A 121,896-nucleotide genomic window follows, 5' to 3' on the forward strand; every position below is an offset into this window, starting at 1 on the left:
CTGCGGCCCGTCACCTTTTTCAAGGGTTACAGTGACCTCATGTCCAAAATGTTCTCCATGACCGGGGAGCCCATGAATGTCGTAAAGGGTTTAATCCTCCTGACTGATCATTCTGAGGTAAGCAGCTACAACTGTGTTGCTCAGTGTTTGTAGTCACATGCTGTCGGGCACTACATTTTACATTTTATTTTATTTATTTTTATCCCATTTTTAATTTATTTTATCTTATTGCATCTTACTGTTATATTGTTTACTACATCTCTTTGTATTGTGTTATCTATTTATTGTTTGTGCAGCACTTTGGAAACCCTGTGTTTGCTAAAATTGTGCTATATAAATAAAGTGGATTGGATTGGATAGTTTACATCCAGTATGGTCATGAAGGAGAGTGACAGCCAGTAGCTATGAGTCATAGATGCAACAAGTAGTGGACTGTAGGTCCTTGTGTGTCATTTTATCTATCACCATCTTGGATCTTTGGAGCTAGAAGTGACCATATTTGGATGATCACTTCTAACTGGAATGCAAGAAGCAGCCTTGAAACAAAATGTTCTTGCAGGAAAAATGAATGACCTTAAAGTGTCATTTAGCACAACTTAAAACACATTGTAAAAGGTACAAGTTCAAGACAAAAACAAAACAAAAAGTGCAACATAGAAGTGACCTGTCGATCAAAAGCATAATTTGCTTAATGGTCTGTTTTACTCTTAATGGGAACCTAATTTAGAAAATAAACATCATAATGTTTTGGGGGAGACTTGAAACTAACAATTGAGACCATAAACTCATTAGGTAAATGTTTACTGCGGTAATAAATCAAGTGAGAAGTAGGGTCACTTCTTATAGACTTCTGTATGATCTGACTTCTTTTTACAACCAGTGGAGTCGCCCCCTGCTGGCCATTAGAAATAATGCAGGTTAAAGGCACTTCCACATTGGCTTCACTTTTCAGACACGGAGGTTACATCCACTTTGTTATACCATCTATGTTTGCTGTCTGGAGACAGCTTACTGTAACAAAGTCATTTTAGTTTCCTTAATGTAATAATTCACATTTGGCAGCAAGAGGGTCTAACGGGTCAATTTGGAAGGCACTAACCCTAAACCTGTTTTGTCACGTAGGCATGACGACTTGTTTATTTGGACAGATTTGCACAGTGTGTGCACGCAGAGACAGATAGTGAATGACTCAAGTTAATAATTTCCATTGTGGAGTGGAGTGTAGTGAATCTAAATGTAATTAAAGGAATCTTAATTATCAGTGGAGTGAGACATAACTGCATTTTGTTTTCTCTCCTGCTTATCTTGGACCTCCAGGTGATCCAGCTGCAGTCCGGTCTGAAGGCGAGTGCGGAGTTCCAGGGAGGATTAGCCATTGACATCTCTGGAGGCATGGAGATCAGTCTGTGGTACAGGGAGTCCAAGACCAGCGTCAACAACAGGTACAATCCAGAGACGATACAATAAACTACTGTTGCAGGTGTTCTTGTCCTAGCAGAATTGGGGCAAAGCTTTTACATAATGTCACGTATATAGGTCACAGACTTGCGTACAGCCTCGTAGAGATACATTATCTCACTGAGTACGTTTGTGAAGTACTGTATGTACAGTATGATGAAATACAGCTGCAGGGCAAAGGCCTTCGTGATAGACAGACAATTCATAGAAACAATCTTTGTGACTGAAAGGAAAGTTATTCTAGAGGGTTGAGCTGTGTCACCACGCTGCAAATAGTTTTCTGTTGATGTTGGATTCATGTGAACTTGAGACGGTCTATAACTGTTGTCTGATTCATTTGTTCCACCGGCACGTTGGACACGATCCAGTATTGTGCTTCACGTCTGTCTCATGTGTAGGTTTGTGTGGATATGACGTCAGCTCTGTCTGGTTCTCTATTTTAAAACATTACAGTCAACACACAACAGTAGCGGCTGAAAATGGAGCACATCATCACGCTGGTATCGGTTAGCTCGCGGCATCTGGTGATGAAATGGGACTTAAAGAGTAATGCAGCAGATTTTTTTTTACATTCAAATACGGTGATTTTCCTTTGTGAGACAGATCTGCATCAACTCAGTACATTTAAGTACACACTACATTACGTAGTACAGAAACTTGAAACAGTTTTCACTTGTGTTTTGGTCGGATATTCTGTGATTTATAATGCACTTTTTAAAATATATATAAAAAGTTCTTTGCAGAAAATATTTTTATACTTATAGTAGCAAAGTAAATTACTTTATTTACATAGCACATTTCGAACAGGTCAAACTGTTAAAGAAAATGATAATAGAATTTTTTTTGATCAAACTAGTCAAGAGTAAAATACTGTTAAAACAAAAAAAAAGTAAAATAATAAAAATGAGAATCATCTTTATTGAATTAGCATTCATGATAAAACCACAAAGTTATAAAACACTACATAAAAACCAGACTAAACAGATGGGTTTTTAACTTTTTTTATTTTGACAATGCATCAAAATAAAGAATACCCTGCAGAAGAGCCTTATAATTGTGCTTGCATTGATAATTGTAAGTTTCCACTAAGAATTATTTTACAAAAGTTCGAAAAGAAGGCATTTTTACTGGGGATCTATGTTCAGGTGCATGTAACAAACAAGGCTATGTGATAGTTCCCAGCAGTTTTGAGGAACACATATATTATATTTCTATTTTTCAAGCCTTTCCCCTGTTTTTTGTAATTCACTTTTTATTGCTTTTCAACAGTGCAACAAAAGGACCAACACACATGAACTTGAACAATGACAAGAAAAAAACAATAATTAACAATAATTCCCGACATAAGAGGAGAAAAAACCCCCAAAAAACCCAAACAAACAAACAAGCAAAAAAAAAACACAGAAGAAAAACATACTCAAAAAGAGACACTTGCATAAACTAAACTAACACAAACATAGAATTAATTAAATATGTCTACATGTACTTTCTCTCACAGTCTCTTCCCTACAACATATTAGACATTTGTCTTTTTCCTGCTTTTTGACCACTGCTGAGGGTCACATCTTGGATTTGATCTCTATAATGATTTGACCCGTGTGTGCAGGGGAAGGGCAGAGGCAGGTGAATGGATCAGCATAGTTGTACCTCTTCCACTCTGATAATAGACTGGCAGGCTATCTATAGAAGCAGAACAAACCACACTGGCATCTATGCCAAGGCATGTCTCCACGGGCAAAGTTACAGAGGTTGGATGTTCGACCGGCTGGCACACACTTTTAATTGAAACTTAAGGAGAAGTTGTTAAATGGTGGTTAAACTTTGGTTGTTAGTATTCAAGCTTTACTGGGCTTTTAACAACAGATACAAACTGTATATTTGGAAATACATGGTCACAGATGAGGGCCATCTGTCACAGGAGTCGTAGTAAAAAATCTCTTGAACATGAACACTGAAGGAATACTAACCGGGAGAAGCTGGACGCCGTGACACTAATGGTGGTGAAAAAATAGCTCCCATGATCCCTCGACACAGTGTCACCAAATACCATCTTCTGTTATTGTTTCGGTTTGGGACCCCTAGCAGCAGAAATGATGTGTAGTGGATTTAAGCCGTCAAAAACAGCATTAATTTTATTAATTTGGTTAGAGTCTAAGAAGAGCAACAATATGTCACTCTAAAATGACACATTAATAATAATCACAATGAACAGTCTTCACCCCTCCTGGTCCTTGCAAAGCAAACTTATTGCACAAATCCATGTTTATAACAGTTGGGACATTATTTTTATGTGAAAATTGTGGAAATTGTTGTGTTTTTCTAAACATTTCCTGTGTAATACATTCACATGGCCTTTCTAAAATGTGATTTCTAAAATATATTACAATATCTCATGTGTAGCTCCATGTAAATTCAATTGCTGGCATACTGTATGTATCTTTGGGCATTTACCATGTAAAATATTTGTATTTTAAGATAAGATAAGATAAGATAAGATAAGATAAGATAAGATAAGATAAGATAAGATAAGATTTTATTTATCCCGCAGTGGGGAAATTTAGTTGTCACAGTAGCTCAAGATATAGACACATAGATATAGAAGACAGAATAAAGAATATAAAAAATAAGACATTTACATACATTCTCTACACATTATATACATACATTTATGCTATTTGGCATTTATTATTAATATATTTTTTGTGTGTGTTTGTTTTCTTGAAAGTACTTTGCATTTTACAGGTATTGCACATTGGATAAAAATATATTTTTGCATGTTAAATAGGTTAAATAGGTTGTTGCATGTAGTAGTCTGAACATCAATAAATACATATATTGAAATATATAAGTGATATATGACATAATAAAGAAAAAAAGAAGAAAAAAAGGTATTATATGAACTTTAAAGGTAAACTATGCAGGATGTATAGATTCATGCAGTAATAAAGACCCACTGAAAGTATGTGGTTCTGCAGAGAGCCGTCCCTCTGCCTGTATTTCCTATTTTCTGTTAGTTTTGTTCTGGGATGTTTCTGGGCATCTCTGTTAGGGCTCAAAGCTACAAAAATAGCAGACACAGTGCCAAAACAATGCACCTGTTCCATAATGAGAGTGAATCTGAGGTTTGCTTTCACTTTTGTCAAAAAACAAGAGTTGTGTTTACAAACAGCAAGTTCCTGCATAGTATCTCTTTAATGAAAGAGTTTCATGTATTGTTTTTCTGTCTGTTGAACCCATCTTTACTTGGTTTTCCCTTTGTGGTTTCAGGGGAGCTTTAGTCGTCACTGGCAACGTTACAGTGGACATGGACTTCATGAGAACTGGTGTTGAGGTCAGCTTCGAAACAGAGGCATCGCTGGACTTCATCACCACTGTCCAGTTTTCTGAATATCCCTTCCTGGTGTGCATGCAGATGGACAAAACAACCTTCCCTGTCAGGTATTGTGAGACCCTACATGTACAGAAAATATTTCAATTTGTTTAGGGGTTTTATTGTTGAATCTTCATCCTAATTCTTGATGTTCTGCTTTCAGTGAATCCTTTACCAAGTACGAGAGCGTGTCATCAGGGAAGAGTGTCACGTCAAGAAAGAGCAAGAATCTGCTCATCCCAGGCTCTGAATTCCCTCTCCACCAGGAGAACTCGAACATGTGCAAGAAAGTTTTTGACTCCAGCTGGTAGAAGAGATAAAACAAACTATCCAGGAGCGAATATTGTCATCAAAGAGTGTTTATTGCAGCTATCGCACCTCAGCCCCACACAGTGAAAGTACGCAAGAGAGAAAAGTGGTGAATGTTTTTTTTTTGGGTTTTTTTCAAACAACACATGCAAAGTTTACATTCCTGTGAGTATTTAAGTTTTTTTTTAATTTGACAATTTTGTTTGAAATCAGGAATTTTTGCAGTGTCTTTTTATGGATTTCCTCAAAAAATGTATTTATGATGGGCACACACAGGATTTATGTTCTGTTTGATGGGTTATACTCAACATGAATAGCACCATTGTAATTATCCCCACACAGTTACAGTAAAGATGTACATGTAAATATTACACAGTGGATTAACTCCCCCATTAATACAAACACTCTTTCCTGTCAACATTCCTCTGTTTTTTAATTAAATGTGTTTACAGAGGAGTAATTTATTGTTTTATGTTTCACTGTTCACACACCTGCAATAACTTATTGAGCAGAGTAATTATAATTAATTCCATGTTTTTATAATCATGTTGGTGATTTTGAATCATTCCTACAGAGACGGAGTGTGTGCGTTGTCTTTACTTTGTATTTGCAAGATTCAAGGCTAATCTCCAAAAGTCAATCCATCAACACTTGAATATATTTTTTGTACGTGGCTGTAATTGCTCTGTTTGTCTTAAAAACATTTGGGTAGTTTAAAGACATTTTGAGCTGCTCTGAACTTGTGTTTTCATATTTAGAGATCAGTTTAGATTTGTAATTGGCTGACAATAAATGTGCAGTGGAAACACTTTTCTTTTTGACCCGACTTATGCATTTAGATAGAGCAAAACAATGTGTATGAACAATTGCATAATATGTATGGCAGTGGTGGAATGTAACTAAGTACATTTACTCAAGTACTGAACCTAAGTACAATTTTGAGTTATGTGGGCTTCGCTTAAGTATTTCCATTTTATGTAACTTTATACTTCTACTCTATTACATTTTGAGGCAAATATTGTACTTTTACTCCACTACATTTAGCTGACAGCTTTAGTTACTTTTCAGGTCAAGATTTAACATTTATATGATGAATGATCAATTTAAAGTGATTTGATTCTTGTTAATGAGGCCTTATAACAGTATATTAAGTAGTTAAAATTAGTCGTGAATTAAAATGCTGTTTACATAAATGCATTAGTACAAATAATCTAATAATATATTTAGAATATATAAAACAATCTGTATGGGGAGATTCTGTATAACGAGTACTTTTACTTTTGATACTTTAAGTACATTCTGATGCTGATACTTTCGTATTTTTGCTTCAGTAAGCTTTGAATGCAGGACTTTTACTTGTAGTGGAGTACTTTCACAGTGTGGTATTAGTACTCTTACTGAAGTAAAGGATCTAAATACTTCTTCCACCACTGATGTAGGGTTGTAGGGAGTCACTCTCTGGGGACTCCCAGACAAAATACTTTACTTTAAATACTTTGTTCCTTTTGCTTTTGAAGGAGCACTCGGCTCAATTCATAATGGATTTGCGATTTTGTAATCCTGCGATTCTCCCGTGAACTTGTGATATCGTGAGAGTCCGGGTAGGTAACTTTGATGTTTTGTTCTGCAAGACAATCCTCTCTTCTGGTGATTGCATTAACACTTAATACAATCACCAGAAGTAAAAAGCAAACATCAGGCAGTAAACAGACGGTTGCATGACTTCATCGCCACAACCAATACTTTTTCTCATTTAGCCACTTGTTAGCAACTGCCTTTTTTAAAAAACAAAAGATCTTCACAAGTGAGGTATTTACTGATGTATTTTCCCAGCAAACATGCCTTTTTGGGGCAATGCGGGCAGAAAATTGGGCCCATGTGGGTAGTCCTCTGTGGACCCCGATACTGTCACGAAACGCAGGGACATTGGGTCCCATTTTGTGACGATCTGGGCCATCAGTGGTTATACTGTGTCGTAGAATAAAACCTGCACATTTCTTAATGTTGTGTTAACTACAGCCCTTATTTCAGGCATCAAACCCCCCAAACCCCTAAAGACGAGGGAAAATCGTTAAAAAAATTGCTGAATCATTTCTTGGTTTTAGGATTCATACCTGCAGCACTCTATAGTGTCATATGTATTTTAGTAGGGGATATTGCCACATAGTGCACCTGGGACTTAGTCTGCAGCCACAAAACAGTTTCTTACACTTTGAGAGAGAATGGCAAAACCAACCAAACTAAGATGATTAACATTATATCTGCAAAACCTCAGCATGATAGGACAGTCATTGTGTTCGCATGCTGACATCACTAAAAGCCCCCCTGTGCCTCAGCATAGCCACTAGTGAAGCTTTAGCCTCTCAGGAACCGCCAGTGATCCCAGTGCAGAAGTACTCGCCTCCTGGTGGTTTAAAGTGAAAATTCACCTTTCTGGTAATCAGATCATTTCAAGATGGCATACTTTATAAATTTGAACCTACCTGGATTACAGCAGATTTTGTCAGTTAAAGTTTTCCACAATATCTTTGTTAGCTGCTCTGTTTTAAGTAAACCAACATCCTCATTAGTGTTGATAGTTGTGTCCAAGGAGACAAAATGTACCTTAATGGCCAAAATGTAACTCATACTTGTTGATCCAGGTGAGGCAATAAATCTTGACTTTTTGTGTGTCACAGCTGTGACATCAGAGCCCCTCCTGGCATCCAAATACAACAACTGGGCCTTAATGTAGATTCTTTAGAAACCACCGAGAGCAGCTGGGGGCAAACCAGTGTCTGCCAGTCTCGCTGCATCCATGGCAACCAAGTAAACACAGCAGCAAACTGTCAGGTTAAACTTAAGCCTCGGCCCGGGTGATGTTTCAGTGTCACCAGAAAGCTAACCTTGCACGCTGGCAGATGCCAAAAGAGTTCTTCTGTTGGCATAAATCTGTTCGATTCCCTTTGACCCTTGTCATTTATACATTTTTTGTATGTTTTTAGTGGTGAAACTTAATAGGGCATGTATCAAACTGCAAAGAGCGACAATAATCAGGTCAGCGAGATAGAAGGAAATAAAATATGATCCACACAGAATATCACAGAATAAAAGTGTTTACTAATGTATTTTACAAATAGTCAAAGTCAAAAACATGTTTGAGGAAGAAATGAATAAAATATACTTTATTCAAGCCAGACTTTTACTCTGCTTTACAGAGGGACCAATGACGTGTTGCTTTAATAAAATACATTTTCTTGAAGTAAATGCAATGTATTTACTAAAACAACTTTTATCTCTTCAGCTAAATAAATTTTTCACAACATGACATCCCTAAAGAGTTTTCAGTAACTTAAAGCTAATCTTTGATTAATTTATAAGGGTTTTAAAATAATTAAGTTAGTTTCAATTCATAAACTCTTAGACAGAGTTTCTCATACCTATTTTTTTTTTTTACTGTTCTTTCCTTTTCTTACTTTCATCCTTGTATCCGAGCTGCAGTGTTACATAGATCCCTATGTAAAAGTACTAATACCACACTGTGAAATTACGCCACTACAAGTAAAAGTCCTGCATTCAAAACTTACTACTTACAAAAGTATCAGCATCGAAATGTACTTTAAGTATCAAAAGTAAAATTACGCAATATGCAGAATTGACCCACTCTGATTGTTTTATATATTCTAAATATTATTGGATTATTTGTATTGATGCATTTATGTTGGTGTTTAAATTTTGTAAAGGTAAGGCTCGTTTTAACGACTTAATACACTGTTATGATGTTTATTTTTTTAAAAAGAAAGAAATATAATCACTTTAAATTGATGGGTTATATGTCTTGTTAAATCTCGACCTGAAATGTTACCAAAGCTGGCAGCTAAATGTAGTGGAGTAAAAAGTATAATATTTGCCTCTAAAATACTTGAGTAAATGAACTTTGTTACATTTCAGCACTGCTGAGCTGCAACACAAACAAAAATAGCGATATGAATACATGGTTATTTTTTAATTTCTCTAATATAGACAACAGCAACATTTTCAAAGTTTTCAAACAAACAAAACTGGACCTCAGAGCGATTTAAATTCACGGACACAAACATGGTAGTTGCTTGATTTGGATTTTATTGCAAACATATGAAGGCTTGTCAGTCTACATTGCACTCATTCATCAGATTCATCACTTTTCAACCTCGTAGGTGCAACAGCACCCACTCCTCCTCTCACGGCTTCTCTCTGCTGTCATCCTGACCTCTGGCTTTTTCTTGGGGCCGTCACAGTTGACATCAGGCATAAAATAATACAATGCCACATGACAACACAGCCATAAAGGCATTTACTTTCAAATATGTGCCCTTTTACTTTGAACATTCATAAACACACTTATCTCAGACCATCTCACCTTCTGTTAAAACCCTCTTACTTCATAAAAAAAGCAAGCATCACTTTCATATATTTAACCTCAAACTCAGCAGGTTTGTCGAGGGACATCTGGAAGAATGTTTTAAAACATATTATCATATGATCTATGTTACAGTGCATCTTTGGGCAAAATTCACCAGAAACAATTAACAGTGTTTCATTTTACAATTAACAAGTCCATATAGTGCTCCTGCTGTCACCAGTGATTACAGCCATTCATTGCTGTCAGTGTTGGTGACAAAAGAGTGATGATCCAAGTGCATTAAGTACATTATTATTCACAGATAAAGGTCTTACAAGAAACTAATAAAATGCATGTGGGAGAAGGTTTTTAATGAGTTTAATGTTAATTGCATCATAGAATAGCTGGTTTACTGGAGCTTAGAATTATATATTATATTATAATAATATAATATTATTTATGTTAGTCTTCACAGGGTTTCAAAATGATATGTGCTATAATGAATAATCGAACATTAAAGAAATTAAAGAAACATGTCTTTTGGACAACTAAACATATTTTTAAACTCTCTGGCAGGAGGTAGAATGTAATATCTCTCTTTTTTTTACTTGTTTATACAGTAGATTAATGTTTTTTCTTTTCTTCGGACAGTAAAATATCTAGCCGAACTTTAAAAAAAAAAGGTAATTTCTATATAACAGATTCATAATTTCTAAATAAATAACTTAATTTGCACTGCTTGAAACTGCCTCAGGGGAAGATTAATTTAAAGGGGATGTATTATTTTTTTTAAAACTTACTTTTTCAGTGTTTGTGCACATGGATTTGATGTCTCCTAACCCACAAACTGTGTGAAAAGACAACCCAGTCAGATTTGGCTTCCCTTCCTTTGTCCCACATGCTCCACCCACAGCTTGAGAACTTCCTTTGCTAAGGTGCACCATATTTTCCTTGCAGTATGAGAAAAAATAATGTGTTTTTTGAACATTAAAGCATGTAAATGTTCTATTAGAGACCCTAATTACAAGTACTAACCTGAAAATGAGCATAACACGTCCCCTTTAGAATTATAATTAAAATTCTATAATTAAGAAGTACAATGCGTTATGAATTAAAGTACAAATTTAAGTTATAATTCTCAAAATGCATCGAATGTTCTATTGTAAATTGCTCCAATGAGCAAACCATGTCCAATCTACTGCAGTCAACAACAAGTGTTTCAAATCACTGCATGAATCATAATGCTTATAATGAAATCAACTCATAGGGCAATTTATATAAAGTCTGTGGACACAGAGGCATAATAACATGTAATTTACAGATTTCAGGTACATAGACTGACCAGCAGCTCCAAATACCTTTTAATGTGTGTTTAGATTTGAAATGCTAAAAAAAGAAGGAAAAAAGAAAAAAAAAGAAGAAAAAGCAAACTACAGTTTGCATTATGTCTACATGGGATGCTGGTATAACTGAGTCAAGTAAAGCACAATGAGCTACAGTGTGAGTCTGCACTGCATATTCAAAAGGAAACTGAACAGAAAACAACAGAACTCCCCTTAACCCTCCTGTTATGTTGATGGTCAAATTTACCCATTTCAAATACTTCAAATGTCAAAAGTATTTTTTTTTTAAAAAGATCATTTTTAAAAAATGTAAAATAAAAATAAAATAAAAAACAAAGTCATATAAAACTATTATATAAAAGTTTTAACATGCATTTTTTATGAAAAACGAGTGAATTTTCCTCATTGAACCATGATCTGTGGGAGGTAAAGAACACCATTGCGCTAAATATTGATTGAAATGGTTAGTAATGGAGTTATTATTGAAATATAAACCATGTTTATTGGGATTTTTCAGTTTCTGACACTTTTGGATAATTAAACATGTGCAGGGTCAAATTGACCAACGAACATGATTGCTGTACTAACAGGAGGGTTAACAGAAAGCTAGATAAGATAATATGGACGTTCGCAGCTGATGTGTCATTTTAATAAAAACCTTGATTCTTACACAAACTAACAAGGTCAAGGGGGTTAAAAAAGAGAAACCTGCATTGATGTGTGTGTGTAGACACACCGAACACACGTGCAGTGTGCGCGCTCTCGTCCACAGTGAAGTAACACGACTCCTCGTTGTACGCTCACAGAATACTGAAATGCCTGACATAACTCACAGCCACGAACACGGACACATTCAGATGCACACGCACTAACTCCCGTCTCATTACACACAAAAGTGTAAAATACACCGACACCAATAGAGGAAGTTTTCCCCTAAATGTCTCAGCTGGCTCCAACTCATTAGGCCCGACACTACGTAGGAAATACTGACCTAAGTACACAGTCAAACCAGAGTCCCAGCTCCGCCTCATCCAAGCAACACACTTAAGTGTTTCTCTTTGTTCCTCTCTATAATATGCAAGGAGTGTGCTTTTAAAATAGAAACAAACACATATAAACATACACCACGTCAGCGAGCAGATCAGTTGTTCAGGTATTAGCAGCATTTTGTGACTCATAGCACAGAAATCACACATACTTCACGTAGAACATAAGCTACTGATTCCTAAAAAACATGGAAATGTTTTTGTAACTGTGGAAAATTTGAGTTGGAGAGCAGTAATATGATACATAGATATGTCATATATTTACTTGGGACACCTTTAAAATATGATTCAGCATTAAACCCTCAATCTGCATTTTTTTTTTGTTTTGTAATTCAGTGCAGACAAATAGTCCCTGTCCTCAGAAAATGGTGTGAAGCATTATGGGTTATATTCACCATCTTATTGTGTAACTTAAAGCAAGACTGTGTAACTTTTGATTAACAGTAATCACAATGACTGCAAGCAGCAATTACAGGGTACTGAATCTCTGACTCCATCTGACCCTCAATCATGTACAAGACCACAAAGTACCTGAAAATGACCAAAAGTCGTTCTCCATGGCCAACTCAAACTTCTCCTACAGTTTTTTAATCTTGTTTGACAACAGAAGATCTGATCCTTCCGGCCTCCTGACACCTGTCTGCTGCTTCAGGGATTTTTGAGGCCAGAAATGCCTGAAAGGACCCCTTTCTTAGTTTGACCACTGGTTTGCCATCACAGAAAGCACAGGCGACGTTTTAGCTGCAACTCTGTGGAGTCGTTCTACATTGGAGGCTTTAAACATGGTTCAATTTTCCAATTTATGCACAATATTTTGTGGGATTTACCCTCCTGTTATGTTCATTTTTCAGGAAAAGCAATAACCCAGGGCATGTTTAATTATCCAAAAGTGTTGGAAACTACTAAATCCCAATAAACATTGTTTATATTTCATTAATAACTCCATTACTAACCATTTCAATCAATATTTAGTGCAATGGTGTTCTTTACCGCTCAAAGATCATGGTTCAATGAGGATAATTCACATTTTTTCATTAAAAAAATGCATGTTAAAACTTTTTTTTATGTACACTGGAAAGACCTACATATAAAATACAATGGTTTTACATGACATTGATTTAAAAAAAAAAATCACATTTTAATTATTTTGTTTTTTCATGAAAAAATACTTTTCACTATTTATTTTTTTATTTTTAAACTTTGTAAGTGGTCAATTTGACCTGCAACATAAGAGGAGGGCTAAGGGATTTTTTTTTGTTGCTGCAGTACTTTGTTGGGCCACTGGGATAAACTAGCAGCAAACTTTGTTTTATCTCTGTGGTAAAAGTTTATTGGGGACATCCTTAAATCTGAGTGAAACAGTAGCACAGCTGGAGACTTAATGTTAGCAGACTTACTTATTGGAAATGTTCGTTAAACAGTCAGATCTATTAAGTTTGCTGACATTAGCTAACATGGTCATATCGAACCAAGAGAGGTTGTAGCGCCGTATCTCCTGAGTATATTGAATTTAGTTATGTTTTTTTTTTTTAAATTGCTTACAAGTTCAAGTTTTTATTTGAAAGAAAATGTTGTTTCCCTTTAAATAGTTACACAGTCTTGCTTTAAAGACATAGTAACATTAAACTCCTAATAATAAAAAAGTGGCTTGGCTGATAAAGACTAACACTGAACCGTAATACAAGGCCTGTTTGGTTTCCTTTTGAATAGACGTGTTGCAGGGCTAAAACAGCATTTCAAAAGTTCTAGACAGCAGCTGAATGGAAAGTATTACAAAGCAGATTCATATAGCAACATGGCACAACCTCAGCCAGAGGATGCGGCTTAATGCGTTTATCCTACAAAGTGCTGCAATGCATACGGGTAACAGTAACGTCTGCTGCAAGGATAAACAACACAACAGAGTGGGGAGAGAAACTGTTATTGTTGGAAGTTGTCCTGGGGAGAAGATCACAGGTGGGTGGGGTGAAAACTGCTCTTATGGTGAATGAAGGCAGATTCTTTGGTGGAGATGTCTACAGGAGATATAAAAGAAGACAAAAAATGTGTGTTAAACTTTGATGGCTGCAATTAAAAGAAAGTCATAGAGGAGAAAACATTATTACGTTTTTGTCCAGTTCTTCAGTTTTATGTGTCATTAAAAAGTGGTTAAATGAGACTACAGTGGTTGTCGGGGACGATGATTAAACACCGGACACGAACAGGAACTCTCTCAATAGTCCGCCTTATAGCCTCTAGTCGCTCTTGTAGATTGTAGATTAGGTTAATAAACAATTTATTAGGCTACAATTTCGCTAGATTGACCTAACTGCTGGTTAGCTTGTTGGTGAAACCTGAAGCGTAACGGTAGTTACGATGAAGTTATGCGACTGTGGAGTAGTTTGATAGAGCGTGATGTTAGCTTTTACTTCTGTCGGCTGCATTAAAGCTTAAAACATCATAAAAGTGGTGTTCATTTGTTAAGATTATCCTGCTGAACAGAACATGTAAGCGTCAGAAACGCATGTTTGTCACAGAGCTTATTTTCTGCAATAATCCAAAATCCGATCCAAAAATCCCACAAGCTAATTCTGAATAGACCCCATTGCGATGCTAACTTCCAAGTTGGCCTCCAAAAACACGTAATTTTGTTTGCTCTCTATTGAAATGTAACTATTCAGCCTGTGCTTCCTGCTTCTGAACCAGCTGACCAGATTCACCAATCACTGCAGGGGGCACGGTACTTGATTTGTTTACGTAGGAGTGCTGGAGGTCGGCAGCGCTCTCCACCTCTTTCTCCCCGTTTAGGAAAAAGCAGAGGGGGAGGGGGCTATAAAAAGTTGACCCCATCTCAGCCCCACAGACTCACTTCCAAGCTGGAGCTGCAGCAGCATCTGATCTCTCCGAGCAGCTGTCCTCTCCCTGCATCAGCACAACAAATACTTTACATTGCCTGACCTTTTCCTCCTGCATCACTATCCCAGCCATGCCCCGTGTCCCTCCACTCCAAACACCCCCACCGTCACCACCAGTTACTCTCACACACACACACACACACACACACACACACCCTGTGTTCCTCCTCACACCACTACTCAACCCCATGCTAGGCCCCTGACTGCCACGCACCCAGCTGACATGTATCCCTCATGCTCATGCGGTTGTATTATTGCTCTGACACATTAGCTGAGAATGGACTGACTAGTTGTAAGCTTTTATATATACGTATATATCAGAGTATGCAAAACTAAAATGCATTTCAAGCTTCACTATCAACTGTATGAAGAGTCTTTTTGTATTTCTTTCTATATTTCTGCATTTCAATCTTTCCCAGTGGTGGAAGAAGTATTCAGATCCCTTACTTAAGTATTAATTCCACACTAAAAAAATACTCCGCTACAAGTAAAAGTCCTGCAGCTTACTCAAGTAAAAATACAAAAATATCAGTATCAAAATGGTCTTAAAGTATTAAAAGTAAAAGTACTCGTTATGCAGAATGGACCCACTCAGATTGTTTTGTATTAAATGTATAGATTTCAAATAGTATTGTATTATTATTTTTGATACATTTATGTAAACAGCATTTGAAATTTCTCAAGATAGATAGGTAGGCTACAATCATATAGATAGGGCATTTTAATTACTTAATATACTGCTATGAAGTTAAAAAACAAAACAACAACAACATGTCTAATTGATCATGTTTTTATGTTGAATCTTGACCTGAAAAGTAACTAAAGCTGGCAGCTAATTGTAGTGGAGTAAAAGTACAATATTTGCCTCAAAATGTAGTGGAGTAGAAGTATAACGTTACATAAAATACCCAAGTAAAGCAAAAGTAACTCAAAATTGTACTTAAGTGCAGTACTTGAGTAAATGTACTTAGTTACATTGGATCACTGATCTTTCTGTGGCATATTTCTGGCCGGCCAGCATGTCATTTTAGAAAAACTTAATCTCCATTTGGATGGATTATTGACGTTGCCTCATGTCACACCTTCCCAAATGTCTACTGAATAGCAAAGTAGGAACTGCTGCTGTCGGTCTATGAAGGGCCAAAATACATTTCTCACATACTTGAAAAATAGTCTCACTGATAACTTAAGACAGAGACACCCGCTGGCTAATTAGCTAGTTAGGATGCTAATTCGACAAGGCTCTCATGCTACACTGGTTGCAGATACCGAGCAGAACACTCAACTGGCAATAACAATGTGCTTTACTAAAATGTGAGTGTGGAGGGGAAACCTTTTAATGCCCCAGGCCGCCTGTATCGAGCTTCTCCTTTAAGCTGCTTCATTTTACTCATTTAGCTACTGGCTAATTAGCCAACTAGCTTGCTTATTCTACTTACTCATGCTTTCGTTCAGCACTGGTTACAGAAAATGAACCGAACGCTGGGTCTAATGAATTCTTTTTTTAAATTTGCTTTGGAAACCCAGGTCAATTTCACTGATTTATATTTTGTATTTCAATCAAGTATATTTAACTTTTCATTGTTTTTAAAATGTTTCCATGCTTTTATTGGGAATGTACATGTATTTGGTTATGTGTTATTTAGTTCACTTTTAATTATAACTTACACGACCACTAAAATAACAGACGACATACAGTCTAGACATTATTAATGGGGTAAATGACTATTAAAGCTGGGAACGGATGATTTTCTTATTATATATTGTCAGCAACCATCACTCCTGTGTTCCAGTGGCACATTGTGTTAATCTACTTTTATAGTGTTGAAATTTAATTGATCATTAAAACACCTGAGCATTATGTTAGCACAGCTGAAAACTGTTTTGTACTGATTTGAGAAGCAATAAAATGATCCTTCCACAGGCTAGTTGAGTATCTAGAGGAAAAGTTGGAGATTTGTACATTTGTGTATTTCTGGGTGACCCCAAACTTTTGAGCATGAGTGTATATCATAAGGAGAAAAAGGTGTTATTAATAACAAATAATAACTAACGGTTGTATTTTTCATTGGTGTTTCAGTTACTTGCACAATGCATGCAGGTCACAGACTTACTGGCACACTTAATTAGTGGTATTAGATACACCTGGTGAGAAAGGCCATCTGACTTTAACCTGGAGAGCTTAAAAATAATGTTCAAACTTTCAAAAACTTGTGCAAAGTAAGAGTAAAATAATGGGTATTGTATAGTAGTAGTATATATTTGAAAGAAGTGTTAAAACTCCATTAGACTGGAATGCTAAATCAACCTTGGTTAATGTGATAAAAGCAAGTGTGTTAGCATGCTAACGGTTAGCATTAACCCCAAAATCAGACTAGTAATGGTAAATGGACCTGCACTTATATAGCACTTTTCTAGTCGCTTTGCGACCACTCAAAACGCTTTACACTACAGACTGCGCTCATTCATCCATTCAAACACACATTCATACTGGTGGCAGAGGCTACCCTAAACGGTGCCACTTGCCCCCATTGGGAATTCATTCACACACCGATGAACGCAGCATCGGGAGCAATGGGGGGTTCAGTATCTTGCTCAAGGATACTTCGACATGTAGGCTGCCATGGTCAGGGATCCAACCACCAACCCTCCGTTCAGAAGACGACCCACTCTACCAACTGAGCCACAGCCGCCCAGACTGGAGGTTGACACAGTGCAGCTAAACATCAAGCAGGAGCTGATGGATGTTAACCTTACCCAGAAACAATAGCCTGACAGTTTAGACCAGGGGTCGGCAACTTTTACTAACTAAAGAGCCATTTTTGGCCAGAAAAACTGAAAAAGTGTCGGAATGGAGCCACAAACCTTATTTTGGCCTTACAATGAAAATAAAACAGCCTGCCAATATTACTAATGGGTCATAATGAGCATGTATTAATATGATTTTGCCAGAATGCAGCGAGGACTCGAGTGCAAATGAGAGGCTGGACACCAAAGAAATATTTAAGGAGATTTAGAATGGAAAGCGAAAAACAAAACAAGAGGTGAAGTTGGCTACATTTAGAGGTGTAAGCACCAGGCCGTGGACTTTCGTAAAGTACGATGCACATTTTAGCTGTTGAAACATTTTTAATTTTTTAATGCCGTATATAAGCTACACATTTTAACAATTGTAGAATACAAATTGCTTTGGGCCTACAGCAATGATGAATGGAAATTAAAATGTAAGGAATTAATTAATTTCAATAATTCAATTGTTTAATTTCATATAATTTCTTTGTCACAGCCACAGGGAGCCACTCCAGATGGCCTGACGAGCCACATGTGGCAACATAGAGTTGAGCTTGACATATCAGTGATGCAACAAAGTGACAGAAAGCTGCAGAAAGTTTTGTTTTTATTTACTAAAGTTTTTAGATCTCTAACAACAGGATTTAGGCCATGCTACTAACCCTATACAAGAAGAGCTGAATTGCACTTGATTTGTGCAAGGCCCAAGGCACAGGATAGAAAAACTTGTCTTTTTATTTTATTTTTGGAAACAATTACATCGCTATGCTTTTACTTAAATATGTAAGTTAGAAAACGTTCAAAATTGACGGCAAAGTTTGTGGAATATACTTTTTTTTTGTGTTATTTGACTGAGTTACTTAATTTTAAGCTTCAAATTAAGCCTATTCATTTGTAATTGAACTGTGGACTGATTATAAATGCAGGAAGGATTGTTCTGACTCAATCAGCCAGGAGAAAGTTTTCATGAAATGTCGCGAACAAGGAATGAACACATTAATGAAGTGTAATGTTATCCGAGTAATCAAGGCATTTCTCACACCGATTAAGAATAACTTGATGTAAGGTGTCACTGACTGGAATACTTTCCTGTGACACTTTCCAGCCCTGAGAATAAACCATGTAAACAAACTCGTCTCACACTATTAAAATAGCCCGACGATGTGTAATGCAGAGAAAAGGGAACTCAACCGACTCGCTCCGAGCCCAGGCTGAAAATCCCAGCATGCCCAGTGGAGTCAGGTTACCTGTCATGAAGCTACTGCATGTCTATTAACACTGAGATGCCACTGCTGATGCACCAAGCTGGACTGCTGCTTTAGCAACATTTACAGCCCCAAAATGATAAAAGTGGTACATCAGGACCTTTACACACGTCCACATGACTGCTGGACGATAAGAGCAAATGGCTCAGCATCGAAAACCAATAAAATATTAAACTCCCTAAATTTCACTGCCAATTTAGGGCATGGATTATTAACAGGAGTGGGAAGTGACTACAAATACACACTTAAGCTGTGAAGAAGTCGCTTTTAGAGCTTAAGTGCATGATCCTGTAAAAACTATGGATCTTAAAAAAGGTGATTTTATGAATTAAGAGAAGCAGCCTTATTTTTTTAAAGATCATTTTTCATTAAATTCTCCTCTCACTTTCTTAAAATACAATGTAATCCTTAATAATGAACTTTAATCCAAAATAATTATTTCAGGTTCACGTTCCACATGCTATCTGTTGATGAACAACAGGGAGACGCAGATGAAAGCTCTGGGAAAGATAGCAAGTGGATCTTGAGAGAATTTTGTTTTGTCAAACCACTCTTACAAGAATTTTCTATTTGTCTTATTCACTTCACCTCAAAACCTAATATTAGCCTAATGCTGAACTAGTTAATATGGGCTCAATAACTGAATTGAGTAGGGATTTATGTGGGGACAAATATGAAGTTATATTTTAAACAAAGTATTATTTAAAATGAGTAACACTTCAACGACAATACATGTTTTTTCTCCATCCTTTTGTGCTTTATGATGAATGCAACTGAGCACTTGCATTGCAACAGCATATACAATGGTCACTGAAATACTTGCAAATTCCAAATTTCAACCCTAGAGAATATTGGAGGATATTACATACTGCCAGAATGTGTGAAAAAAACATACAGACACGGTGGAGGGGGGTCATATTTTGAGAATAAAGTTTACGAGATTTAAGTGGCAAATCTACGCGAAAAAAATGTGCAGATTTATGCAATTTAAAGTGGTGAATCTGCGAGAAAAAGTTGTTTTTTCCCCACTTTTTCTCGTAAATCTGCTACTTTTTTCTTGTAGATTTGCCACTTTAATCTAGTGAATTTGCAACTTTTTTCTCAAAATATTTCCTGGGTTTGTATTTTTATTCATTCTTGCCCTAATATGCCGTCATAGTCAAGTTCTCCACATACAAGTCACTGAAGAATAACTGTTTGTACGACTGTTTCTTGCAGGATTTTTTTTCTAATTTTTTCACTTTTACATTGGAGGTCAAGGTCAATAAAGTTAATATTATTATATTATTATCATACTGATTGGTCACATGTCATGGTGTCACAGTGTGTGACGTAGCTGGAAGAAATCCATGTGGTTCTACGACCAAACAGAGAGACATGGGGGCAACATTTTGATATCCACTGAAGTTACCAAATATAGTTCTTCGCCCGATAAAGGGTTAAAGGGACAGTTCACCCAAAAATCATGTATGTATCATGTATTTTCTAACACAGGTATGAGGAAAAATATGTAATTTTTGATTCTAGAGTGAACCATCCCTTTAAACACATATGGATTTAGTAAAGGTGACAGTAGTCTTGTGTGCAACATAAAAAAGAGCTGCAAGTTTGCGAACGGAGGTCACGTGATGACATTTTACCTGCCACAGGTCATGTGACGTAAGCTCGCTGATGTCAGGTCATTTTATGGAAAACTTAATTATTAATAATTGTTTAATGTCTTTCTCAACAACAAAAAAGCCACTATATATATATATATATATATATATATATATATATATATATAGTTTTAGATATTTTGTTTGGTTCCAAATGTAAAATAAATGAAAACACATTGACATTCTGAAGGGAGTGTGCTGCACTTACTTACATGTATGATGAGATGTTTTTCTTGGTCACCGATGCTCCACTACAAAACTCATTGTTGTTCCATCAAAGGAGGGTGGTGCGATGATTCTTGGACCTTGTGGCGTTGTGATGCTGATAACTGGCTTCCTGTCAGTGCTCGCCGCACCTCCTCTGGTGGTCACATGTCCCACACTTACAGGAAGCTGCAGCGGCCCTTGTGTCGCCTCACGTGTCGCGCTGTAATACGCACTCTCTGCGCCTGTTGCTTCCGGCTTTGGGCTTCTGGCATGTTTTACCTTTTCTCCACCTGCATCCTCAGAGTGGCACGGCGACTGCGACAACACCGCCTGGGCTGGCAGAGTGGGCGAGGGGATGAAGCCCGGGTAGATCATGTAGGTGGGGGCGTAGGTGCCTGGGCTCAGTGCCAGGGGGGACAGAGAGACAGGCACAGGGGGGACGGGGTTGACAGGCGTGACAGGTGACACAGGAGAATGGGACATGGGTACTTCCACATACTGGCCTGTCTCAGGGTCAAACAGTCTCTTCGTGGTGGCCTGAATGGGAGTGTCCACCAGGTAATAATGTCCTGTAGTGGGGTCCAAAAGCATCTTGCGCTGGGTTTGTGGGACCGCCTCGCCAGTAAAAAGTGTAGGTGACACAGTCGGGACAGTCGGAGAGAAACACAACACCTGCTGCTGTGCTTGAGGCCCCTGATGGTAGATGCTTGAAGCCGGGTACTCCATGATTAACGGGGACCTTTTCTGCTCAGGTGTCTTCCTATCATCTGGTTGGATTTGGTTTGAACTCCCCTCCCTTGAAACGGGCTCTCGATTCAGCAGTTTGACCTCATTCATATAGCCCAGCCCCGGTATGGTTAAATAGTTCTCAGAGTCTGAGCAGGCCTGTGCGACAGTGGGATTAGTGGGAATGATTTTGACCTTTCCCCGCTCCACCTGGCCATGTTTCGAGGGCTCTATTTTCACCGACAGTGGAGCCGCCGGTGAGCTTTTCATAGTCGATGATGTTTGCAGCGCAGAGCTTTGTGGAATAACTGAACTAATGCTGACATTTGCCTTATTGCCAAAATGAAGCACACTTTTGTTACTAAAAGTTTTGCTCTGCTGTGACTGTGTTTGAAACGTGTCGTCGCTATACGGAACATGTATGATGTTCAGAGCTCCTTTATCATCCTGTGACTGATGAATCCTGTCAGTGTTTGTGGCCTCCAGCTCCTCTGCTCCATGCTCCTCACTGGCAATAAGCGACAACACGTGGCTGTCTGTGATTGGTTGTGGAGCTTGGGTTTTCCGCTTCCATTCATTTCTATCAAAAACATAAAGCTGCTCCATTGTTTTGACTGCAGCTTTTAGCTTCTCTAATGCAGCCTGTTTTGGTATTTTTGGCTCATTTCTCCTTTCAGCTGTCTCAGACTTTTCCTGCCTCTGTTTTGTCAGTTTAGTTTCAATATTTGTCTGAGTTTCTGACTGCTCAGGCTGCTTTGATACAACAAGTGGCACCCTGCTGGCTGTGCAATGAGATGGTGTGTTTTCATTTTGAGATGTTTCACATGCATCTGCTTGTGTCTGTTTAGCATTTGTTTTTACCGAGTGACATTTAATCACAATAGGAGATGGTGAAACATGCTTAACCGGCTCCTTTATGACCTCATATTTATCAGCTGCTGAGGAACATTTACTCTCACTGTTTTCTAATGAAACAAAGCGATATGAACTTTTTACTAATTTACGGACATCTCTGACCTGATATATTGGTGTTTGAAACTTGCATTTGGTGTCTCGTATGTCTCTAACTGTGAAGTTTGGGGGTTTATTTGATGCAGACAAAACGTGGCATTTGGCCTCACCTGCTGCCCTGTTTGTGTTCACAGTGTTGAAACTTATTTTAGGGGTTAACAGGCTGGCAATATTCAGTGTACAGCCTTTATTTTCCTTCACACTCCTCAGGCATATTTTAATCTCAGGGGATTTTCCTGCCTTCTCGTTTTCTTCTTTGCCCACTATGTTTCCATCATTGCCTGTTTTGAACTCCTTTTCACATTTCTGTGCGTCTGTGTCAGGTGCACGGTTCGACAAGTCCTCTGTAAAATCCTTCTCTTTTGAAATGAGCTGGCAGCTCGGAACAAAAAGCAGTTTTGTCAGCATGCTGCTGGTGTCTAATCCTTTTGCTGTAGTCTGTGTGTCGGTTACAGATGTGGATTCAGCCTCATGTACAGACTCTGGCTCATCTTCTTTCACTGAATTGAATGCACTACTTTGGCTGTGGCTGAGCGATGCTTTTAGAGGCTCTTGTTGTACTTTTTCTGCATCCTCGGGTGCTGCGTTGCTGTTCTGCTCCTCTGCAGGCTCACAGGAACAGGGTCTGCTGTCCTCTCGGTGTGGATCATCAGCAGAACTAACAGTATAACCTGAGCCTGACTCTGATGTCTGTCTTTGCATGCCTCTTCCCTGACCCCTGTCTTGATCTTTCAATTGAAAACTTGGGGAGATTGCTGGATATGTGTCAGAAATTTCACCCCTCTCCATCTTGCGCTCCTGTTCAAACTGCATCTTTTTGGAAATCACATTTTTCAACAGACTTGATGCAAAAACGGCTCTTTTGTGTGTGACCTCCACGCCATCTGTGTGATGATATTGCATCTTGCACCCTGACCTGGCCAACACAGTCCCAGTGACCTCATTAGATGCTGCTTTCTTGGAGCATATAGGACGTCTGGCGCCTTCAGGCGCTTCAACATTACAGCGGAAATTCAGCGTGACTCCACGCTGCTTTGGATGAACTGGATCTCTTAGTTCGATGTTTTTGCTAGAAGATGATGATTGTTGAGAACTTGTTCTCTTATTCAGTGCGTACGTTTTGGTTTGTGGACCTTTCGTGCCGGTACTAGACTTACCATGCCTCTTACTGTCCACAGTCTTATTCATTTCCAAAGTAGCTCTGGAAGTCTTGTGCGCAATTACGCTGCGCTCTCTTCCTCTTCCTCGTATGTTTCCATAATTCCAGTCCACATAAGCTGACCAGTTATTGAGCCCATATTCAGACACAGAGGACTCACTAGAGGTGCTAAGATTAATGGCATCGAAGTATGGACATGCCAAGCTCCGGAAAGACTTGGCGGTTAAATTACGCACCTCTTTGTCAGCGTCGTCCAGCTCACTGATGGAGCTGGACGCTCCGCTGGAATACTCATTAATATCTTTCCGTCTCAGTTTGGACGCGAGGTGCTGACGGCCCGGAGCAGGGATGAAATATTGGGCTCTGTCGCACAAGGGCCCCACTCTGGCGCCAGAGCTCACAAAAGAGAAGTGGCTCCCGTCTCCAAAGTGTTTTGTGTACCCACAGGTGTTGTTGTCAAAGATACTGACGGGCTCGTTCACCGCCCTGGAGGAGGTTTTAATTGATAAATGGATTTTGCCCGCATTTGCGTCTCCGCTGTGGTTTTTGCACAGGCTTTCATCTGAGCTGGCGCATTTGTCCGAGTCACAAAGATCACTATCCTCCTGCTCGGTGCTGACAACCGCACCAAGTTTAGCCTGCACTTTCGCCTGGCTCCTGCCCTCCAGTATCAGAGTCCCCTCCTGCGTGTCGTCGCTCTCAAAAGACGCGTAATCCACAAATGAATAAACCAGGTTGTCGTCTTCAAAGTCCCAGCTGGTCCCTCGCCCCAGGTCGTAATCTACGTCGTGGTCGAGCTCGGTCAGCTGGATTTCGTGCGTCGTGATATAGTGGGACTCGTCCTCCACGGTGTCGGAGCCGCAGTGGTCTGACAGCACCGCGCTGGCACCATCATCAGACTCCGTCTTGCTGTTCAGATACATGTCCGTGTACTGGAGCTCGTCATGCTCGCTGCAGTCACTCGGGTCCAGCTCGGCCTGGCGCTGCTTCTCATTCTCCGAGTCCTGATCGGTGTTGGGAAGTTTGCTCAGAGTTTCCAAAGGGGGCTCACCCGAAACAGGCCCGGGGACGGTGGCCCGCTCGTCCTCTAACTGCTCTTCAACAAAGTCCTCTGAAATTATTTTACCCTCCTCGTCATGCTCCCCCTGCTTTGAACTGTCGCATTTGATTACAGACAGCTGGTTTCCCTCGCCAGTGAAAGTCACTTTCACTGTTTTTGCGCCGTCCGGTTTCATGTCCAGATCCACATAGTTGGACTCTTCGCTTCTTGTCTCGGTGGCGAGGCGCTTACTGTCCGTGTTGTCCTTATGCTTGTCCTCTGGGAGCAGCTTCCTGTGAAGTAAGGTGTCATCTCGGTAAGTGAGAGTTTCCTCCGCTGCTTCCATTTAGTCCGGTCTCCTACCGTCAGGTGGTCCTCGTTTACGATGTTATCCCGACACAGGACGGAAAACTCTGCAGGCTGCAGGGACGAGGAGGACGGAGAGCGAGGAGTGGGTGAGAGAGGGGGAGGGAGAGAGAGACTGAGAGAGAGAGAGAGAGAGAGAGAGAGAGAGAGAGAGAGAGAGAGAGAGGCGGGGGGAGTCCCAAGGAAAATCCCACGATGATTTCACTCCGGTGTGAGTTTCACTGTGGGGCAGGCTGTGTACCATTTGCAAAAGTTTACAATCAGACATTTTGTTACTGTGAAACACGAGTCCTCATAAAAGTGACCCTCAAAAAGTTCCAAGATTCAGCACCTTTCCCCGAAGAACAGCTCCCCTCCCCCTCCCCTTTCTCAAAAGCACATTTTCTCAAACCATCACAGGAAGTAGGATCCGGGAATAGATTAATATTCGGAGATTTTTTTTTATAACTGAGCACCATAAATTACAGACAGACTGGAATGGTTTAAAGATGAATTATTTAAATTATGGTGGTTTAATTAAATATAAACAATTAATATAATAAAAGGGATTAGGTGATAAAACATTTAAAAAATAAAAACCTCTATCTTGTTAATATTACACATGATAATAGCATGTGAATTATACAGTTCCTCTTCAATTATTTCATTTGATTTTACTTTTTACATATTTGTACAGTTGTGTGACAAACTATCTAAGAAACAACACAATTTAAGATTAATTTGACTGATTATTATGATGATAATTATTCATTTATTATTTTATTTTTATCTAGAATTTGTGATGATATTGTTATTGTGAATTATTTTGGCCATGATAACCATGTAGTGGATATCTAATATTGGGACAGCCCTAATGCCAAATTAAGTTATTATTTGAATTTAAAGTTGCAATCTGCAATTTCAGGCCACTTAAAATAGGGGCAAAATTTCACCTAGTGCAAGTTTTGCATGATTTACTAAATGCAGCGATGACACTCGACAACATTGAGTACAGTTAGACACACAATAAACCTGCAGTGTCCTAAAAATGTATTGCAGACTTTCCTAAAATAAAAATACTTACACCTGAAGTGATATTCTGTGTTGAAGAGACTGTAGCAATGGATAGGTCCCTGAAGAGTCTAGCTCAGTGGAGCACACAGAGACTAACAGACCAGCAGAGAGGAGTCACAGGCGGACGTGAGGCGGAGTCGGGGTGGTACGGTGGCCCTGAAGTGCAAATCACAACGGCAAATCAGAAAACACAACAACAAATAAAAAAACACAACGGCAAATCAAAAAAAACAACGACAAATCAGAAAACACAACAACAATCAAAAAACACAATAACAAATCAGAAAACACAACGACAAATCAGAAAACATAACAAATCAGAAAACACAACGACAAATAAAAAAACACAACGACAAATCAGAAAACATAACAAATCAGAAAACACAACAACAAATCAGAAAACACAACAACAAATCAAAAAACACAACAGCAAATCAAAAAACACAACAACAAATCAGAAAAACACAACGACAAATCAAAAAACACAACGGCAAATCAGAAAACACAACGGCAAATCAGAAAACACAACGACAAATCAAAAAACACAACGACTAATCAAAAAACACAACAACAAATCAGAAACGACAACGACATTAACCAAACCGCAAAAGGTAGGTACCCTCGGGCGACATGATGACTTTTCGTTGTATTTTTTGACTTGCCGTTGTGTTTTTTGACTTGCCGTTGTGTTTTCTGATTGTTGTTGTTGTTTTTATTTGCCGTTGAGTTTTTTGATTTGCCGTTGTGTTTTCTGTTTTGTTGTTGTGTTTCTTGATTTGTTGTTGTGTTTTCTGTTTTGTTGTTGTGTTTCTTGATTTGTTGTTGTGTTTTTTGATTTGTTGTTGTGATTCGCACTTCAGGGCCACCGTAGGGTGGGGACGATGCAGGCTGCTAGCTCGACAGCTAAGCTTCATCGGCATGTTTTCGTGCAGCCTGGTCTCTGATATCACCATAACTCAGCTATCCGTGTGGTGGTTGGTAATCTGCAGTCTCATGTCATCCAGCTTGTTGAAACGAGAGCAGGTGTTGGTGAGAAAGACACTAACATTATTCAGCAGGTTATACAGGGCCTCTCTTAGCCTAGCCTGGATCCCGGTTTCTGCTTCCTCCCACATCGCTGCCTGTGAATCCTCTCTGCCGACTGTTGTTCCCGCTACGCTCAGGTGGGCCAGTAAACTCCACCAGGGACTTAACCAGTGCAGCAGTCTCTCAAATACAGAATCTCAGTTTGTGTGTACGTCCTAATTTTAGTTTTAGACATAAACAAGCTGTCAACTGCTGTACAACTAACAATGTAGCTGTTTCTACTTCGATTGGATGCTACAAGTAGTATTATAAGACGGGACGGTCTGGGCCTAGCTGGTTAACATGCTAAATTATGTGAATATTTCTGTAAAAAAATTCAAAGATATCATCATAGACACTGTCACTTTTACATTCTGTTGATAATGTTTTTCTTTTTTAATGTTTTAAATTCTGGCCATATCTCAAAAAGTGCACCTTTAATGTTTTTTTTTTTTTTTACTTAAAATCTTTCCAAACCTTACAAATTGCATCTTTAAAATCAGGTCTAAATGAAATAATTCCTTTTGTGGCATTCAATGAAAGTGTATTCCAGCTGCTGTTTGAGAGCACGAAAAAGACCAAATCTTTTACTCTTCACAGCTGAAATCAAGGCTTTAGTTGTTTCAGAATCTTGTGAATAAGAATCAACTTTATTGGCTTTTATTAAGTATGTTTGAATTTAACAAGTCTTACTCCCATTCTCAGGAACATTCAATATAATTACATGGTGCCAAGGATATATGGGCAGGGATATATACAGAGAAGCAAAGCTAAGCAAAGGAAAAACCTGCATATTCTGTATAAACAGGGTTGTGGTGTAGAGATCTTTGGCTGTGCATGTTGGAATAATATTGTATATTCTACTTAATATTGGCACTAATAACATTTGTGGACTGGACAATGCCATCAGTGCTCTGCCCTCTCAATGAAACAGCTGTCTCTTCTTGATGGAGAAAAATATTCCCCACCAGCTGGTGCCAGTCAGTTAAAAGAATTTACTACAAGTTCATCCACTCATCTGTAGATGTTCGAGATTTGTGCCAGTCTAATCGAATTCAGTGCGTTGTGGGAAAGTTGTGGAAGATTACACGGGAAATAAATGTAGGACTGAGAGTTTGATAATATTTTTAGTTTAGTTTGCTATCAGGGACAATGCTGAATATTATTCTCGCACAGTAATGATCTAGTTATTGGAGCTCTGTCGAAGTGTTGAAGACACAAGTGTTGTTTCTGGACGGGGCCCCAGATTGGTGGTATGCAGCAGGGAGGGGTTGGGCCAACAGTTGCTGCATGGTGAGGGCACACTGACAGCGATATCAAGGACAGAGGCCACCAGTATAAAGCCTTTGTCACCCTCAAATCCCACTTTTACCCTCTGTGTCGTTAATGTGGTGCACTGCCGCCTCTTAGAAATAATCTGTTTTATGAGTACGTGCACTCAAGAAGTGTGCTGAAGTACAATGATTGAGGCAGTCATGCTTTACTCGGGTAGTTCTATTTTAAGCTATTTTATGTTTCTGCTCCACTTTTCAGAGGGAAATATTGTACTTTTTAAACTTTAACATGTATTTGAAAGCGGCAGTTACTTAATGCAATGTATGTATGATTTCTTTGTATTTTTGATCCACCCACCCCTCTCTTACAGGGGTTATGTCAATAAGTACATTAAATGTGTACATTTATTTATTGAAAATTGAAAATTTGACAATATTTCATCGCCTAGTTGACTTATGATGCACACCACAAGATATTTTTTCATACATTTTACAGATTTAAACATTTAAAAACTCTTACAAATCGCACCAAATAGACATTTACCATCACAACTTCTGAGATGATCTTAAGTAAAATTTATAAAACTTTGTGCAGTAGAACTTTTTTCTTCTATCCTCTCCAATTAATCATCTAATGATCTTGTGAACCTTTGGAGGGGCCCAACTCCTCAGTTAGGAACCACTGGACTGAACTGTATATGAAGTATTTAAAACTAGTTCCTCTTCCATCAGCTTTAACAGTTAAATGCTGCTTAGATGCATCAGTAATAACATTATAAGGATACTGTACAATATATGACTCACTGGGGCCATTTTTCTATAGAACAGATACTTTTATTTTCTTGATAACTCAATACTTTATTCAAGTATAAAATTAATCCAGGACTTGTAAACGAGTATTTTTTAAAAATATTATTGTATTGGTACTTTTACTTTTTATCTGCCATGGCTCTGCCGCTTTGCAAAGAGAAAGTAAACTGCTAAAGGTCATGACTCAGACTTTTTTTTACATCATTGAACTATACATATAATTGCTATTAAAATGCTTGATAGCTATTAAATATGTTATATTCTACTTTAGTTTAATTTTTGAATTTCAACAGTGATAAAACACATACAAATAAACCATAAATATGTATAAAATCAATGTACAACAACCCCATGTACACTTAATAAAAGTGTGTTAAAAGTACTTTAGAACACAGTGTGTGTGTGTGTGGTCTGTATTTCCTCAAAGTCAAAACCCATAAAGATTAGATTTACTCTTTCTGTGCCAAAACATGAACACACACACACACACACACACACACACTGACACACAGGTTGAACTGACCTCCACAAAGCTGATAAATTTAGGCAGCTATTTAAAATGGGGACACCGCTCACGCAAGCATGTTGAGATCAGTTTCTTACAGTGGCTACATTAAAACAGCAGGTGTTAAATCATGAGCCACATTAATCAATGCCACAAACCGTCCGTGCGAAGACCTTTTCAACCCCGAAACACATCAGATGTGGACGCAGAATGCGCACAATATGTACCTGCTCTAAAAATAACCGTCAGAGTCTGAAAGATAAGTTGAAAAGTAACGCAGCAAATCTCCCAGTGCTAACAAGTGTTGATTTTACAGTGACAGATTTTTTAGAGTTGACAAGTGTTGCTCGGACAGTTGTTCGTCCACTCACAGGACAGACGGGGGTCTACATGGCTGCTGTCAGTGGCGGTTCTATACCAATTTTACTATGGGGGCAAAGCAGGGGCCAGTGTTTAATCAGAGGGGCATATTTAAAAACTGCAAAGATGATATTTAAGCATTCAAAACCTTTATTTTACCTTATTAAAAAATCTCATTTTAGTATATTTGGAAGATACAAATACATTGATTGAAACAATGAGACTTACCAACAAGAACAGTTATTTTTGTACGACAATGACATTTCTCATCTTTGTGCACAATTAATTATTTTTTTGTGTAATATACACAAGCTTTTATTGCTTTTATTTAACTACACAATGTACACATATTGGGTTCTTTTTGTGTACAATGTGATATTGTTTGAAGAAAAAATAGGTAAGAATTGTTCCGTCATTCATCGTTTTAAATTGATCATTTCATTATTAATTTGACACAGGGGCCACAGCAGGGGCCAAAGGCTTCTACACAGGGGCAGGGATCCCTGTAGACCCCTGTATAGAACCGCCACTGGCTGCTGTTTGAAAAGGCTTTTATAAGCTCTGATAGGTGTGGAGCCTAGAGTTATCCACAGGAAAAGTTGTTGATTTCTACAGTATTTAATTCCAAAAATGTTCAATAAAGCTTATCCACCGAGCAGCAGCAGGACCACTTAATTAATTAACTAATTGGCCAGACTCCTCCCAACATGTTAGAGCTGTCTAGATGATGCACACCTTAAATTAAAGTGATCATCTAATGCACTGTAATAAATCATTATGTAGTCATTTCATTTTACTTAATATATTTGATAAAACGTATTAAATATAAATGCGTCCTTGATTTTGAGGCAGTTGTTTAAGTAACTTTAATATAAAAATGTTTGAGATAGACTCTTCTTATTTTGATCACATTAAATATAATCTTTATGTGTATGTAATTCTAAATCAAGAGAATTTTGAATGAATCCAACACAATAGAATTAGTCCGTTTTTAATTGACAGGCACTTCCTGTTAAGTTGTTATCAACTCAACTTGTAACGTAGTTAGATTTAATTAATAATATTGCGTGCAATCTGTTGTCTCAATTTTATTGAGTAGCTATTGTTTATCTTTTTTTACAGTGTGGACAACCCTGTCTCCTAGAAAGTATGTTTATGTACTTCTTTAGACAGGTACATCTGTAACTTGAATCGCAAATAGAGTTGAAATAATAATAATGAAGACTCTTATTGTTCTTATCTAAACTCTTATTATTATTTAATTTCATAAAAAAAATTCCTTTGATAAAATAAGGGAAACAAAAAAGTTTTTTTTAAAGTAAAAATTAAAAGCCTGTTTTCCTGTAATTTCAACTAATAAAATTGTAAAATAAGGGAAACAAAAAAGTAAAAAAGAAAAAGAAAGTTACATTTAAAAGCCTAATCTGTAATTTAATATAAAATGTATTCTGATAAAATAAGGGAAACAAACGTATTAGCAAATATAATTATCTAATCTATCTAAATATCTAATTTATCTCGGATTAATGTTCAAATTCACACTTCATATGTACTCACACCCTGACACTGGCACATTATTTTGAAAATCTCCATTCATTTGGAAACTGTTAAAACCCATCAAAAGTAAATAACAAATAAATAAACAAACTAACAAACATTATTCAATCAATTCAACATTCCTATTATACCATTATCTATTGTTACAATAGCACATTCAGAATAAATGCAAAACCATCTGAGTGTTTTAAAAATTATCTACAGCATAAATAACAGCTTTCTGAAAAAATGGAAAACTCTATAAAATTATATTTGATTTTAGTATAAGTACAGTTATGATTTTCATAATGTTTAAGTGTTGGTAGCAGCATTTGTAGCACAGTTGTCTTATGATTGTTAGAAACACCTTAAGATGAGTCATTATCTGTGGTGGAAGAAGTATTCTAACAAGTAATATTTAATATTATATACTATTTTACTTAAGTAGCTAGTAGTAGCAATACTACAATACAAAACTAAAAGTCCTGCATTCAAAGTGCCACTCAAGCAAAAGTAGAAAAGGATTTTCAACATGTACTTAAAGTATTAAATGTAGAAGTATTTATTTTTCTGCACCAGACAGTAAAATATGAGCAAATATGAACAAGTTTACATTCTGTTGGGTAGTTTATTTATAACAATCTATTTTATATACTGTATGTTTTAGAATATGATAATATTGTTTGCAATATCATCTGTTTTCTCTCTGAGAAATGAAGGGAAGTAAAAAAGTACCATAGTTGTCTCTGACATGTAAAGGAATAGAAGCATATAAGTGGATAAATTAAATGGATATACTTATTATGAGAAAATTGTAGATAAGACCGTGTTCCCTCCCTTGTTTTTGCAAACGCATGTTGTGCAGCCAAATATTGTTCAATCCTGCAAAACTTTATTTTTTAATTCAAGTGAAAATAGTGAAAATATAAGTTTTTGTATGTCAGGCTGAATGTTGTGTAAATGTTCATAAAATGTATAAAAAGATGCACAAACAATATTATTATCATTTCCATTTGATGGATTTTTGCAACCATGAAAATCATAAACTAGCCATAAAAGTCCTGGGCGTCAAGAAGTCAATAGATTATACATTTACTTTATTGCAAAGACATTGAAAAATAAAAACAACATTTGAATATATGTTGTCGACACAGCCTTGTTGAATGTTTGCATGATTCCAGTGTGATACGTCTATGTTTCCTGCAGGATCGTGCCATCTCGCAGCGCCGGTGACTCTCTGATACCGAGCCCTGATCCTCCTGCAGCTCCTGAGTGGGAACTGGAGAAGTTTGAGAGCTTGAACACCTGCTGTGCAGCAGTCACCAGCAGCCAGACTTCTCCAGGTTCCCCCCCTCCCAGCGCTCAAGGGTTTCATGGTTCAAAGGGTAAAAGGTCAACTTTGGATTTGAAAGTGTCGTATGTGAGCTAGTTTACTGGATGTAAGGGATTAGAGCGTTACCCTAAACCTCTGATAATGACAATTCACTTAAGGAGGATAAATGATCACTGGGAGTATTTATGTCACTTTCACTGGCGAAGGTTCAGCAGGTTTAACAATTCATGAATATCACAAATTTAAAGAAGCATATTCATATCAAAATGTGGCCTAAAATTTATAGACCTCAGCTCGCTTTATGCTAAGAAATGTGTTGCATTATTGTGGATAAAGATTTATAGACCAAGTACCACTCAATGGATAAGACAGATGTTAGCAAGCCTTCCTTTAGAGAGAATAACTTGCATAATAAAGGCTAAACAGCATGTATTTGAAGATATATGGAGCCCTTTCATTAACTACATTAAAGACTTAGATTTAACGGATGAAGAAGTGGATAACTAGTCTTTGTGGACAATGCAGATTCTGATCTTGTCAGATTCATTTTGCTTTTCTATATATGTGTTTTAATTCACACCAATTACAAACGATACTCAATAGTATATAGATTACCATTTTCTTTAACAGGAGGAGCATACCTGTTTGAAGTGTTATGTTTTGTTTGTTTTTATTTTTCTGTCTATGTAAATGCAGCTATCTTAAAATATGGAAGTTGAATGACGATACATGAATGTAAAAGCTGTATGTCAAAGTGTTATAAACTGAAAATAAAATAAAAATATTGGGGAAAAAAAAAGTGGCCTAAAGAGTATGATAGAGGAAAACCTGCCTGCCTGATTCATGTGAAGTAAGGTCAATTTTATTCATATAAATCAGAAAGTGGGTTATCAATTCACATACAAGACTTAGACTATAATTTGTCTGTTGTGGAAAGCATAGGGGCACATTCATACTTATCATTCTTCTTATCATTATTAATTAATTTTCGTTGAAGTTCTGTAAAAAAAAAAACAACCTTGCCTGCACATACGCAAAAAACATATAAATGTAATGAATATGATGAAAATGTGCAGTCTAAGTAGAAAGTGTGCCATGACTTTTGTTAGCAATGTGACTTAAAGTCACGAAAAGTCACAAAAAGTGTGATAGATTTCCACTGCTAACCGTTCTTTGGAACCATTTAATCTCGTCATGCTTTAATACATAAAATTATTTTATGATATTTAGCACGTTTTTGAGTTTTACTAAGCAACACTTTCGCTGAAATTTTCTTCTTCTTGATTCATCCATCGGATGGTACCAAAGTAAAAAAAAAAAACACATGGAGAGACAATGTCTGTCCTGTAGCTGAATATATAGTATTTGCATATTGAGAGTAAATATTACCGAGTAGTAAGTAATAATACTAGAGTAGAAAAATAATCCTGCAGTCAAATTTTACTTAGGTAGATGTATAAAAGTATTAGCATCAAAAGATCTCGACCAAAAGTAATAGTCATTCTAACGGCCTATTTAAAAAACACATATAGTACTGGAATAAAATTAGTGATGCAATAATGTGCACATTGTGGGGCTAATTTGAATTACTTATATACTGCTGAGTAGTCTACCCTATAATATTATATATTCTAAAATATTAATTGATTAATATTAATCTGAATCTGTGAAGTACATCTGTCAGACAAATGTAATGGAGTAAAAAGTACAATGTTTGTGGAGTAGAAGTAAACAGAAGCCTAAAATGGAAATTGCCTGGAAACTTTCCAACGCTGCAGTTGCATTAGTTTTATGTTCATAAATTGTCTTGAATTCAGGATCCATTTAGTTTATTTTGCAGCCATATCTACAACGTAAAGATGACACAGAGATCACAGTAAGAGCACTTACTAAATGAATTTGATATTTATCTCATTATTTTATTTATTATTATCAGTGGAAAGACGTTTGATCAAACGGAGTCATCTGTCATTTGACACGGCACCAAGTTCATTACAGACATCCAAAACATGAAGGAAATGTCATGATATGCTGATGGTTGTCTAGAAAGAAATAGCAAAGAGATGTTTGCAGTGGCGTCCTCTGGTTTCAGCTTGCACGTGTCCCGAGTGTTTCAGGGATACTCTAGCCTAAAAACAGCAATGCTAGATGCAGAGCTGCCATGAATTATGCCAGCAATGGCAGACATGTACGGTTGCCCCCTTCTGGCAATGGGTATTTGGTTTCACTCATGCTCATAAACTACGGGTCCTCCAGCAAAGGTCAGCACCTTGTTAGGGCCTGCTGCGACAACTAACAACCCCATTGTTCAGTGAATACTTCTTTCTATGAATAATGGTGCTGTGTGACATTTAGAGCAAAAATAATGAAGTTAATTCTATAGATTTAGGGCCAAATCCACACTCCCACTGTGTCTGCATAATCATTTATTGTTTTATCTTTTTGTTACTTTATTGACATCAATTTACGACATTAAACATGTTATTGCTTGGTTCATGACTCACAGTTTATTAAGCATTAATTGTATTAAAAGTGCAAATAATAACACTAAAAAAACAGAAAAGGGAAGAAAGGACAGAACACAGTGTCATTGTATGTTTTTGCAATGTTTACTTCATTAACACTTATATGTAACTTATATGTCTCTCTTGACCTCAATGAGATCACCTGGTAAAATAGAATTGTACATATAAATGAGGGAATGTCTTTAGTAAAAGTAGTGGTCATCCCTGCAATACTGTTTCACAGACTTGATGTTAAAACTGTTCTGGAGGCTCTTGTGGCTGACTTTATACTAAAACACTAAATGTTGTTTTTTCCTTTAATTTTTTACCCATTTTGTGTTAATTAGAGAAAATGTTATATTATGAACATTAATAATGACTGTGTGTGTGCGTAGTTGTGACTCAAAGTAACAAAAGCAACCTTTTCCAGACCATCTAATTTCTCAATATCTAATCCTCCCAAATCATGTATTTTAAAGTATGTAGGAAAAATGTACAACTTTGTCTCAAACCTTGGACAACACAGGGGTATGAGCTGAAAGCCAACAGATTGCACCAGATATTTTTTCTGTTATCACAACATCATAACATTACAATAATTCCAACAGATAAAATCAAACGAAACCTTAAAACTACAAAAGACAGCAGATTACTTTTACCCTTTGGTAACAAATCTGTAACTTGTTCAGACTTTTGTTATCAGCAGCTTCCCTCTAGTGGTGTAATCATGTAACAGCACACACAGACAGACAACACTCCACTGTGTGTGTGTGTGTGTGTGTGTGTGTGTGGATAGTTGCAGCTCTGACAGTTTATCTGAGTCACTTTGGTGATTTCTCTCAAATCATCCTTAACACTTGCAAAACAGAGTAATTGTTTGTTTGTTGTTGTTCCATACAAACAGCACCACACAATGGATTACCTGCAAAAGCCCAGAACCCAGTCAAAAGGCTTGGTCATGGTGTCAAAATCAGTGGACTCAGACTGTTTTCTGATGTAATTTAAGGTTTGAATGACTTTGACTGAAAATGCACAAGGCTGCACTTCTTCTGTGTGACATTTATCACTTTCAGTGAAGGAGATTGATCACAAGAGACTGGACGAGATCCACATGTACGCAGTGGTGGAATATAACTAAGTACATTTACACAAGTACTATACTTAAATACAATTGTGAGTTACTTTACTTGAGTATTTCCATTTTATGTAACTTTATACTTCTACTCCACTGCATTTTACACGCATTTTACTTCTTACTCCACTACATTTAGCTGATAACTTCAGTTACATTTCAGGTCGAGATTTAACATAAAAAACAAGATACTTTTAAAGTAATTTGACTTTTTTTTTTTTTTAGATTAAACCTCATAACAGTATATTAAAAAGTTCAAATGAGCCCTACCATGAGATGAATAAAATGCTGCTTACTTAAATGCATCAAAAATAATAATCCAATATATTTGGAACATATAACAATCTGAGTGGGTTCATTCTGCATAACAAGTACTTTTACTTTTAATACTTACATTTTGATGCTGATACTTTTGTACTTTTACTTAAGTAAGTTTTGAATGAAGGAGTTTTACTTATAGTGGAGTCATTTCAGTGTGATAATAGTACCTTTACTTAAGTAAGGGATCTGAATACTTTTTTCACCACTGCATGTACACTGTTTGTACTATAATGTGTTGACAGACCGAACAGAAAAATAAATACTGTTTTAAAGCACTGCAAAGCACAAAGGAAATATAAACACCAGAAACATTTTTGAACACTATACATAAATAACTAAAATATGCTCGACAGATTGTGGTTCAACCATTTTGCATGTAATGTCTTATGCAGTGAACTATTGCCAAGATGTTTGGGTGGGTAAGACTATTCAACAGAGAATGATAATATAATACATTTTGATCAACATGACATAAGCAGCTGATAATGTAGAAAACAGCAGGGAATTGTACATAATCATTTGCATGAATGTGTCAAAACATTTGTAATTTTTTTTTCTTTTTAAAGACAAATGACAAAAAAATGTACGACGTGAAGTGAAGGGATAAGGAGTGGATGTTGAGCAAATCTCTGATCTGAGAACTCTACTAAAGCGACTGAGAAACACTGTAATTCATACAGACATCAGTTATATTTGTCCCAATCAAACTGGGCTGGAAAAGTGAGAGGTAACTGCAGCTTAGAGGATAATATTTAACAAGGAGGATGTTTTTGCTGCATGCATTAGAGAAAGAACAATGGTGATTTATTGCCTACCCAGTCTACATTACTTGTTAATGCAGTTTCCCTTTTTATGGGACTTGAAGTGCTCTGGTATGCAGAATATGTCACGTGGTAAAGTCTGCATGTATTTCCTATATTCAAAACGCTCTTATGGTGCTGAAATAAACACATTTTGTGCTTTAGTAAACTTGTTTTGTATTGATTCCCCATCTCGAATATCACTTTTAAATAGTTTTGTGACACATGTTCATGCAATAAATAAATAAATAAATACATAGATACATTCTATGTCTGCTTCACAAATTATTGTTGTGATTATTGACGACTCGACGTTTTTGTTTTTTCCTCTCTGCCTGAAAGCGAAGCAGCCTTCCGGGACGCAGCTGCAGCCGTATCAGCCTGTGTCAGGGCTTTCCACCAGTGCTGCATTTTGATGTCGCCCAGGCGGGTAAAAGCTGCAGCTAGCACCGAACACGGCCTCGTTTACTGTCATTAATGCTCAAGACGCACCATGACATCCACCCAGCAGCGGCTACTGGTTGGTTTTGCGCTTCTGTGCATTTATGGAGCGGTTGAATCTAAAAGGGGTTTCAAATGTCCTTCAGGGTGCACCTGCACCAAGGAGACCATCATCTGCGTCGGTACTGCCCAGATGCCCCGGACTATACCGAATGAGATCAACTCACTGTGAGTAACTCCTTGAGGATATGTTATTGCATTGTATCAGAAGTAAAACACAAAGAAATCAATGTTGCGTTCAAGGAGACAATCTGCGTGTTATGTGGTGCTTCCCTGCAGAGTTGGCTCGTGGTGTGTCTGGTACAGAGTGTGAAAACTGTCCCAGTGAGACTTTGATTTGTGTTTTCCTCCTACAGGAGCATGGTTAATGGCTCTATTTCTGAGGTCACAGAGGGGATGTTTGCACTAATGCCCTCTCTTCAGCTGTTGTAAGTGTAATCTTGTTATTGATTCATTTGTGATCAGTTATAGACACTTCGGGGGTGGGGGGTATTTATACAGACACAGGCAAATAAAATAATCAAGAATTAAAACTTTTTTTCTTTCTTTTATGTTAATTTGAAGTTAGAAAAAAAGTACCAAAGAGTGAAGTTTTAATTTCCAGTTTAATTTGTTTTTTTGGTTTGTTTTTACTTTACAGACTTCTAAATGCAAATTCTTTGACAACAATCAAAGATGATGCTTTCTCTGGTCTTCCACATCTGGAATATTTGTGAGTATTAGCTGACAAACATACTGTTTTCTTGATGTTACATGTCAAATAACTTCATGTCATGAATTTCTTGAAATAAATACACTCAGTTAAATTGAAATACAACATAATGATTAGTAATTATGTATTACACAATGCTGTAAATAAAGCTGCAGATCGTTTCTCCTCCTCCAGCCCCACCTTTAAATCTACCCATCTCAGTCTCCAAAACCCTTTTTTTTACCACTCAATTATTTTCTGACATGTGTATCAACATCTTCTCATTTATGCATCTGACATGATATAGTATGACTTTATCTTTATTTTTTTTCCTATAACAAACCTCTACTTCTGTCTCAGATTCATTGAAGGGAACAAGATAGAAACGATCACCAAGAATGCCTTTCGTGGTCTGCGCGATTTGACTCATCTGTAAGTCTGCTGTCATTATCTGTACGATCCGTGGTGCATCTGCAGCACCAACAACTCATTGTTACAGAGAAAGACGGGAGAAATTACATCAATGTACATTTTCCTGTTCTCCCTGTCCCTTTGGTTTAGATCGCTGGCCAATAACAAGATGAGGTTCCTGCCAAGAGATCTCTTTTTTGACTTGGATTCGTTGCTGGAACTGTGAGTAAGCAGTTGTGGTGTCAGCAGTGTGTGTGTGTGTGTGTGTGTGTGTGTGTATGTGTGTGTGTGCGTGCGTGCGTGCGTGTGTGTGTGTGTGTGTGTGTGTGTGTGTGTGTATTGTCTTCATCCATACTGCGTTCCTAAGTGAAGCTGATTCAGGCTCTGTTTTTTGTTTGGCAGAATTAAACGATAGCACGTCTCTGTTCTCCTCTATAGTGCATCACAGTTTTATAGGCTTTTACTTGTAGACATTTTTCACAGTCAGTGAACAATGGAAAGAACAACCTATTTTTAACAAACTGTAGCTAAAATTAATGTACGTATCAAACAATTGGTCACTGTCACTTCTTTTCTTGTAAAATTCTCCAATTCTTCATCATCAAGCATTTTTTCCTGAAAAGTAGAAATGTGGAGGATGGAAGGTTTTTCTCCTGCAGGGAGCCACATTATTATTTTTGCAGCATCATTATTTCTATTCTGTAGCATGCAGCATTATTATTTTGCAGCATTATTATATTTATCCTGCAAAATGCAGCATTACTAATTTGATTGTGATGGATTAGGTATAAATTTAAATTTACTTTGATTTGTCATATACAATTACCTCTTAAATGCCTTACTGCACTGCCTTGAGCCTTCATGGCATCTCAACCATCTCAATCTTTTCCTCTTATCAATATAAAACACATTACATAGTTTATTGTTCAGTAAATGTGGCTTCTCTGATTGGTCATGTCATTCATCAGGGATCTGCGAGGCAACTCTTTCCAGTGCATTTGTGAGAACAAGTGGCTGATGACATGGCTAAAAAACACAAACGCCACAGTATCGGATGTCTTCTGCGCCGGCCCCAGTGACATGAAGGGCAAGCGGCTCAATGACCTTCCTATTCCACCCGGCGAGTGCATCTCCACAGGTACAATTACAAGCATGCTCTCAAAGGCAATTACAGTATGAGCCAGCACATGGTAAAGCAGCTAAATTTGCCATGTTCAAAAAGAGAGAAAGAAATCAATGAAACTGTTAAATAATTCAACAGGACACTAACATGCACTTTAAAACAAACAAGGAAACTGCAGGCCTGTAACATGTACACACACACACACACACACACACACACACACACACACACACACACTGTCTGCACTAGAGCAAACCCGTGCTTTATGCTAAATGCTAACATCAGCAAATTGATATGTTGGTTTAGCATGTTTGCCATCTGTTAGTACACTTCCATGCAGTACACCAGTACACACTATGTACTTAGTTGCTTAGTGTGTTAATTAAAGCCAGTTCAAGTCAGCCACTGACATCACGCAATATCAGCATTAATTCAATTCAAACTGATAAATTAATCCAATAATAGCTTCGTTCTGACTCCAGGATAATGGTACTGGGTGAAAAAAACCCACATGTATAACTTAAAGTCTTGTAGTTCAGTGTTTGTTATGTCAATTGTAACTGCCACATAGCCTGGCTAACGCCAGACTATGTCACAAATGAGATATAGTCTGGAGACCACCAATTCATTTTTACGTAGAGGCGTGGTTTACAATCCTCCAGAGCCATTTATTGGGCGCTACGAATGTCTATCATAAGCGTCTGTACGTAGCTCTTAGCCAATCGTATCAATTGTATGGCGAGACGACCACAACAACTGGGGTCTCGTCAAACCCCATTAGCTTAGCCACTAACAGGGCTAGTTGGTAGATTAGGCTTTTGCCAAATCCTGTTGGAAGCAAGGCTAAAATATCCTTTTTGGTGGTGATAAAGAAGTGTAAAGCCAAACGTTATTCTTTTAAAATAAACTTTAGCTCTAAACTATCTAGAACACTGTCTACAGCTAGATCGAAAGAGAGCGTTGCGCCATGTTGGATCCGTAAGCAAACAACAAGCTTCCGTCTGTCGAATAGTACGTGTCATCGTCTTGCTGTCCCTCCTCGTTCTGTGATTGGATACCAAAAGCAGGGCTGAGAATCGTCCATGGAAACCATGCCGCGTTGCAGTTCGAAAAGAAATCGAGCATGCAAGGCAGCATGGGTACACCCAGGCTAACCACCACAGCTTCTTCACCTACTATTTTCACAAGTTTAAAGAATGTTGAGAAAAATAAATATGTGAATAATTGAGCGTTAAGAGAGTCATCTTGATTGAACTTCTACTGAGCTTCATCAGTTTAATTCCTGTACTTATTTTTAATAATTGGGGGCAGAACTACTACCAAGGAAATTGTAAACTGACTAAAATTCACCTAAAATCATTGCATAAGATGCAAAGTAAAGTGTAATAAAATTAAATACCAAATAAAATTAAACAAAGAATATGATTTTGACAGCTCTTCACAAGCTCATCCAGAAGATTTTTCACAGCATAAAAAAGAGATTTAAGCAGTGAGGTTCTAAATGTCAAGTAATTGAATTTGTCATCAGTGTTTGTTTTCGTCTGCATCTCACAGACTTTGTGCGTCATCAGTCCATTCCCATTCAGTCCATGTCCGCAGACATCTTCTCCTTCAAAGAGGACATCTACGTGGCCATGGCAGCCCCCAACTCCAACAGCTGTGTGATCATGGAGTGGGATCACATTGAAATGAATTTCAGGAAATTTGACAATATAACAGGTTTGACAACACACTTAAAGTCTTTTTTAAAGGATACGTCTGGTAAAATTCTGTATTTTTCTTATTGTCAGAAAATCTCATGAAAAGACCGAAATCAACAACTAATTGAACCTATAAAGTTCAACCTAACACACACTTTTTTCAGACCTTTATTGCCATTCAAAAAACATTTAAAACACATGTTGCTCTGGGTAACTTTTACTTCATTGCAATGATCATGGGTTTATCAATCCCACATCATCCTGATGCTTTAAATACTGTAGAGAATACCAAAAATATATTAATGTGTGGCTGAAAATAGTCCAAACAAATTCACTGTTTACTCCTGTTTGAGAAACATTTGCTTAAAACTAAAGTGCCGAGATGGTTTTTGGTGTTGGTGTTGGTGTTGGTTAATAATAATAATAATAATAATAAAAAAGCAACAAATACATCCTTATTGAGAGACTAACCCATTGTGGGTTTTTGGTCTTTTAAGTGATTTTAAGTGACGAAGAACAAAAGAGAATATCTTTTATGATTGATTTAAGAGACCAACAAAAATGAAAAAATTGTTTTAGCGTCATTTGCGTAGTATTACCACTAACATGTTTTTTGTCCTGACAGGGAAGTCTGTTGTTGGATGCAAGTCAGTTCTGATCGACGACCACGTCTTGATAATTGTCACTCAGCTCTTTGGTGGCTCCCATATTTACAAGTTTGATGATCGGCAGAACAAGTTCACCAAGTTTCAAACTATTGAGGTCTTTAACATCTCCAAGCCGAATGACATCGAGGTCTTCCAAATGGACAGTGAATGGTATTTTGTGATCGTGGACAGCTCCAAGGCGGGTTTGTCTACTCTGTACAAGTGGACGGACCAACCGGAACGCAATGAAACTGGTTTCTACTCCTACCAGTTCCTCCATGAGTGGTTTCGAGATACAGACGCTGAGTTTGTCGAGTTGGACGGAAAGTCCTACCTCATCTTGACCAGTCGTTCTCAGGCGCCTGTCGTCTATCTGTGGAACAAAAGCACCCTGAAGTTCATATTTCACAGTGAAATCCCAAATGTCGACGACGTGGTGGCAGTCAAAGCTTTCCGGCTGGAGGACGAGATGTATCTGGCTATGACCTGCTACATCGGTGACTCCAAAATCCTCAAATGGGCCAATAAGCAGTTCACGGAGGTGCAGGCTCTGCCCTCTCGAGGAGCGATGATCCTCCAACCTTTCAGCTTCACAGACAAGCACTACATTGCTCTTGGCAGCGATTATTCCTTCACACAAATCTACCTCTGGGATACGGAGACCAAAACGTTCCACAAGTTCAAGGACATTTATGTGCAGTCGCCCCGGTCCTTTATAGCCGTGACCACTGACCGGAGGAATTTCATCTTCTCCTCCAGCTTCAAGGGCAAATCCATGGTTTTTGAGAATATTATTGTAGATTTAAGCTTATAATGCCAATAATGCAAAAATCATGACTAATCACGGTATGAGTTGGCCCCAATATTTGCGTATATACTACGAAGGAGTTTCAAATGCTGTATATCATACTTGTGCAACTAGATATTTATTTCTCGGTTTTAGACAAACATCTTTGGCAAGTTTATTCAACTCATATGCATTTCTAACAAAATATGGAGGGATTACTTGAAACTGACCACTGACAGAAGAAAAAAATGATAATCTCTAAAATAAAAACAGAGTGAAGATAATTTTATGATACTACAGAAGAAATAAAAGGTGTTATTATATATTTATCATAATTCTATAGCATTGGGCATAGTGTTGCCACCTCACACAGGTAGTAAGAAATCTGTCCTGAAGGGTTAAATAAAATGTAAAGAACATGATGTGATTCCTAATGGTTCACCTGTAAAGTTGGCGATTATTTAAAAGTGAGAAGCTTGAAATAGATACGATTTGTGACGCTTTACGGAGAAGAAAACACTGATTTATGTGCCACCTGAAAGTGAAACTCAATGTGACGGCATTTTGACCTTTTGAAATGTTGCAAAAATTGCAAATTAGGCACATTTGCATCATCTGTTTTGGAGCCAATGAACTAGGCTACACAAAGTGTATTTCAATTAGAAGTCGGTGGTATCGGCTCTCTTTATGCATGGCTGTAATCTGTCAGTAAACAGAGTAGAAAAAGTAATGGTTGCGAACTAGAAACAAAACAAAATGCCTTGGCCATCTTACCCATGTACAAGAAAAAAATAGAGCAAGTTTAAATTGTTCTTTGATGTCAGACACAGCATAATAATGTCCATCTTTCATGCTGACAAAGACACATTATTGCAATGTTTTATTCATCTGGGAAGGATAAACATTAGAAAGGTGCAAGCAAAATGTCATTAGTTATTAGAGTTACCCTGAAATGATTCATTTGAAAACACTGGAACAACTTATTCCAGTAACTGTTATGATTAATGAGTTATGCATGAAACAGAAGACTTCTTCAAACCCCTTTCCCCCCAAAACACATCTGATTGTATTAACTAAACATTATGAGCTTAAGCCTAACTGCACAGCATTTATAACAAGCTACTGTATTAACAGAGTGCCTGATTAGTGTCAGAACTAAATCTTCTTTATTCCTGATTCCTATGCAAAGTGTATAATACTGAGTGTTGCTCTGAATTACAATCACAAGGTTAATGGCCTGCTGCTAAATGTGACTTGAATTGTGCTCTTTTCTTCACTGATCTTTTGATATTTTTCATGTATTGTACAGATTTAATTACAATCTGGCTTGGAATATAAATCTTTTTCACACACAAAACAATGGCATAATGTGCAAACGACGGTCTTTATAGACTGTCAAACATCTCAAAGTCACAAAATGTTAACAAGAGCTAGCAAAGCAATATGTTTTTGTGCAGATATCTTGAATACATTACTGTCCTTTTATCCCTCCTCATGTCCTACCTATCAGTGATGTGTATCTTCCACTGTACTACCCAGAAGCTATACCAACAGCCTTCAGTCTTATATAAGAATGACTTTATGTAAATGCATTAAAGAACATTTAACCACTTGTATTGTATTCGTCTGTTTTTCACAATTCCTGGCAGATGCACAGACTGTGAAATGTGTCCATAAAGCAAAGGCAAAGTGCCTCAGACAGCATGTTTGAAATTGATAATGCTGTCAGCATCTGGCATCTGAGACAGCATTTTCTTTCAGAGGACAAATGATGAAATCAGTTGGTGCTTTTAAGAGAACAGGAATAGACACAGAGTTTCATCATCAGCTGTTATTAATGTCAGTATTCAGTGCTGACGGGTGATGTGATTGATAGCACTTCTTTAAAAGCCTCTTGAGATACACTCTTATATAACCACCCTCCATTTGCTCCACATGCTTTCATGAGTTGTTCAGTGCAAAGTTACCAAGCAGCCACCACACTCTTCAACACAAACAAAATTACTGTATTGTCTGTCAAAAGTTAAATAAGTGAAATTGTGTTATATTTCAGCCTGTTGTTCTATCTTGTTCACACTAGGAGATGAGAGCATTTCTTTCAATCTCAGTGTGAATTTATACAGTTGTAGTCAAAGAAATGAGGCAAAGAGACAACTCTGACCTCACATCAATCACTGATAAGTCACAAAATAAGGGGTTAAATGTTACAACGCTGATGTGAAGCCACCAATAAATACAGTTGTATTTATTTCCAGGTGTTTATAATTCCAGTTTTATGAATCTCTCAAATTTAAAAAGTCAGTTAAGAGACCAAATCTTAAAATACAGCAATAGATTAACTTCTAAAACCTTTTTTCACCAACCGCATCTGATGTTGGTTAACCTGTTGCTTTAGAGGAAATAAAACATAAAATAGAATGTGTTCATTGTTGAAGACTGATTACAGGAATGATTTGTACTGCATTTGATGAACCATTATCAAAGTTGTTGAATCAGTTTGCCATTGATGTGCACTGAGAGCACAAGAACACTGCATTTAAATATCTAATCCCACAAAATGCACAAAATATGAAGACCAAGGTGTGCAATATTAACTTAAGGAGTGAAAAAATATTAAGTAATGATTCACCTGGATAAATACAGACAAGATGTAAAAAAATAAACTGTTAAATAATCAAAACAGTTTTACCAGGTTTTTTATACTTCCATTTAAATGTATTGGCAAATCTGACCAATCGATATTGCTACTTTTTAGGTTATTGATCAGAGAAAAAAGTTATCAATTTTTCCAGAACTTATATTGCAAACTAGGTTGTTTATTTTTATTATTATTTTTTTTTAACTTACAGGTGTTTTGGGTGCTACAATAGCCTTTATGAACTTGCATCAACTCACTTTTTGTGTTTTTCATATTTTTTATTTTTATTTTAAACTTTATTTAGAAAAATATTGTACAACACAGTGTCTTGTTGAAACATTGACTTCCTCATAAGCAATGAAAGGCTACATATTCAAACCCAGCAAAGCCATATGGGCAATACATTTAGACAGATACATGGACATATTACAGAACTACTTACCCTTCTAGCTGGTTTACTCCAAAGCTGAATATGATCCATACCTCCAGGTTTCGCCCATTTCTTGCCCTCCAGACTTAAAGTCAGGGTCCAGGGACTCTCTAGAGCAGGATGAGGGACAGCAGACATACTGGATAAAAACTAAACTGCCTAAACTGGGGACTCATTAAAATCACCCCTGGAGCATTATAATGGTCAGTAACGTTTAATGCAAAAAAGTTTAGCAATATAGCGTTCAATGCCATTTGATTTAAAGTCCGCAGTGAACTCTGAGAGCTTAAAATCAACGCTGGCGCCAAACATGATAGCGGAAATAAGTCTGGTCACGTGACGTCCGCAGCACAATTATATATTTTCTAATTTACATAATTACAATTTGCACATTATACTTTGTATTCCACATAGGATACTTATTTTTTAAGACCAACTCGCTGCCTTTTTTGCCTCGTCCCGATTTTTTTAAATGAACTTTATTGAAAAAGGTTGTGCATACAAACAATTGTATATAGAGTCTATGATATAGAACAGCACGCAGGTGCTCCAATATATATGTGTCAACATAAATAAATAATAAATAAATCACAGTAAATTAGGGTTATCATTAGTAATGCCAGTAAACTTAGAAAATTAGGAAGGATCATAACTAAATAAATAAATACATTTTTTAAAAATGACAGGAAAGGGAAAAAAAAAAAACAAACAGAAAAAAGGGAACAGAATGTAAATACATTATTCTTCTTTGAAAAATCTCTTGTAGCCTATATATCTGTAGATGTAGTGCTTTGTTTAGTGTCAATTAGTGTAAGGGATTTCATGTACTTTTTAAACTCATGCAAGAAACTCCTAACATTGGGTGGAGTTTTGGAGTATTTGCGTTTGTGTATGTGAAATTTGCCATACAAAATGAACAGGTTTGTAATAAAGGTGATGTAATTTTCTCCATGGACAAAATATATTATCACACTTCTGCAGTCAATTAAGATGATTATCTTGATTTTACACACTATATATTGTTCAAGTTCAGTCCAGGAATTGATAGATTGGGTACAGTGGTAGAATAAATGAGTTAAGGTTTCTGGTTCCATATTGCAAAAACCGCATTTGTTTTCAATATTTAAAAAAATAGAGAAATACACATTTGTTGGATATATAGTGTGTAAAATTTTGATGTTAACCTCTTTTATTTTATTGGAAATACAATACTAATAAGGCAATGTTCAGGCCTTCTTCCAGTCAGTGTCTTGATGTTATCCCAATATGCTTTCCCTCGTGGAGTTATTTTCCTCTTTTCATAAAAAGTATTGCGTATATGTTTGTTATTGCATTTTGAATCCATAACATCAAGTCCATTTATCATTAGAAGGGGTTTTATTCTTAATGTGTCTTGATACTGACAATGGCTTCTCATCAGGAGAAAAAGGCCATGGCATTGCTTTAGTTACGTAATTAAATTCTTTACTGGTAACGGAGAAGACGAAGGAAACGTTCATAACTAAGCATTATACCATGGCAATCAAAAAGTTCACATACGAAAATAATGTTCTTATCAATCCACTTCTGAAATGTAGACCACTTAATTTCTTAAAAATATTATTTGGAATAAAAAAACAAATTGAGTTTGGGGTTTTGAGACATTCCTTAATCCTTAATCCGTTTTATTTTGAAAGTGTTATTTAAATCAATGAAATTTAATAATTCAAAGCCTCCATGTTTCCTGGATGCCGAGAACCTAGTCCCGAATTTTACGAGGGTTTCCAAACGCGTCGTGACGCTGCTGTGACGTCAGAGACGGGAGGAAGTGATGCAGCTCCTCGATCAGTTAATCCGTTTTGATGATGCACACTTTCTCTAAATCGGATCACAGCATGGTGACGCTTATTTGAAACTCACCTCGTGTCATTTTTAGTATTTTTGTTTCATTTTATTTTGCTCTGCAGCGCGGAGCGACATGGATCCGTCCCGGAGGAGCGAGAGCGACTGGCAGGGGCTGGCCAACGAGGTGAGCCTGGAGATACACTCAGTAACCTCCACTCATGTTTGTGCACCAAACTGTCACATCAGCGGTGAATTTGTGTTGTTCCACACTCAGCATTTCCAATTTAAATGCTGTGTGTCGCCTCCTGTTTGCACCCAAACACAATTAAATATGTTGTTTAGATTAAAACAGAGTAAAGAGGATTAAATCTCAGCTGCAGATAAGGAAGTAGATGTGTTTCCTTGTACCTGCAGAGATGATGACATGTACAGTAACACTCTGTGCACCACATTGCAGATGTATGGATTTTTCACAATCAGTACTGGTATGAAATTACAGCTCACGATGAGTTTATGATCACCCTCATATCCAATATAATGTAGCCTCTTGTGCAGTATGGCTAATATCATTGTTCTTTTTGGGGGTGTTATTGTAAAGCATGATACAAAACTTTGATTGTTATAAATTGTAAGCCATGTATAATTACAAAAAACTCTCTAAAACACCACTTTACTTTTAAGTGTAAGTGTAAAACTAGCTAGAAAATAACATATTTTTCACCAGGCAATTTCTGGTGATTTTAATCTAACCTTTTTGAAATTTAGAGGCATTGACCCACACATCACACATTTTTCTGCCCCCTTGATTGTGTTTTATGGGGTAAATACCTTTAATTTGGGGCAGGGCTGAACAGTTATTTGAATATTGTAGTAAATTGTACTATGCACTAGTACAAAATCAAAATTGTAGGAATATGCAGTATGTGTTAAAGGCAAAATATGTAAAAAAAAAAATAAATACATTTAAAAAAAGTTGTGCTGCAGAGATGTACCAGATGTACAAATTGTATTTTACAAATAATTGTTTGGTACATATCCTTGAGAAAAAAAATGCACCGCATCAACATCTGTCATACCTTTATACTTTTGTGTGTGGAAATTAGAATAAGAATGCAATTTGTTTTTCCTTCAATATTATGAAACGCATCACAATTGCAATATCAGTCAAAATAATCAGAACGACAGATTTTTTTCCTCATACATTTAGACCTAATTTTGAGGCAGTTTTGTACTTTACTCCTGATTATTTTTGACTGGTGTTCAGTCACTAATTGGCTAATCATTCAGCAGAAAATGAATTGACACCAGCCCTGATAAATCAATAATAATGTGATATATTTATCAAGCAAAAATGCATGTGTTTCAGCCTCTCAAATGTGACAATCAGCTGTTTCTCTGTGTTTTATATTATTTCAAATTAAATATCTGTGGCCTCTGGCAAATTGTCTTGGATTTTCTAACTACTTCACAACATTTAAATTGCATTTAATGAAAAACATGATCAACAGATTTAAGCAGTAATAAAAATAATTATTTGCAGTAGGGCTGCAACTAAAAATTTGTTTCATTATTATTTAATATATTATTATCTCAATTGTTAATTTGTTCTATAAAATGTCACAAAACAACAAACAAAAAAATGAATCCCAGTTTTCAGTCTTTACATGTCTTGTTTTATCAGTCTAAAACCCCAAATATATTCAGTTTATAAGCAGAAAAAAACAAAACATTTTTGCATGATAAGTTAAAAGTTTTGACTTTAATGATCTTCTGTGATTGTTGTGATATAAATTTTTTGTGATATAAACAGTTAAGATAATAAGTTTCTGCCTTCACTTTCCAGTATTATTCAGCCTTTAACCTATTCCTCTTTCTTGTATGACATTTGTTTTTTCTTGCAGTTCCTCATTTGTAAGCGTAAGTTGGAGAGTAAGAAAGAAGCTCTTCTGATTCTGTCCAAAGAGCTGGACACCTGCCAGCAGGAGAGGGATCAGTACAAGCTGATGGCCAACCAGCTCCGTGAGCGCCACCAAGGACTCAAGAAGAAGTACAGAGAACTCATTGTGAGCTGAATTAATACAGCCGTAAAGATGCACCATGAGGGCTATAAATAGCAGAAAAAAATAGTCCACTTTTACATTTTGGAGAAGTTGCATTACTGACAATTCCCTTTTGTTTCTACGACTAATAGGATGGAGATCCTTCTCTGCCTCCCGAGAAAAGGAATCAAGTAAGTGATTTTAACCTGCAGATGTTCTTCATTTATCACTGACTGACACAAGGAAAGGCAAGGCAAGTTTATTTGTATAGCACAATTCAACACAAGGTAATTCAAAGTGCTCTACATACACATTAAAACAGCAAGACACAATTGAAAACAGTAAAAACAGTCAATTCAAACAGGGAAATAGAAATAAAAATACAAATGAGATAAAATAAGATACAGCAGGGTAAGAAAATAGATAAAATAATAAAAAGCACCAGTCAAACATTGCGTAGTTAAAAAGTAAGGGCAGTAGAGTACAGCAGATAAGTGTTAAAGTTAAGAGTACGCTGCAGTAAACAATAGTGTTTTTAGTCCTGATTTAAAGGAGCTGAGCGTTTGGGCAGACCTCAGATCTGCAGGTAGTTTGTTCCACAGGTGAGGAGCAGAATAACTGAAAGCTGCCTCACCCCGCTTAGTTCTTGTTCTTGGGACACGCAACAAACCAGTTCCAGATGACCTAAGGGGTCTGGATGCTTCGTAGAGAGGTAGCAGATCAAGCATGTCATTTGGTCCGAGACCATTCAGTGCTTTGTAGACCAGCAGTAAGATTTTAAAATCTATCCTCTGACTCAAAGGAAGCCAGTGTAGTGATTTAAGGACCGGTGTAATATGGTCCAGTTTCCTTGTGTTTGTGAGGACTCTGGCGGCAGTGTTCTGGATCAGCTGCAGCTGCCTGATTGATTTTTTGTTAAGACCTGTGAAGATGCCATTGCAATAATCCAACCTACTAAAGATAAACGCATGGATAAGTTTTTCCATGTTTTGTTTGGACAGAAACACAAATTAATATTCTTGTAAATTATATGTTAGTTGTTTACACATAAGCTCCAAATGGCGTTAAGTGGACTCAGTGTGATGATGTTCATGCTGAAATATTCCAAGGGGGGGGAAAAATAACAATCACGGCTTTCAACTCAAGTGGATCCAGCTGTTTCTGGGTTGAGCAACTATGCTTTGTGCACACAGACCAACATTACTGCCAGTGTTCATAAAAACACTGTTTTTTATGTGGGGAAAGGGACAAATTCACCAGAGAGATTGGGATACACTTCACCACTCTTTATCATTTTATGTTAAAAGATGGTGGAAATATTTATATGAAATTCTGGTTCTATACAGCTTTAAATGTCAGGCATGCATATATATTCATGTAACAGCTATATTAAATGTATACCATGCGGGATTTTACTTAAAAACAAATAGAAATAATTATAGACTCACATGAAAATAACTCCCCTCAATCATCACATGAGCCAGATGTGTGTGGTGGTGGTGGTGTCTGCCTTTTGCCTGTATTTTTTTATTTTGCTTTTTTGGGACCTTTTTGGGTGTCATCCTTTTGGCACTGAGCTATTCATGCCCATATTTTTTTTAACCAAATTTTTTAACCAATGTCTTAAGTGAATGACTTGAAAGTGTTTTGTTGCTTAAATCAAGTTCAGCTAGCGTACACAAACACAAAAGCTGAGAAAATCATCATAAAAGCATTTATTCTGCATTTAGACTCGTGGATTAGCAAAACTGTATCCCAAATCGGACACCGTTCGGCTAAGATTCTATCAAAATTTCACATTAACTACTAATATAAATGATCATGTTATGCTTCCAATTAAATAACTGGTGTGAAACTAAAATCTAACTTCTTATCTTTCAAACCGTATATCGTTTTAACCGTGTCCGTTAAGCTCGGGTTTACCAGAGTCTGCAAAAGGACGCTAACGCCAGTAAATTAGCCGTGCGCTAACTGTATCCCAAATCAGACACTTGGATCTCCTCGCTGTGAAACAATGGGCGCTGCTGAGTTTTTTGTTTTCATTTTTTTAACACCGTTATCAACCATCGTTATCAACTTCTGTCCTTCACAATTAAATACAGTATAGTAAAAATAAAGATGTACTTTTAGGAATGTCGCCCAAGCCTTCTTACTGCTTTCTCTCATCAGAGTTACTTTTGTGTTGTAATTAGACATGTAAATCTCCATGTACATAAATTAAATTTCACACGTAGATTGTTAAATATGTATAAATCAATTATACCTACCCTGGTTGTGGCGATCTTATTCGAAATGACCGTGAAAACACCGGAATGTGCGGCATTGCAGATGTGTCCGATTTGGGATACAGTGTCTATACTTAATTTGCAATTTTATTTAAATCCACTAATAAGTGAAAACTATATGTCTATTTGAATTTTGCTAACAAAGACAGATGGCATTGATTGTGTATGCTTTCCTGAGTTTGTTTCTGACACTAAAATATTTATATAGAATATTGCTAACACATTGCAGAAATACCCGCAAAAACAGTAAAGTACATTACATCGGTGAAACAGCAAGCAGATGAAGCCTGTAGTGAATCTGGGGTTTGTTTTGACGTGACAATTCCTGCATGGTAAGCCTTTTAGCCTGTTTGATGTAGCTCATGTGGCCTCACATTCATGTCTTCTTCAGGTGAATTTAGCCCAGCTGCTGAGAGACTCCAGAGAACAGAACAGTCAACTGTCTGAGGAGATGAAGGAGCTGAAACAACGACTGGTGGAAGCTCAAGGTGATAACAAGGTACCATGACACACTCTGCACTATACTTAGCTGCAATAAAGTCTAATTAGGTTATAATGTATGTTGATATCTGTGTGTGTCTTGAACATATCTCCAACATTTGCCACTTATGCATTAATGATTTAAGTGAGCATTCAAGTTCATTTGAATGCAAAGAAATGAGTGGATCATGATGAATGAAGCAGAATCACTAAGGCCGCGTTCAGACTGCCAGCCAAAATCAGATTTTTAACCCATCCAGATTGGAACTGGATGGCTCCTTTGAAGTCTGAACAGTCACAAATCACATGAAATCCGATTTTTGCAAACTGGATCGAAACCACCTTCGGGAGGTAGTTTCAGATCGCATTAGGACAGATGCGTCTCAGTCTGAACCGCTCCAAACACTCAGATCGGTTTTGACTGTCCGTGATGTCACTCTACGCTTAGCGCGGAGACGAGGTGTCCACCGGCAGCCGCGCCCGACTTACGTGGGCCCGATGGGGGCGTCCATCCGCCCAGTTTCTCCCCTGGTGCGTCTGAGATGTTCTGCACCTCTACTGGACAGTGATAAGGCCAATATACTGAGGTGACCTGCCTCCAAGTTTGTTGTTGTTGTTCTTGTCGCTGTCGCAATTATATGACGTCAGACGGTCTGACGCCGTTACTACAGCAACCTGTCTCTGGAGGAAATGTCTCACATACGATGAGATCTCTCTTCCTCAGTGACTATTTTAAGACCTTTTAGGCCATTTTCTTTGTTTATTTTATGCAGCAATTTTTTTCAGATCAGTCAATAATGTGGCCCAGTCTGAACAGAGCCATATCCGATTTGGACACTTGCTAAAAACAGTATGGACAGCCACCCCTAAAAATCGGATTTGAGTAGGAATCTGATTTGAATCAGATTCGTCTGCAGTCTGAACGCGGCCATATTGTAAAACTGCAGATGATCTAACTTGGCCTCTCCGTCCTGGCAGCTTCTACGAATGACCATCACCAAACAGAGGCTGGGAGATGAGGAGGTCGGCGCTCGACACTTTCCTGCTCATGAACGAGAGGATCTGGTGAAGCAGTTAGAAAGAGCCAGAGAGCAGGTGAGAGCAAGCAGCTGCTGCTTCCTGACTCTTGTTTTTAAATTTAATAATTCAGGCTCTTGAGGGGCCTTTAAGTTAAGGGCTTGTAGTTGACAGTATTGTGACATGTAACAGCAACCTGTCAACACAAACAGTCAGTGGCGGAGGAAGTAATCGGGGCCTTTACTGAAGTAAATATTATTTAAAGGTGAACTATGTCAAAAGTAATGATATATTAAATGTCATAAATAAGTGGTGTGTGGTTCTTGATGAGTCATCAGTGAAAACCCTCGTTATTGCATCTGATTTTTTTTATGTATATGTTCCTTTTATTTTTTTTTAGTTACTTTGCAACAAAAGTTAGAAAAGGTCAATTTATGTGTTGCAACTTTTTTTCATATTATTTCAATTTCAGCTCAGTTCAATTTCAGTTTTAGGACGTTTTTTTTTCAACAACTCATGATCAAATTTAGGAAAAGAAAAATTTGGTGCCAACCTCCAATGAGTCTGTATTTTTTCTAAGCAGCTACACTAGTAGAGGAGGCTGTCTCTCTGAGGCACAACTTCACAACATGTTTTTGGCAGTAATAAATCACAACAAGATGTGATATTAATAGAAAAAAACGTGACAAATATTGTGTAAAAGTCAGTTTTCTAAAAGGAAAGAATGAAACATTATACCATTTGTATGATGGTTTTCTTCAAGTACTCAAAAATATGGAGAGATATGGGTGAATCAAATATTCTACCTGTAGCATTATTAGACAAAATCACAGTTTCTGCACTAGCCTTGTGTCCTGTGTCACTGCAGAACGAGGTTCTGGAGCACAGCGTGAAGTCGCTCACAGACGAGCTTCAGGACGTTCGAGCAGAGCGAGACGTGTTCCAGCAGAAGGCTCATCGGCTCAATATGGAAATGAACCACATCGTGGGCAACGATGACATACGCATTTTAGACATAGATGCACTCTGCATGGAGAACAGGTTTGTTATTATTAAAATAATATGTTTTATTTGTGCCTCACTGTTAAATAAATTGGAGTATTTGCAGAAATGAGTCCATAGCTTGAGGTACAATCTCTAAGTTTTGCATGAATCTACAAACCTATGAAACAATACAACTACTTGACTAGATCAGTGAAATACTGTGCATATTTACTTCAGATAATAATAGATATATGTGTATTTAGCTGTTAAGTAAAAGAGATTACAACATAATGATATTTGGATTTAGCTGAGTCATGACTGTGAAGTAACAGTAATGTAAACAGTTAGATGATAAAACAGATGAGGTTTAATGATTTATTGTGATCCAATCTTTCAGGTATTTGCATGAACGCTTCTCTCAACTCCAAGAAGAAATCAACTTGCTCAAAACAAACCTGGTGAAGTACAAGGTAGCTACATTTTTATTGTCATTTTGATTTGTTAGATAATATACTCCTACTGCTTTTTAAGTATCCCTCTATTTGCTTTTTAATTCTAAGAAAACAGAGCCACTTAACTTTTTGCATTCCTAAATTAATGTGGATTTGTTAGAAATGTATTCTCTCAGAATAACCCCACAACCCTTTTCACTGATTTCAGAGTGCCCTGGACTGCAGGAAAACCTCTAAAATCTGTGGGAAACCCAACAGCAGTGCACTTACTGGGGTGCTCTCTGCTAAACAAGGTGAGAAGGATCATATATATTTTTTAAAAAACCTCACTTGTATGTACAGTGCTTAGACTGTATATAAATAATGGAAGTAGTCACCGTGACGTCACCCATTGGTTTGTGGCCCGTTGGAAGCATAGAGTTCATAGTTATACTCGTCGCCATCTTGTTTCCAATACGGGGAGCAGACCATATTTGGACTGTGGAGGAGCGAGAGGGATCTGATTACTGACTACACGCCTCTCTACACCTCAACCTGACTGAGAGAAGCCGCTGCTAATTCATGTTAGCATTAATTGGAGCATTAACTGGGATGTTAGTTTTGGCTAGCAAAAAAAACAAAAACAAAATGTACATTACTTACCTGAGAAAACTGAGCAGCGACTCCTTGGAGTGTCTGTTAGTCCAACCAAACGCTGAACAAGACATTTTAACCATCATTAAGTGAAAATACAGTGTGAAAGGTGTTACACCCTGGCCTAGGGTAACCAGTGCGCAGCATAAGTGCTCTCTGCCCCTTCCCAACCCCCAGAGACGAGCGTAAACAGATAAGCAGTCCAATGTGATTTATTGTTCACAACAATAGATATACACTTCAGGGTGAGCACCAGCCAAAACAACAAACAAAACATTCCTCATTTTGCAAACTAACTAACCTGAAAATAAAGATGTACAAAATAAAATACAGGATTCTTACCTGACCTCCCAATACAAAAACAGGAGAAAACGTTATTAAACAAAAAGGCTACTCACCCCTACCTATTAGGACTGCACAATTAAATTAAAGAATCTTTGTTATAAATAATACAAAAAACAAATATCTAACACTACTGACAACAACAGTCGACAAACATTTCCCATAAAGTCATCTGGCTGGGAGTCAGACAAAGGGCCAAAAAGAGGGAGGCGTCCTCAGCAGCAGTCCTTTTAAAACTGTTCAATCAGCTGTTTGATTAGCTGTGTCCAATCCCACTCCAACCAGGACTCCAACCACCACCTGGGAAACAGAAAGGAGAGAGGGAAAGAACACCAAGCAGCACCTCCTCTGGCAGGTCAAAGTTATGAGACCAAACCGGTAAACGTTGTATGTCCTCTTCCTAAACTGTCCCTGACTCTGTGTGCAGTGAAGGAGTTGTTGCTGTCTGAAGAAAACGGCTGCAGTTTGCCCGTGACTCCTCAGTCCATCTCAGACCTGAAGTCTCTCGCCACAGCTCTGCTGGAAACCATCCACGAGAAGAACATGGTGATTCAGCACCAACGGCAAATCAACAAGTACTCAGTCTCATACTTCACACTCGCGCTGTATACTACACTCTCATTTGTACACAAAAAGTGCTAACTTTTCTGTTTTTGTGCCTTTTATTGTTAGGATTCTTGGAAATCGAGTTGCAGAGCTGGAGAAGAAAATAAAAACATTAGAGATGTCGGGCTTATGGAGCCTTCCAGGTGAACTCAAGTTTCTTAATATACCGAGACAATCTTTTAATCTTACAACTGTGTTTTTCTTACTGTTTCCAATAATCTTTTCAATCTTTCTTCTGTCCTTTTACTTCTTGCTACCTGGAGGTCTGACTTATAATGTGTCTCTGGGGATACATGGAAGTATGTTCCTCTCACTTCCTCTTTCTACTTTTTAACCCTTTTAAGCTTCATCTTCTTTTTACACTTTTCTTCAGCTAAATGACATGTAATGTAATGTAATGTTCATCTTCTTCACTAACTTCTAATGTCTGCTTAAATTTACTAATTTCTACCCCATGCAACAGTTTTAAGTAGTGACATACAGACAGTTGAGGAAGAACTCAGATCTTTTATTGAAGTGAAGTAGAAATACTCAGTTTCAAGCAAAAGTCCTGACTTCAAAATTTGACTTTAGTAAAAACTTAAAGGGACAAACTACAGGTGAGTAGAGTAAAAAATAAATAAATTAACTAATAGATATCACCATGAAACGTCCCCAGTTAACTACTTCCTTTAAGATAATATTTTTTGTATTAGTTTACTGAAATTGTATGTTTTAAATATGCAAATTAAGCATTATTTTAGGAGATTATTTATTATTTAGGAGAATTCTTCAGACACAAATCGACATTGTGAAGTAAAATAAATCCCTTAATGTGTATTTTTTTTATTTTTCTTTTCACTAGTCTGTGTGTCTCACCTTAAAGTACCAAAAGTAAACGAATGGCCCATGTATTATTGATGCATTACAATGCACGTTACTTTAATTTTGCAGGTAGTAAAGTAACTATATTTGTAAAATAATTGTAAGTGCAATATTTTGACTCTGATTTAGTGGAGCAGGCGTGGAAATACTCGAATAAAGTAGTAAATGTACTTATTTTCTACCACTACACTTTTAAAGGCTTACTTTGAATTATGTTCTATCATTGTAGGAGGAAAAGACACAATCATCCTGAATCCTCAGCAGGATGACTCAACAGAGTGTCCTGGACTGGAAGGTGAATATTCAATATTTATACTACACAGTAGTTCTCATTATGTGTCATACTCGTATTATCCCTCCTGTTATGTTTGTTTCTCAGGAACAGTTTGACCTGGGGCTTGTTTAATTATCCAAAAGTGTCAGAAACTAAAAATTCCCAATAAACATTGTTTGTATTTCATTAAGATTTCATTACTAACCATTTCAATCAATATTTAGTGCAATGGTGTTACATCAGTAATATCAGTAATAGTATTAACCCTTAATAGGGCACTCATTGAAATACTTGCATATTCCAAATTTCAACCCTCTAGAATATTGGAGGATATTACATACTGCCAGAATGTGTAAAAAAAACATACGAAAATAATATTTTGAGGAAAAAAGTTTACGAGATCAAAGTGGCAAATCTACGAGAAAAAAATGTGCAGATTTATGAGATTTAAAGTGGTGAATCTGGGAGAAAAAAAGTTGCTTTTTTCCCACTTTTTTCTCGTAAATCTGCAACTTTTTTCACGCAGATTTCCCACTTTAAATCTCTTAAATCTGCAACTTTTTTTCTTGTAGATTTGCCACTTTAATCTAGTTAATTTGCCACTTTTTTCTCGAAATATTACCTGAAGTTACCAAATATAGCTCTTTGCCTGATAAAGGGTTAATAAAAATATAATAAGCAGAGGACAAGGGGTAGGAATTTATAAGTGTACACTTCTTCCTACTCCCTTTTGAACATGTATGATTTAATTTAATCTGTTAAGAAAAATGAACAACTGAGCTGTTGCATGTTCAGGTTTGACCTGTTCTCGTTTTCTTTTCATTTTTCTCTTTTTTCTCTCTCATTGTATATTTCTTTTCATTTCATTTTCATTTTATCTTATTTTTAGTGTTTTTGTTAACTTTTACCTTTAAAATTCTCAAACAAAGTCGATTTTCATAAAAATGCACGTTAAAACTTTTCTTTAATGTACATGGGAAAGACCTACATATAGAATACAAGTTTCACATAACTTTTATTCATTTTTTAATTTTATTTAATTTTATTTTACATTTTATTTTTATTTATTTTTTTAATGAAAAAATACTTGTAACTATTTTTTATTTAGATTTTTAAACTTTGAAATGGATCAATTTGACCCTCAACATAACAGGAGGGTTAACCCATTGAAGCCTGGAAAGCGGATACGTCGTTTTGTAGTATTCGTATAAGCTCTCAAATACTTTTTGAATTTCATTTCTATCTGCTACAGAGGCTGAAAAATCTATTATTTAGTAGAAGCGTTGACACTTCTGTTGAATTTCCAGAAAAACTTCAGGTTTTAGGGGCATTTATTTTAAAATCGCCCAGAGGTTTTACAGGCAGTTTTAGGCCTCAATTGGTTAACAGAGCAGCAAACTAACAGCAACATAAATTACATTTATATAACCACTATAACAAAATGATCTATTTAAGACTAGGTGATATAATCCGTTGACTCACTTTCAACTTGAGGATTTTGTTTTTATGATTTTTTTTAGCCTACTGATGTTATAAAATATAATGACAGACATTGAAAACTTGATTTTCTTATAGGCGATGAAGTGTTAGAAATAACAGCCGTGGATCAGCAGAGCTCCACAGAAGTCCCGATCCAAGAGAGCGGACACCCGGCTGTGTCAGGTGGTCAAGAGGAGCTTCTCGAGGAGTCGACACCCAGCGAGGAGACGCGCCAGCTGAACCTCTCAGCAGAGGACGAACCAGTCAGCCCTCTGACAGAAACACCAGACAGTAAAGACAGCGGTCAAACACGGGTCACAGCCGAACTGACTGATTTAACGAGTCACTGTTTAAAAGAAGAGGAGTTTGTGAATGATTCCTCTCCCACAAAACACCCGTCAGACCTCTGCTGCTCACCGCAAACTTTAGAGAACTATGACCCCGCAGCAGGAAGAGAGGGTGAGTCAGATGAATGCACTGAAACTGTTGAACCAGAGTGTAACCTAACAGAGGAAAACATCAATAGCACAATGTCCACTGCTGCTGCTGCAAGTTCTGACGAGGATCTGTCAAACCAGGAGGCGGAGCTTTCAGGGGAAACAGATGTTTGTGTTGGTCAGGAAATGTGAAGTCTTCCATGTTACACAGCATCGAGAGAAATCCTCAGAATGTGAACGATGCATTAGCGATGTGACACTACTGGATTCATTTTTATGAATTATGAACAAAATCTGGGGAAAATGACACTTTAAAGTTGTTGATAATAGACAGATGGCGTGCTGATAGTGGATCCTGCATCTGTTACTCTGTTATCAAAACTAATTACTGGGACAATACATGAAGGATTAGCCCTGTCTGAGTAGTTAGATCGACTCATAACAAACCTAAAGGAAATTAGGATTAAATGAAATAATGTTTATAATCTTTATTTATGGAGCACTTTTCAACATCCACGTTACAAAGTGCTTCACAAGGCAGCAAAATATAAAAGATAAATCATAAAATCAACAGGTTTTAAGAAAACATTTACAATTTGGTATATAAAATCAGAACAGTAGGAGAAAAGGTAAGAATAGGGGAAAAGAATACATTTTGGGGGAAATAAATGATGAAAAAATGATAATTAAAACCAGGAAACGCTTGTGGAAAAAGAATGTTTTAAAAAAGGGATTTATAGGACTATGCCGACCTGATTTCCTCATTCCAGAGTCGCGGGGCTCTGACAACAACTGCTCTTTCTCTGCTAGTTTTCCGCCTCTAGAAGAGACCAAAGACCTTTAGGGGAAGAAGGATGTTAGAGGATTAGATTAATGAAAAAGCTATAAGAAGAACTGTGAGTCTAAAATGAGTGTATGAGGCTTCATTTGAAAGGTAACATCTTCTAGTTTATACAGGTGGCTAAAACAACCAAAACTACACCAGTACATCAGCTAATCAGACCTCCATCCCGATCCTAACCCCACTATTACCCTCTGGTGGGCAGGTGGGTTTTTAATTTTTTAATTTTTTATTTCAGCTTTATTTAACCAGGGAATATCCCATTGAGATTAAGAACCTCTTTTTCAAGGGAGCCCTGGCCAAGAGGTGGCAAACACAAAATACAGTTACATATTTTAGTTTGGATTTAAAAGTGCTCAAAGAAACAAAGTCAGTTAATTTCCATTCTTCCTGGCGCATATTCCAGCATAAGGTGCAGAGTAAACAAATGCCCTTTTACCCAACTCCGTACGAGCAGAAGGGACAGAAAGCAACAATTGATCTTGTGAATGAAGAGAATAAGATCCTGCATTTCTCACAGTAATTAAGGTGCAAATGTACGAAGGCAGCAGTCCCAATGTTGCCTTATAAGTGGAAGTATACCAATGACTAGCCCTTCGAGTGGCCTGTTCAGTCTTGAGTCGATCAATAGAATTTTGGTTCGGGCAAGAAAAAAGGCTGTTCCAGTAATCTGGACCTGATGAGATGAAGGCCTGTAAAATGTTCTCTGTGTCTTTAAAAGTTAAAGATAGGTCAGAGAAATATTTTTAGATTAGAATATTTCTGACATTATATAAACATGATTGTGCAAGCAGCTGAAGGCAATGTGCTGGGACCCAGTGACAAAAATCTCTTTGTACTTCACAGAAACAGTCATTAAATAACTTCCAGAGTCTGTAGTTATAAAGGGCCGGTAAATCTGCATGTAAAATGAAAAGCGAGACCATGTCTGTGAATGTTGTGAGCAATGGAAGGCATGTCTAGAGAAAACTGGTCCCAAGACTGAACCCTGAGGAGAATGAAGAGACATATTTGTTATCTGTCGGTAACTGATTATGTAATTTAAGCTTTTATCTACTGTCATGGAAAAAATATTAGACCATCCTTGTTTTCTCTAATTTGTTGTTCATTTTAATGCCTGGTACAACTAAAGGTACATTTGTTTGGACAAATATAATGAAAACGACAAAAATAGCTCATAAAAGTTTAATTTAAGAGCTGATATCTAGTCATTTTCCATGTTTTTCTTGATAATGATTTTGGTTATTAACAAGAAAACCATGGAAAATGTCTAGATATCAGCTCTTAAATTGTTGTTATCATTACATTTGTCCAAACAAATGTACTTTAGTTGTACCAGGCATTAAAATGAACAATAAATTGATTAAACAATGTTCTAATAATCCTTTCCATGACTGTATTATGAGTCTGTGATGACCCAAAGAATGTCAGAACCTGACTTAACACCATATTATAAGTGATTGTTTCAGAATATGCTGCTATAACAGCCTCCATTCTACTGAGAGTATTTTTCCTCAGTATATTGGAACAAATGTTGGCAGAGATTTTCTCCCAGAATAGCCAGAGGAGCATTAGTGAGATTGGCCCAAAGTCCACTTACTCCAAAAGGTGTTTGATTGGTTTATGTAGCTCTGTTCTCGCCGGTCAAGTTCTTCCACACCATGAAACAGTAAAAGGTTTGTTCCCAAACTGTTGATAGAAAGTTTGAAGCTTTACATTGTGTATGTATCAAAGTGGGGGAGTTAAGAAAATATTGTGTTTAACCCTTTATCGGGCGAATAACTATATTTGGTAACTTCAGTGCATATAAAAATGGGGTCCCCATGTCTCTCTGTTTGGTCGTAGAACCACATGGATTTCTTCCAGCTAATCAGCAAAGATCAGGCTACGTCACAGACGGTGATACCACGACATCTGACCAATCAGTATGATAATATTAGAATAATATTTAGAGAAAAAAGTTGCAAATTTACTCGATTTAAGAGATTTAAAGTGGCAAATCTGTGCGAAAAAAGCCAAGCCAAGATTTACAAGAAAAAAGTGGAAAAAAATACTTTTTTCTATCAGATTCACCACTTTAAATCTCATAAATCTGCACATACGGACCCCTACCCGGGTCCGTATGTTTTTTGTTTTTTTTACACATTCTGGCTGTATGTAATATCCTCCAATATTCTCTAGGGTTGAAATTTGTAATTTTCAAGTATTTCAATGAATGCCCTATTAAGGGTTAAAAGTAGCAAAAAAAAAAAAGGGCTGTGTCTAGCACACTACAGAGGTGTGTTTTTTAATTTATTTATATTTTGCATTAAATAGACATAAAATTTGTGTCTTTAATCATTTTATTTAGTTGTGAGAACTTTCACTCTGATCGAGCTACTGAATTTGAACTCAACAGTGAAGAAGTTAATTTGTGTAAAATGTTTTCTGTTAAAAGGTTTCGCATAGAAACAAACTAAAACTTAAGAGGGACAAAGTGCAGTTGACCATGAACAGAAAGACTTAATTCTCCTTTATCGTTCTGTCCATGCTCCCCCCTCCACGTCAAAGAAACCTGCAATATCTTATCGATCACTACATCGATCACAAATAGACATCCAGCTGTTGTGAACAATGTTTAAGCTAAGCATTAGGGCTATTGTGTTTCTTCAAAAAAAAAGTACAAACATTTCCAAACAGTTACTTTGCTTTTTATTGTCTGAAATGTAACAATATAACACATTTTGCTTTTTTGCTAAACACTACACAAGTTTTATTTGTAATCATGAAAACACTATTCTTAAAGCTATAAAAATGCTGCATGACAATTTACTATTTATTCATTAAAAGATAATTGCATTTTTCATTCATGCTCTTTAAAAAAAAAAAAGAAATTCCTTAACAGGCACCTTCAAAGAAATGTTTCATTATTTCCAAGAATTTTTAAGTTTACTTTGAAAAAAACACCTTTGTTAAAATTCACAGACCTTCTTAGTCTGTAACACAATGAAGCCACAACATGTAGATTACCAGCACTGATGTCTTTGTCGTCTTTTTGTGGTGAAAAATATTAATAACTTACCAGATATAAATGATATAGAGCCATATATGTTTATGTGTCGATTATGTGCAAAAAAATGTGTAAAAAGGGATATATTTCTGCAAAATAAATGATTTTCAACTACTGGTTTGTTGTTGGAAAACATCTCACAAAATGTCTAGTACAGCTGAAGCTGATGGGATTTTTGCAAGTATTTGGTCATAGAACAAAATAGTGGACAAATTTAAATTTTGACTCAATGATCGCATAAGAGGAAAAGTCAGAGGATCACTAAGAGTTGTCGGCTTAGAACCATGAATGCAAACAAATTCTTGGCAGTCAATAGTCGAGATATTTAGTCTGATTCTGGACCAGACAGCAAAACCTGCTACTAATGTGGCTACAAGATATGTAAAATCTGAATTATTATATTTTATTCTGAGCATTTTGGGAGAACCTTCTTAGTCGAAGTTGGAGCAGACCAATTCTTAAAGCAAGGTCCCTCTATTGTTTAAAGCAACTGATTTGATTGAGTCATTGATTTTTCTTGGTATCAGACATGAAAAACAATGGATACAATGAAGGAATAAAGTTGTTATCAGTTGGCCCACAGCATATGACATTACTCTAAAATTAATTTCTCCTCAGCCTCCTATTATACAGCTTATACTGCGTATTCCAGATGGCGGGGGAGGTAATTCCAATAATGCAGCAGCCAAGCCTCCGGCCTGCGTTTCCGTGCAGCAGGCTCCCAGCGTCTGCACCTCGCCCTAAGTCGTCTTTCTTTTCATGGACCACAACGGCTCTTCCGATCACTGACAGCCCTCTGAACAGCGTTGCCTCAGATTCTATCATCCTCATGATTTTTCCTTCCTGGGGCTCAAAGTTACCAAAGTCTCCCGGGTGGTCGGGGTGATGTACAAGGTGTGGATTGTAATGGCCGCCAGTGGAGTCGCAGCCCTGGCTCAGGTCTCCAAACTGATGGATGTGCACCGCTCTGGGCACCGGGTCACCGCCCTCTGTGGGGAAGCCACTGAAGCGAAGAAGGACTTTGAGTTTTCCATCAGGATAATCCTGCTTAAACAGCACCTGACCGTACACTTTGGGCAGACCGTCAGGTAGTGAGGTGCTGGGTCTCATTTTGCAGGCCGCATAGAGAGTATCATTGTTCTGCAGGACCTCTGGGGGAACCTCCACTGAGCCACATTGTTGACAGCCAGCCAGCAAAACCACCAGTGCTGCTCCCCATATACACAATGACCTGGAAGGCATTAAAGTTATTAGGAGAGTGCCTTATATTCAGAAACTCAACATGTGTTGTGCATGAAAAACCCCATAAAGTCCAGCAAGGCTGTATCAGATTCTTTATGAAGTGTCCTGTGGTCTGTTCCATAAAGTGAGCTCAACAAAAAAAGGCCAAATTTATTTAACTTTTTTCAGTTGATTCTGTTACATAAAGCAAATTCAACATAGTTCAAGCTCAGCTTCTGTGGCAACTTACACGAGGGAACTAGTGCTTTATGGAACCAAATTAACAACAAATGAATCAGATCAACCAAAAATAAACTTGGTTTATAATTTAGTTTATAGAACAAGCTCCTAATTATTTAATACACAAGTCGGATAAGTATCAAAAAGTACCTTTTCTTACAGTATGGGAGTATTATAACTAATTTACAATTAATGTTATCTGTATTTTAACATTGCTGATGGATGGGAAGCTAATTTTTTGTTGTTTTCTATACATCTGAGTGGCTTATTTATTAAGATTCTCATATTTCAAATCATGTTTTTTAATTTAAAAAATCTGCAAAGTAACTATAGTAATTTAGTTTAAAAAAAATAGTAGTTCCTATAGTGTAAAAAACAACAAGGGAGTACAATTTACAATATTTTACTTATAATGTAGTGAAGCAGCAAATAAATAAATAGCTACAGAAGTACCTGAAATGCTTCTCTATACACTATTTTTACTTTAAGTCCTTATAAATATACAAGGAATTACTTAATTAAAATATTTACTTAAATATAAAATAAAAATATTGCCTGTTTCGGGTTTTTTATTTTGAAAACTCGGTCATGATGTTGTCACAAAGAATAATATGAACTACCCTGTTGTGTATGAAACGCCTTTGCCATATTGCCATATTCAACATAATAGGCTACTGCACATAATGCTGACTGTACAGTTTATTTATTTCGGAAAAGTGGGGAAATGAAGCTAAATGAAGCGTACAAGCTGCTTCTATCACTAAACCAACACAGATCGCAGTGTTTTACTCTGCAGATGAATTAAACACAGACTTCAGATTCCGTTACATGAACAAAGTCCACTTACCCGTGGAGGAGCATAGTCAGCATGAACAAACCGCTGCAAAAACTAAAACTTTACAGTCTTCACTACTGATAACCGCTCCCTGTTGATCGTAAGACGTGTCAATTGTGCAAAAAAGTTTCATAAAAGTCTTGTATAAGCGTGTCAGTAGGCGCTGTTGCTGTGGGTGGAGTCTTTTTTGTTGTTCATGATTTTCCTGCAGACTGGCGTTTACTTTTCCACACGTGCAGCTAAACCTGATTACTCTCTCTCTCTCTCTCTCTCATTCTCTCTCTCTCTCTATTTTTATTTGTTTTACATGATGCAGTTATTCTGATGTTATTTTCGCATTTTCTTGGTACAAAAATATCCTCAAGCAACACAAAACATCCAAGAACAACCGTTTCCCTTTAAAGAAATATGCCTCCATCACCACATTTATGTAGCTCACTTCTGTGTAAGTCTTAATTAAAGATAGCTCGTTGTATGTGGAAGTAGCAAAGCAATGCTCCATAAATGCACTAACACTAAAGGGTCCGTTTTCAGTAGGCCTATTACTAACAGTGGTGAAACAAAGTAATAGGCAAAAAACAGTAGTTCATTGAAAACATTTTTTTAATCTTAAGAGTACCTCCAGGAAACGTTCTCTAAGGGTTATTTTTTTTAAAGGTTTCTAAACAACAACAACAACAACAACAACAACAACAACAACAACAACAACAACATCAACAACAAAAAAACCTTTGGGGAATATTTCCTAGAGGTCTCATGCTTGCTAGGCCATTTTCAATACATTACTGGTTTGATGTATGTACTGAATTTGTCAGTCAGCCTATAGTGATAATAAGCTTGTAGCTCTGGGGCTCCAGTTGCCCTCCTTGCCCAGGTGGTAATCCGGCCCAGAGTATATGTAGATATGCATAAATAAATAAAGATTTGATAGTAGGTTAACAGTCTTCCCATCAAATAACATTAAACAACCGTAAGCTATTTTACGGATAATTTATTTTAAAAAACATACAGATAACCCACCTTAAATATCTGTATATGTGTATATATATATATATATATATATATATATATATATATATATATATATATATATATATATATATAATCAAACATATATCTGTAGAATAATAACTACAGTTTAAAAAAACAAAAACTTAAATATCATGGTAAGTGTAACTTTTTTTATTCTATTTTTTTTTACAATTTCTTTTAACATTTTTTCCAATTAAATGTAATGTTTTACTGAAAAGAAAATTAAAATACTTTTTTTCATACAAAGAATTCACTGTACTTCAACGTTCAAGACTATTAAACAATTGAATAATACTGTTAAAAAAACAACTATAATGTCCCATTAAAATAATTTACAGATTTCAACTTTTATTTTATGTTAAATATTTGTAATAAAAGTGATTTACTTTTTGTATGCTATTTGCACTCATTCTAGAAAAAAAAAAAAAAACATGAAAAAAATCTTTAAAATATTACACAAAATGTCTGTAAAATAACTCTATTTTGTGTCGGTTGTAAATGCCGCCCACACTCCGGACCAGCAGGCGGCGGTAGTGGATCCTTCACAGCCGGTTATGATTTACATTTGAATAGAAGAAAACACAAGCACAGGAATCTGAAAACCGAAGTTACCCGGTAGAATTGTGTCCGCGTTAATAGATTTAAGGATAAGCAAAACTTCTGCCCCAAAAATGTCCAAAAGACATCGCCTGGATTTGGGCGATGATTACTCGTCGTCTAAGAAGCGGTCTGAAGGGTAGGTGAAGCTCCAGGGTTAATATGTCTGCCTGAACCAGTTAGATACGAGCTAACTGCTAGCCGCTGCTAGTTCAGTTGGCTAGTAGCCATTATGGATGTACAATAAGACAGCATAATCTTAGCTGTTAGACTTCTGGCTCTGGTGTTAGCCACGGATAAACAACGCCTGAATGTCCCTCTGACACAGGGATATAAATGTATTGCGCTACACTGTGTTAATAATAACTTCATGTGTGTTAGCTTATCTAGCTAACAGACGTTACCTTCACCGTTGAGGCACGTGTGTGTGTGTGTGGCTAACGCTCACTGAGCGAGATGCTAACAACCTTAGCTAAGGTAGCTTAACGTATAACTATCGTTAACGGTAGCTGGCTAGCTTCAGCTACACATTAAAACGCCGTGATTTCATTTATAGAATTGGAACCTAAAATCAGAAATTGTCGCGATAAGAGCTCTTTACAAACACCCTCCTTATCACCGCACTAGCATGCTTGCTTACCGAAACTTTGTCAGTTCTTATTTACCAGAAAAACTGTTTTTCTAAAGTTAACACACAACTCACTTGGCTTCGTTAGGTACTGTCACACATAGGTGACGGTAATAATGTTTCAATTCGTCACCCTGTTAAAATAATCGCCTAACAATTTTTTTTCAAGTTTTGCAGGAAACCCAAAAAACTTAAGCAAAAGTGTAACATATGACATTTATTGATCATTTCACTCAAAGAGGATGAAGCAAAGGGTGGCTATTTGCATAGTAATAACACTGTGTGTAAATGATGTAACTTAAGATAAATAAATGACTTAGGCCATTTTTTAACATGTCATTGTGACTTAAGCAAGATATGGTAACACTTTATTTTGAAGGTGTCTACATAAGAGTCACATAAGCCTGTCAGAAACATGACATGACAAGTATCATGAGCATTAATGTTACTTCAAAGTGTCATTAATGTTCATGACACATCCCATGTGATGTTTATGACACACTCATGTCACTCTTATGTAGACACATTCAAAATTAAGTGTTACCATATTTTGCTTAAGTCACAAAGGCATGTTCAAAATTTTAATTTGACTTAGGCATAATAAATCTGCTTAAGTCACACACTTGACATAGGCCATTATCTGAAAGGGGTACAATCACATGATCTGATCAAGAGGATGTAGGCAATTTTACCACAGGTGGCTGGCGTCATGAGGAGATGATTTAGGCAAAAAAACAATTTTGACAAAAAAATAACTTATGCGATTATTTTAACAGTGTGATGAATTGCAACTTTATTATACAAGAGTCGTTAATTCGTTTTATTGATATTTTGAGGGGTAGACTGTGATACTGTTCATTTGCATTGCACTTGATTTTGAATGTTTGTTTTGTCCAAACTATGAATAGTGTTGGCCAAATATTATGTAACCCTTCTAACAATGATCTAAGGTAAAACAAAAACTAAATTGTAGTTTAGTCTACTTTTGTATCGTTAACTTACTGTTAAACTGCCATTAAATAATGTAATATTTATGTTGTTTTTTTGTTTGTTTTTGTTTTTTTATTTTTTTGATCCTTATAATACCTATGATACAAAGCCATTTTGCTTTTATTGACTTAACAAATGCCGCATCTTCACATTCTTTACAGAAGTGGTGGTGGCTAGTCAGCTTGTATTATCATTATTTTTTTCATCATTGACGGATTTATGTCAAACTATTTTTAATTTGAAAACTATAAGGGACAAAGTATGTTTATGAAGGTTTTTTTGATGGACTTATGGGCAGATATATTAAAGAGTCAACTGTTTAATAGTGATGTTGGATATCAATATCAGCATCTTCCTCAAAACTTCTATTATTGAACTTGCATATGTCGTATAGGAGTCACTTTATTTACGAGTTATTGACTCGTTAGAAGTGTTCACTTCTATATCCAAGTCATAATTATGACTGGGAAACCCTGAGTTATATTGTCAACCTGCTGTTTTTTAGTATAAAATAAGTCTGCCATTTAAGACAATTCAACCCAAATTTTATGAAAATTCTGCTATGTTGTCAATGCAGTGTTTTTAGCCATCGTATTTACAACTCTAAAATCATTCAGCCATCTAGAGTTGTCTGTTGTGAACACTTGCAAGTCGTAACAATGGGAAAGATTTCCATCTTATGTGATGTGAACAGGGCTTTGTGATTATCTGCCAACACTGCTGTCAAAAATGCAGTAGGTTGAAAATATTTTCTTGTGCATTGGGTATAATTATAATGATGCCCTATCTGTTTTAGTGTCTTGTTTTCATATTGTGGCTCCTAATAAATAATCCACTGTTCTTTTTTGTTTATTCGTTAATAAAAAACAAAAAACATGATGCCCTATATTGATGTTTATAGGAGAGACCGGGACCGTGACAGAGACCGTGAGGACCGCTCCAGGGATAGGGACCGAGACAGGGATCGGGACAGGGACAGAGACCGAGATAGAGACCCGAAGCCTATTAGTGTCCCATCTAACAGCACGGCGCCCGTGCCATGCTTGGCACCCATCAAGCAGATGGCTATGCAACAGCAGATCAACCCATTCACCAACCTGCCGCACACGCCACGCTTCTACGAAATCCTAAAGAAGAGGTTACAGCTTCCTGTGTGGGAGTACAAGGAGAGCTTCAGCGATATCATCACACGCCATCAGAGCTTTGTCCTTGTTGGAGAGACTGGTTCTGGGAAGACAACACAGGTCTGACATGCATAAACAGCATATTCAATATGATGTCATAGTGTTGCTATAGAGTTATTTTCTCTTAAATAACTTTATCTGAATTAATTGCAACTTTTGCTTCAATCTCCAGATCCCACAGTGGTGTGTGGACATGGTGAGGGGCCAGCCTGGGCCTAAGCGGGCAGTAGCCTGTACTCAGCCCAGGAGAGTGGCAGCTATGAGCGTGGCTCAGAGGGTGGCAGACGAAATGGACGTCATGCTTGGACAGGAAGTCGGCTACTCCATTCGATTTGAGGACTGCAGCTCTGCTAAGACTATTCTCAAGTAAGTGATTGAGGTTTCTTTCTATCTTGTATTTAAAGGAACAGATCAACCAGTGTTATTTGTTGTGTTTCCAGAGCATCTGAATCTAAAAAAAGCATGTCTGTAATTTCTTTAGGTACATGACAGATGGTATGTTACTAAGAGAAGCTATGAATGACCCGCTGCTGGAGCGATACGGTGTGATCATTCTGGACGAGGCTCACGAGCGAACTCTGGCCACAGATATCCTGATGGGAGTACTCAAGGAGGTGGTGCGTCAAAGACCGGATCTGAAGGTACTAGTTAATTTTATATAAACAGCAATAAATTATTTGCATGGTTTTATCATTGTATATGTTATGTTTTGCGTCAATAAGATGCTTTACTCAATAGCTAGGCTTATAGGAAATTAATTTATTGTGCAAAAAACAGTTGCCAGTACACATTTGTGCCTCTCAAGGATTTACATCACTGCTTAACAAGGGCTCTCACTTGAGTGTTTGGGATGGTTGCAGGATGGCACTCATCTAAACATACTGACACAGACTTATTGATTCTTAAATACAAGCTGGAAAAACAACTCGTAAAGCAAAGTTTCCCGTCATGCACAGGTGATTGTCATGAGCGCCACGCTAGATGCTGGGAAGTTCCAGGTATACTTCGACAACTGTCCTCTCCTGACTATCCCTGGGCGTACACACCCTGTAGAGATTTTCTACACTCCCGAACCAGAACGAGACTACCTTGAGGCAGCGATCCGCACTGTCATCCAGATTCATATGTGTGAGGAAGATGAGGGTGACTGCCTTCTCTTTCTCACCGGTCAAGAGGTAAGACTTGTGGTGCTGGTATTACTGGCTCAGTGGACTTTTTATAACGGCATAGTTTTGTTTCCTCAACACACAAAGCTAAATTGTAATTTTTCTTTCAGGAAATTGACGAGGCCTGCAAACGCATCAAGCGAGAGGTCGATGACCTTGGACCTGAAGTCGGAGACATCAAAATCATTCCACTGTATTCTACTTTGCCACCACAACAGCAGCAACGGATCTTTGAGGCTCCTCCTCCAAGAAAACCCAATGGTGCAATTGGAAGAAAGGTACATTTTTATCTAACTGAACAGATTTTACTCCAAAACTGCACCAGATTAAACACATTTTCTTCATATTTGGCCATTTCTCACGTTTTTATAATGAATCTTTTCATCCTCAGGTTGTGGTTTCGACAAACATTGCTGAGACCTCTCTGACAATTGATGGTGTGGTGTTTGTCATCGATCCTGGATTTGCCAAGCAAAAGGTGTGTGAAGCTGAACTCCCCTCACTGGATTTTATTGCATTTAATCCTGTTTGTAACATGGTGGTACATCAAAACGTCTTTAATTAAATGCAGATACAGTATGTTTAAGGGGTTAGTGCTCCCTTGTGTACGTCAGGTCAACTATTTAATTTAAACATGCATTCAAATGTCTGTTCAGGTTTACAATCCCCGTATCAGAGTGGAGTCTTTGCTCGTCACAGCCATCAGTAAAGCTTCTGCCCAGCAGAGGGCGGGACGAGCCGGCAGAACACGTCCAGGGAAATGTTTCCGCCTCTACACAGAGAAGGCCTACAAAACAGAGATGCAGGCAAGTGACAAGAAATACAAACTCCTTTGGCAAGAGAAAACAACAAAAATCTCAGTTAGCTTAGCCTGACCTTTACAGTGAAAAAACATATTGTTTGTGCTTTATTGATGTTGAATGTTTTTGTTGTCACTCCAGGATAACACATACCCTGAGATTCTTCGATCCAATTTGGGATCTGTTGTGCTGCAGCTGAAAAAACTGGGTATTGATGACCTTGTGCACTTTGACTTCATGGATCCACCAGGTGAGTTAGTCTGCATTAAAATAGATTGAATGATTAAGCATTTATTAATCTCTACTTGAGCATAGCTCTCTGACCTTTCTATCCGTCTCTTCCCTTTCTTTAGCCCCTGAGACTCTGATGAGGGCCCTCGAGCTGCTGAATTACCTGGCAGCCCTCAACGATGACGGTGACCTGACGGAGCTGGGTTCCATGATGGCCGAGTTTCCTTTGGACCCCCAGCTGGCTAAGATGGTCATTGCCAGCTGCGAGTTTAACTGCTCTAACGAGATCCTTTCCATTACTGCCATGCTGTCAGGTAATGCCCAGGACTGGGCTGACCTCTTCCTTGCCTTCTGTAGGCCAAGTCTCTTGGGGTTAAACACACTACTACTCTCTTGTAGTTTTGGGGGGAAAGTGTCCCACCTAGAATTTAGTTTGTGCACAGCAAAGTTTTTATCACAATGCTGTGCAACTGTATTTTTAATTGGGTATTACTGAAGTATTTTTTCACAGTTTTGATTCTCACGGAAGTCTTTCTGTGGTATCTTAAGCACCTCAGAATGTGCAACATGTACAGATATGATAGTGATAGAAAACAGAGAGGCAGATGCCCTTAGCATGCCGTCAAGGATTTTTTTTTATCATTTTAAGTAAATATCAAGCAATAATGTATTTGCCCAATGTCATGAAAACTTTTTGGGGATTTAATACTGAGAATGATCTTTGCCTGAACAAGTTGGTAATCATTTTGTACATATTGTATATTTATGTTACCATCCGAATTGTCGTTATGTCCCGATGTAAGAAAGTGGCAAATATTGGATTTTTTTTACACAGTGAGGTGAAGATTAACATTATTCCTAAGGAAATATTGTAAAGGGATTATATTGTATGTACAATAATCATTATTATTTTATCATGATACTGAATATCATAAGCTGCACGTCATGTTTTTCATAGCCATGCAGCCCCAATATAAACTCTGCAAAAAGCATCTTTTAATCCACAATTCAGTTTTAGAATTTTGGAATGCCTTTTACTTTGGAGAGCTTCACTTAAATTTTAAAGCTCTCCCTTAACTTTATAGTTACTTTTAATTTCAATTGTTTATTGAAAAGTGAGTGAGCTTTTTCACGAGTGTTTCATCACCTAAGCAAGTGGATAGGGCAGGCACCACACAATATTTTATTCATATTCATCGCCTTTTTCAGAATGTTCTTTTAATTGAAATAATGCTTTGTGAATTTTAACTATGTGTAACTTTTATAGCAGCCTGGAAGTATTTTAAGTATCTGCTCTCTTAAAGGCCTAATCTTTATGTCTCAGTACGAAGAAGTTAAAGCATTGCTGGTGTCCCTAACACTCTGTAGTTGTGTGAAAACTCTTGTTTTACAGATGTGGTTAAATGACCCCCTCTCTACGAGCTAATAGCCATTACAGTTGGGAATGACCATGTGAAAAGACTGCAGCCCCCTTTGATAGAGCTTGTGGTCCTGCCCTGTCCCAACGCAGTGTCGAGTGCCCTAGCATCATAGGCTTTGCTCCATTTTTCTGTGAATATTTGACTCATCCCTATGGGCGGCTTTGTTGGGGCCCATACCAACCTTGTTTAGTCCCACAGTGCTTTGTCCGCCCCACGGAGGCTAAGAAGGCAGCAGACGAGTCCAAGATGAGGTTTGCTCACATCGACGGAGACCACTTGACGCTGCTCAACGTCTACCACGCCTTCAAACAAAGTGAGCATCAGTCGTAAAGATCACCCTTTTCAAGACTTAATATGCTTGAAAAAATGATGTGTGTTCTGAGGGGGTTCTCCAAAAAAATTGTTTTGATGAGTTTTCCATTCTCAAATACACCTCAACAGGGTTCCTATGGGTGCAGGAAATCCCGAAACCCTTGAATTTTTAATGTGGTGTTTTCAAGGTTTGAGTACTGTGTGGATTTTGAATTAAGAGTTTGAAACTGCTTTAAATTTAGGTCATATAGACCACAAAGTCTATTTACATAGAGGTGAACAATAAACTTTATTGTGTTTTTCTTTACTTTGTAAAATTCCAAAAAAACAAAAAAGCAATTTATTGTCTGTTTATAGCACAGTAACATCTGATTTTAAAGTGAAGTGAAATAATCCATATAGCATATGCACTGTATATACTGTATGTAGATCTGTTATTTACGACAGCTGTAAGGTGCTGAAAAAACTTGAAAATGCACTTTGAAAATGCTTTAAAAGTGCTTGAATTTGACTTTAAAAAGGTGAAAGATCAAGTGTCAATATTACACACGTGTAAGTTGTACTTTAAACCTTAAATCATGCTTGTACGCACAGTAAATGAACTCAGATTTAAGACTTAATCAAATGTCTGAATCCATGTTCTCCTTTTTCCCAGACCACGAGTCTAACCAGTGGTGCTATGACAACTTTGTCAACTACCGTTCACTGATGTCTGCTGACAACGTGCGGCAGCAGCTGTCCAGGATTATGGACCGCTTCAACCTGCCCCGCAGGAGTACAGAGTTCACCAGCAGAGATTACTACACCAACATCCGCAGAGCGCTCTGCACCGGCTTCTTCATGCAGGTAAAGGCAGATTAGTCAATGTTTGAACAGTGCTTAGGTAAGACAGTAATGTAATGACGACTTCTGTGATGTTTTAACAGGATGTAACTACGGATGTTTGTGGATCTGTCTGCCTGGTAAAGGCCTGAATTTATCTGTTACTAAATACATTTTTTTAATCCTCCAGGTGGCTCATTTGGAGCGCACAGGTCATTACCTCACAGTCAAAGACAACCAAGTGGTCCAGCTGCACCCATCTACAGTCCTGGACCACAAGCCTGAGTGGGTGCTGTACAATGAGTTTGTCCTCACCACCAAAAACTACATCCGCACTTGCACAGACATCAAACCAGAATGGTACGTGTGCATGTTTAAAGTGTTATTAAAAATGCTCATGAAGACAAATGAATATGTTTGAACTGTGCTTGTTCGTGATCTCCTGACAAACTAATGCTTTCTTGTGTTACAGGCTGGTGAAGATAGCACCCCAGTACTATGAAATGAGTAACTTCCCACAATGTGAAGCTAAACGACAGCTGGAGCGAATCATTGCCAAACTAGAGAGCAAGGAGTATTCCCAGTACTGAACAATAGCCAAGAAGTGTCCTGGAAAACAACCGCGTACTTTAGTTTTAGATCTTTCTTGTATCATTGTATCTTAATGTTTAAAATTCGGCATTTTGATTTTTATATTTTGTTTTGCTTTTTGTTTTTGTTTCTTTCTCCCATCAATGTTAATTCTGTAACTAAGTGTAATGTCAGATGAAATATCAGCAGCAAATATTTAGACCTGGCTATAAAGATTTTCAAAAGGAATATCAGAAACATGTCATTTAGATGTGGATAACTTTCCTTTAGGGGATTGCTGAGTCATAAAAAAAAATTGTGCTTGCTTTGTTTCTTTAATAAAGGAGCTTTGACTTAATATCTGTGTAGCTTGTTATTGCAAAAGTAGTGTGGTCAGTGGTAGAGGGATTATTTATGCTTTTGTGTTGGACTACTAGTTTAAACAGTTCGCTTGATAAAATATGTTAGGTCAAGTGGCCGGTTTTTGATGAGTCAATACACCGGTCAACACCTCCACTGTAGTTGGAAATAAAATAGTTCTAACATGAAACTGCTCACATCAAGATCTATGGATTATCTAAATTAATGAGGTATTTGGAAAGAAACGGCAGTTTTTCAATTTTTTTTGGTGCTTTGACCACCACAAATGTAGTCCTATCTAGTTCTATTATATTGCAGAGAAGGCATACATCTATGGTCAATATCTCCAACACTACATATCACACCAAAATTATCTGATAAATAGTACTACAGGTAAGAGAAACTAAACATTTTTGATCTAGGGGTGTGCTGTCCCTTTACAGCCACTTAGTCAGTTCAACACAATTGTTATGTATTACCACAACATGGAGCTCAGCATATGTTGCACTGTACAGATAATATGGGGACACATTGTTCTTGTTTGAGAATTTAGGAAACAAAATCAGGCTCAAAGCACTTTTAATTACATTGTTTTATCACAAATATTAAACATAATTCACCTTATAATGGTGGGTATAAATGTGGGTGCTGAAGCCCCCCAAGTCACATGATTGAAAACTTACAGGTTAAGAGACAAATAAAGTAAAGGGGGGAAAAACAAGTTGCTTTTCCTGGTTTTACTTAAATTCTGTGTAAATATTGAATAATTTTAGCAGGATGGGAGCAACATATTTGGGGTTAACTGCTCAGTGTAACCTGTGACAAAACCCTCCTGAGTTTACATAAATTCTTCAAGGATCATGATCCATAAAAGGTTAAAGGAGCTGTACACATGATCAGAACAACATAATAGCAGTAAATATATATTTGCTAGTTAAAGATAAAGTGGAGTAAAGGCATCCTGAATGAACAATCCTGCCTTGTGTGTAATGAACTGAGAGTCTCTGTTCTTTGTTGACACATGACAGTTTGCTCTGAATGTCATTTAGAGCACCTTTAGCGCCTTGCACCGCCTTATGTAATTTTTACATTTGCTGTCAATAGTGCTACTACTAATTTAAGTATTCAATGTTCAATTTCTAGGTAAATATTGTCTCACACCTCCCCGGATTTACTTCCAACCAACCAATATTTAGATTTTTTATCTTTTAAATTAAAATAACTTCTTGGCTGCCTATGCACTGACAGCAGTGACTGTTAACTACCACGGCTTTTCAATATCCTCGATGGTCTCCGGCAAGCACCTGTTGCGTGTCTCTGACAGCGTTCTTGCCACAATTGCCCCCAGTATAGCCGTAGAGCACAGGACGACCTGCGGCAGGTCCTTCCACACCTCCTCCAGTAAGAGAATTAAAGGAGCCACAGCTACACCAAATCGAGCCATGAAGGAGTTATAACCCATGCCATTCTGCCTAAAAAAGGACAGAGGAGACAAACTTTAGGACTCTTAAGTGACCATTTTATTATCCTGCAATGTTGATACATTTCTGTTGATACTGCTCCTGACAGGTTTGTTGATATTGATAAGACAAAGATGAAAAGGAGTGTCCAGCTACCTAATGACAGTGGGGTACAGCTCAGAACTGTAGAGCACAATAGTTGCAAAGGATGCTGAGGAAAACCCTTTTCCGATGATTGCCACCACTGTCCTGGCAACAGGCATATCTGAAAAGAAGACATCAATAACTGAGGGATGCCTTTAAATTATGGCAGTTGTTCATTTTAATTAGGAAAATAATAAGAATTCCTCATAGATTCATGTGTGTATTTACTGTAATCTCTGTTACTGAAAGTAAAATAACCCAACCTTTGGATGTCAGAGTGTGGACATGAATGGCTGCCTACCTTTAGGTACTACAACATTAATTCCAAGACAGATGCCAGCCAGCAGCAGAGCTCCCACCTCAGTGGATCGTCTGCCTATCTTATCCAGTAAGTAATACACTGATATTTTGGCTGGGAGCTCTACCACAGCATAGGTGAACTGAGTGAGGTAGATATTGAGCCCAAAGCCTGTGATGTTGAAGCTGATGCCATAAAATGTAATCGCCACACAAAACCTAAAGAAAGAAAAAGTAAAGACTCAATGAATGAAGAGTAAACTTTGTTTAGATTCACAACTATTCACCTGGATCTCCTATCCAAACAAAATTAACGAGCACAATGACGTTGGGAATACAGACCAGACTGCACCAGTACGTAGCATCAGTTTCCTCATTTTGGGTGTTCGTATGAGATCGAGGTAAGAATAGGGCCGATCTCTTTTCTCAGTCACAACAATAGTGGATAGTGTCTGAAAGCAAGCAAAGCAGCAATATTGTCTAAGACGTGATCCAAATTTAAATGATTCATAATTATAGTAGTGTATAAAATTATATAAATGTATTGTAATCTGGAATATTACAGGCCCAAAACTTGTTGTTGATTGTTGTTACTTTTTGGATTTAACCATTAACTGGAATGTACCAACCTCTGTTTTAAGTGTGTGAACTAAATCCTCTGTTCGGTTCATCTTGGCACACTTCTTCAGATACAACTGAGCCTGCTCCAGCTTTCCATTGGCAATGAGCCACCTTGCCGACTCAGGCATCCACCTAATGTTGAAGGAAAAGATGTTTTGCTCAATGCATTTACATGGTAATGAATTTCCTTGCATGTTTAACTTAAAAACAATTTTGAAAATAGGAATTACTGTTGCACATTTGATCTGAAACTGCTGTTAAACCTCTGGGAGATTAACCTTTCATAGTTGAAACATTATCTAATTACATTTTTGAGAGTTTGCAATATTAAAACATGTTTTTCCCCCCAATGTTTATGTTTAACCCATGCACGGGAACATGGACACATGAACACAGCAGAGGACTACTGTTGGGGTAAATGATCTGAGCTTTTGAGCTGTACCTCCAGGTAATGATGGCCAAGATGAGAGGTGAGGTGACACTGACAATTAGCCACCGCCAATCAGTCACAAAGTATGCAATAGCTGCAAATATTGTGTTCCCAAAAGTCCAGGATAAGCTGTCGATCACTCCGACCAGTTTCCTGTGCTTGATGTCCACCCACTCCACACCTGCCAAGAACAAACATCACTGGCAAAAAAACTTTAGACCTACATTTGGTAGCTAAAGCTTCTTAGGTGAACTCAACAGTGGTGGAAGAAGTATTTTAACCCCTTATTTAAGTAAAAGTACTAATACCACACTTTGAAATGAATCCACTACAAGTAAAAGTCCTGCATTCAAAAATTACTTGAGTGAAAGTACAAAATGCAGAATGGACCCACTCAGATTGTTAAATATATTCTAAATATATTGTTGGATTGTTATTATTGATGCATTTATGTAAGCAGTGTTTTACTGTAGTAACTAAAGTAACTAAAGCTGGCAGCTAAATGTAGTGGAGTTAAAAGTACAATATTTGCCTCTAAATGTAATGGAGTAGAAGTATAAAGTTACATAAAATGGAAATACTCAAGTATAGTACAAGTACCTCAAAATTATACTCAAGTACAGTACTTGAGTAAATGTACTTAGTTACTTTCCACCACTGGAACTGGAACAGGTATGCTTACAACAGAAATATAAAGAAAATTAAAATAATTTATTACTGAGGACTGTTGAGACGATGATGATGCCGGTGATGCAGAACCCAGTGAAGAACCTCAGCGCTGCAAACATCAGGTAGGATGTAGAAAAAGCACTCGCAACAGCAAAGAGCAGTGCAGACACATAGGACACCAGCAGCATAATCCTTCGGCCATACCTACAGAAAGTATCCAAATTTAAACTGTGTTTAATGTTTGAAACACTGGGTAATCAAAGTTATGAGCTAAATGTCAACTGTACTTGTCACTCAGACTTCCAAAGGTCATGGCCCCGAACATCACTCCAAGAAAGAAGATGGTAGCAGTCGCTTTGTTTTTGCCTCTTCCATCACACACCAGGTCCCACTTGTACAAACAAATAAAAGAAGTGGTTCATGCTTCTGTTATACACGACGGAGTATTAGGGCCACATTTAGAAAAAAACAAAACAAGATTAAGGTCGTAAATATTAGATCAATTACAAGACTAATGTCTTAAATATTTAATTAATTACAAGAATAAAGTCGTAAATATTTAATTAATTACAAGAATAAAGACGTAAATATCTAATTAACTACGAGAATAAAGTCGAAAATATTTAATCAATTACAAGAAAAAAGTTGTAAATATTGAATTAATTAAAAGAATAAAGTTGTAAATATTGAATTAATTACAAGAATAAATTTGAAAATATTTGGTTAATTATGAGAATAAAGTCGTACATAATAGGTCGGCTGTTCTACTTAAAACGGAAGTAGGTCTTAACGAAACGACAAAAGTCAAGAGTGCAACAGTGGGTCCTTCTGCTGAAAAGATGCAATTTCTTGCATATTCTTTTTCTAAGTCCCTATACTTATGATAATGTGAAGCTGATGTGCCAAAAGATTGAGTATCTCCTTGTTTGTGAAACCTATTTTAAAGTACATTTCTATGAAAAGCTCCATGGCCCTCATTTTAACAACTCTCCTCTAATTTATATTATAAAAACGACATTTTATTTTGTGCTTTGGATATTTTAAAATCAACAATAATTGAAGGTCACCTGTGATGTCAGAGTAGACTTGAAGGTGGTGTTATCGTACACCCATCCGTTCTGGCATGGCACTGTGGGTAGCGCAGTCGTGTTGGAGGAGTTTAGCAGCAGCTGATACTGAGGCTCTGCAAACATCAGACAGGAGTCTGGAGTCCCATCCTCCTGGACTGGAATACTAACAACCAGCCTCTCTGCCTGGGATAAATTCCTGAAAGCATCTCGGTCATCCAGAGAGCTGATGTCACAGTAGTGTGCGGGAACAGCAGCTATGAAGTTGCTCAGCATAAAGTGGCAGGGCAGAGTGAAGCGGCCGATGAAGCTGATCACAATAATCATTATCTGAAATCTTCCAAATCCATTAATATCATCTAGAACGTTCTCAAACTTCATTGTGGCTTCCCACTATGTGCAAAATACTTTGAAACAGAGATGACAAGGATCCTCATACACTCATGCCTTCACGCTGAATAGAAGTAGACGTGACTCTACGACTTTGTCATTTTTCAAAGAAAGGGCTGCTGGATCACAGTTGGAATTGGTGAATGTTTTACCTCACGTAACCACTTAATAACTTTTGTCTGTCTGAATGTGAAGCAAAGTATGCATCTGTGGCAATAGTAAAAGAAGGAACCTGAGTATGTGGTGGAATTAGTCATTTTATTACATCTGATTTGATCTCTTTATAGCATTCCAACTTGAAGAGTAAACATTGTTTAGCTGTAGTGTGATATGATTGCATTTGTTTTTTTAATAGCATGACAAACGCACAGAGTAAGGTAGTTACAGTTTTGCTTTGTTTCATCAATGATCTTCCAGCATCCTATGGGGCTACTTATTACTATAAAGAAACAAGCAAAAAATGTCTTGTCATATGCCCAGACTCATTTTTTCCAAATTAATTTTAGTACAGTGGAAAATTCTGTTAAAAATAAAGCCCAGTAACTTGTCTATTGCACATCTTCAATGGTGTCTTGCTGACGCACATTTTGTGTCTCTGAAAGTAAAAACATAACAAACTGACAGCCCTGCAGCAAAGGTCAGCAGGGGGACAACAGTACTCAGTAGAGGGAGCCACACTTCTTCAAGAACTACAGTCATTAGACCACTATTGTTTTCTTCAATTTCTTGTGAATTTATTGCCTGGTGCAACTGAAGGTACATGTTGTTTGGACAAATATAATAACAATAATAATAATAACAAAGAAAGATCATAAGAGTTTAATTTAAGAGCTGATATATAGCCATTTTCCATGGTTTTCTTGATAATGATTTTGGTTATTTTCAAGAAAACCATTGGAAAATGGCTAGATATCAGGTGTATTGTAACTCAATCCATTTTGCATTTCTAACAATTATATATAATTTCAAGCTACAAAGTGTTTTCCTTTAAACCAGTAAGTGGCCTTCTCCATGGACACATGTATAAATATCTGATCTTGGTTTTAATCAGTAAACACATCCAGATAATTAAGTAAACATATAGAAAAGACATGTGAATATTGGTACTGTTTGTAGATGTCTACATATGCAAATATGAAAAATAGAACCTTTATACTTTATATAACCTGACTGTTTGTGGTGACGCTGGGTGGCGCTGTTGTTGAGTAGAATAGCTCCTATCAATGGATCAGGCAAAAAGAGCAATCTAAGATCCCCTTCAGAATGGAGACTAAAGTCAGGCCTCTTGAAGTCAGGCCAGAGAGGGGAGCTGGACAGTGGGTGTTGGGTATGCAGGCATGCATCCTGCAGCCACTTTATGATCCTGCCATTCACAAGGTTGAACCTGGTCTCACAGGAATCCGTGAAATAGCCACGGATTCGCTTAACTCAAAATCCGTGGAATAGCCACAGAATAACTAAAATTTCTGTGAAACTGACACGGATTTCGCTACAATGCAAGTTAATGACATATCCCGTGGCTATTGGTTTGTTCCAAGTCACGTGACTTTCAAGGTCCCGGCGGTCAGAACAAAAAACATGGCGGACTCTCATTTTTAGTGAAAAAATCAATATTTTGACTTAGTTTCTGCATAAAAATGGATTTTGATCACATTTCTAGTGAGAAATATATGTTTTATTTTCTAAATATTCACTCAGTGAATGTACATAATCACTTTGTATGTTGGAATAGCCACGGGATTAACTTGCATTGTAGCAAAAACCGTGTCACTTTCACGAAAATTTTTGTGATTCCGTGGCTATTCCACGGATTTTGAGTTAAGCAAATCCGTGGCTATTTCATGGATTTCTGTGAGACCATGTTGACAAAGTTACATGTAAAGGGGGTAGTGCGTCCGGTGGTGAGCAGGGGCCTTGACGTGCTGACCCCAGGGATATACCAACTCTAGGTATATGGTTGGTATTAGCTAGATATTGCTGAGTAACATTTAAACTTTGAAGCCAAAAGACCTAAACCGGCCATAAACGTTAAGAAACATCAAGACCTTTGAAGCAGATAACACAGTGAATGTTGTCAGTGTGGGTTCTCTCGGGGTCCTCTGACTTTCTCCCACAATCCCAAAATGCAGCGTAGATTCATTGGTGACTCTAAATTGTGCGTAGATGTGAATGAGAGTGTGTGTCTGCCCTGCGATAGTCTGGTGACCTGTCCAGGGTGGACCCTGCCTCTCGCCCAATGTCCACTAGGATAAGTGATTAAGGATAATGAATGAATGAATGAATGAATGAATACCCTACATACAAAAACTTTGGACCATAGAGTGTCTGACTACTTGCACTTTAAAACAAACATGTCATACATACATAAATGTCCCCAGGGACATGCTTTACTGTTACAGCTCTACTTCACTTTATAGCTACTTATGCTTATAGGTCCATTTATCAAGTTTTTTCTTCTGTTTACACCATGTATTGTATCTTAATGTGTACCTGTTTTTATATCATGTTGTTTGCACTCTATGTGTAGTCTGAAAGCTTACTTCACTCTCTCTGACTATTGCATCATTCATTCATTTTGTTTAATGCACCTTGGTGCAGCTGAGATTGTTGGGAAGTAAGAAGGAAATAACCAAAACAACTCATTGTAAAAAAAAAATCATGAATCAGTGGTACACACTGTAAAATATTTGATCACATCTATTAAAATGTTATATTGAAACATGTTATACGAGCAAACAATTATTCTTTTATTATTCAAAACACATAAGCATTTTCTAATATACCCTCCAATTCAAACATATGGACACATGGATTTTGGTTTTCATGAAGGAAACATTTATGGTTGAGATTTCTCGTCAGATGTGGAGATTGATCTTCTTCTGAAACACAAAAGACATTTTGTTGTGTTTTAATATAACTTTCATTTAAATGTTTGGATGCAATCAAATGTAAAGCCCAGTACCGTGTGTCCTCCACATCCTCAATGGTCTCTGGTAGACGGATGTTTGTTGTTTCAGGAAGCAAAGAAGCTGACAGCCCTGCGACAACAGCCATCAGGGAGTATATAGTACTCGGCAAATGGCCCCACACATCTCCGAGAAGTATGACCAGGGGGGACACAGACACGCCCATACGAGCCATGAATTGGCAGAATCCAAATCCATTTTGCCTGTGTAACAGGAAATACATCAGCGAAATAAGTTTTAGGATACAACTGCAACTGGGTTACAATTTGCAACTGCCAGCCATCAAATGTGGCAGAAATTGTCTGGTGGAGGGCAGGTTGACAAAGAGGGCATTTCAACAATACTGAGTCTGTCTGTCTAAAGCATAGACTGTATATAAATAAAGGTCTAAAGGCTGCTTGAAAGCACTTGCAGAGGAGGCTGCTCATGGTACCTTTTGATGTCCAAAAACGTTTAGATGGTGAGTTTCATACAGGCGGCAATCTCCGTGCCTGAGCATGGAGGCCAACCAGGATGTGCATTAAGCCTGCAATTCACCGAAAATTCCAGTAGGGGGTGCTAAGTTTGGCTGCAAAAAAAATCTGCCCATTCATCTCAGTGCAAAATTTGAAAACTTGTCACTTGATTTATTACCTCAGAAAAAAATTTCAGGACAACATTATGGTCTCAATCGCTAGTAAAAAAATCATCTTCATGACAATTTGATGTCAATAGTTCTAATAATGGCCCCATTTAGAAGAAAATAGAAGATAAAGAATCATGTGATTTGGGGCGTGGCTAAAGGGCACTGACAAGGCGAGCTGTCACCAGGAGAGAAGCAGAGCAATGCGTATCCATGGCAACATGTCAATAAAGTTATATATAACGTTATATAGGTAGAAAAGAGGACGTTTACCGATTTGGTCTCATAAGTTTGACCCTTTCACACTGTATTTTCACTTAATGACGGTTTATTTGAACGTTTTGTTCAGTAAAAATGTCTTGTTCAGTGTTTGGTTGGACTAACAGACACGCTGCTCAGTTTTCTGAGGTAAGAAAGATACATTTTGTTTTTGTTTTTTTGCTAGCCAAAACTAACATCCCAGTTAATGCTCCAATTAATGCTAACATGAATTAGCAGCGGCTTCTCTCAGTCGGGTTGCCGGTGTAGAGAGGCGTGTAGTCAGTGTCGTCAGATCCCTCGCCCTCCTCCACAGTCCAATTATGGTCTGCTCCCCGTATCGGAAACAAGATGGCGACGCAAGATGGAGACAAGTATAACGCTGAACTCGAGGCTTCCAACGGGCAGTCCACAAACCAATGGGTGACGTCACGGTGACTACGTCCATTATTCATATGACTGATTGTCACGTTTTATTTACAGTCTCAGCTTTAGGTAGCATCATTACGCAACATGCTATCGGTCCTGATGCTATTGGTCCTGCTTCCTCTGACGCTCGCCTGTATTTAACTCGTTGCGGGGCAGTGGTTGATGTTGTCTCTTAGTTTGCCTGAACACTAAAGCTGTTGTGTTGCTGCTGATGTTACAGTGAGCAGGGACAGAGTCTGCAGAACTCTGAGTCATGTCGTGTTGTTCAGTCAGCTGTTGATCTGTGTGAGCTCGATGAGGCTGTGCAGGTCTGCTAGAAGCTCTGAAGACTTTGATTTAAGTGAATTTGCATAATGAGTCATGAGCAGTAATAATATGTTTTTAATTGCATGGACTGAAACTTTTTGGTATGCATATAGGTACTGTTTGTAAATGTGTGCAAAATCATTACTATAAAAATGACTTTACTGACCTCAGTACTGTGGGGTAAAGCTCTGATGTGTACAGATATACAATTGTAAATGATGTCTCAGCGAACATCTTGCCCAGAGCGCCCAGAGCCACTCGAAACGGTCCCATATCTGAAAATATACAGTTTGTGAAAGGACAATTACCCCAACTTCTGTGACATTTAAAGTCACTTGTTGTAGAATTTGACTATTCATGACTTCCAAAGTCAAATTTTTTTTCCTTCTCTTGTCTATTATTGCAGAAATTTCAGTCGTATCACCACTGATCATTTTACCTTGAGGGACAAACATGTTGCAGAATAAACACATTCCAGATAGAATGAGAGCTCCAGCTTGATTCCACCTTCGGCCAATTCTGTTTAAAGTTAATAAAATAGATGCTTTTGCTGGAATTTCAGATATGCCGTAGATGAACTGTGTGAGATAAATGTTCACACCAATTTCGCCGATATTCAAGCTTATTCCGTAATATGTAAAGGCCAGTCCAAACCTATCAACAGAGAGAGAGAGAGAGACCAAGTTATTATTCATGTTTTTTTAAGTTACACATTTACCCAGGAAAATACTAGTTTCTGATTGGCTGACAGGCATCTGCAAAAGGATACTTCAACAGTCAAAAGTTAAACCACTGTTCTCTTTCGACTGACACAGGACAGCTGTGCAAACTTTTATTCCTTTTTTAAAAGGTTTGTTGTACTCAGGTTGAGCAATCGTATATGGACAGTGAATTGCGCAAATTATACATTTAAAAGGTAAAAATATCTGATATTTATGCGCTAAAATAGAATGGTATTTACCAAAGAATGCCAGTGATTAGAGCCAGTCTCCTCATTCTGGGGGTCCTCACAAGATCCAAATAGGAATATTTTCTGTTTTCGTTTTCTACAATTATTACTTTGGACAGAAGCTGGAGAATAAAAATGAAACTTCAGTCAGAGTTTTACTGGGAATCAATTTCTGATGAGAAGTGATACGATTGTGTAAAATGCTGTACCTCAGGCTTTAGGTCAGCGATGAAATGCTCTCTGCCATTCACTTTTGCACACTTGGTCAAGTAAAAACGAGCTCTGTTGATCTTTCCATTACTTATCAGCCATCTGGCAGACTCAGGGACCCACCTGAGAAAAACAAAACAGATTTCATTTTTTTTAAAAACATAAAATCACGAGTCACACTTCATAAAGTCATACTGTTTACAAGAATTAGGATATTTAAAAAAATGTTATTGACTTGTTATTGAAAAAAACTGAAATGCAGAAAATTCCTTTTTATATCTTAAAGCTCAGTTATTATTTTTTCCTTACCACGAGATGATCGTTGCCAGAAGCAGTGGGGCGGTTACTGTGGCGACGAGGTATCTCCAGTCAGTGACAAAATAGGCCACAACAGGTAGCAGCATAGAAAAAACACTCCAGTCCATGCTCATTAATGTGGCGACTGTACTTCGATGCTTGATGTCCACCCATTCAATACCTATAGAGACCAAATCAAATATAATATAAAAATATAATTTGGATTTGGACTTTTAATATTGATATAATCAAATTTGATATTAATGTTTACTGAAGTCGAAGCACAAAATGGATAAAATGGTTGAATAATACAGAGGAAGAAGTACATTATAAAACTCCACATCTAACTTAACTAATTTGGGTTTTATATAATTTGAGTGTTTTCTTCCTAGTTAATGTTTTCTGAAATTTACTGTTTTAAAGTTCTTCCTTTTAGAAACAAAATAAAGAAATATACAGACATAAAACTCACAAAAGACGATGGAGATAAGACTTATTCCAGCGGTTCCAAATCCAGTCAAGAATCTCATGGCAGCAAACATGGCAAAATTATATGAGAAGGCACTTGCAAATCCAAATAAGGCGGTTGTTATGTAGGACACCAGAAGCATTATTTTCCTGCCAAACCTGTGAGACAAAATAAAAATATAGCCAAATCAATAGAATATGTCACACACTAATATTTGCTCAGAATAAGGTGTAACACTTTATATATATATATTCTTTAAAGTGACAACATTACAAGTAGATAGTAAATGTGTGGGTGAGATTTAATGAATGGTTAGGGTGTATGTTGGAAAAAGAGTCAGATTAGTTTAAGAGTTGTGCACACATGGAGGTGCATTTTGAAACATTTTGCTGTCATCTTACATTTGAGTATTAACTTTTGACTCTTCAAACAAGAAGTGCAATATCTGCTTCTTTCTTTGGTGCATCTACATTTTGAGCAGACTGACAAATTAATATTCTCCTGTCCACAAGTACACTCTATCCTAATCAGACCACGATGGGCTGTAGTGCAGCAGCACTGGCTGTATTTCAGACTCTTGTATGCCCAAAAAAATACATTGTATACTATATCAGAGCATAGATGTTAATGCAGATTAAAACTATAATAGTAATAATAATAAGACAGCAAAACATGTTTTCAATATCTTGTACATATAAAGTAGTTCCATTGAAACAAACAGACCCAAATGTGTCTAATTAGAGAATTTAAGCCATGATTACCTGTCACTAAGATAGCCGAATACTGCTGCCCCAACCATGACCCCCATGAAGAAGACAGTGGCCATGGCTTTGTTCACACCTCTCTTATCACAAACCAGATCCCACTACAAAGAAAACAGACAAGAGACAAAAAACGAGTTGTAGTGGCTAATGTGGGATTTGTAATATTTTGATTCTTTGTAAACAGAAATTAAATTGACCTCTGTGGCCAGCGAAGACTTAAAGGTGGTGTTATCGTACACCCATCCGTTCTGGCATGGCACTGTGGGTAGCTCAGTGGTGTTGGAGGAGTTAAGCAGCAGCTGATACTGAGGCTCTGCAAACATCAGACAGGAGTCTGGAGTCCCATCCTCCTGGACTGGAATACTAACAACCAGCCTCTCTGCCTGGGATAAATTCCTAAAAAGACCTCCATCATCCAGAGAGCTGATGTCGCAGTGGTGAGAGGGAATAACCGCAATGAAATTATTCAGCAGAAAGTGAAAAGGCAAAGTCATACGAGGAATCACCATCAAGAGGATCGTCCTTATTTGGAATTTCCCAAAGCCGTTCACCTCTGCCAGCACATTGTCGAACTTCATCTTTAGAATTAACGATGCAACTCTTCCAGTTTGGAGTGAAGCTCAGAGAAAAATACCACAAAGCACACAAGGAGTTTGGTTCAAAGTGAGCCACTAGCCTTTTTTCACACATGATGTTGATGTTAGATGTTGGGTTAATGGTCAGCTCAGAGAATGTGTAAATGTGTCGTCAAGTTATACTAGAACTATAAACTATAAAACAAGTCTGATCTTGTCCTAATAATACCAAAGTACATGTCTGTTTAAACTGTGAATCGCAATACTCTGCATTGAAAACAATCTAACTTAAGATTTTCTTAATACTGCTAAGTAGACTACTGCCTCAAGGTTAAAAACATGCTCATGGAAGAAAGTATGAGCCATTGAAAATCTTAGTGGGGTAAATATGTGATACTCCTACCAAATGTGTTCAAAATAAAACTGACTGCCATGAAATTTAGTACAGAAATTTTGTTGATCGCTCTTCCCTGTGGGTGCTCAACCTTTTTCTGTGGATGGTCGATCACCAGAGCACCAACATGATTGGTGTCTATGACCCCAGATGGCTTGGAGTGCGTTTTCTTGAAGATCCAGATCTTATTGGATATCTTCCTCAGTTCATTACATTTTTTTTCATTTATCCTTTATTTATTAGTACATAGTACAGAGAAAACACAAAACAGAGTACAGGGAAAACACGCACATGCATACACATTAAAAACAGTTACAGTGAAAGGCAGAGTTATTGGTAATCATAGATTTTGACTGTGATAATGAGCTGCATCATCTCTGAGTGGTTTTTGGGGAACCAGATACACTAAAGGAGTGTAGGTAAGGGAAGACTGATCTGCATCTTGGATGATGGATTTCTTGAATAACTCTAATCTCACCAGAGATATGTTGCTCTTCTCACTGAGTACAGCATTTATTTTCTTAAGGTAGAAATCCACTAGTCTTTTGACGTATATTAACAGATCCTATTCATTTTCTATGGACAGCAGGAGATCCAGTTGTGCATTGCATGATGGGTACAACAAGGTGATGACCTCCCTCTGTATCTTAATGTAGATAATGCAATTGAGTCCTGTCCATCACAATGGACAGGACTCATCTCTCCGATCAAACTGACAAACTACACACTGCTGGTCAAATATGAATCAAGATTCTGTTACTTCGTTGCATATTTCTTGCCTCAAATGTTTTTAGAAACATGTTTTAGTATACTGTTCACCTATTAAATGAGAAAGGCCCTAGATTAGATTAAATCAAACCAGCTTCCAACATTTCTGCTTGAACTTGAGCCGTTTCTTCTTCTACCTGAAGATGTTTGGGGGTTGCTTGAAGACAGGCTTGCTGTACCTTGAACTGTATTTCCCATTTAGATATCTCTGGTTTGGGCTGCTTCAGCTTTTGTCCGTGCTTTAGCAAAGCCAGGCTGACCCTAGGTGATCTATTTTAACGTAGTATGTAGAGATTGTTCCTGTTTTCTGTTTGCTATCTGACCCTGTTGGAGCTGCTGTGGCTCTCTGCCATGATGTCACAAAATGTGGCTTCTTACTGTCCTGGCCTCGATAATTGTCCCTGTGCCTAGCTATCCAGACAGCTTAAACATCCACTCAAATAAGTTACTACAACCTGTTACAGATAACCTTATCTACCACAATATGAGAGAAGGAGGACACTTGATAGCAACTACACTTTACATTCGCCTAAAAACTGCAACTTGTGACTGCCAATATTTGGAAGCCGAAAAACAAGCCCAAAGTTATTTATAATATGCAGATTTGGCAACTGTGCTACTGTTAACTGCTACCAGGTGACTTCAAATAGACCCACACAGGATTCAGAACATATCTTGTGTTGTTCAGTGTTTGCTTGCTCACTCCTGTTGAATGTTGCATCATACATTCTTATTGTTTGGATCAAGCAAAACACAATTTTTTTCTATGTACTGCACTGGATACAGAAGGATGACTTTATTATATTAAATACAGCAGCTGAGATACAGTTTGGAAGTAAGAGAAAAAAATACACAAAGCAAAGTTATACTGAGTAAGGTTTTTTTCTTTTATTATTTATAACACATTAGCATTACTAATATACCCTCCAACTCAGCATATGGACCTTTTGGTTTGAAAACATTTATGGTTGAGATTTCTCGTCAGATGTGGAGATTGATCTTCTTCTGAAACACAAAAGACATTTTTTGGTGTTTTAATATAACTTTCATTTAAACATCTGGATGCAATCAGATTTGAAGCTCAGTACCGTGTGTCCTCCACATCCTCAATGGTCTCTGGTAGACGGATGTTTGTTGTTTCAGGAAGCAAAGAAGCTGACAGCCCTGCGACAACAGCCATCAAGGAGAAAATAGTACTCGGCAAATGGCCCCACGCTTCTTCAAGAAGTATGATCAGGGGGGACACAGACACGCCCATACGGCCCATGAAGGAACTGTAACCCAATCCATTTTGCCTGTGTAAAAACATATAAAAAGCATTTGTGACAATCAAGGACATAATTTCGAGACTCAACTGCAATTCCCCCAAGTCTGGAGCAGTGACTGATGTATGAGGATTAAAACAATGTATTCTGTTATCCAGATATCTTGGTGGACTCTCTCAGGCCTCTGCATATAGATACTGTTTATGAATGTGTATAACATAAGGTCTATATTCAATAGTTTACTGACCTCATTACTGTGGGGTAAAGCTCTGTTGTGTACAGAAAAACAATGGTAAAAGATGCCTCTGCGAACATCTTGCCCAAAGCTCCCAGAGTTATCCGAAACACCCCCATATCTGCAGAAAAAAGTTTGTCAAAGGACATTAACCCCATCTTCACTTAGGACATTTTGAAAAAAACCCTATACAAGTATCATGACTGATCACTTTACCTTGAGGGACAAACATGTTGCAGAATATACACAGTCCAGTCATAATGAGAGCACCCGCCTGATTCAACCTTCGGCCAATTTTATTCAAAGTTAAAAAGACAAATGCTTTTGCTGGAAGTTCAATTGTGCCATAGATGAACTGCGTGAGATAAATGTTCACACCAAATCCACTGATATTCAAGCTGATTCCGTAATATGTAAAGGCCAGTCCAAACCTATCAATAGAGAGATAGAGAGAGAGAAATTTAATATTTTCTTTTATTTTTTTTGTTACACATTTAAATGGACCTAACTACAATAATCCAGTGTCTTGATGTGTGAAAATCCTCCTCTGAGTTCATTATTTCAGGATATCTTAAAGTGTAGTCTATTATCATACCATTTCTATGACACATTCCACTGACACACAGAAAGCTGTGTTCCAACCATTGGAATAAAATGAGAGTAGAATGGACATTGAACACTTTGCCACGGCCATTTGACTAGTTAATAGAAAAATGGCAAGCTTCTGTCCGCTCTCCTTCCGGCGAAGTGTTCTCCAAGCTGTGGGACCAATGGAATGAGTGTTGAAGACATGAATGGGAGCATTGTGGTCTATGCCCTGTCTGTTTATATGGCCAGGTATATATATCAGGACATCTTTGCCTTTGGTTCTAGGTTATTGATGTGATTTGTCCAGGTCATGTTGTTTTAAGATGTAACCCCTGCAGGTGTGGGTTTTTGTTGAAGAAGATGCATTGGGTCTCAGCAGGGTTCAGTTTGTTTGACCTGTTTTCTATTTAATTTATGCATGAGTGAAGTATCTTGGCTGCTAGATAGTAGCAGAGGTTGTCTTTGAACTGTGATTCTATGTTGTTGAAGAAGAGCTGCCCTGGGAGGTAAATGACTAATGCTTGTTTTATGAGTGTGACATCAACATCGTCCTCCCCATCGTTGCTGTTGTCGTGTATACTTTGAGGTCCCACTTATTCAGGTAGGCACATCCTGTTTGGCCAACTCTGCTTATGCAAATTTTAGTGGATGAGAGGAGATTATAACCTACAGAACCAGTAGCGGACTCCGTTTGTGTTTATAGAACTAGGGTTACAAATCATAACCTTCATTCTCATGTTGAACTATTGTATATAGTGACAGCAGATAGTAAAGATTATACATTTTTAAAGCTATAAAAAGTGAACAGCTCAAATGTTTAAAGCGAAAAACAAAGAACTGTATTTACCAAACAATGCCAGTGAGTACAGCCAGTCTCCTCATTCTGGGGGTCCTCACAAGATCTAAATAGGAATATTTTCTGTTTTCATTTTCTACAATTATTACCTTGGAAAGAAGCTGGAGATTAAAAAAGGAAGCTTTAGTCACAGTCTTACTGGGTATCAATTTCTCATGAGAAGTGATAATATTGTGTGAAATGCTGTACCTCAGGCTTTAGGTCAGCGATGAAATGCTCTCTGCCGTTCACGTTTGCACACTTGTTCAAGTAAAAACGAGCTCTGTTGATCTTTCCATTACTTATCAGCCATCTGGCAGACTCAGGGACCCACCTGAGAAAAAGTTAGATTTTAAAAACAAAACAAAAACAAACTTCAGTCAAACTTCATAAAGGCATACTGTTAATGAGAATAAGGATCTTTAAACAAAGTGAAATTGTTCTGAATGTTCACACGACTTGTTAGGGCAACTTCGACCTGAAAAAACCCCCTCAAAGGCAGAAAATGGTTTGTTATTTCTGAACGCTCAGTTATTACTTTTTCCTTACCACCAGCAGATCATTGCCAGAAGCAGCGGGGCGGTTACTGTAGCGGTGAGGTACCTCCAGTCAGTGACAAAATAGGCCACAATAGGTAGCACAATAGTAAAAACACTCCAGTCCGTGCTCATTAATGTGCCAACTGCAGTTCTATGCTTGATGTCCACCCATTCAATACCTTTAAAGAGAAATAATAAGTCAAATCCATTAAAACATCCTTGCCTGTACTTGTATGTTTGACACTCTATCTACAAGTCATACCCTCTGACTTATGAGACATAAAACTCACAAAGGACGATGGAGATGATACTTATTCCAGAAAGTCCAAACCCAGTGAAAAACCTCATGGCAGCAAACATGGCAAAATTATATGAGAAGGCACTTGCAAATCCAAATAAGGCGGTTGTTATGTAGGACACCAGAAGCATTATTCTCCTGCCAAACCTGTGAGACAAAAGAATATACATGAGTCTGTAGAATAGGTAATTCAAAAACAGAAGGTGAGAAGGTGTGGCAACACTTCAATAGACAACCATGTATATTGCTTCCTATAAAGTCTCCACAGTGTTTAAAATGAAAAGAAGTCTATAGATAATCTCAGTGTGGGTTACATCTGAAAAGGGTCAGGTTAGGTAAAGAGTTTTAAATGTCCGTGGAGATGCACCCAGAGACATTTTGCTGTACATTAGTCAGCTGATAGTTAAGTATTAACTTTGGGATTGGCAGACAGACCAATTATACTGTCCATAAGTACTCTGTCTGTCCTCAGATACTCTGACACACTCTTTTATGCATTAGTAATTAGGGATGGGCTTTTGGAAGAAACCTGCCAACTTGAGCATCTATACATTAACGATCAATTAATCGCTATGTTTTTTTATGCATACTCCAGTATGTAAATAAAAGACATATATACAATACTATGCAAAAGCCTGTTTTGATAACGGATGCTTTTATTTTGATAGGACGAAAAGAGACTTCCTGTGGATCGTTAAACTAACTCATTTGAGATTAAACCGTAAAGATAACCTCAAGGAGTTCAATGTTTTACGTTTTAGCCCCCGCAGAGACATGAGCTTAGTTTTCACAGTAATCTTGCATATTTAAATGTGTTTTGTGTTTAAGTTTTGGATAAAATTAAACCTAGGAATTCATGCTAGCAAGGTTTTATACAGTAAGCTAGTTTTGCTCAAATTAATACTCTTTTATTTCTGTGTGTTTTATAATTGTTATTTCAACTTTCAGCTTGCAAACTAACTTTATCCAACTTAATTCTCAGCTCATTGGCTTGTTCATTTAGGGCTGTGTTTCAGTTCAGTGAGTGCTGATACGCAGTCATAGATAAAATGAACAAATACACAGATCGTTTAAAAATTCCACATGATCGTCCAAATTCTTAATGATGATTAATCAATCATCAATTAATTATTCCCATGCCTATTACTATAACCTAACATTTTAACTTAATTCTTGACTCCTTACAGGTGTTGTTAGTAAAATTTTGCAGTGGCAAAAAGACATTGGATAGTTGTAGACTCATAGAAACGAATGCAAACTAATAATATAATAGTAAAAACATACTTTCAATTCATAAGTGTATCTTATAACCACATAGACCCAAATGTGTCTAATTAGAGAGTTAAAGCCATGATTACCTGTCACTAAGAGAGCCAAGTACTGCGGCTCCAAGCATGACCCCGATGAAGAAGACAGTTGCCATGGCTTTGTTCATTCTTCTCTTATCACAAACCAGATCCCACTACGAGGGGGAAACACACAAGAGACACAAAAGTGACGCATAAAGTTGCTCATTTGGGATTTGTATTCGCTTGATCCTTTGTAACAGAAATATAAATATAGAAATTAAATTGACCTCTGTGGCCAGCGAAGACTTAAAGGTGGTGTTATCGTACACCCATCCGTTCTGGCATGGCACTGTGGGTAGCTCAGTGGTGTTGGAGGAGTTAAGCAGCAGCTGATACTGAGGCTCTGCAAACATCAGACAGGAGTCTGGAGTCCCATCCTCCTGGACTGGAATACTAACAACCAGCCTCTCTGCCTGGGATAAATTCCTAAAAAGACCTCCATCATCCAGAGAGCTGATGTCGCAGTGGTGAGAGGGAATAACCGCAATGAAATTATTCAGCAGAAAGTGAAAAGGCAAAGTCATACGAGGAATCACCATCAAGAGGATCGTCCTTATTTGGAATTTCCCAAAGCCGTTCACCTCTGCCAGCACATTGTCGAACTTCATCTTTAGAATTAACGATGCAACTCTTCCAGTTTGGAGTGAAGCTCAGAGAAAAATACCACAAAGCACACAAGGTGTTTGGCTAAAAGTGAGCCACTAGCCTTTTGCTAACAGTTAGATGTTGGTTAATGGTCAACTCAGAGAATGTGTAAATGTGTCCTGCAGACAGTGCAAACAGACAATGTATAAAGAAATAATGCGTGTGAACGTGACCTCTAGCAGAGCACCATTTCACCGTTTCTTAACTGGTTTGCATTGAGCAAGACGCTCCTCGTAGAGTTTTTCTAGTTTCTTTAAAGATTATGATTTAAATAGACAAAATACTGCAAATAATTACCTATATCAAGTGTGACTTTGGTGATTTCCTGACTTGTCTTGTTGTGCCATCAGCAGGTCAAAGTTTTAATTTTGTCCAGCACTTAAGTTTAAGAGTAAGATCTCCCTATTATTCCCACAATGGGGAAATTCAAACCATACATTTAACCCATTCTTTTTACACCCCAGTGAACACACCATGCTTAGGAGCAGTGGGCAGCACATTTCTGGCTGGGTTAGGTGCGTTACTTTTTTGTAGTCTTCCTTGTCTTTTTTCAGTTATAAAAGTCTGTCACTTACTCTGTAGCTGCGGAGTAGCATAAGAATCTCTGGGCTCATGAGTGCCCCCTACCATGCGGCAAGAGAACTGCCTGCCTCACCCAGTGCCTCTTCACTGCCTTTGTAAGATCATTGAGCACACGAAACCGATTACACACATATATTATATACATCAGCTAAACCAGGGGTTGGCAACATTTACTAACAAAAGAGCCATTGTTGGACAGAAAAAAAGAGAAAAAATGTTGTAATGGAGCCGCAAAACTTATTTTGAGCCTTACAATGAAGATAAAACAGCATACTTAGTCTAAATTAGACTACCATCATTACTAATAGGTCATAAAAATATTGTGCAGCCCTTTTTATTGATTTATCAAAGGCATTGATACAGTAGACCATAACGTCTTGGCAAACAAACTTTTTAATATTGGTCTTTCTGAACATGCTGTTGGTTGGTTCTCCAATTATTTATTGTCGAGAAGACAATCCAGGTTTCTGGATCTTCCTCTGCCTTCCTCCCTGTGTCAAAAGGTGTGCCCCAGGGCTCGATCCTGGGTCCTCTTTTGTTCTCGCTGTACATTAATAATGTTTGTGATCATGGATCAAATGCCTAATTTCATTTCTATGCAGATGATAGTCATTTATTGTTCATCCCCTTCACTAGTTCAGACCCTTCAATACCTGTAATCTGCTTTTGATGTGGTTCAATCCCATCTAGCTGAACTTATTGATGTATTGAATGTGGAGAAATCAAAACTTATGATCTTTTCAAATGGTAAAGACTTGACATCCAATTCGCCAAAGATAACCACGGTACAAGGGGATGAAATTGAAAGGGTCAGGCCTACAAAATTTTTAGCCACGGCTGAAATGCCATCTTTGTATGTTCGCAGGCAGTATCATTGATTCGTTTTTATCTATAAATGTATTTTGGGCTGCTTCCCTCTTACCTGTGTGCATACATATGTCGAAACCAAACTAAACATGGTCTACGCTCGCAAATCATTGTACAGATGCTAGTGCCAAGAGTGAGAACTGAATTAGGTAAGAAAGCTTTTAGTTATGCCACTACTTTATCATGGAACAATCTGCAAAAATAATTGAAATTGTCTGAGTTGATCACAATCCGTGAATTTAAATCGATTCTAAAGGATATAGAAATAATTTCCCTTAGTCAGTGTGACTGCTCCTTATGAATCTCTACTTGAAGCTCTTTCACTGTTGTTGTGATGGCTGTATTTGTATTTAATTAGGGCCTCAGGGCAATCGCAACGAGCACTACTGTTATACTGTGGATTTCTTCTTATTCCTCTTCCGGACGCATTTTCGTCCCGCTACTAGTCCTACAACCTACAACAAGAGTTGCAGGACAAATTATATATCAAAACGTGCGGTTTGATCGGGATCAGTGTGCTATTACTTTTCTCTACAGAATACAAATTTTGCATTGAAATGAATGGGACGGCCGACAAAAAATGAGCGAAAAAGAACAATAATTGGAGATTTTTAAACGTCTACTTCTCCGGCATAATTTCACCTAGAGACTCCATTTAAACTTTAAATAGTAGACACAAGTCTTGTGTATCGGTGTATTAATCCACATTTCGATAGGTCATATATTTTTTATCAATCCCTGTTCAATGACCATGATAATTTTGGGAGAAATTCTGAGATTATAATGGATGTGTATTGCACGGAATGTTGGTGTCAGAGTGTGTGATGTCATCGCTCAGAGTGTTGAGGGAGAGGTAAAACTGTCAAAAAATAAATTTGAAAACTGCGCTCCAGGCCGCAAATTCCACTCTACAGAAATAATTTATACATAGAAACGTAGGAAAATTTGTCTTCTCACTCACAATCCTCTGGTAAAGCTGTCAGAGTTATAGTTTGGGCGTAGGACGCACAGATGATCCACCAACACCACCAACAGCCTCATTGGCTCCCATATTAAAAATGCAGGGAGATTTGGAAAAAAGGAAGATGGAACAGTTTTTTTAGATTGCTCTAACAAAGCTATTTTTTTATTTTTCTTAAAAAAATCATATGTAGACGTTCAGGAAGAACTCGGGACGCTCAAAGTGAAGTCGGATCAATGATAGGTATTATGGTTTTGCCAAAAATGCTTTCTGTTCGAGGCCAGAAATTCGAGTCTGTCCACCTCTGGCTGCTGTCACTCTTTCGGAACATTAACAGCTGCAGTTAATTCTGTTGATTACTCTGCTCTGATTGCCTTTGATCTTTGATGTGATTACAGTTACAGATACACACACACACACACACACACACACACACACACACATGCACTAAAGTGCGCACACTCCTCACACATGCATAAACATGCTTCATACACACACACACAGGTAACTTTATGTGATTTTAATTACACCTACACACACACACACACACACACACACACACACACACATTTTGAAGTTAAAGGGCATAGTTTGAAATCTCTGAAGAATCTCATCATAGTGTACACACACCGGCAGTAGCCCCCGTGGCCCTTTCAAAATTTCCCCAGAGGAAATTTTCTAGTTGTTATATTAACTGTGTTTAAATGTTGTAACTTGTCACTATGCTGCTATGACTTTTACCTGGTTAAATAAAGGATATCATTCAGCGATTTTTAATAAAAAACAAAGTTAAATGGAAAATGAGTTTATGATTCAAACCATTTGATAAATATAACCATTTAATGTATTTGTTTTTTTCCATGATGACAGGTCTCCTGAGCGTACGTCACTGCAACACAATTCCAGCAAAAACCAACAATGGTGTTCTCCTCTTGTACATTTTTATTGCCAACAAGTAAATATACAGTAAATATAGAGGTTGGACAGACTGGTCAAAAAAGCTGGTTGTGTGGTTGGAGCCAGGTTGGACACACTGGAGGAGGTGGTGGAGAGATGCACTGTCAAGATGTTCGAGGCCATCCTGAAATACCCAGATCATTCGCTACACAAAACCTTTTTGGACCAAAAAAAAAAAGCAATGGACGGCCCCTCTCTCTCCATTGCAGGACGGAGAGATACAAAAGATCAACAAAAACAGTACTTAAAATCAAATAACTCCAACAATTTAAACTTAATAAATTGCATAGCAAATATACTGGGGATGGGCCAGATATCACTGTCATTATCAATGAGTGCGATTATCATTGAATCTCCTTGTTCCTTGTTGACTGCCCCCTGAAATATAAATATAAAAACTTAACTTAGTGATTTTATCATGAACTTACTGGGTTCAGGAAAGGACATGGACATTTTATTTTGGAAAGCTGCAAATGATTACAACATGTCAATTATTTAGGAAGATGTTATGACAGCTGTACATATTACTGAAATAACCCACTTTGCTTTGCAGGGTTAACTGGATTATTCTTTAGCAGTGAAGTTCAGGGAAGTACTCATTTACAGCGTTTTTAATATTGAATTAAATGTAGTTTTCCTTTCCTCTTTACCTTGGTTTCTCAATGTCCTCGATGAACTCTGGCAGTGTGGCGTTTAATGTTTCAGGCAGGAGTAGAGCCACTAAACCGGATACGACTGCCACCGCACAGTAAGTGACTACAGGGAGGAGATGCCACACGTCCTCCAATAGCATGATGAGTGGAGATATGGACACGCCCAGACGCGCAATAAAAGCGGTGTAACCTACACCGTTCTGTCTGAAAAATCAAAGAGCTGAGGTTAATGTAAACCTGTGGTACAACATGTGACAACAGAGTAGGAGATCATTGTCTGCAGTTTGAGCTTGTTGTTGACTTACCGTACGACTGTCGGATAAAACTCTGTTGTGTAGAGGTACATGATTGTGAATGCGGCTTCTGACATGGATTTTCCAAGGACGGCCACAACCGTACGAATGATCCACTTGTCTAAGGAAGAATGTTAAGATTTTTAATCAAGATAAGCTTCAGATATGTTCCCAAAAATGATTAGATTTGATAAAATAATCATAATAACCTGTTGTAACAAACATGTTGATGAAGAGACAGAGACCAGTTAACAGCAAGGCTCCTGCCTGACCGGACCGTCTACCAATTTTCTCCAGGAAGAAGTAAACGCCGATCTTCATCGGCATTTCGATGAATGCAAATATGAATTGTGTGAGGTATGGGTTTAGTCCAAACCCAGTGATATTCAGACTTATCCCATAATATGTAAATGCAACTCCATACCTGAAAAAATGGAACAAACCATTGAAACTTTCTGTACTGATGTGCTAATTATAACCCCAGGGCGACGGATGCAAGGCTTTGACTGTAAAATGTGGGATATTTTATGTATAATTGTTTGATAATTATCACTCACACATTTTGGGAAATATGCTCATTCACTTTCTTTCTGACTTTCAACAAATCTCCCCAAAACTATTCTTTAAACCCATTTCATGATATTGACACTTACCACACTATTCCTGAGCATATAGAAATTTTTCTAATATTTGGGGTCTTGAACAGATCCAAAATACTGTACTTCGTATCTTCTGTTTCTTCTTCTAACGATTCCAGTAATTTCTATGAGAAAGGACACAGACTGTTTATTGGAGACCATTTCCACACAAAAATGACGCAATATGTCGTTTATATAGCAGATTCAAATTAGCGGCGCCCTCTAGTGGCTGTAGTAATAAGGAAGGACACGAAGGCAGAAGTGAGTATAAACAACATTTTGAGATTTCCATTTTATTTCTACTCCACTACATTTTGAGGCAAATCTTGTACTAATTTCTCCACTACATTTAGCACTACATTTTAACTTTAGTTACTTTAATTTCAGGTTGAGATTTAACATAAAAAAACATTATGAAGTGATTAGACATAAAAAACAACAACCTCAAAACAGTGAGCCCAATCCTGAGAAAATTAAAACTCACTTACATAAATGCATCAATTATAATAATAACCAAGCAATAAATTTAGAACATATTGAACAATCTGAGTGGATTCATTCTGTATAACGAGTACTTTTACTCTTGATACTTACAGAGTACATTTACAGAGTACAAAGTACATTTTAATGCTGATACTTTTGTACTTTTACTTTTATATAGTTTTGAATGAGGGACTTGTAGTGGAGTAATTTCACAGTGTGGTATAAGTACTTTTACTTAAATAAGGGATCTGAATACTTTACCTCATTTATATCCATTTGTTTGACTTTTCATGTATCTTTTATTACTCTTCAACATGTATTTTTATCTTTGGTTTCGGCAACTACTTGGATAACAAAACATTCAAAACATTAATGACATGCTTAAAAAGGCCTCTGTGGTCAAATGGTTTAGAGGACTTTGGAGTTCATTCAATACCATACTGCACTTGACCGTACTTTTTTCACATTACAGAGACAAACTTGAGAATGTACCGTTGGTGTGATGGTGGCCATACTCGTGGTTCTGTTGTTCGTCTTGGCACATTGCATGATGTAATGATGAGCAGTGTCTGCCTTTCCTTTTGCCATGAGCCACCTCGCAGACTCTGGAAGCCACCTGAAGCAAGAAATGTGGTGAGTTCAGTGTCATTGACTTCTGATAGGATTTAGCTGTTTATGCTGCAACATGTAAAATATGAAAGTTAAATACTTCCAAGCAATGATAGCCAGTATCAAGGGTGAGCTCACTGCCAGAATAAGCATCCTCCACTCAGTTACACCGTATGAAATTCCAGCCAGAAGCCAGTTTCCAAGTGTCCAATCCAGGCTTATGATTACACCAGAAAAGGTCCTGTGTTCAACGCTGAACCACTCGACATCTAGAGATCAGCACAGTTAAAAATGTGAACAAATACTAAACATATATACAGTCATGGAAAAAATTATTAGACCACCCTTTTTCTTCAATTTCTTGTTCATTTTAATGCCTGGTAGGAAAATAGCTCATAAGATTTTAGTTTAAGAGCTGATATCTAGCCATTTTCCATGGTTTTCTTGATTGAAAATAATTTTTAAGAAAACCATGGAAAATGGCTAGATGTCAGCTCTTAAATTAAAGTCTTTTGAGCTATTTTTGTTGTTATCATTATATTTGTCCAAACAAATGTACCGTTCGTTGTAGCAGTCATGAAAATAAACAAGAAACTGAAGAAAACAATGTGGTCTAATCATTTTTTCCATGACTGTATTTTCCTCATGTTATTGTTTCAGCATGAGCCTACTCACTCAGAACAATAGAGATGATACTTATTCCTGCGAGTGACAACCCCGTAAAAAACCTCATGATGACGAACATCACATACGACGTGGAGAACGCACTGAGGACTGCAAACACCAGAGACGACAAATAAGACACCAACAGCAGTGGCCGTCGACCAAACCTGTTCATAGATAGGAAATGATGAAAGCAATATTTGTTTTCAAAACTACAGATACATTCCACACATTTAGATTAGATCAGATTATCTTTATTGACAATGTACAAGTACAAGGAAATGTTGTAGGAGCTCGCTCATAGATGCATAGAAATATTTACAATAAAGTGTATGATTAAGATTTCCTTTATTAGTCCCACAACGTACGGTGGCCGACAAGGGTCAAACGGACGGCAACGGCCCAATACGTCTCAGTTTGAGAAAACAGCTTCAAGTACAGAAACGATGCAAAATCACAAACTCAAACACAAGTCTAAACGAGGTACAAAACGAGGAACGTGGTGCAAATTAAAAAACGTGCTGCAAAAAACAAAGACAAATGCATCATCATCATCAAACGCGCTGCAAATGGAGAAACGATCTGCAAACGAAAAACCGTACAAAGCTCAGAGCCGGACAATAACTGGAAAATAAGACCAGTTAACTCCGACCGGGACAAAAGGTTTTGTTGAGCCGGAACATGAACACAGAGCCTGGTTGAGCCTCCTCCGATCTACTGTTCATGTAATAACTGCGCCAGCCTGTGGCTAAACATCAGCACTGAAGCGATAACTTCACAAGTTCTCATTTTCAATTAATATTAACAGTAACACTATTATTATGATTTGAAGCCGTGTCAATTTTGACTGTGCGTGATGGGGACCTCTGCTTGTGACTTTATAGATGCTCTTTATTTAGGCAGGGAACGTAATTCAAGTGGAAGTTTATTTTAATCAAGTGAAACTATAAGAGCTGGTTCTTTGGGAGAACGTCATACATAATGACGTTTTTTTTACAGTGAAGTTCTGGCAACCACAGCTGCCAGTATTTTGTTTTTGATGATGGTCATAAACTTCCTGTGACCTAAAAGCTCCCTTTGTCCAGGGATGGGGAAGATGTCAAGTGATGTTTTATGACTACAGCTGTGTGTGTGTGTCTAAGGAACAATTTTGACCCAGGTGGAAAAAAAATTAGTTGATGTGAAGACAATAATAAAGTTAATGAACAGAAATCTTCATGCAGAGTGAACTGAACTGCAGGTGTAAAATCATTGTAGTGCCCCTTTAATCTTTAACCAGAGAGTCAGAGACATTTTAGACATATTAAATTAATTAACAATCTCACCTGTCACTGAGAAACCCAAATAAAGGGGACCCAATCATAACGCCAATGAAGAAAATAGTGGCTGTTGCCTTGTTCATCCCTTTTCTGCTGCACACTAGATCCCACTGCAAAGAAACCATTGAATGCGTTAAAATAAATAATTTCACAGTTGTCCATAATGGAAGTTGAACTACTTTAATTTGGCAGTTTTTTACTTGGTTTAATAGTGTTGGGCTGACGGTCGTTGACCGCTGAGCCCAACATCATGATTTAAAAGCCCCGCCCCCAATCCAATTCTGATCTATTTATGGTGCACGGACTGATTTCACCAATGCAACTTAAGGTGCACACTCGAGCTGTCACATCCACTCAATCTGAAGTAGAAGAGAATGAATTAAAACATTAAGGAACCTTTTTTTTTTTTACCGTTTATGTAATGCACTCATTTCTGATAAAATAATTAATAAGATGATGATTCTTAATGGTGGATATAGCCCCTGTAGTGGGTTTTGTGTCCATGCAATTTTATTAGTTTGGATGACTTGCGCTAACAATGTATTTTTTCATTTCCTTTTTTCCCTTTTTTAATTTTATTTTATCTACAGTATCTCACAAAAGTGAGTACACCCCTCTCATTTCTGTAATGTTTTAATTATATCTTGTCATGGGACAACACTGAAGAAATGACACTTTGATACAATGTTAAGTAGTCACTGTAGAGCTTGGATAGCAAAGTAAATTTATTGTTACTTCAAAGTAACTCAAAATACAACAATGAATGTGTAAAATGCTGGCAACAAAAGTGAGTACACCCCAACTGTAAATGTCAAAATTGGACCCAAATGTCAATATTTTGTGTGGCCACCATTATTTTCCAGCACCGCCGTAACCCTTTTAGGCATGGAGTTCACCAGAGCTTCACAGGTCGCAGCCGGAATCCTCTTCCACTCTTCCATGATGACATCACGGAGCTGGTGGATGTTGGAGACCTTGCGCTCCTCCACCTGCCGTTTGAGGATGCCCCACAGATGTTCAATAGGGTTTAGGTCTGGGGACATGCTTGCCCAGTCCATCACCTTCACCCTCAGTTTCTTTAGGAAGGCAGTGGTCGTCTTGGAGGTGTGTTTGGGGTTGTTATCGTGTTGGAATACTGCTCCGCGGCCCAGTTTACAGAGGGAGGGGATCATGCTCTGCTTCAGTATTCCACAGTACATGTTGGCTTTCATTGTTCCCTCAATGAACTGTAGCTCCCCAGTGCCAGCAGCACTCATACAGCCCCAGACCATGACGCTACCACCATCATGCTTGACTGTAGGCAAGACACACTTGTCTTTGTACTCTTCACCTGGTTGCCGCCACACACGCTGGACACCATCTGAACCAAATATGTTTATTTTGGTTTCATCAGACCACAGGACATGGTTCCAGTAACCCATATCCTTAGTCTGCTTGTCGTCAGCAAACCTTTTGCGAGCTTTCTTGTGCATCTTTTTTAGAAGAGGCTTTTTCCTGGGACGACAGCCATGCAGACCAATTGAATAAAGTGTGCGGCGTATGGTCTGAGCACTGACAGACTGACCCCCCACCCCTTCAACCTCTACAGCAATGCTGGCTGCACTCATACGCCTGTTCTCCAAAGCCAACCTCTGAATATGACGCTGAGCGCGCGCACTCAACTTCTTTGGTCGACCATGGCGAGGCCTGTTTTGAATGGAACTTGTCCTCTTAAACCGCTGTATGGTCTTAGCCACCGTGCTACAGCTCAGTTTCAGGGTGTTGGCAATCTTCTTATAGCCTAGGCCATCTTTATGTAGAGCAATAATTCTTTTTTTTTTAGATCCTCAGAGAGTTCTTTGCCATGAGGTGCCATGTTGAACTTCCTGTGACCAGTATGAGAGTGAAAATACCTAATTTAATACACCTGCTCCCCAATCACACCTGACACCTTGTTACACTAACTAGTCGCATTACACAGGGAGGAAAAATGCCTAATTGGTCCCAATTTTGGCTTAATTTTGAGATTTTCACTTGGGGTGTACTCACTTTTGTTGCCAGCATTTTACACATACATTGTTGTATTTTGAGTTACTTTGAAGTAACAATAAATTTACTTTGCTATCCAAGCTCTACAGTGACTACTTCACATTGTATCAAAGTGTCATTTCTTCAGTGTTGTCCCATGACAAGATATAATTAAAACATTGCAGAAATGAGAGGGGTGTACTCACTTTTGTGAGATACTGTATTTTATTTATTTTTTTAAATGTATTTATTTTTCTCTCTCATTTTTAATTACATTTTTTTTGTCTATTCATGTAATGTTTTTTGATGTTTGTTGTTGTTTTTGGTTATTTTGAAGATTAGTTCTAGGGGGAAGGGGGTATGAAAAATGTGGGGAAAACGGTGAACTGTATATTAAGCGCTGTGTTTGTGTATTCATGCTTTTCACCAATAACAATTCATTCATTATCCTTAACCGCTTATCCACACTCGGGTCGCGGGGGGCTGGAGCTGATTACTTAGACAGACAATCACACTCTCATTCTACGGGCAATTTAGAGTCACCAATTAAATTTAATTAAATTAAGTGCATGTTTTTGGACTGTGGGAGGAAGCCGGAGAACCGTGAGAACACATGCTGACACGGGGAGAACGTGCAAACTCCACACAGAAGACTGGAAGGCATGCTGGAATTGAACCAGCAACCCTCTTGCTGTGAGGCAAGAGTGCTAACCCACTACACCACCGTGCAGCCCCCAATAACAGTTGGTGGGGAAAAAAACAAAAAACATCTCACCCCAAGATATATGTTTTTTCCTTACCTCTATGTATGAGTCATTTCCAACATGCTCTCACAGGAATCCGTGAAATAGCCACGGATTTGCTTAACTCAAAGTCCATGGAATAGCCACGGAATCACTCAAATTTCCGTGAAACTGACACGGATTTCGCTACAATGCAAGTTAATGACAGTCATATCCCGTGGCTATTCCAACATACAAAGTGATTATGTACATTCACTGAGTGAATATTTAGAAAATAAAACATATATTTCTTGCTAGAAATGTGATCAAAATCCATTTTTATGCAGAAACTAAGTCAAAATATTGATTTTTTCACTAAAAATGACAGAACTGTCGGCCATGTTTTTTGTTCTGACTGCCGGGACCTTAAAAGTCATGTGACTTGGAACAAACCAATAGGAAAAAATATCCATGGAATAGCCACGGGATATGACGTCATTAACTTGCATTGTAGCGAAATCCCTGTCAGTTTCACGGAAATTTGAGTTATTCCGTGGCTATTCCACAGATTTTTGTGAGACCAGGTTTGTCATTTCACAAATTACAGATGCTGATGTGTTTAATTTCTCTAGGGAACATAATATTTAATTAAAACATATAGTACAAAATAAAACCTGTCCTATTAATTGAAGACACTTACCTCTGTTGCCAAAGTGGATTTAAATGTGCTGTTGTCGTACACCCATCCGTTCTCACACTGAACAGTAAATGCGTCCTCACTCGTGTTTGAGCCTGACAGATGTTGGTATTGGGGCTTTGCAAACATCTGGCAGGAGCTCGGAGTCCCGTCCTGCTCTGCTGGAACAAAGACAGCCAGTTTCTGTTCTCGAGTTAAATTCCTGAAGACGGCGCCATCATCCAGATCGACGATGTTACAGTGGTGAGAAGGAACAGCTGCCATGAAGTTATTGAGCAGGAAGTGACATGGCAAAGTAACTCGAGAGAGGATCTGAATCAGGACTAGCTTGATTTGGAATTTTCCAAATCCATTAATTTCTGACAGTATGCTGTCAAATTTCATTTTGCTGCTGTGGCTTCAGAGGTCGTCAAAAGACTAAATGTTCCCACGGTGATGTGAAGGCTTAAGAAGACACATTTACTCGCACCGTGTAAATCATTATTATCCATGAAAAAAAAGACATAAGTGTGCCCACCTTTGCCATCACCTTCAAGGTCACTTGAGGGGACGGATCAACTACAAAAGTGCAAAATGACCACAAAGAAAAACAAAACAACTAAAGAGAGACTTGAAACAACCACAAAGACTCACAAATGACTACAAAGACATCCAGAAAAGACATAAAATGACCTCAAATAGATACAAAATATTTATAAAAAGATATATAAAAACAATTCTTTGGCTTCCTCCCACAATCCAAAGTCATGCAGGTTAATTGTTGACTCTAAACTGCCTGTAGCTGTGAATGTAAGTGTGAATGTTTGTCAGTTTCTCTGTGTTAATTCTCTCCTAGCACAACCTGTTCAGAATTTATTTTTGTTCACGCATGATGCTGCATATTCTCTTTTTCTCCTACAACCACAGTGTTACATTTGGCTGCTGCCTGTATTTGATTCATTTTTAATTGCCATTCAGTCCATTTCAGTTACTTCCACCAAATGCATTTTTCTATTTTCCAGCTGTTGTGTTGAATGAGTCCCATACTTTGCTGCAAGAAAACAAATCTTTTAAAAACAACAACAATTAAATAATGCATAACGGGACTATGAATTTAAATCTAAATGGTAATAATTAATATCAGTGAATATTTGATTATCGGTGTCTGTACTAGAGAGTAGCAGAGTATTTCCTCCATGCCCACATTACTTCTGCAAACCACAGTTTAAAACTGTGATTTAGTTCCATGTACGGGCATCCTGTCAAAGAACAGCAGTCTTACCTCATCTATTTACTCTACAGCGGTTTTATAATGTGTCATTTCAACCCTGAAATCTATCAACCTTGTTCCAGAACCCAATTTAACAGCAATCAGCAAATTCTTATTAATGCAACGTGAAACTTTAGTGGTTCAAAAGCAGCATGCAGTGCATTTTTGTTGAGTTTTTATAGAGAGCATTTTGTTAATTTCTCTGTAATTCTTTCAGTCGTTAACCAGTGAAGTTATTATTAAATGCAAAAAAACCTGCACTGACACAAAACTGAAGGCACATCTTCAGTGTCTCATGAGGAGGTTCATTATGTGAACTTGCTGCTGCTGCATGATGCTAACTGAGCTGTGTCTAAAGAGGGTTGGGGGCAGGAACACCTTTTCTTCTCTCTCTTTAAATACCCTAGCATACATGAATGAGCAAGGCTGCACTATGAGCAAGGTGGTCAGACCTGAACCTGAACATCTGCCGTCTCTTCTCTACAGTCAAGCACTGAGAAGCAGCAGGGTGTGAAGTCTGTAATTCTGGATATCAACTAAGAAGGCTTTTTCTTTTTGGTGGGACAAACGTTTTGTCTTTTGCAGTTACTTCATGGATGATGACTGTAAGTAGTGGATGATGTAGCTCCTTGTTTCTTTGATCATCCTTCACTTTTTTAAAAGCTGCTTTCTTGTAGCATGAGCTTTGTTTCCCTACTTCTGTGTGATTCATTAATGATATTGTTTGCCTTTTTTTGGATTTGATGGACACCTCTAATGGAGGAAGGAGCAGGCTTAATTTAGTATATCAGTAACATAGTGTTTTGCTGTTTATTCTTTTCATTGAGATTCTGTTGTTCTCAGCTACAAGAAACTATTTAACAGAAAATTGCTGCTGCACCAATTATAACTTAGTCAACAAGTGCATTGATTTCTGTGGGTTTATATTGTTGCACGCTGTTTACGCAGTCAATACGTGTTCTGTTGCAAAGTGCCTGACATGAGTAATAAAATGTGATGTATGGAGGCTGTTTAAAACAGGTGCATGTTAGTCATAAGTGTTTGAGCTAAGGCACTCTAATTGTGTGGAAACATCTAATCCGCTGGAGCTCAGTCCATGCAGGGGTCATCCCCCAGACCAAGAGTTCACCCGTTTGTCAAGGAGACTGACTCCCTGATTCCATGGCAGAGAGTCAACATACTGAAGTTACTGCCATACTAGGAAACAGAAACTCCTGTAGCACCAAAGTAAGGCTTGATGATGGTTTAGTGTTAAAGTGAAGTGGAACCAAGTGTGAAGAGAAGCGTGGTCATAGGGCAAAGTGTCCAACAGTCTGAAGGTTTCAGTAATCCTGGAGCTGCATGTGTTGGGGATCAGTGAGCTACATGTAATTAAACTTCTTGTTTAACAGCAGCTAGCCAGCTTATAGATGGAGCACTACACTCATCCATGGTAATGCATTCATTACCACAACACATTTGACCTTTCACCTTTGTGTAATGCATGTGCAGGAGTGCTCACGCGTCTTGGATAAACCTCCCAGATGTGTATTAATAAATGAGCACAGTTGCTGCATGCTATTTTACAAGTTACCTGGCTGACTGAGTAACCTCACCTGGATTTTAGTTTCTGGAAGACAGGTGTCTGACAGATGGATTTTATACCAAACTAAAGCTCACGTTCTTTGCACTTTCTCCACTTTTTAGGTTTACGTAAAATAAAAATAAAAATTTTTTATTTTTTGCTTGCGTGTGATTTTTTGTGTTATAATTTTGTATTAACCCTCCAGTTATGTTCATTTCTCAGGAACAGAAATAATGTTAAATGATGTTAAAACCTTTTTTTATGTACATTGGAAAGACCTACAAATAGAATACAATACTTTTACATCACGTTGATTTTTTACAATTTTATTTTACTTTTTTTTCTTTACATTTTAACACAATAAAATATGCGAAATTAACGATTTACATTTCTTTTTATATGGATTACACTTTTTAAACCAAGCAGAATAAGTTTCACCCCGAAAAAATACTTTTAACTTTTATTAATATTTATTTATTTTTTAACTTGGAAATGGAGCATAACAGGAGGGTTAAGGTACATTATCAATTTTTATATATTTTTTTTACAAAACAAAGTAGTTTGAACAACTTTTTAATTAACCAAACTAGTTTCCTTCCTACAGTATTTGCTGTAGTCTTCCAGTGTGAAGTAATTAGTAACCAGTACATTTTTGCTTCCTCGAGCCTGCACGTGTCATTGAGCCTTTTTATAGCAGTATAGTAAAATGCAGGAAGACATGTCTAGTCTAATGTAAATTTATCTGAGGCTTCAACAACCTTCAGTCCAGTTATGTTGTACCACATATAGACATGCCACATGCTTCAAAAAAGAAAGGTGTGCAATGATGCATAGTACTATTATTGTTTTACTACTACTATCTTACTATCTTAATTTTTTTTAATGATTTTTGGTTGTTGATTATTTTGCTTTGTTTATCACAGATATTTTTCCACTTCTTTTGCTTCAATATTCTACTTTCCTGCTACGTAAAAACAGTTTGTAGTGTAAATGCTCATGTAAGTACATGGCAGTAAATTTGCATTACAAGACATGGTCAACCAACATATATTCTGGGATATGTGTGTGTAAATCTGTATTGTAAACTCAATCTGTTAATCACTGAAATTCAAATGTGCTAATTTGTAACTACTCAATAATGTTCCTTTGTCTACTTATATTGCTAAATTACATATATTTTTAATTATTCCTACACAAGACAGTGCTTGTGTGATCAATAAAATTCAAATTAAACATTTGATTAAAAATGATATCAATCAAAAGAAGTTTGTAGAACTCACAAAATACATGTTAACTTTCAAGATTTTTTATCCCTGAGTTTGCTAGCTAGTAGTTTGCTAGCTAGTAGAAGCTAGTAGAAAAGACTAATTTTAACTGATCTAAATTTGTAAAACAAAATATATATTATTAAATAATGTAAATAAATATTCCTCGGAGTAGTTGTGGATGGGGATGTCAGTTTGTCTTTCCTGTAGCCTCATGCTTTATTCCAAAAAACTTTATATTGTTATCCTCATGTTGACCTTTACATGACCTATTGTGTGACCATCAGGCCCCAGTGTCCTCATGTACAAAAGAATCATTGAAACATAAAGATTGACACGAAATATAAAATATTTGCTAAAAGCAAAACTCATAATCTCACAGTAGTCAGTAGGCAGATTGATATTACATTTCCAGTTTGTGCCAGTCTCAGGACAAACCTTTACCCTTTTGACCCACCTATTTTTAGGGATCTAATAATAGCAAAATCACCACTTTGTCCTGTTCACTTCTTGTGTTTTGTGACTTAGCTTGCATGGCTTTAGACTTTGAGTGCTGTTGATTACATTCTGTCATCTTCTGGGATGAATATATGTATCTGTGAGTCTCTTTAATTAAATAGTATTTGTAGACACCATCCTCTGACCTTTCTGTGTTATCAGTGTGTAATAATCAGTTTATTGTACTCTTGAAATTATTTTATTTTGAAAATATTTTACAAATGCCATGAAAAGAAAAATTATAGCCTGTAAATCAGTGTGCAACGTGAAGTTTTTACAGCTCATGACATCTGTTTTTAAAATGTGATCAGGAAGTGGATTTATGTAAGTCATGATCTACAGTGTTATGGCGCCACCTTCTGGTGCCAGGAAACGTTGTGTTTGAGTTGTGTTTGAGTTGTGTTTGCAGTTTAATCTACTTGCTGTGTTTTCCCTGCAGTCTTTTTAACAGTGGCAGGTTGCTGAAGCGTCCTCTGTTCCGAACCATATTCTGCTATGTAGACACTTGATACTCATTTTTAGATCACAATTTCACATTAGGTCATGAAGGCTCCATTTTATGTTCATGTTTAAACTGAAAATGAATCCAGGCAGTAAAACTGCTAAATTTACTCTCAGTTTTTGCTAAAATATTTGACTGGATGGGAAAATGTTGCTGTTTTGCACCAGATAATTTAATCAATATAATCATTGGTAACGCTTTATATTAAGGTCCTTGTAATAACCATTAATTAACAAGTAATAAGGCCCTTGTAAGTCCTTGCAAGATGCTTATTAACATTATTGTGTGTTTATAAGCTTATATAAGTGTTAATAATGGCATTACAAACACCCATGACCCACCCATTATGTCTTTGCCATGCCTTTATTAATCTTATTTTGTTTGCATATTGATGTTAAAATATACTTTATTGCTCATCTATTATAAGTTAACTATAAGTTAACTATGCTTTTTGCAACTACCAGATCTAAAGCGAGAACAATGCCTTAGTACTTGTTAATTAATGGTTATTAAGGACCTTATTATAAAGTGTTACCTAATCATTTTCTATCATTGATCTTGATGCAATATCAGATAACTAGAATGATCAGCGATAATCATTTGGTAGCCTTTTTGACTGATTAAATGTTGATATAATTCATCTTTAGCAACAAAACAAACACTGGTTTATAAGTGAGGGAGTAGGAGGCCTAGCTATTTCCACTATGTATGAAACAAATAGTCTCACACATTTAGTTCTTAAATGGAAATGCTGATTGCAGTGCGGGCATTTTGTTGCTGTGATAGATGAGAGCAGCAGAGGCAAAGAAACCTTGCTGTATAAACAGCAGTTCGGAAAACAGCCACCCAATTGTTTTGCTTATCCTCTTGGACGTGAATACAGTTTCCCCCCTTGATATTACATACCATTCCATTTAGAGCGATGGCAGCGCTGATGTGACTGCCAAAGAAAAGCTGCACTCCCTATTGGGGATAGGAATAATTCAGACAATTACATGGTAGTTCAGAATATTACAAAATGCACTAATACTGACATCTCTTGATCTGAACCATAAACACTTAATTTAAAATGAATTCATAGCCATAAAGGTGAACATTTGTATATATCTGCAAGACTTTTGAAGTGTGTTATGTTTACACTTATGTTGGCCAATATGGAGTTAATTTCAGGGGGATTTTATATATAATTTGTTGTTTTAAAAAGGCTCCTTGGCCTGAACAGTTTGTTTTTGTCTTAATGAAGGTATTATTGGTGACACCCGGGGCATTGTGAAACAGCATTAGAGATGGAACCTGGAGCTGAAGACGCAGACAACAATGACAACGTGGTGCCTTGGTCAGGCTCAGATGGCTCCCAGGAACTTTGCGAGTCCTACAATGAAGACGACGCCAGTGATTTAGATTACCCTTTAGACCACGTACATGCTCACATCACCAGGTCTGACCCCGAGTCCCCAGAACACCACGAGTCACAAGACTGGGAGTCTGCAGGTGAGCAACACTCCCTACATGAACTCAGCGGAAGTGAGGAGGATGTTTCATACCAAGAGGAAGATGACATCTACCTTAGTGGATCAAGAGAGTCCATTACAGAGTCTCCTCACATTCAACCCTCTCCAACATCACTGTCCCCGCATCCAGAGCGCCCCGACTCGGAGCCTCACGCCGGCCAGATATCGCGGCCTCGTTCCCAGTCATCTTCCTCCTCTCTGGGCTGTGCAGCTGATATGACCCTGGCCTTGACCCTGACCGCTGAGCAGCCCCTGGGGGCCAGTAATAGGCAGGGCCCAGGGACTGGGAACAGGAGGGTTGAATCTTCAGAGGAAGGAGGGAGCAGTGAAGCACCTCCTGCTTCTGTCTTCTTTGGAATTTCAGACGAGGCTGCTGAGCAGGCAGAGAAGTGGAACTCTGAGTCTGACACAGATCTGTGCAGACCGGACGGGCAGAGGGCAAGGTCCACACGTAAGTTTCTATCTTCTCACTTGTTAGATTCCAGTGGACACATGAAGCTAGTCATGCAAACCATACAGCCTGTATTAAATGTTTTGTTTTTTTCTGAAATGATTTATGTGTTCCTTAATGAGATATTACTTTGTGTTTGCTGCCTGAAGCATGAATTAACTTTAATAACCGTTTTAAATGAGATTTTCTGCCTCTAACTGTTATTGTTGTTATATTATTATTTCATCGATAAATAACTTGTGCAAAGCACTGTGGCTGCTGGTTATTTTCATGCTGCAACGTGGGGTCTATTTGAGGTGGACTTACAGGGAGAATTCCCATGGCTTTATTAGTCAGAGCAGGATAAGAATAAATTATGACCATATGATGAGGCTGGCAGAAACAAATTTGACAGACACCAGCATGTGTCACCCTGGCCTGTCACCCGATCCCTTTTCCAATCGTAAGCCTTGACGGCAATGGAAAGTGAGCTCCTCGCTTTTCTTGCCTCATGGACCCCCCCAAGTTAGCTGTAAGTAAATATGATGCTTTTATTAGTGTGCTTGCTTCAGCAGGGGCAACTTTTATATTTCTCTCACTTGTTATTAGTGTGCTTGCTTCAAAAATAATAATAATAAAGGTAAGGTCAAGTACTTTGTCAAATAAACCCCCCAAATATCAACAAATGTAATTGTTATCATTCTATTATTTAATTTTACTGAGAATTAACCATTTAAAAACTGCAGCTTCTTCAACATGTGCATCTGTTTTTCTCTTTCTCACCTCCTTTTTTCCCCTTCCTTTGTCTCAGGGCTCAGTCACAACGAGAGCCAATCAGAGAGACACGCCAAGGAGACCAAGTCCAAATGTAATCGAATTGCTCGGCTTCTAACGAACGCACCCAACCCTCAGAATAAGGGAGCCTTGCTGTTTAACAAACGCCGCCAGAGGGTCAAGAAGTATACACTTGTGAGTTACGGGACTGGTGAGAACAAGTTTGACAGCGAAGACCAAATAGAGGAGGAATCTGAAGAAGTCACATCCGCTGGTTATAACTTTGCAGCAACAAGTGAATCCGAGTTAGAGGAGGAGTATTCTGTTTACCACCAGCAGCATAATTTAAGTCTGAATTGGGGAAGTGTTCGAGAAATGGAGGCACTACCGGATACTAAAGGAAAGGGCGTTATGATGTTTGCCCAACGCCGCAAACGGATGGATGAAATTGCGTCAGAGCATGAAGAACTGAGGAATAGAGGATTACACGTGGAGACGTTAACAGAACACGAACGTACAGAAGCAGAGAATATTTATGACGATGAGGAAATTTACCTGCAAACTGATCAGGCCGACTACATGGATGAAAATCTCAAGCAGCACTTAGAATACCAAGAAAGTAGTCAACAGATGAACCACCTATCCAACGTGCCAAGACCCTTGGTGCCAAACAGAACTGCAAAGCCTTTCCTAGGATTTCACACCAGCACAACTTCTGCTCCTGTCATGCCTGGTGGCCCCGTTCCAGTTCCAGTGTCAAAGAAGCATGAACCGAGATTTAGAGTACCCGTGCCCATTAACACTAACCCGCAGGTTTGGTCCCCAACCGGAGACATCATAGCCTCAAGAGACGAGAGAATATCTGTGCCGGCAATAAAGACCGGCATCCTGCCAGAGTCTAAAAGGAAGGCCGCTAATAAACAGCCATCAATGAAAGTGCAAGGATCAGATCTTCATATTCAAAATAAAGGGGAAAGGAGGTCTTTTATTGAGTCAGAGGAAGACTTTTTCAGTCTAGGCGCTGAAGCTTGTAACTTCATGCAACCCAGAACAATAAAACTCAAGAATCCCCCTCCAGTTGCCCCAAAACCTTTCATCAACCCATCTTGCCCACCATGGATGAGGAGGAGCCCCTCTGCCGAGCCCTTTATTCCACCAAGAAGTCCTGTTTCACAACCTTCACACAGCCCTGTGGGGCCTCATAGTCAGCATTATTTACAGCAGCAGGATTGGGCTCAGTCTCAACAGATGGCCAACCACTGGGCACCGGATCAAACCCAGGCAACTCTTCAAACACCTGCCAGTGGCTGGGCTCCAGTCAACTCCTCTTCTCAGCTTCATCTTCAGCCAACCACAAATAGCTGGAGTCAACAGCCGTCACGATCCCCTGTGAGTATGCAGACCCGCAGTCCTACTTACAGTCCACATCAGCCACCTTCACCCTCAAGGAATAAGTTAGACAGCGCTCCACAGTCAGTCGCCTCTTGCCCACCACGAGCAGGGAAGTCGTACGTCCAGGCGTCAAAAGCACCACAGACTTCTCCTCAGGGTCGAGTCTCACAGAGAGGTACTAATCAGACTGGTGATGGTCCAACAATGGCGGGAAAAGGTGCAGCGCTGTTTGCCAGGAGACAGTCCCGTATGGAGAAGTTTGTGGTCGACGCTGACACGGTGCAAGCTAACAGGCCGAGATCCCCCTCCCCAACCTCATCACTCCCAAACTCATGGAGGTATTCTTCCATTGTTCGTGCCCCACCTCCGTTATCATACAATCCCCTCTTGGCTCCTTTCTACCCTCCGTCAGCAGCCAAGCAGCCCCCTTCCACCAGCCCCAAAATCAAGCCTAAGACCAAAGCGAAACCTAAAGCAGCACCGAAGCACCTGAACCCCTTAGATATTATGAAACATCAGCCTTATCAGCTGGACTCGTCACTATTCAAGTACGATGCTGTCCACGAGGCCAAAAGCCCCAGCCCCAGCCCCAGCCCCAAACCAACTCCAGCATCCAAGTTTGAGGCTACCAAAAGCATTAAACAAAGATCTGCCCCTTCCCATTCTCCTTATAAAGCCTCTGAGCCTGTTGCTCAAAGCAAAGCAGAAGTCACTGCTAAGTCTGCTGTACCGGTAAGTTCCCCAAATTCTTCTGCCCGCCAAAACACAAGATCAGCTGAGGCTCTTGCAGCTGAAAAGCGCTTGGTTGAAAAGCACACTGTCACCCCTGCAGCCAATCACATAAGCAACAAGCAGCAGGCGCCGAGCGCCCGCCCTGCGAGCGCATCCTCCCAGCACTCCTCTACCAGTGACAGCATAGCTTCCGCTTTCTCACCTGCAGCTCTGATTGCTAGAGGCGCACGTCAGATGGCACCTCGCCCGAGGTTTTCTGCTAAGAAGCCAGTGGTGTCAAGCAAACAGTGGAAGTCTGTTGCTATGCTACTTTAGTTCTACTACTGTATATGGGCATGCTTTGGTGTAGTCACCACTGAGACACGATTACATCTGCATTTCAGTAGCATCTAAAATGTCTTACTTAGCAGGTGGAACTGTACAGACTTTTGTCTAAATGTAGATCAGATCCAAAATAATTTGCAGCTATAAAGAGATATTTAGCTGGCAATGTGAAGAAAATATGTTGAATGTACAGCAGAGCTACAGTTTAGAATTATAAATCAATAGATTATACACTAAAATGAATAATTTAGTACATTATATCATCTTCCTCAAACTTGGGAGGTGCATGTGTGTTTGAAAAAGGAAATGTGAGACTGGATCATGTTGAGTGATTCCCAGGAAGTGCTAGTACACGTGCAATAATGTGTGCAGAAAGCCTTGTTCAACTGAGGCCTTGAGTTTGAGTTTTTTTTTTCTTTAGTTGTTTTTCTTTTGTAACAAATAGGATTACATTAATGACCCCTAAAGCAACAAAAATAAATATATTTATCAAATTAAGTTATTATATAATAATTCTGCAATCTGATTAAGGAGTAATTCACTTTAACAATTATATTTACAGAATATTTTAACCATTTTGTGTGTCTGGGAAGAAACTGTCTATGCACTACTTTTTTGGATGCATACAATTTGCAATTCCTTTCAGTCTCATTCCAAACTTTAATGGCATCACAACAGCTAAAAGCACTAATGTTAGTTGTGATTATTTACCCTGATTACTTTTAATGTTTTTTTATGTGGATATATTTTCTGCAGTAGTCAGATATGGCCAGTTATTTAACTGTCAGTAAAGTCATCCTGTATCCTCATCCTTGATGTAAAACACGAGTTATCACAGAGATGTGACTTTTTATTCACATTGCAAACTCAAAATGGAAAAACATGTGCTTGTGTTTATGTCTCTGTCTTTCAAACATATCACTGTTTATTGCACTTCTTGTTCTCAGCACAATCATGCTATTAAATTTCTCTTTCCCTCTACTTGTGTTCTTCTTATGTGTGTCACAAGCTTTTTGTTTTCTTGTGTCACCCATATTTCCTCCTTTATCTCTCTCACTGCCCCACACTTTCACATTTACTGCACCTTCAGCAATATCAGTTTATAAAGACTCACTACATTATTGGCTATTATCAAATTAACTTGTTACTCATATTAATATAGCATGGAATATTGCTGATGGTTAACACTATCACTGACCACTATGACTTTATGTTTCTGTTTGTTTTCACAGCTTTTCCATCAATACACCTTTAACTTATGTGATAAGTTTGGAACTGATCTCGGCCCTGAAATACATTTTATTTTGTAGGATGGTACTAAGCATCTAATTAAGGGAAAGCCACCCTAAAGCAGGATTTACATTTCTTTATTTTAATTATTCCTTCATAGCAATAATCTACTATCACAATACAAGAGTATATAACCTTTTTATAAAAGTTTTGCATTAAAATACAGGCTAGATTCTGCACAAATTTTGAGGATATTAATCAGAAAACAATTCCCTCATACCCAGAGATGTCACACAGAAGGTGCAACAACCATGTTTTTGTCATATACAACAAAATTAAACATGATGTTAGATTACAGCATGACATACTCAGTAGTTAACTGCCTTGTGTTGAGATGGGTTTGTTTTTTCTTATTCTTTTAGCTGATTTGCACAAAAGACACAACCAACACTAGCAGGACTGCAGCGATTTCCTGTGACAGGATGATTATACCTGAGCTTCAAAAGGCTGCCACACAGATAAGCTAATAATGAGGAGATCTTAGATAATTTTCCAAAAATTGGTGGGTATGATTTCTGAAGGTCAAAGGGGTTTTTGACATCACATAATGACATCACTTCAACCTGAGTGGAGGTTGAGTTGGCCATAATAAGTGAAAACACCTTTAAAGCTAAAACAACTATTTCAGTCCATAATTAGTGAAGTGACCCTTAATGTGAACAGTTTTAAATTAAACTGAAATGTGGGTTGATTTTAGAGTGGATTTCCCCTTTAAGTAGATGAAATAAAAACAAGTGGGCACAGATACAGTTCCAAGCAGTTTCATCATCTTATAAATGTTTTTCCCCTGTATCTACTGTATGTTAAGTTTATTGGACCAACAGCAGGTACGTTTATAAATCCTTATTTATTTTCAATGTTTTTTAATGTCTCAAATCTTTCTTCAAAACTTTTAAGATCTTACAAATATGTTTATATCACTCAAACATGCGAAAAAACAGACTTTAAAAGTTTTCAAAAGATAGTGTCAGGTGTATGTATCCAAAATCAACACTCTGGTTTCAACAAATAAAGTAGAACAGGTTCTTTAGATGCAAAATAATGATTGACTTCCATGTGCAAAAGTGTGAGTCATAAATATGTTAGTTATGTGAATAAATGAGACAAAAAGTGAATGTTTTGATCAACGGACCATCCCTGACACAGCTTACAGACCATGCATTTTTAAAGTAAAAATAATAAAAAGCTAATTAGACTAACAGCAATGGGGAAAACTTGGATATAAGACTGGTCATTTAGCTAAAATAACTTTCCAAGTTCATTGAAATGAACCAGAACGAATGACAAAATAGAGGAGGCTCTTAATATGTAAAATAATCAATTTATTTCAGGTGTAAAAATAACACATTTCAGTCTTATACATCCCTTCTCCCTGTTAGTCATTGCTGTTAGTCTGATTGATTGATTTATCTCCAGAATAATATGACCTTTTAGCTTTGCTGAATATGGTCTGTTTGCTTTTTGTCACATTAAACCCTTATTGTGTCACTTTGCACATGTAATACATTTATTCTTTCAATGCAAAAGATCCTCTTCTACTTTTTTTGGTAAGGGTGCTGAAAATGTTTCACGAAATATTGGAAAGTTATTTCAGCAGTCATTCATCTGTTTGTACCTCTTCAATCACAAAAAAACATAATTTAATGACATCATTTAAACATAATTTAATTCCAAATAAAACCTACAATAAACTACATTATAAGTTGTCCAGTCTTCCATGAAGCCAGAGGGTGGCAGCAAAGTCTGCAGCACTGCTGTTAGACAGATCAACTCATATGTGCTTTTCTTTCAGGGATTTGGTCGAAGCCGCTCCCTCAGTCTGCCCAAGCGGCTGAATTCGATGCCATCTCCCAGACTGCTGTCACCTATGAGCACACCTGGGATCCAGTCGTCATTTTTACCCACACAGAGGCAAATGTCCTTCCAAGAAAAAGTCTACAAGCCTCTGTCACCGTGGGAGGCGGCGTCCAGGAGCCCCATTGGTGCAGTGGATGACGCCTTTGTGTTTCAGAGCCTCCCGTCATCTGTTGCCTCTAATGTCAAAGCTGCAGGGCACCGCAGGTCTCTGCCAGAGCCTCCAGATGAATGGAAGCGCAGGGTGTCTCTTGATCCCCCAGCTGTTGGCATGGGCCTTTATCATGCGGCCCCAGCTTTTCAGGCACCGTTCATGAGCAGGACATTTTCACCTGAGAAACCAGCCTTCTATGGGCCTCCCTTCAGACCTGCTCAGCCGCTGAGGCCTGCCAGCAGGGCCAGTATTGGATACATGGGACCAGGCCCCGGTCCAACAAAGTACTCCTCTCTGCATAGCGCAGTCCAGAGAAGTTAATACCACTACAATGAGGTCAGACATACATCAGACAATGAGAAATATACTTTTATATTAACATTAAGGATACATAGTGTAGGTGGGACCGGGGGCACCTGTAACATTTCTT

General features: G+C 37.8%; 11 protein-coding genes across 12 annotated transcripts in view; 5 read left to right on the top strand and 6 right to left on the bottom strand.

Moving 5' to 3' along the window:
• Window positions 1-5,958, top strand: part of mttp (microsomal triglyceride transfer protein) — an 18,556-nt gene extending 12,598 nt beyond the window's left edge. Inside the window, exons 15-18 of the mRNA XM_059340742.1 lie at window positions 1-117; window positions 1,318-1,442; window positions 4,726-4,896; window positions 4,992-5,958. The exon at window positions 1-117 is cut by the window's left edge and continues 111 nt beyond it. Coding sequence (XP_059196725.1) covers window positions 1-117; window positions 1,318-1,442; window positions 4,726-4,896; window positions 4,992-5,139 — 561 coding nt within the window. The 3' untranslated portion in view covers window positions 5,140-5,958. The remainder of the gene's footprint in view (window positions 118-1,317; window positions 1,443-4,725; window positions 4,897-4,991) is intronic.
• Window positions 5,959-20,730: 14,772 nt separating this feature from the next.
• LOC131973544 (uncharacterized protein C4orf54 homolog) lies at window positions 20,731-24,981 on the bottom strand. The gene has a single exon (XM_059335573.1). It carries the CDS (start codon window positions 24,979-24,981, stop codon window positions 20,731-20,733), a length of 4,251 nt encoding a protein of 1,416 aa, XP_059191556.1.
• Window positions 24,982-38,006: 13,025 nt separating this feature from the next.
• On the top strand, window positions 38,007-45,164 carry LOC131977475 (leucine-rich repeat LGI family member 2-like). The gene is made up of 8 exons (XM_059340801.1): window positions 38,007-38,363; window positions 38,552-38,623; window positions 38,836-38,907; window positions 39,247-39,318; window positions 39,448-39,519; window positions 40,266-40,435; window positions 41,975-42,139; window positions 42,746-45,164. The coding sequence occupies exons 1-8, from the start codon at window positions 38,188-38,190 to the stop codon at window positions 43,579-43,581; spliced, it is 1,635 nt and encodes a 544-aa protein (XP_059196784.1). The 5' UTR covers window positions 38,007-38,187; the 3' UTR covers window positions 43,582-45,164.
• Window positions 45,165-48,444: 3,280 nt separating this feature from the next.
• Window positions 48,445-64,078, top strand: LOC131977463 (coiled-coil domain-containing protein 149-like). 2 transcript variants are annotated; one of them, XM_059340780.1, is made up of 13 exons: window positions 48,446-48,630; window positions 50,348-50,509; window positions 50,638-50,676; window positions 53,162-53,269; window positions 54,229-54,345; window positions 55,136-55,308; window positions 55,649-55,721; window positions 55,912-55,996; window positions 57,106-57,253; window positions 57,351-57,427; window positions 57,548-57,583; window positions 58,378-58,443; window positions 59,998-64,078. In XM_059340780.1, exons 1-13 carry the CDS (start codon window positions 48,580-48,582, stop codon window positions 60,528-60,530), a joined length of 1,668 nt encoding a protein of 555 aa, XP_059196763.1. In that variant the 5' UTR covers window positions 48,446-48,579; the 3' UTR covers window positions 60,531-64,078. The 2 variants fall into 2 exon arrangements, with proteins under 2 accessions (XP_059196770.1, XP_059196763.1); XM_059340787.1 differs by lacking the exon at window positions 57,548-57,583 and having other exon boundaries at window positions 48,445-48,630.
• On the bottom strand, window positions 64,039-66,744 carry LOC131977502 (extracellular superoxide dismutase [Cu-Zn]-like). Its single transcript, XM_059340837.1, has 2 exons — window positions 66,537-66,744; window positions 64,039-65,459 (listed from the first exon to the last, which is right to left on the bottom strand). Exons 1-2 carry the CDS (start codon window positions 66,557-66,559, stop codon window positions 64,832-64,834), a joined length of 651 nt encoding a protein of 216 aa, XP_059196820.1. The 5' UTR covers window positions 66,560-66,744; the 3' UTR covers window positions 64,039-64,831.
• Window positions 66,745-68,123: 1,379 nt separating this feature from the next.
• Window positions 68,124-76,635, top strand: LOC131977456 (ATP-dependent RNA helicase DHX15). The gene is made up of 14 exons (XM_059340766.1): window positions 68,124-68,292; window positions 70,673-71,015; window positions 71,128-71,321; window positions 71,437-71,596; window positions 71,912-72,130; window positions 72,232-72,399; window positions 72,513-72,599; window positions 72,778-72,927; window positions 73,063-73,171; window positions 73,275-73,466; window positions 74,764-74,886; window positions 75,541-75,731; window positions 75,898-76,067; window positions 76,180-76,635. Exons 1-14 carry the CDS (start codon window positions 68,228-68,230, stop codon window positions 76,295-76,297), a joined length of 2,289 nt encoding a protein of 762 aa, XP_059196749.1. The 5' UTR covers window positions 68,124-68,227; the 3' UTR covers window positions 76,298-76,635.
• Window positions 76,636-77,898: 1,263 nt separating this feature from the next.
• LOC131971816 (solute carrier family 22 member 7-like) lies at window positions 77,899-81,706 on the bottom strand. The gene is made up of 9 exons (XM_059333482.1): window positions 81,326-81,706; window positions 80,546-80,649; window positions 80,308-80,462; window positions 79,602-79,770; window positions 79,168-79,291; window positions 78,881-78,990; window positions 78,543-78,757; window positions 78,254-78,362; window positions 77,899-78,109 (listed from the first exon to the last, which is right to left on the bottom strand). Exons 1-9 carry the CDS (start codon window positions 81,704-81,706, stop codon window positions 77,899-77,901), a joined length of 1,578 nt encoding a protein of 525 aa, XP_059189465.1.
• A 2,751-nt stretch (window positions 81,707-84,457) lies between these two features.
• LOC131977494 (solute carrier family 22 member 7-like) lies at window positions 84,458-89,606 on the bottom strand. Its single transcript, XM_059340825.1, has 10 exons — window positions 89,183-89,606; window positions 88,983-89,086; window positions 88,225-88,379; window positions 87,765-87,933; window positions 87,455-87,578; window positions 87,258-87,367; window positions 86,736-86,950; window positions 86,463-86,571; window positions 84,678-84,884; window positions 84,458-84,594 (listed from the first exon to the last, which is right to left on the bottom strand). The coding sequence occupies exons 1-10, from the start codon at window positions 89,561-89,563 to the stop codon at window positions 84,552-84,554; spliced, it is 1,617 nt and encodes a 538-aa protein (XP_059196808.1). The 5' UTR covers window positions 89,564-89,606; the 3' UTR covers window positions 84,458-84,551.
• A 1,967-nt stretch (window positions 89,607-91,573) lies between these two features.
• On the bottom strand, window positions 91,574-96,618 carry LOC131977507 (solute carrier family 22 member 7-like). Its single transcript, XM_059340851.1, has 10 exons — window positions 96,059-96,618; window positions 95,841-95,944; window positions 94,475-94,629; window positions 94,195-94,363; window positions 93,856-93,979; window positions 93,658-93,767; window positions 92,439-92,653; window positions 92,235-92,343; window positions 91,811-92,017; window positions 91,574-91,727 (listed from the first exon to the last, which is right to left on the bottom strand). Exons 1-10 carry the CDS (start codon window positions 96,437-96,439, stop codon window positions 91,685-91,687), a joined length of 1,617 nt encoding a protein of 538 aa, XP_059196834.1. The 5' UTR covers window positions 96,440-96,618; the 3' UTR covers window positions 91,574-91,684.
• Window positions 96,619-99,882: 3,264 nt separating this feature from the next.
• LOC131977485 (solute carrier family 22 member 7-like) lies at window positions 99,883-108,852 on the bottom strand. The gene is made up of 10 exons (XM_059340812.1): window positions 107,931-108,852; window positions 104,508-104,611; window positions 103,195-103,349; window positions 102,620-102,788; window positions 102,403-102,526; window positions 101,443-101,552; window positions 100,999-101,213; window positions 100,802-100,910; window positions 100,494-100,700; window positions 99,883-100,221 (listed from the first exon to the last, which is right to left on the bottom strand). Exons 1-10 carry the CDS (start codon window positions 108,309-108,311, stop codon window positions 100,188-100,190), a joined length of 1,608 nt encoding a protein of 535 aa, XP_059196795.1. The 5' UTR covers window positions 108,312-108,852; the 3' UTR covers window positions 99,883-100,187.
• A 5,439-nt stretch (window positions 108,853-114,291) lies between these two features.
• synpo2b (synaptopodin 2b) lies at window positions 114,292-121,477 on the top strand. Its single transcript, XM_059340755.1, has 3 exons — window positions 114,292-114,967; window positions 115,758-117,450; window positions 121,251-121,477. Exons 1-3 carry the CDS (start codon window positions 114,292-114,294, stop codon window positions 121,291-121,293), a joined length of 2,412 nt encoding a protein of 803 aa, XP_059196738.1. The 3' UTR covers window positions 121,294-121,477.
• The last annotated feature ends 419 nt before the right edge of the window (window positions 121,478-121,896 follow it).

Source organism: Centropristis striata, chromosome 1 (assembly GCF_030273125.1).
Source record: "Centropristis striata isolate RG_2023a ecotype Rhode Island chromosome 1, C.striata_1.0, whole genome shotgun sequence".
Lineage (NCBI taxonomy): Eukaryota > Metazoa > Chordata > Actinopteri > Perciformes > Serranidae > Centropristis > Centropristis striata.

Bases quoted from the DNA above. Each gene is read 5' to 3' on its own strand.
- synpo2b (XM_059340755.1), top strand. From the start codon at position 114,292: ATGGAACCTGGAGCTGAAGACGCAGACAACAATGACAACGTGGTGCCT. The intron at 114,968-115,757 runs GTAAGTTTCTAT...CCTTTGTCTCAG, and splicing joins GCAGAGGGCAAGGTCCACAC to GGCTCAGTCACAACGAGAGC. The intron at 117,451-121,250 runs GTATTCTTCCAT...CTTTTCTTTCAG, and splicing joins TCACTCCCAAACTCATGGAG to GGATTTGGTCGAAGCCGCTC.
- LOC131977485 (XM_059340812.1), bottom strand. From the start codon at position 108,311: ATGAAATTTGACAGCATACTGTCAGAAATTAATGGATTTGGAAAATTC. The intron at 102,527-102,619 runs GTATTTAACTTT...TTCTTGCTTCAG, and splicing joins CTGGCTATCATTGCTTGGAA to GTGGCTTCCAGAGTCTGCGA. The intron at 100,911-100,998 runs GTTATTATGATT...ATTCTTCCTTAG, and splicing joins CAACATGTTTGTTACAACAG to ACAAGTGGATCATTCGTACG.
- LOC131977502 (XM_059340837.1), bottom strand. From the start codon at position 66,559: ATGCTGACTATGCTCCTCCACGG. The intron at 65,460-66,536 runs GTAAGTGGACTT...AATGCCTTCCAG, and splicing joins CTGACTATGCTCCTCCACGG to GTCATTGTGTATATGGGGAG.
- LOC131971816 (XM_059333482.1), bottom strand. From the start codon at position 81,706: ATGAAGTTTGAGAACGTTCTAGATGATATTAATGGATTTGGAAGATTT. The intron at 80,650-81,325 runs GTGACCTTCAAT...TGTTTGTACAAG, and splicing joins AGTCTACTCTGACATCACAG to TGGGACCTGGTGTGTGATGG. The intron at 80,463-80,545 runs GTACAGTTGACA...TACTTTCTGTAG, and splicing joins TTTGGAAGTCTGAGTGACAA to GTATGGCCGAAGGATTATGC.
- LOC131977456 (XM_059340766.1), top strand. From the start codon at position 68,228: ATGTCCAAAAGACATCGCCTGGATTTGGGCGATGATTACTCGTCGTCT. The intron at 68,293-70,672 runs GTAGGTGAAGCT...TGATGTTTATAG, and splicing joins TCTAAGAAGCGGTCTGAAGG to GAGAGACCGGGACCGTGACA. The intron at 72,928-73,062 runs GCAAGTGACAAG...TTGTCACTCCAG, and splicing joins CCTACAAAACAGAGATGCAG to GATAACACATACCCTGAGAT.
- LOC131977494 (XM_059340825.1), bottom strand. From the start codon at position 89,563: ATGAAGTTCGACAATGTGCTGGCAGAGGTGAACGGCTTTGGGAAATTC. The intron at 87,934-88,224 runs GTGAGTTTTATG...TGGTCTCTATAG, and splicing joins TCTTATCTCCATCGTCTTTT to GTATTGAATGGGTGGACATC. The intron at 87,368-87,454 runs GTACAGCATTTT...TTTATTCTCCAG, and splicing joins TCGCTGACCTAAAGCCTGAG to CTTCTGTCCAAAGTAATAAT.
- LOC131977475 (XM_059340801.1), top strand. From the start codon at position 38,188: ATGACATCCACCCAGCAGCGGCTACTGGTTGGTTTTGCGCTTCTGTGC. The intron at 38,624-38,835 runs GTAAGTGTAATC...TTTACTTTACAG, and splicing joins ATGCCCTCTCTTCAGCTGTT to ACTTCTAAATGCAAATTCTT. The intron at 40,436-41,974 runs GTACAATTACAA...TGCATCTCACAG, and splicing joins CGGCGAGTGCATCTCCACAG to ACTTTGTGCGTCATCAGTCC.
- LOC131973544 (XM_059335573.1), bottom strand. From the start codon at position 24,981: ATGGAAGCAGCGGAGGAAACTCTCACTTACCGAGATGACACCTTACTT.
- LOC131977463 (XM_059340780.1), top strand. From the start codon at position 48,580: ATGGATCCGTCCCGGAGGAGCGAGAGCGACTGGCAGGGGCTGGCCAAC. The intron at 57,584-58,377 runs GTATGTTCCTCT...CTATCATTGTAG, and splicing joins GTCTCTGGGGATACATGGAA to GAGGAAAAGACACAATCATC. The intron at 58,444-59,997 runs GTGAATATTCAA...ATTTTCTTATAG, and splicing joins AGAGTGTCCTGGACTGGAAG to GCGATGAAGTGTTAGAAATA.
- LOC131977507 (XM_059340851.1), bottom strand. From the start codon at position 96,439: ATGAAGTTCGACAATGTGCTGGCAGAGGTGAACGGCTTTGGGAAATTC. The intron at 95,945-96,058 runs GTCAATTTAATT...TCCCCCTCGTAG, and splicing joins AGTCTTCGCTGGCCACAGAG to TGGGATCTGGTTTGTGATAA. The intron at 91,728-91,810 runs GTACTGAGCTTC...TTTGTGTTTCAG, and splicing joins GAGGATGTGGAGGACACACG to AAGAAGATCAATCTCCACAT.